At 44.0% G+C, this 143650-nt stretch overlaps 3 protein-coding genes and 1 pseudogene across 7 annotated transcripts; 1 reads left to right on the top strand and 3 right to left on the bottom strand.

Moving 5' to 3' along the window:
- Positions 1–20897: 20897 nt before the first annotated feature.
- Positions 20898–37217, bottom strand: VEZF1 (vascular endothelial zinc finger 1). Of its 4 annotated transcripts, XM_041726974.1 has the most exons (8): positions 37049–37186; positions 34961–35083; positions 34140–34360; positions 31530–32224; positions 30694–30757; positions 29446–29647; positions 28004–28144; positions 20898–24284 (listed from the first exon to the last, which is right to left on the bottom strand). In XM_041726974.1, exons 3-8 carry the CDS (start codon positions 34143–34145, stop codon positions 23857–23859), a joined length of 1536 nt encoding a protein of 511 aa, XP_041582908.1. In that variant the 5' UTR covers positions 34146–34360; positions 34961–35083; positions 37049–37186; the 3' UTR covers positions 20898–23856. The 4 variants fall into 4 exon arrangements, with proteins under 4 accessions (XP_041582908.1, XP_041582907.1, XP_041582905.1 ...); XM_041726973.1 differs by lacking the exon at positions 34961–35083 and having other exon boundaries at positions 37049–37182; XM_041726971.1 differs by lacking the exons at positions 34140–34360; positions 34961–35083 and having other exon boundaries at positions 37049–37217.
- A 16285-nt stretch (positions 37218–53502) lies between these two features.
- Positions 53503–57568, bottom strand: SRSF1 (serine and arginine rich splicing factor 1). Its single transcript, XM_041726975.1, has 4 exons — positions 56976–57568; positions 56385–56569; positions 55838–56010; positions 53503–55638 (listed from the first exon to the last, which is right to left on the bottom strand). Exons 1-4 carry the CDS (start codon positions 57167–57169, stop codon positions 55444–55446), a joined length of 747 nt encoding a protein of 248 aa, XP_041582909.1. The 5' UTR covers positions 57170–57568; the 3' UTR covers positions 53503–55443.
- Positions 57569–67166: 9598 nt separating this feature from the next.
- LOC121473979 lies at positions 67167–108880 on the bottom strand (annotated as a pseudogene).
- Positions 108881–121831: 12951 nt separating this feature from the next.
- On the top strand, positions 121832–129800 carry DYNLL2 (dynein light chain LC8-type 2). 2 transcript variants are annotated; one of them, XM_041725140.1, is made up of 3 exons: positions 121832–121965; positions 125614–125752; positions 127711–129800. In XM_041725140.1, the coding sequence occupies exons 2-3, from the start codon at positions 125621–125623 to the stop codon at positions 127846–127848; spliced, it is 270 nt and encodes an 89-aa protein (XP_041581074.1). In that variant the 5' UTR covers positions 121832–121965; positions 125614–125620; the 3' UTR covers positions 127849–129800. The 2 variants fall into 2 exon arrangements, with proteins under 2 accessions (XP_041581074.1, XP_041581073.1); XM_041725139.1 differs by lacking the exon at positions 121832–121965 and adding an exon at positions 122648–122789.
- The last annotated feature ends 13850 nt before the right edge of the window (positions 129801–143650 follow it).

Here is a 143650-nt window from a genome sequence, read left to right as displayed (position 1 = left end):
GCTTTTCCTAAGTTTGAAAAATGCAGCCTTTACTTCTGTGCTAGGAAATATAACAAACCTAAAACATCATAGAACATCAAAACATTGTAAATGAATATAACGTCAGCCCTTGACTATCTTTCAAAGAATTGTACGTTTGGAGGAAGATCCTAAACCACGTTGTGTTACTTAGCCTTGCCGTAGCACCTTTTATTCTCTGTGGCTGGGAATATTAGATAATGATTCTACTGTCAGCTTAAGCAAAACACAATTGGAGAGACAATGCACTAGCCCAACAAGTGCATGGTAAAAGAGTAACAACTTTTGGATTGCCTGCTATTACTTTTCATTCAGCAAAGTTTAGGGGCAGCTGGGTGGCTCAGTGGTTGAGCAAGTAAGTACCTTTGGCTCAGATCATTATCCTGGGTTCCTGGGATCCAGTCCCATATCAGGCTCCCCATGGGGAGCCTGCTTCTCCCTCTGCCTATGTCTCTGCCTCTCTGTGTGTCTCTTATGAATAAATAAATTAAATATTTAAAAAAAAGTTTATTGGGGGCTCCAAATATGCACCTGAAGCTCTTGTAGGTGCCAGGCTAGCAGGGTGACTAAGATGACCCCCTAGCTCCAACAGGGAACGTCATTGTCAGAAACATCTGAGTGGAGCTGACGCTAGTTCTATAGTGCCAACAGCCAGAACGTCAGCCCCTTGTAGGGTTCCTGCAGCCCTTCCCACAAAGCTTGGACCTCACCCTATGGGCGCTCCCAGTAAGCATCCCCTCTGACTGGGATCAGGGCAGGGCAAGACCTCAGCTGTTGGGCAGATGTGCTTGGCGCGTGGTGTCCTGGCTCACTGACTAATGGATGAGCCACTCCACATTACAGGCCATCTGCTGTGGTCACTTCCATGGTAAAATAAGGACTGAGGCCAGATTTGAGCAATCTTCTAGCTCAAAACTTCCAGCTCCTCTTACCCTCCTATCGCTGAGTTGACACAGACCTCTAGGGGCCTCTACTTCATCTTCCTGTCTCCAGATGAAACCTCTTCAACCACCAAGACAAATGAAATTTGTTCCCATTTTCAAAGACCTTCGGGGAAGGCCGTTCCCCTCCACTCCTATGAGTCACTTGTTCTCACATCTCACACCCTATCTGCAAGGAACATTTTCTTCATACCTTACTTGAGTCCTTTGCAGCTTACATCCATTTGCCTCTGGTTCTGCCTCTAAGTTCAGAGAGACTAGAGTGAATCACTGTGCTCTGAGCGTAACTTTTCTTCAAAAAAAAAAAATTATTTTTTTTAAGTAATCCCTACACCCAACATGGGGCTTGAACTTACAACCCAGAGATCAAGAGCTGCACGCTCTACCGCTCTATGCTCTACCAACTGAGCCAGCCGGGCCGCCCTCTGGGCAGTAACTCTTAGGAGATTTTTACTTCTTCTTCAGCAAGTTCACTGCAAGCATTTCGGAGGTGACTCTTAAAAACCACAAGACATCAAGGAAGCCAACTGCACTTCCCGGTTCTTGCCTCATCTCGGCCAGCATGTTGCCAAATCCAGAACGTTTGACCCTCAGTTCTAATCAGAGTTCACAGAGTGACATCCTCTGTGGCCAGATCGAAAGCCCTGGAGACAGGAGCCCTCTTTACCCTCACTCAGCTCAAGTGCTGACTCTTGCAGGAGGCCTTCCCTGCCCCAACTCTACTGGATGGCAAAGCATCCCCTCTGCAGCACTTTGTCTCACCGCAGTACTTGCCATGGCCAAGAACTGGAGTTCTAGGCTAACATATTTGTCTCCCCTACTAGACCATAGGCATCTTGTGGGCAGAGGCCATGTCTTAATGACCTTTGTGTCTGGCGTCAGGCCCCAGTAGAATGCCTGGCCCTTGGCCAGTTCTCCACAGACTGAACAATTCAGGCATGTTCTGGTGATGTTTGAACGTTGCATGGGAAGCCCTTCAAGCATAGGACAAGCCCCTTCAACCTCCCACCTCCTCTACCCCACCCCCACCCCCCAGTCCTCACCTCTCTCTACCACTAGCCCAGGAGTGGTCCCTCTATGAATTTCTCTAAGGATGTAACCTCTGTAGCCAGGCCTCTTGGATTCGAATCCTGGCTCTACCACCTTCTAGCCATGTGACCTTGGGCAAGTTATTTCACCTCATTACGTCCTGTTTCTTAACTGAAAAATAGATATAACATCTCATAGAATCTTATGAGAATGAAATGAGCTGATCCATGAGAAGCACTTGAAACAGGATCTGACCCATAGCAGGTGCCCGGTGAGTGCTGGAATCACTATTCCCCAAAACTTTTCCTTCCCAGAATCCCCCTCCACTCTTGACTGTATCATGGGCCTGTCCCCATCCCCACCTGACTCCTTTCCTCCAGACCCCCTTTGCCCCATCCCTCCAGGACCAATGTTAGCATCAACATAAAAGCTGTGCAACCCTCCTAACTTATTGTGATCCTCCCTCACCCATCTTATCCCTACTAGCTTACAGGGCAAAGTCTCCAAAGAGAAGGGAGAAGAGTTGGTCCACAGCAGGGATACTGATGCTGAGTCATTCTGCACTCAACTATGCTTCTCTCTCGTCCATCACCCCTGACATTTCAGGCTCCCCATCTCCCCATCATGCAGTCCTCTTTGCTCATAATTTTAAAACCTCACCCCACTCCATCAGACCCCTTCTAAAGCCTGCCTCTACCTCTACAGTCTTTACCAAAGATTTTCCTTAACAATAAGGAGCCTGAAAACCATTAGTACCCATGTACGGAAATAATAGTAATAATAATAAATAATAGCTTCTGCACTGAAGAAGTACACTACACTCTTTGTCTGGCGTACACATTAGATCTCCTTCCACACTTTCTGAAGCTGAGAAACTGAGGTGCTTACAAAATCAGAATGGAAGATGGAGGACTGGGTCCTCTGAACTACTGATCTTAACTCTACTGAGCTATGATGGGGAACTGCAAAATGAGCCCTGCTTACCTCCTGGGGAAAAGAGGTCAGAGGGAGCTGGAACTTTTTTACCCACCAATCATTCCTCAAAGACACTTAGTGCCACCGTAACACAAAGGAAAAGGTGATGTTTTATAAGGGAATTTATGTTTACAGGCATTGTTATAGCATGTATCATTTATGACCTGTTTTAAAAGTAAGAGTAATAGCTGGATGATTCGGAGTCCATTACACTGCTCTGACATGTGGGAGGTGTTCTCTGGGAGGCTGAAAGCAGAGACATCAGAGAAGCGCTGAGTGAGCCACCACAGGGAACGTCATCCTAAATTCACCATCAGGTGTTTTGTAGGCCAGCAGCAGGCAGACAAGTCCTGACCACTGAGGAATGTGAATTTTTAGTCACTGCCACAGGACCTTTACATCTCACCAAGACAACTTTCAAGTCCCAAATTCAGGGACTACAGGCCCACCACCATCTCCAAGACCCTCTGTGGTTCTTACTTCCTGTAGGCATAAGAGCCAATGAAATGGAGGCATCTCTTCCAGGCCATCTTCTATAGTCAGAGGTGATCCCTGTCTGACTCCCAGCTTCCAGCCCCCAGTGCTTTTGCCATATATGCTAGGATGGGGGAAATCAATCAAGGCAGAGTAAACATAGGAAGCTCCCAAGGGGGACACAAGTGTGAGTGCTACTCTATGACAAACGTTGTGCAGGCGAGTTAAACAAAGTGAAATCCCCATGAGCTACCTCTGTCTGGGGGCACTTGAGCATAGGAAGAGCCTCCCAACACCAAAGCAGAGAAGTCAGAGATGACAGGCCCTACTAAAGGCTCTTCCGGATCCCCAGCAAGTGCAGATGCCACAAACACCCGAGCAGCCCAACTAGGGAGCTTTGGCTAAGAAAGAAAAGGCAGGCCATTCCTCCTGGGAAGGCACTGGGGTTGATGACAACCATCTCCTCTGGCCCCCACTTGCCTTTTATTTTTTATTTTAATTTTTATTTTTTATTTATTTATTTTTTTATGATAGTCACAGAGAGAGAGAGAGAGGCAGAGACACAGGCGGAGGGAGAAGCAGGCTCCATGCACCGGGAGCCCGATGTGGGATTCGATGCCGGGTCTCCAGGATCGCGGCCTGGGCCAAAGGCAGGCGCCAAACCGCTGCGCCACCCAGGGATCCCTCCCCACTTGCCTTTTAAAGTCCAGAGAGATCTAAGGAACCTACAGTATCTAGATCCTGGCCTTGGACAACTCCTCCCCAAAACCTCCTCAAGAGGAGTGTTTTCACACTTACACTCCCCACTGAAGCTCCTTCTCCCACCTCAACCCCACTTCCCCAAGAATAAGCTGGGGTTCTTAAAGCACCTGGCTCCTATACTCAGTAGAAATACCAGAATATCCATCCCATACCCTAACCCTTATATTTGCCTCTAATTCAACAGCACTGTGGCCCTGGCACAGTGCCCAGAGCCTTCCTACCACCCAGGCAGCAAAATCAGCCCCTGGAGAAGCCCCCCGTCCCATACACCCACCCCCATCTTCTGGCTAACTGTAGGGAGCTGGATCTTGTCCAGAGTTCCCAGGTCTCCATGGCCACCAGCCCAAAGTTGCACGAGAAGGGCATTGAGAAAAGACCTCTTGGGATGTCTACTCTTCACACCCTGGGATTACTCACTGACTGGCCACGAAAGAGGAAACTATTCTGAATGGTCTATGTTGGGCCAGACTGTATAGGTCAGGGGTCTTAAAAGGAGTTCCAGTTCCAAAGGGTATAGTAACATTCTGATAGTGTGTACAAAACGTGTCCCTGCAACATACATGTGTGAGGCAGGAAGAGTTGGAGCTTTCACCATATTCTCAGAGGGGGCGGTGACCCCAACCTCTGGCCTCCAAGTGCCCCCTAGTCATATGATCACTCCTAGGCCAGCCTAGTTGTCCGAGGTTTCTCTCCGGCTTAAGGATTTGCCCAGGCCTGGAGCACCTCTCCTGTTCCTTTGTCTCCTGCTCCTTCCCGCTGCAGAAAGGGGACAGGATGGTTTCAGACCCAACTCTCCTGCACACACCCTTCAGCCTCTTGGTGACCTGAGCCAGGTTTCTCTGTCCCAGAGATGCCACGCTACATTCAAAATAGAGGTCCCAATGGCATCAACCCTCGACAACAGAGAGGGCCCAATTTCACACCTGATCCCACAAGGGAGTCAAATCTCATGGTAAGATGACTTCCTGCATGAGAGAATTCCTGTGTCCCTCACCTCCTTCAGGCGTACATGGTTACCCCACCCAGGCTGTAAAGATGAGCATGCCTGCCAAAGAACATCTCCCTGAGTCTTTTTCTCCTGGACCAGTTGGCTCAGGATTTGCAGGATAACAGAAGAGAAGGGTTATTCCCCATGCTCAGTGGCACTCCCACCTGGAGGCCAGGTGGGCAGTGAGATGGTCTCCTTGCATCTTGTACCACCCCTAGGACATCTTATTCTAAACTCCCAGTCCTTCACCTCACCCTCCACTCTCACATAAATAAATAAATTAATAATAATAATAATAATAATAATAATAAAAAGAAAATCTAAGACCTCCTTCCCCCTAAAACAAATTCCTCCCCGGGAATTTAATTTCAGTATAAATTTCCTGCAGCCAAAACTTCTAAGAGGAAAAGAAATGACCACGCCAATGCTGGGTGTCAGGCAACAATGCAAGGAGAAACTGAGGAGGGAAGGATGGGGAGACGCCAACACCAGCCCCCTGGCGCTTAGAGCCCGGGCGCGCGGGGCGGGAGGGCGGGGGGAGCAGGGGCGGGGGGAGCAGGGGCGGGGGAGCAGGGGCGGGGGGAGCAGGGGCGGGGGAGCAGGGGCGGGGGGAGCAGGGGCGGGGACAGCGCGCTCCGAACTTTCCCTCGCGAGCCACCGGGAGATGCAGCTCCCAGGGGACCGGGTGGGACCAGAAAGGGCTGAGCCGACCTGTGACACCGGCGGGGACAGGAGGCCGGCCTCCCCTCCCCCTAGGAGGGCTCTGCCCCAGCCGGCGCCCCCGCCCGCCAGCGCCCCCAGGCCGGGACGCGCGGCGAGGGGCGCACGCACAAAAGGGGGAGCGGCCGGGCGGGGGCTCCGGGCGGGGGCTCGCGGCGGCGCCGGCCCGCGGAGGCCTCGCGGCCCGTCCCCGCCCGCCCGCCCGCCCGCGACCACCCCCGCCCCCGCCCCGCCCCCACCCGGGCCCCACTCCCCGCCCCCCGGTGCCCGCCCGGCCCGCGCGCCCGCGGCCTGGTGGGGGGCGGGGGAGGGGGCGAGGGCCGCGACCCGGCCACGTGCGCCCGGGGCGGCGCGGGTTCCCCGGGAGCCGCGGCGGCAGCGCCGGGAATCAAACTCGCGCCCGCCCGGCCCGGCCCTCCCGGCGGCGCCCGGCGCCCGGCGCCCGAGAAGGTGGGGCCGCGGGGCCGGGCGGGCCGGCTCGCGGGGAGCGAAGGGAGGGTCTTACCGAGCAGCCGCCGCGCGCGTCCGCTCCCCGCGGGCCGAGGGGCCGGCGGGCGGGGGAGGGGCCGCGATCCCGCGGCGGCGGCGGCGGCGGCGGCGGCGGCGGCGGCGGCGGGCCCGGCGCGGCGGCGCGGCTGGGGCGCGGGAGGCGGAGAAAGCGAGGCGAGGCCGGCTTCCTAGCGGCGGGCGGCGAGAAATGCAGCTGTCCCTGCGCGGCCGCCGGCGGGGCCACAAGTGGGGCCGCGCGGGGAGGAGCGGGGCCGCGGGCGGGGCGCGGCCGGGCCGCTGCGCCCCCAGACCCGCTCGGAGGGAGGGGGGCGGGGAGGGGTGGGGACGCGGCGGGGTCCTCTGGGTCCGCCCTCCGCCCGGCCGCCGCCGGTCCCCGCTGGCCGGCCCGAGGGCGCGGTGAGGAGCCTCGGTGCCCCGGTGCCCCGGCGGGGCGGGGTGCGGGGCGCCCTGCCCCTCCCCGCGCGGGGGTCGGCCCAGCCGGGCGCTCGGGAGACGCGGCGGGGGGCGGGGGCGGGGGGCGGGGGCCCGCGCGAGTGCGGGGCGCGGGCGCACCTCTGGGTGGGGGAGGGGCTGCCCCTGGGAGTCCCGGCTCGGGACAGGAAGCCCGGTGTCAAGGTCAGAGGAGGTGGTGAGGGGGTCAGGGACCAAAGCCGGCACCCATCACGTCGGCAGATCCCTCCTGCCGTTCCCCCTAGTTCCTCCCAGCATGCCCGGTCACTTCAGAGGCTCCTGAGCCCCCGAGATTTTTCTAGAGAAGAACTTGTTCAATAAGTGGGAAATCAACTTTGACTCTTCTTTTTCCACCTGGTTTGGGTTCAAACTCCCAGTTTGAGGGTGGGTAGGGTGGGGCAGGTGGCCACGGCCCAGCACCCTGCCCTGAAGAGAAGCTACCTAGGAGCTCTGAGGAGGGTACAGTCCCAGCTCTGCCCCCAGGCAGCCGCACCGAGGGTCCGCCCACGGTCTGAGACAAGCCAGCCTTAGAGGCCCGCTTCCCCTCCCATCTGGGCCCCGACTCCAGATAATAGCCCCTCTCTCTTCTTCCGAGGGCTTGCAGTCCCCTAGCTCTGCGGAGATGAACCAGCGTGCTCAGCCACAGAGACATCTGATGGTAAAAACCACAAACCAAAGTGCCCCAGACACCGTGTGTTTCCATCATTTGCATGTCAAGGGAGTTTCTTTAGCAAGCTAGGAACCTGGGGAGCCAGAGAAACCTCAGCACCACACCCTCCTTGGGGAGACATGGGCTTAGCCTGAAAGCCCAGCTCAAGGACTGGGCTCCCAGATCCTCAGGATCTCCGCTCTCCTTCCACCCCCTCTCCTCATGCTCCTTCACTTGGTGATACATTCAATTTCGGGAGGGCCCTTGACACACCAGGAGGTAGTCCCTAAACCCCAGGTTAAAGATCCTTAATAATCAAGACAGACTGACTCATACCTCCATGCTGACTCCTGGCTCTTGTCCTGAAGTTGTCACTGGGAGCTTGGGATTGATCCTCCTTGCCAGTCTTCTAGATTATGTCATCACAGGTGTTACCTGACTGCTGCCCACCGTGCACTTCATCTGTCGCTTTCCTGCTTACTTGCAAGTAAGCAGTTACTTACTGCAGTTCCTCACTGTCACCTTGGCATTTCGGAGCCCAGAAAATGCATGGAGATACCCCTGTTTGCATCCCCTCCGAGTATTCATAAAATCTTTTAATGTGTTATTAATACAGTCATCAGATGAAACCAGGCACTCATTTGAATGCTCTTCCTTGAAGGACACGTCTTGAGCACAGAGTTGTCTCCCCAGAACTTGTCCTCGGTCCCCTCCCCTGCCCCTCACAGCCTCCTGGGTAACCTCCCTCACTCCCACCACTGCCTCTAAGCTGTAAGTTCCTCCTGGGTTCCCAGGCCAGGCCTGCAGGTCCCTGGCACTCCTCACGGGCAGGAGGCTGGAATCCAGCTCAGAGCCCTTCCCTCCTCAAGCCTCCTCCTCCTCTGGCTTGGCAGCTAGAAAGCTCAGTCCTCAGTGTCCCTTGCCTGCGTTCTATTGGTTATCAAGTCCTGTTCATTCCTCTTCCACTCTCACCCCCACCTTATTCCCCACCTTCTGCCCTGGGTCCTCCCCTATGGGTTATGCTCAGCTCAGAGGATGAGATGTCCCTGAGCTTTCAAGCCCAGCCCTCCTCCTGCTCCAGGAGACTACATCAGTTCTTCCTTTCTCCCTTTCTCTCTACTTCATACCTACAAACCTGAAGGATGTCTCCTTTTCCAGAAGCCTGAAGCCCAGCCCTGCCCTGCCCTCAGGCCATGCCCTGGTTCTCTCTTGCCCATTCCTCAATAGACTTCCTCTAAAAAGAAACCAGACATACTCGGTCTGCTTCCTCATCCCCACTGGATCTTGCGGTGGCGGTATCTTCCTCCAGCATTCTGGGGACAGCTCTGGGAGGGGGGGAGGTCACCAGCCAGCCCCTAGTCATTTCCCCTGAGGGCCCCCTCCCTGCCCCACTCTGTTCCCTTGTAGCCCTGGATGCCCCTGAAATGACTCCAGATGCTCTTGGTTTTCCTGCCAGCTCCTTCCTTTCTTCCACTCAGTCCATACCAGGAACTTCTCCAGGGTACAATTCTGTTCAGTTTCCCTGAGATCCCACAATTCCCAGGATGTTACCACAGTGGGGCTAGAGTGGATCAGGGACCAATACTGGCCACTCCACTTGCCTGCTGCATGTCCTCATTACTGAACTTTCTCTGTGCCTTGGTTTCCTTCCCTGTGTTCGGAGCTCACAGCATACCTATCTCAAAAGACTGTGATGAGGATAAAACCAATCCACACAGGTGAGGTGTCCAGAACACCGCCTGGCACATCGAATGTTCAAAAACTGCTAGTGTCGTTACCGGTAAGGGCATCAGATCAGTGTGCCTGCTGTCAGCCGTCTGTGCTGGTGACCCATTCTAGTACTCACTCCCTCTCCTGGGCTCCTGATTGGAATGTGTGGCTGCCACTGGACGGGCTGGCCCAGAGCCACCTCACCTCCAGCATGGCAAGCCTGGAACCCATGATCTCTGTGTCCTCCTTTGCCAGAATTCTGTGTCCTGATGACAGGCACCTCCCATTCATCTGAGCTACCAATTTCAAATGCTATTTTCTTCCTGTCTCTAAAAATTAAACCTCTGAGTAAATTCAGGGCTTTCTACTTCCTGAATTTCACTGGAATCTCCTCCCCATCCCCGTTCCCGCTGCTCTGCCCTAATTCTGGCCACCAGGGCTCCTGCCTTTCCGTCCATCCTCCTCGGTTGCTAGGCCCTGTTTGCTAAAGCAGATACTGGTGACGTCTCTGTCTTGTTGAAAAGATGGATGGAGGAGGCCGGGGGGTGGGGGTGAATGCGTGACGGGCACTGAGGGGGGCACTTGACGGGATGAGCACTGGGTGTTATTCTGTATGTTGGCAAATTGAACACCAATAAAAAATAAATTTATTATTAAAAAAAAAAAGAAAGAAAAGACGGATGACTCCCCACTGCTTGGAGAATAACATCTAAACTCCTTCGAGAGGCGCTTCCCAACCTGTCCTCCAACTATGTTTCACTCTCTCCCCTTTGTGGTCCTCACCCGCTACTCCTCTGCTGGAACAGTCAAGACCACTTGCTGTTCCCAGAGAGCAAATGGGAAATTGAGGAAAGCTTCTTGCCAAGTCTGGGGCTATATTAAGCACAGAGACATGGGAGCGTGTCTGCTGGGTCCCACCTCTGCCATGAGGCTGAGGCTGCTAGAGAGCTGCGGGGCTCCAGCTTGGAGAGAATGGATTCCAGCTGGACCCCAGGGAAAATGGGCCATATCCCCTCTGAGACTTCCACCCCACACACATGCTGGGGTGCAGATCGAGGACAAGAACATGTGGCTGTGGTGTTGGCAACAACCACATTGTCCTGGCCACCAAGAAACCCTCTCCTCTAGAATCACCAAAGGCAACTTCATTGGGCCAGAGGTGGCAAAGAAAGTGGTGTGAACATCCAGATAATTTAGGGAATCCTATCCTTTTCTCCATCTTCATGGATCTGACCAAGAAAACTCAGACACACAAACAATTAGTTGTAACACTTAGGAGTTTTGAAAAAATACAGGGATGAAACATGGAAACAGTGGAAACATATTTTACTTAAAAAAATGAGTAAAACCCCCTCCCAGGATGGTGGGATTGGTAACTGAATGGGTGCCTGTGGGATTGCCCACCTGACTTTCATCTGAGAGAAGGAGCCTGGGCTCCTTCCCCCTTCCCCCAGAGTGCCAGCACCAGATGTCATGCCTGTAGCACTTTCTGTAAACTGTCCTTCCCTTGCATAGGGAGCTGCTCCTTAGTGGCCCCTCTGCCCCTCCTGCCCACCTACGTGTCCCGGGTCTTGTTGCTCTCTGCAGGAGCTCCTTCTGCCTCAACGCCCACACCTCCCAGCCTGGCAGGCCCCATGAGCTGAGTACAGCTCTTCCTCAACTTACAGTGGAGTTACATCCTGACAAAGGCATCATAAATTGAAATGATCATAAGTAAAAAACACATTTAATACATCTCACCTACTGAGCATCACGGCTTAGCCTAGGCTGCCTTAACTGTGCTCAGAACACTTAGAGTTGGGCAAAATCGTCTTCCACAAAGCCCATTTTATAATAAGTTCTTAACTATGTCATGTAATTTATCAAATACTATGCCAAAAGTGAAGAACAGAACGGGTATGTGGATATGGACTGGTTATCAGTACATGGGTTATGACCCTCCTGGTCTTGGAGCTGGCTGGGAGCTGAGCCTTGCTGCCTGGCATCACGGGAGAGCATCATACCGCATATCACCAGCCCAGGAAAAGATCCAAATTCACAATTTGAAGTATAGTTTCTACTGAATGCATAAGGTCTTCGCACCATCATAAAGTTGAAATTCGCATACTGTACCATCAAAAGTCAGGGACTGTCTGTAACTATTTGCCAGAGGACAGACTTCTGACAGGTGAGTGAGATGCGTATGTTTTGTCCTTACAAAGACCACCAGTCTTCCCTTCACTGGTACCAGTTTCTAAGGCTCCAGGGGTCCTGCCCTCCTGTACAGGGGCTGCCAGCTGAGGGCAGAAATCAGGCATACATAAATGGAATTTCAGGTAACCATTAAGATTTTTAAAAATATTTTATTTATTTATTCATGAGAGACACACACACAGAGAGGCAGAGACACAGGCAGAGGGAGAAGCAGGCTCCATGCAGGGAGCACAACGCGGGGCTCGATCCTGGGTCTCCAGGATCACGCCCTGGGCTGAAGGTGGTGCTAAACCACTGAGCCACCCTGGGCTGCCCACCAGAACCATTTTTGACCACCTCCTGTGTACCCATACTGAGATCCCCAAAATGAACAATATGTAATAGCCCCTCCTCACCTCCCAAGTTTAAGGGGAGGGTCGATGGGGAACAGCTAGCAAATAATACAAGGCAGCGTGGGCCAGTAAAGTCAACTGTAAGCAGAGGGCTCTGGGGCTCCATGGGGAGGAAGTGGTTCATTCTCATGGGGGAGAGGTCAGAGAGGGCACCTTTGATGAACTGGCTTTTGAGCCATGCCTTTAAAGATGAAAACAATTGTAACTGGGGATAAAGCATTGAATCCGGGGGCCAGCTTAAGGTGGGAGTGTTGTGGGGCATTCTAGCACCAGGCTCTATCCCAGGACCCTGAGATCATCAGGGTCTATCTATCCCAGAGATCATCTATCCCAGCCGAAGTTAGATGTCCAGTCGACTAAGCCACCCAGGTGCCCCAACATTTACATTCTATTTTAAAACTCTTTTTATTGGGATGCCTGGGTGGCTCAGTGGTTGAGCGTCTGCCTTTAGCTCAGGTCATGATCCTGGGGTCCCAGGATCAGGTCCTACATCTAGCTCCCTGCATGGAGCCTGCTTCTCCCTCTCCCTATGTCTCTGCCTATCTCTGTCTCTCATGTACAGGTAAATAAAATGTTAAAAAAAATAAAATTCTTCTTCTTAATATTATTATTATCATCATTATAATTATTTTTAAACTCTACACCCAACGTGGGGCTTGAACTCAGGACTATGATATCCACTCAGGAATGGATATCATACTCCATTGCCTAAGCCAGTCAGGCACCCCAACATTCACATCCTTACCTCATTTACTCATCAACAGCCCTCTGGTAGGTACTACCACTAGGCCTTGTTCACAGATGAGGAAACTGAGGCGCAGAGAGATTAGTGACTTGTCTAAGCCTCTTTGCAGAGCTGGGGATAAGGACACAGGTGGCCTGGCTGCAGAGTCGGTACCTTGTCACTTTAATGCACTCAAAGAATGATGCCTGTTTTGCTTATTATCATTCTTATAATTCCAAAGAGGCCTGCCTGAGATCAATTGAGTCTGAGAGATGTTTCAATCTGGTTCTTCTCAGTGATAACAATTCATGGAGGAGGTTGGGGATGGGGCAGTATTCCTAGGTGGGATTTGGGGAGCAGAACTACAGGTGAAAGAACATCTGGGGAGGGTTCCTTCTTGCTTAGAGGGAGGGGCCCTCTGCAGGGCCTGTAAATGGCCAGGAGAGGAAGGAGAGGAAGCTGCCACTACATCACTGGCCCCTGAGCGAGGCTCTGGGCACTAGTGGAAATCCAAAAATGTCTTATTCTTTGGTAGGAGAGCTTCCCTAGGGTTGTACCACAGCCCATTCCAAAGTGGTGGGCAGAGAACCCTAGAGGGCCAAGTGATATCCCTGAGGAAGATTCTGCTTCCTGGGTCTCTCTCTCTTTTTTAAGATTTTATTTATTTATTTATTTGAGAGAGAGAGAGAACACAGAGATAGAGGGAGGAGGCTTCTCACTGATCAGGGAGCCCAATGCAGGGCTCAATCCCAGGGCCCTGAGATCATGACCCGAGCCAAAGGCAGATGCCCAACTGATTAAGCCACTCAGGTGCCCCTGGGTGTTTCTTTCTTTCTTTTTTTTTTCCTGAAGTTTTTTTTTTTCTTAAAGATTTTATTTATTTATTCATGAGAGACAGAGGGGGGGTGGGCAGAAACACAGGCAGAGGGAGAAGCAGGCTCCACACAGGGAGCCCGACGTGGGACTCGATCCTGGGATGCCAGGACTACACCCTGGGCTGAAGGCAGGTGCCAAACCGCTGAGCCACCCAGGGATCCCTGGGTGTCTCTTTAAAAGGGAAAACAGAATCCTTTGGCAGGGCTGAGCCCTTGGGATACGGGGACCCTGAGGCCATGGCAAGACCGGGTTCCCAGGGTCCAGACCCTCAGCCCCAGGTCTCATACTTGAGCCTGCAGGGCCTGCTCCCTTTGGGTCAGGGACAGGTAAAGGCCAGGGTTCAATTCAGCTCCATTCCCTAGTCAGGAAAGTGTCACATGATGGTGGCAGTAGGAGGAGAGGCACAGCCCATATAATAGCACAGAAGGGTACAGCTACCGCCACAGGGTCAATTCTCTCAAAGGCTGAACTGAGTTGTTGTTGTTTATTTTTTTAAGATTTTATTTATTTATTCATGAGAGACACAGAGAGAGAAGGGCAGAGACATAGGCAGAGAGAGAAGCAGCCTACTTGCAGGGAGCCTGATGTGGGACTTGATCCCAGGTCTTCTGGGCCGAAGGCAGGCGCTCAACCACTGAGCCACCCAGGTGTCCCTGAACTGAGATTTAAAGGAGCAGGAGGAAAAAAAATAAAAAATAAAAATAAATAAAAAAAATAAAGGAGCAGGAGGATATGGGCATCTATTTATTGTGTATTCGTGGATTATTACTTTCCTTCAATGGCTTATAATTTATTAGCATTATTTACTTTGATGCTTAGATTGTTCCAGATTTGGCCATTTGCTTGCTCCTGTGTTTTTTCAGTATGTTCCCATTTTCTTTGATACATTTCCATCCCCACCTCCTTGTGCCAAGAGATGTTTACACCACCATGGTAAACATTGAATCAGACCATCAATGGATGCTAAATCTAGGGAGAAAGTTTGATGAGGAGCAGGATATTTAAAGGGCCTTAAAGTGTTTCCTCACAGACCGATTATTAGTTGCAAGGGGGAGGGAGGAAAGTAATTATACAGTGGAGAAACTGGGCAACTTCTTGGCTGGGTGATCAAAATTAACATTGTCTATGGGAGACAGAGGGACATCATGTGCCTCCAGATAGGATATCCTAAGGACACATTGCCTCAGCAGTATTCCAGCGGAGAGTATATTATCTCAATTATACCAAGGGGGAACATCAGATAAACAGAAAATGAGGAATACTCTATTAAAAAAAAAAAAAGTCAGGTGGGCAGCCCGGTGGCTCAGCGGTTTAGCCCCTGTCTTCATCCCAGGGAGTGACCCTGGAGACCCCAGATTGAGTCCCGCATCAGGCTCCCTGCATGGAGCCTGCTTCTCCCTCCGCCTGTGCCTCTGCCTCTCTCTCTCTGTCTATTCTCATGAATAAATAATAAAATCTTAAAAAAAAAAGTCAGGGGTCTGTAATAATATTTTTTTTAAAGCCAGTTATGTAAATATTCTAGATTTAAGGAATCTAAAGAAATACAATCAATGGGGTGTTTTGGTGACTCAGTCCCTTAAACATGTGACTGTTGATCTCAGTTTAGGTCTCAATCTCAGGGTCATGAGTTCAAACTCCTCCCCGGGCATGGAGCCTACTTAAAAAATAAAGAAAGGAGCACGACTACTAAATGCAATACCTGACCCTCAACTAGACCTTGTATTGGAGGGGAGAAAATGCTATGAAGGACATAATTTAAAAAAAAAAGGACATAATTAGATCAACGGACAACATTCGAATATGGATAGTAGATTAAATAAAAGTATTATGTAAATGTAAGTGTATAAAGTTCATAAGAGTGTAAGAGCATCTCTCTATTTTTAGGAACTACAGAAGTATTTAGAGATAGGGGCCGAGATGTGTGAAACCCTGTAATGGTTCAAAAAAAAGTTAGAGATAGAGAGACAGTCCATGGGCACCTGGGTGACTCAGTGGTTGAGTGTCTGCTGGCAGAGAGCCTGCTTCTCCCTCTGCCTGTGTCTCTGTCTCTCTTTCTGTATCTCTCATGAATAAATGAAATTTTTTAAAAAAAGAGAGAGAGAGAGCCCATATGTGGTTAAGCAAGGGATAAACTGTTAACCATAGGTGAATCTGGGTAAAAGGTATACAGATGTTTCTTGTACTATTTTCATTTTTGCAACGTGTTGCAATTTTGAAATTATTTCCAAATAAAAAGTTTTTCAAAAATGTTCCAGGCTCACTTTATGTGTTCCGTGCCCAAGCCCTGCAATCAGGTTTTTCTCCAGAGGATCCTAGTGAATAGGAATATTTATTTATTTATTTATTTATTTATTTATTTATTTATTTATTTATTTATTTTTATTTTAAAATATTTTATTTATTTATTCATAAGAGACGCAGAGAGAGAGAGAGAGAGAGAGAGAGAGAGGAAGAGACACAGACAGAGGGAGAAGCAGGCTCCATGCAGGGAGCCTGATGTGGGACCCGATCCCCGGACCCCAGGATCATGCCCTGGGCCAAAGGCAGGCACTAAACTGCTGAGCCACCAGGGATCCCCCTGAATAGGAATATTTAGAGACACACACACACACACACACACACACACACACACACACACACACAAAGGGCAGCCCGGGTGGCTCAGCGGTTTAGCGCCGCCTTCAGCCCAGGGCGTGATCCTGGAGACTTAGGATCGAGTCCCACGTCGGGCTCCCTGCATGGAACCTGCTTCTCCCTCTGCCTGTGTCTCTGCCTCTCTCTCTCATGAATAAATAAATAAAATCTTTAAAAAAAAAATTGGATGCTTGAGAAGGAAAAGCATTCCTAGCATATGGAACAACATGACAGAAGGCAGTGAAATATAAGTGTCGGTAGATAGCGCCGGTTCTAGCGACGTGAGTCTTCTGAGAAGCTGCCCCAGCGAAGGGGATGAACCGCGCAGCCTCCCCCCGCGCTGCAAAATGCAGTCCCCACCACACGCCTCTCCCTGTTCCCCACCTGTGTGCTTTGGATGCAGTTTACAGTAAACTGAGAGATGGGGCCAACACTATTTTCGGCGGCACCTCACCTGTGGACGCATAGACCTGCATTTTATCTATTTACCTAGAAAGTACAACTGTTGTGCGGAGAGAAGAAAGTGAAGCAGCCCTGGAGAAACTTCTGCAAGAGGCCTGCTCTAGATGAATGAACACCCTGGCCCGACCAATCAGAACGCAGACAGGACATTTCAGCCAATCCCGGCTCAGCAACGCCCTTTGTGGGGGCGGGGCCAGAACGCCCGGGGCGGGCGTTCAACGCCCTGCAGTCACTCCAGTGGGCCCTGGGGGGAGGGGGGGCGAGGGGGGGCGGGATCCCCAAGAGGAGGCCGGCAAAGTAGATCAGGCCAAACGGTGGAGGGCACTGGACGCCAGCCCTGGCGGACTGGGCACCACAGTGGCTTGACCCCTGCAGCCCTGGCAAAAGCCAGGTGTGCCACGCTCCCTGCGGGGCTCGCGTCTTGAGTCCGGGACGCCCTCCCTCGGGGGAGCAGGTGGAGGTGCCCAGGACTGACTCTGGAGCAAGCAGGTGTGAGAAGGCTGTCAGGCTTCTCTCCCCTGTCCTGCCTGGGGGGGAGGTGGCGCTCCCTTTCCTCTTGGGAGGGCAGGAGGTCAGGCCTGTGCCAGGCTTGCAGCAGCCGGCTTTAAGAACTACCTCTGAGTGCCAGGCTGGCGGGACCACCGGGAAGAGCGGCCCAGGCGGCCCAGGCATCGTGTCTGGATGTAGTGCATGTAGGAAAATGAAGCGAGATAGAACGACGTGCCTGAAGCAGGATACACAATCCCCAGGTCGTGGCTGCTTTCCCAGGTTTCCCAACCTTGCAGTTCTTCCCTGGGTCTAACCTGAACCCTCCTTTGCCACATCTCTGGCCAGCCTTCAGCTAGCTGCTTTTTCCCAGCCGGGTCTTCCGTCTAACTTACTCACTCTTGGATGAGGCTCTGGTTCCTATGCTGGATGCCAGTCCTCAGAATCTGAGAGTCTGAGGTGCAGAGGCCATGCAGGGAAGCATTCTGCAACTTTGTAGGTCTTACAGAGAATGGAGTTAGTGCCCCTGAGCAAACTGATGTCGCTGTTAATGAGATAGGGAATAGGAGGACCAGGTGGAAGTGGGGTACCTTCTTGTTATTCTTATTTTACAGCTGAGCAAACGGAGGCCAGAGAGGTTGTGCATCTTGCCCAAGATCCCACAGCTCCAGATGGCACAGCCTAGATTTACACCCAAGCCTGTCAGATCCCGACCCTCTGCTCGAGTGCAACCCTGTATTACGGGGACCTTATGCCCATTCTCACCCTGCTCAGGATCCTGTGGGGACCTCACGTACCTGTTGCTGCTGTTTCTGGCCTTGGCACTTGGTGCTTTGTTGTGTTTCAGGCTTCCCAGACATGGGCACCCGTCCATACAAGGGAAAGTCAGCAAAACCCCAGGCTGTCGTGGCCCCACTAATTTGGAATCAGAGATTTGGGGGTGGGGTGGGCCCTAGAGTTGAACTTAGAAACCAAAGTGTGCTAGACTACCTCCATTTTATTTGGGCATCTCCCAACTCCTCTTGTTATACCGCAGACAAATGAGCCAACTGTCTAATGTTACTGGTTAGGTTTCAGAGCAACATTTAAATTGTTTTGTGGGATATCTAGGGGGTTCACAATGGAGCAAATGGGTTGCAGGGTTGCTTGTGGGGAGGACATTCTAGACCTGGGAACAGTATATAGAAAGGCTCTGTCTCATTTGTCTCTCTGTCCCCAACTCTACCCTTGCCCCATTCTCCCCCCTCGGAGATCCCTGACAGCCACAGAGTGCCTGGTGTTGACCGAGTGTCAGAACTTCTCTTCTGTTGGGCAGGCCACCATGAGTCACAGGGCCTACTCTCTTGGGTTGAAGCTCTGGGGATTCCAAGATGGGGGACCCCCACCTCTTCACCTGAAAGTGGCTCATGGATCACATCTTGGGGGGGATTCCATACTAATCACTTGAATCTTGCCTATTTATTCAGCTCCTGATGCCGTCCTTTTTATGGCGGCTAAAGGACACATCTTCTTTTCTGCTCAGTGAAGCTAAAATGATCACTGCTGGCTTGGACCAGTAGCCTGTCTCAGTCCTTGGAGCAATCATGTCCAGTCCAAGGCAGATAGATGGAGAGGGGGGGACTCGGGGTGACAGTTACACCACAGGAAGCACAAAGACATTTCCTCCCAAATTTCTCTCCCCTTCCCGGGGCCTCTTCCTAGAACCTCCAAGTCCCTCAATTCCCGCCTCCCTCTACCCCTCCCCCCATTAAGCAGAGTTGATGTATCTTTGGCTCTTTTCCCACCATGAACAAAGCTAGGAATTTCTTGGCTTGTGTGCCAAGGGCCTTGGGTGTCCAGGCTCCTTCAAGTCAGCTCTCTCAGTGGATTAAGCTCACTGTGGCTTAGGTGGCCCCTGATTGCCTCTACGATTGACAAAGATTTAACTTTGCATCCGAGTCTCTGAGGCTGGCTCCTCTCTCCATGAACAGCCTCTAGGGTTGGTACATCTGTTCCCAGTCTGGGATCGGGGCACTGACTTTCAGACAGAGTTGGTGGACCAGTCACTGGGAGGGCATGTCCCTGCCATTGCCCCCTTGGTCTCCTTGTCCTCTCCACTTCCCATGCCAAAGGAAGAGCTCACTGGCAGAACAGGATGCTGGACTCAAATGTCCATCTTTAGCCTGGTAGTCCTTGCTTCAGGCTCTTTATAGATGTATTTAGGAGAAAGTGACATCCAAGTCACAGGGCTGATGCAGCCAAATCAACCTCACTTTGAGAAAAATCCATAAAGAACATAAACTTCCAAAAACATTCCGGAGAATTCCTCCTGCGTGGCTGGCAGTACATACTCAAAAAGGATTAATTCCAGTAAGAATAGTGATTTTAAATTATTTTATGCACTCTTCAAAAAGATATTTAGGGGTTGGAAAGGGGATGGGATGTCAATTTAAGATGACCAAGGATGAAGAAAAGCTCTGAAATTATGATGCAAGTCAGTGGTGATACAGAATCTGAAGTGTGAAAATCCCTTCTCTTACCATGACATTGCAGTTTTTGTAAAGTGAAGTATACTTGACCCTCATGGTCCAGGGCCAAGATCTGGGTCAAGTGCCTGTTTTGGGAAGGGAAAAGCTAACTAGCCAGCCCCTGACAGATTGCCCTAAGAAGGCTAGATTACATGAAAATCCAAAGCAAAGCCTTTGACTGTCTTTCCATTCTTTCCTTGGGAACTAATGAGTTGACTGCCCAACAGTGGGCAACCAAGAGAAGCTGGAATCTAGATCAATGCACAGTCAGTACTGAGTCCTGAACCATCACACACTGGTTTCCCCTACCCCCTCCTTTTTAGAAGACCAGGGGGAGATTATCCCAGTAATCTGCCAGGGTCAGACCAGCTGTGGGGGAGATTTATAGGCTCAAATGGGGACAAATGGCATTCGTTCAGGCTACAAGGCTCTTTAAGGGGGAAACAAAGAGTGCAGGACTGAGAGCCACATTTACTAGAGTAGGGAGGGGGAATGTATAATTATATCCCATGAACACACTGGACTTTTTGTCCAGCGATCCTTGAGGACACTTCAGGGAAAACCTTCACTATCCCCTCTATATCCTGGACCCAGGTCTCTTTAGAGAGGACCAAACTGCTGGGCCCCTTGAAAAGAGCAGAGACCTGGACAGCCAGGACTCTAAAGGCTAGCTAGCAACTCAGGGAAATAACACTTTCCGCTTCCAGGCAGAAGCAACACTAGGAACACTTTTCCTCCAGCTGTTTTCACTGAGTCAACAGAGACTAAAGCAATCATCAGAAACGGTTTGGGAAGCTTCAATTCTATATAAAACACAACTAAGTATCCAAAACTTTTTCACTAAATGAAGGAAGGGTCAGATTCAACTTGATCTGGTGAGGATACTGTCACTTGAGTGCTTGTCATGTTCCTCTTCCAGTGCCCTTGGGAGATAGCAACCACATTGGAATTGCTTTACACAACCCAAGAGTGCCCAAGGAGCGCCTGGCACATTACTGATACCCAACGGACATCTGATGAATCTAGCTGAACACAAATGGGTATGAGACCCAGCCTAAAACCCTTTACAAGCAAGGAAACTGGGTTCTAGAGCATGAGAAATGCCCTAAACCCATTTTTCTGTTGGGTAGAACAGGAGCCTATGCCTATGGCCACGGACCCAAGGCCTGGGTTCCTAGCTTTTCCTCAAGCTGACTGGCAGGAGTCTGTCTACTATGATCAGTGTGGTGCATTTCCACCCTCTTCTTGGTAGCAGCTCAGTACTAACCAGCATAACAGTCCCTCCCCCTTTCTCCAGCCCCATACTAAGATGTGTACACCTGGAGAAGCAGTGCTTTAAAATCTTTCTACCATCGTAGTGAACTGATGAAGCTTCTGAGATAGTAAGCAATCCATCATAACGTTTGTGACTGGTTAACTTTAATTTGTCAAAATAAATCTGCAGTATTTTGCATGTTAGTAATACAGTGCTGGTATTGACAGGAAAAAATCATCATCTGCTTACATAGAAACCTTCATTTAGGAGCACACCTTAGGAGGGAAATGGATACACAATAAAAGGCAAATGCAGGCCAAGCAGCGAGCCCTAGAGCATAACAGGCTGGATGTCAGATTTGAGGATTATCTAATACAACTGTTTAGCTGCCAATCTGATAAAGGGGAAGCTCTCAACCAGGTTACAACCAGAAGGGAAAAAGAAAACTGCTTTTTCATAGCGTGGTGGCCGTCGTGCCTTCAACACTTGGTTGAATCAGTTCATCAGCATCAAAACTCAATTCCAGTTCCAAGACACAGGAGAATCTCACCACACAACCTATTTGGCCCCCCTTTCAGTGGCCCGCCGCCACCACCCCCTTCCTGCCGACTCTCTCCCTCCCAAAAGAAGACACGACGTGGCTTTATTATTGCAGACAAGCTTCTTAAGTGAATAAAGAATGCATACAAAATAGCATTTTAACTGAAGTCATACAATGAAGTCTCACTCCTGTTTATTATACAATGAATTGATAAAACAATCATTTCTAGTATATATCTTTTTTTTTTTTTTTTTAAGAACTAATACTTTCAGGGTTCTGACGACCACACTCTAGCCTGGGGGTAGGGTCCACACGTGCCCCCACTGAGGACTGCTCCTTGGGCCACTGTGGAGGAAGCCTGGGCTATCTGAATCAGGGTGGATGGTGACTGCCAGCCCAGCCAGAGAGATGACAGGTCCTAGCAGGCAGAGCCAGAACCTGGTCCTGGGGCTGCATGCCAGGAAATGTACACTTCCTCCAAATGTGGCCACTACCTGCCCAATCTAGGCCTCAGCAGGGCCGTGTGTGGGCCTTCCCTACACAAGTCCTTCCAGTAGTCCACACATAATGCTCTACAGATTAAAAACAAACCATCTTTGTACTGTGGATAGGAACAGTTGTAACAAAGTCATAGCTACATATTTTTCTCTACATTTTGTTTATTGAGACAAACTAATTAAAAGGCACAAACATAGGGCATGTTTACATGGACATTATAACAAACATATACATTAAAAGTGTAGGAATGTGTTGCCTTCCTGCTAAACAGAAAGTTCCTAAGCTTTTATATATACAAAAGTTGTACAATTTAATGTCCTAAAGTACAAAAGATCATTTATAAAATTATTTTACACTAAGTACTATTTTATTTTTTACTATGTAGTTCAACCCCCTCGAACTGTTTTGTATAATGACACACAGATACCTGTCCCTGATGTAGAAGTCTGCCTCAGATGTAAGGTATTGGATGCTTGAACTGACACAGTGGGGTATAAACGGAAGTCATCCAGTTTGATAGTCAGTCCTGCAAACATTCTCCAAGATTAATACAACTAAATTCCATTTCTCTTAACTGCAAGATTAAAAAAGGAAAAAAAACAAAAACAAAAACAAAAACATATTGCAACTTAAAAAAAAAAAAAGATCACAGCATCTTGGTTTTAGTAACTTTAAAAAAAAAAAAAAACGTTTTAAAAACATTAATGTGTGGCATGATGGTGTAAAGAGTATCTGTTTCCCTAACTTTTGGTTTCTACTTTATGTACAGAAATAAAACATCCTGCTAAGAAATAAAAAGCACATGTCTTAACGTGCACAATCATTGCTGGGTTTCTACAGGGAGCACAGATAGCTGTCTCCCTGAAAACACCACAAAGCTGATACAAGTGTTTTCTCAAAGAAAAAAAAAAGTGATGTTCATATTTACAAAGTTGAACAAATCTGCACAATACTTGATTAAGAAACGGAAGGAGAAATTAAAAAAAAAGATACACTCTGCTTGTTCTGAAGGGGTATACTACCTAGTTAGTGGTTAGAATAAAAACTGTATACAATTTAATATAAGACATAAACTCTAGTGAGCAACTAACACATCTTCCCCTGTTGTAATATCAACAGGCTCTGATTGGGAGAGAGAGGGGCATATCACATCCCAGTGCCTCCAGCATCTTCCAATTTAAAGCAATATATTTTAACTGTTCGAAAGTACTCCTTGGCTCCTGAATAGGAGTCCCAGTGGCCTCTGTTAGGAGTCTGCCCGTCCACACACTTGACTTCTCCTCTGTCAGTTGAGGCCTTTTCTTACCAAAACACAATTTGTATATTTTGGTGTTTTTTTTTTTTTTTTTTTAAAAAGTCTACTACAATGCTATATTCCATCAGGATTAATATGCTGAGCAATATTTACATCTCCAAATATCAGGTCACAATCCCTATTATATGTTGAAGTTAGAATGATAAATTATCATATGCTTTGCATATCAGAGCTGGTATCACCTTTCCCATAGGGAATGCTGCCTGAAATTAACATATTCCCAAAGGTAAAATGCATATTCTCTGAAATGCATTTTATTATGACAATGCATGTATTTACTCATAAAAACAAGAAACACAGACAATTCTACACTAGCTCTCTGTGGATTTAGAGCTTCGGGTTAAAATCAGCCATCCACCTTGTATGGGGAGAAGAGTTCTGCTAGTGTTTGGAATAAAATGATTCATTGGGATTAGAAACAGTAATGCTGTTTTTTTATTTTGAAATGGGTTTTGCTTTTTTATGATTGGTTTTAATTCTGGCATTTTACCTTGCCAACTACTATTGTTTAAGCAATGCTGTCAGCTAAAACGAATTTCTGATTAAACTAAAGTGGTCCAGTGATAAGTTACATACACACCCTACCTTGAACAATCCCAGCCAAATTGGAAAAAAATGCCACTACACTATTATTAACTAATATAATAAAATCTCCCAATTTCATGGTTTACTTTTTGCTTTAATAAACTAAAAGTAAGTTGCTGGTAAATATTTACTTTAACCCATATTTTGATTTTATAATACTGTTTACCAAGGTGGTGATGTAGGCAAAGCTTGGGGTAAGAAAGGCATGCTCTCTACAGGCCTCATTGCTATATTGAGAGGGGCAGCTAACGTCATAGGTGTGGGCAGGTTCATTGGAGACGTGATGGTGACAGGGTGTGCTATATTCACTGGAGCAGTGACTGGGGTGGGAAGGTTGACTGGGGTAGTAAGTGTTAAAGGAGAGGTCATGGATAATGGACTGGTTATAGTTACAGGGTGCCCTATGTTCATTGGGCTGGTTATGTTAACTGCACTTGAAACATTTACTGGACTTCTCATGCTCATTGCAGCTGCCACTGTGACTGGGTTTGACATCGTCCCAGACGACACAGAGGACGTTATATTGAATGGAGTAGTGAGAGTCACAGGTGTCGTAGCAGCCGTGGAGGTTTGGCACAGGTTAGCAGCTTCTAAAATAAGAAGACAAAATGGCCTTTAGACTCCCAAAACAATGAGTAAAATTCACAAACAACTTCTGAACCAACTTTTTTTTAATTAAAAAGGACATTTAATGAATGAAATTACAGGTTCTTTACCAAGTGGTCAACAGGAAGGGAGGCTCTTTCTGAGTACAGGACTGGCGATGCATGAATCTTTTCTAATGCTATTCCTCCCACACGGCCTTGGGCAACTTGTTTAGCCTGGCGCTTTTGGTTTCAAATTTAGATTTACTTACCTACCTCACAGTGATGCTGGGAAGATCAGTTAATTTCTGCTAGGCACTCTGGGAGGCAGAGATATCAAGCAGGGCTTAGTATTCTCACTACCATTTCATGTAGGCAGAGCCAACCACTGGCAGGCCGGGAGAAAGAGCTTGTTTACACAGAGCTGGGCCGATGGTCACACAAGAACAGGTAATCAGAAAAATCTTCTGGTAAGGCACACTGTAACTAGCGGAGAGAGTTGTGTATCCTCAATGCTATTTACTCTACAGCCTCAGAGGTGAAGCTACATTCCGTTAAGGTTTTAAAAATCCCAAAGTAGGGACTGACCAACAAGCTATTTTCATATCACCTGTTTACTTCAGTCTTAGAAAAATCGTTTAAACAATCCTAATGTGTCTAGTTAGGTTCCCTAACTATGCTAAGAAAGAGAAAATATCTCTCAGTGGGTTTATATTTTCCTCTCTACTCCTATTTCTTCTCTTTCTGATGCTGACAGAATCCCCCACTTTACACCCAGTGTCATTTAACTGTGCATTCTATACATCATCAACCATACCAAGGACTAATTAAGCAAGAAGACCCTACAGTGATTTGTGGGACCTCGGTGCTTGTTACCCAGCAAAGCCTGGGTACTTCTTAAAGAAAACTTCCCTCGAGGTGACACCCCCCACCCCACCCCTCAATAAAATTCAGCACCACCTGCTGGTGTGTCAGAAAACAGCAGTGAGAAGACAGATGAGCTGGCTAGTTGGATGCATGTGACTTGGCTATCAAAATGGAGAAAATACATTTAAGACTAAGGACAGAGGTCTGCACACATTCCACACATCCGAGTCAAATCACCTCACGCTGACCCTGGAGTCAATAAGCAGCACTCCCTTGATCAATATGATGGAACTCTGGCAAACTCCATACTCTGTCAGGAATTCCCAAACCTGGCTGATGATCAAAATCATTTATCTAGGGAGCTTTAAAACCAAAACCAAACCAAACCAAACCAAACCAAACCAAACCAAACCAAAACAAAACTTCCCAGGAAATTCAACAATGATATTTAGATGGAACTTTAGAAATCTGTATTTTTAAAAAGCTCTTGAGATGGGTGATCTGATTCTTACTCAGGTTTGGGGACTTTATATTACCTTATTTAAAAAAAGAGACCTGGTGATTCAAGTTTAGGTTGTCAGGGCAGGAATCTCCTCTCCCCCAAGATGTGACATTTTACTAACACGAATACAGACGTTTCTAACATTAGTGGTCATTTCCAGAGAGATTCATGCTACAAATGGGAATACAATAGCATTTTGTTTCGTGGAGGTCAAAAGATGAGCTAAACAATTGAGTCTTATTGTGCACGCAAAATGAAATACAACACCAAAAAGAAGACTGCAGAAAGGGAAAACCGACTCACTTTTGAGGTGATGTTAGCACTGCTAAAGGTATTCTTGTTTCCACCAAAGAAGGGACTTTCACCCTCACCTGTGCTGGCCCCTCCCCACCCGCCCCTGCCTCTCCTTTCAGTCTAACATCATCCTTTTCTAGGACTTAAATCATTTTACTCTTACTCCTTCTCAAGTAAAACATCCTTCGTAACATGCTTTCACCTACTTGCGACTGTCATAGCACATAGACATTTTCCTGCACACCCTCATCTCCACCTCTTCTAACCATAAAACATTTTATTAAATAATAACAAATCTTCACTTGGAAGAGAAGAGCACGAAGCTGCTGAGGAAGGGTAGAAAGCCTATCTGGCTATTGTGGCCATTGCTGATAGAAACATCGGGGTGCAGGTGTCCCGACGTTTCATTGCATCTGAATCTTTGGAGATGAATGGATAAAGAAGATGTGGTTTATGTATACAATGGAATATTACTCAGCAATTAGAAACGACAAATATCCCACCATTTGCTTCAACGTGGATGGAACTGGAGGGTATTATGCTGAGTGAAGTAAGTCAATCGGAGGAGGAAAAACAGTGTATGTTCTCATTCATTTGGGGAATATGAATAATAGTGAAAGGGAATATAAAGGAAGGGAAAAGAAATGTTGGGAAATATCAGGAAGGGAGACAGAACATAAAGACTCCTAACTCGGGGAAACGAACTAGGGGTGGTGGAAGGGGAGGAGGGCGGGTGTTGGAGGGGAATGGGTGACGGGCACTGAGGTGGACACTTGACGGGATGAGCACTGGGTGTTTTTCTGTATGTTGGTAAATTGAACACCAATAAAAATTAATTAAAAAAAAAAAAAAAAAAGAAAGCCTATCTGGCTGCAATGCGAGTAGATGTATGAAAAAGGACTCTATATTCCTTTCATCTTTATCCAAATACAGGGTGTTTAGAAGGGATCTGTGGAAGGGAAGAGCTGTACTACATGAAAGCAAAGGAGAGAAGAGACTACACAGTGAAGGAATTACAGAGGAGCCTACAGGCAAAGGATTTCTTATGAATTTGAAATAAAACAGTAAGACATGGCAGAGGTCAGGAAGGAAAGAAGCAATTTAGGAATCTCTCCTGTGGCTGATGGTACACAGAAAAAATGATTGATTTGAAATGCCCCCACAATAGTCCAGAAGCCAAAACTCTAAGTCTTAAGTTAAAAAGCTGTGTGGAAAACAGATACTCCAACTGATTCTTCACAAGATTTAGGAGAGGAAAGCAAACGATTCTCAATCTTAGTAACAATGACAGTAAAGTCCCTAACAACTTAAGTACACACATGTTAGGCTAACACCAGCCCCAGTAAGAGACTGAATGAGATTAAGGTAAGACCAAGAGCAAAAATATCAGCATCGTTAAGCCGGAAACAGGTAATACATAATGTAACACAGAAAGAACATTAAAGAACAGAAAATAGCAAAGTTGTAAGAAAATAAACTTGTGTACCAAAAGAATATTTCATCCACCTCCAAAAGTGGGAATGTTTTAGAAGGGCAAAAGAGGAGCCCATAATGCATGGAGATTGACATAAAAATGGAACTCTGAACATACACAGTGAAGGACCAAATCTGGCTCCAAATTTCTAAGAAAAGGTCAATCAAAAGAATATGACCAGAAGCACTAGGATTTTTTATTTCTTTAAGTAAAAAAACAAAAACAAAAAACACTTATCTGGAAGCTTAGAAGCTTTGTGGCCAACATATAGTATCTCCAGGTTTCCAGGAAGCCAGATTCCCTAAGCTGTGGATGCCTCTCTTGGAGCCTGGGGCATACTACGTGAACACATGTCAGCCGTACCATGAGCATTGGCCACCTCATCTTATCTTTTTTTTTTTTTTTTTGAAGGATTTTATTTATTTATTCATGAGAGATACAGAGAGAGAGGCAGAGACATAAGCAGAGGGAGAAGCAGGCTCCCTGTGGGGAGCCCAATGCAGTACTTGATCCCAGGACCCCAGGATCGCTATTTAAGCTAAAGGCAGACGCTCAACCACTGAACCACCCAGGTGTCCCTCATCTTACCTTTCTTTCTTGCCTTGACAGCTTCCTCCCACAGTCTCAGTGTCTCCACCTGCTTCCCTGGCCAGCTTGTCACATGCTGCTGCTGCTGTTGCTGCTGCTGCTGCTGCTGCTTCTGGCTGCTGGTTTCTTCACTCATGCATGCTACTCCAAAGATAAACCATAGATGCTACATTACCTTGAAAAAGTGTAGCCATTTTTTCAAAATCTGAAACTTAGATACTTTGGATCTTCAAGCTTCTCTGACCTTTATATTATTTGACTTGATAGTTTTTACTAGAGAGCATCTTCTTTTGCTGCTTCTGTCTATACTGGTCAAAATAAATAAATTACTACAAGAAAAATGGAGAGAGCTGGGGGAAAATCAATATAAAAGAGAAAATAATTCTTTGCTATATTAAAAGTGTCTTTTAGAATGGAACTTGGGTAATAATAGTATAGACTAATTTATACTCACTGAAATATCTAATCAAGTTGGCTACTTGACCACAACAATGCACACTAAAAGCAAATTTTTGTAAAGTTAAAAAGTGTGACATGCCAGATAATAAACCCAATGTACTTACAAAGAAGCAAAAATGGATGAAATTAAAACAAACTAAGTGTTCTTTTCTGCTCACTTTTGGCCACCTGTTCTGAGAATTTAATGTTTCTGCAGCATAAAGTGTGTGTGTGTGTATATATATATACATATATATAAAATAGAATACAGAATTAGGAATAGATTTTCTTCTGGTGGTTAGGGCAATCTCAAAGACAAAGCCTGGGTAAATGCAAATACTGAATTTTACTCATGAGTCCCTGAAATATTCTATCTTTGATTCTGAATTTAAGGTAAGCAGAGCACTTACACTTCCACCAAATGGATAGGATATCCCAACTTTACCGATTTGATTTTGAGAAGCAAACTTGATGCCACATTCATCTTTAAGGTTATCAAGGGCATTTTATTAACTCAAACAGGAGTTAGGAGACACTGATGCTTAAGAATCTTCCTTAACCTCATAAAACTTTCTTAACAAAAACAATGAAAACTGTCTCACAGAAGCTGCAACTTCCTAGTGTGGCTTCTGCTGCCACAATTCTAAAACCCCAGAGCTTTTTGTTCAAACTCCACAGAAGGGACACGTTGAAAAAAGAGCGACAGGGAAATTCTGTTTTTCTAACTTGACTGTTATTAGTAGACAAACACGGTACTGGGCAAAATTAGTGGAGGGCTTGTCAGTGTTGTCTGTATCCACCCACGAAGGTGAAGTAGATCTCCAATACCAGTATATACTCTCCATTAACATGTGTTTATATGCTTTAGTCATAGGAGAAAAACATGTAAGATGAATATGAACACAGTTCTGAGAGCACAGTAAAAACATCTTCAAAACATTATCAAAAACATCCATTTCATCAATCTGAAATGCAACAGAAATATAATGTGAAGTGTCACCTACTTTTACTGATGCCTTGTTTACATGTATTACAGTTGATACTTTGGCTCTGCCCATGTGTCTTTAAGTGGCTGGTGATGTACGCTGCACTCAGAAGCTTCCCACAGATGTTACACGATACCTTGCCTTCGTGGCGCACCATGTGTGTCCGCAGTCTGTCTTTGGTGGCAAAGGCAGCAGTGCACGTCTGCATGAGGGAGGAAAACTTTTTTTAAATATAGACTATCCTGTTCTACTCATTTTAAAGTACGTTATATTCTAGGCATAACCCTATCCATGTCTGCAAGCAGACTGAGTTAGTTGCATTTTAACTGCATGTGTTACCTAGAATCATAATCGTAAGGAAACACTTGGTGAATTTTAGACCCTTACATTTAGGGGGAAGAAAAAATAACAGAGTACTGAAAAGCTGTAGTCAGTTAAACCTGGAAATAAATGCAGCTCCTTGATTCATGAAACAGTGTAACACTAAGCAAATTAACCTATCTGCATTTGTTTCTCCATCTGTAAAAGGAGGGTAATACCTACCTCACAAAATTACTGGTGAGATTAAGAGCCTGGCCCAAGGCCTCCCACATAGCAGGCACTTGCTCAAATGATACTAGCTTCCTTCCTCGGATTGGATTTTTCTTAGGATTCAAATCATTTACTCAATAAAGTCAGTTGTTAACACATTTAACTGAAAGGAGCACAGAAAGACTTCCAGCAACAAACTAAAATTACTGATGTCTAAAAAAAGTCATTGGATTTAGCAAGATTCTTAACCTTTTCATTATCACAACTTAGGCCAAATAAAATCAACAGATTTTCAAACAACTAGAAAAGGCTCCAATTTGACAGACAAACATCCAAAAATTTTTCTCCACTTGGGAGAAAATTCCTATTTTCTTCTTTTACGGTTAAAAATCATCCACCCAGAAAATAACTTAAAGCATTTCATTCATTTATTCATTTCAAATACATAATGACCTTTGCAAGACTATACATTTTTTTCTTGTAAGATAAATACTGTTGCCTAAGGAAAGGGAAATGCAGCTTAACGAAAACAACACATTTACATTTTTAAATGCTCTTGCCTCACAGAAATAGAAGCTGTCATTTATATTGTATAAAACCAGAATTCAAATGGACCACATTTACTCAAGTCAGTGATTTTAAGACTATTCAAGAACGGTGAGATTTGATTGGCTCAGACCTTCTGGATATTGTGCATTAAGTGCTACACTAAGGATAAGTCATTTTAACTCTTACTTGGCATTTGAAGGGTCTTTCTGTTGAATGGACATGTTTTACGTGACAGCTTAAGTGGTCAGGCCTGTGAAAGAGAGAGTTTCAACAGAAGATGTAATGGAACACACATTGAGAAATGCTACTCACTGTGATGTTTACATGCTTGGCAGCTTTGGGTGGAGGGCATTTTAAAGAAAGCTAGCAGAACTATCAACTCCCCCTCCCCCCAGTGCAAGCCTCCTTACCTCTGTTACCATAAACAAAAGTTTTTAGTCCTTTACCTGTTAATTTTTCTCTTCTAGTCAACATCAAATCATGTTAGGTCTTGGTTCTTTAAATTATAAAATACCCAAAGTTTCAGTCCTAACACTTGCCAGAGACAGTTACTACTATATTAACTTCAAAAGCCTTTAAAAAGGAAACTAGTGAAAGGTTAGTAACCACAGAAAAATGGGAAAAAGTCCTAAAAGTTATACTAAGAGTATCCAAGGTCATCCCAACTTCCAGGAAATAAGTTTCTTTGATTTACACAGCGAACCTCATGTCTAGTCACCCAGCTGAATTGGAAACCAATGGTTTTGCAGTGATAAGAATTACAGATGTGCCAAATGAAGGCCTGAGTCCACCAGGCCACTACTTAACTGAAATATTAAGCTAATCACTATGTCACCACTTGTCAACCACACCAAACTGGAATTAGACCTGGAAGTGTAATACTTTATCTATCATCAATCTCCTCTAATAACACAGGCCTGCCCACAGCTATTCTCACATTAATAAGCCTTCTGGGTCACAAAAAGACAAAACTGAAATTCACTGATACCTAATAAAAGCAAAAGCAAAGCAAAATGCAGTACCTCGAGAAGCCTTTCCCACAAACACTGCAAGTATAGGGTTTGGTGATGCCTCCTTCATGAGACCTCACATGGTAAGTCATCCGGTCCTTCCTCTTGAAGCGCTGATTACAAACAGGACACTCGAAGGGCTTTTCGTCCGAATGGGAGAGCTTGTGCCGATTGAGGTGGTACACATCTCGGAAGGCCTTCCCACACATCTCACAAGCATGGTTCTTCTTGACAGGCTTACTGGGTTTCTTGACAGACTGGGTCACGGGCATAGCTGTGGTGCTGGCACTGCTGCTGGGGTTGGTGCCCGAGGAAGATGTAGTGACTGTTGATAAGATGCCAGCAATGGTCGAGACCAACGAAGTTCTGCTGCTGTCCCCAGCAATGGTGGAGATGAGGGGAACCACCGTGGTGGGGGTTTTCTTTGACCGGGACACCAACTTGATCCCTGTGTGGCAGGACTCATGGCGCCTCAGGTGATAGCTGTCCCTGAAAGCTTTGCTGCAGTAAGTGCACACAAATGAAGTTTTGGGTTTTTCTTTTTTAATCCCAATGGCATCCTTTAATGTTTCTGGTGCTGCTTGAGGTTTCTGAGTTATTGGTATTGGAAGCAATGGTTTCTGATCAGGGGGCTCCACAGCAGAGCTCAGGAGGGGCAGCAAGCTGTTCTGTGCTGCCTGCTGTTGGTGATGGGAGGCTTCATGGGCCTAAAACCAAACATTTACACTTCAGAAACTCAGCCTCGCACAATGGCCTTCAAAATTCAACATGCTCCAGACAACAGAGACCAGAAGAAACAAAGAGCCTGTAAGCTACTCCCTGCAGCAGAGATCCAGCAACCACCTAGTTACCCTCAGAGTTCCCAAAACAAAGCATTAAAAATCACTGTGCAGACACAAAACTTTTACGACTAAGTTGCTGACAGTGATCTTGCTTTCAAACAGCTGACTACACACCACTCTGGTTCATAAGAGACACACCAGCTGATGAAATCAGTTTGCATAGTCTGTCAGTGCTGAAACCAAGTTTAAATAACTTGTCAAAAGAATTACACTCCAGACTTAAGTATTTACCAGTACCTTACTGCAGTAATGCACACGCTAGACACTCACACACATATACATATATACACATAATCATCTATTTGTCTATTTTACCTAGGAAAAGAAAGGCAATGTCTCCCATCACAGAACTTAGTGACTGAGGAAGGAGGCTGTTGCTAAGTGATAAAAAGGATGCTAGCTAGCTCTCTGAATACTTGCACTATTTGTTAAGTTTACTTTTAAAGTTTTCTTTAAAACTTCTTTAAAAGTTTACTTTTTAATTTTCCTACTAAAAGATCTGATTGAAATGAAACTTGCTATTAATCAGCCTGGAAGGCATCTGTGAAGGTATAGCCTACAGCAAAACACTGGTCAGTTGTCTCTCAGTTCATTTGATCCTACACTAGAAATCTGCATCCTTTAACAACAAACCCTACACTCTCTAAGACAGACTAGCGAGAAAAAACAAACTAAATATAATTAAAATTCCTTTCATTTTCATCCTCTTCCAGCACTTATACATTTTGTTAAAGTATTAAACATTTGCTGTTATGATGTGCTTCTCCACTCTAGAGTTGGACACTGGAAATTTTCCTTAGCTGCACTGCAACCAAAATTTCATCGTCAGGTTTGTGATCAGGTTCTTGGTATTTATGAATAGTTAGTTACTCTCTTGGTTTTTATTCTTTCAAAATTCTCCATTCTGATAAACATTTAGAAAATGATGGGAAACATTCCTGAAATAGTTCTTCCTGGTACGTTGTACTTTATCAACGTTATTTTTTGAAACTTTTTGGACAGTGAGCCCAAGCCCCTATGCTTGAGTTTTGTAATCCTCAAAGGATACATGCACTTAGCGGTAAGAGTTCCAAATACTTTAAGTATACAACATCCTAGGAGGGGCCCATCCCATTATCTTAGACATTCTAGTCACTTATTTAGCCTTCTTACTCTATAATCACAAGTCCTACAGTTAACTTGATTAAGAGGAAAACAAGGAGACAGACACACACATTCACACAGAGCTTCTTCTCCCCTAATGGATAGAAATATCTACCACACATAGCTCCATTTTTACTTGATGGCAGCACAACAGCTAAGCCTGGAACCAAGTCTCCCCCAAGTCATTAGGAGGTGTGGTATTCAGAGTTACCAGTTCCAATTTAATAATTTTGGTTGAATCCCATTTGAGTCCTGGAAGTACTCACAGAAATTATGTGCTGACCTGTTGAGTATCTTTCTGGACTTAGGGATCATACCGAATTATAGTCCACTTTTAATTTAATTTCTGGAGCTCTTGTAAATGTCAGTGTCTGCCCATGAGACATTAGTGGAAACTTTACAGAATTTGGATGCAAATCTTATCCCCTTTCCAACCTGGCTGTGGATACCCAAGTTTCCATACAGTATACAAACAGTTAATAGCTGAAGATAAAGTTCAAGATATACAATTTCAAAGGCTAACAGATCAGATAATAGGGAATGCAAATCTTCTGGACAAAGTTCAGACTTATAGTGTTTAGAGGCATTTTTCAATTCTAAACAACCATTAGTTCGATGGAGTACTAAAAGCACTTACTGCCATTTTACCAATTCAGATGTCTGTGGCAACATAAAGTATTTTTACAGCATTGCTGAAGCTCACTCTCACACGAGGGTCACACCAGGTCCCTGCTTCTTGGGTGAAATGCTGTAGAATGCCTCGACCACTACGGGAATCACTCTCTGAGGATTCCTAGGATCCCCACACTTCTACATGAAGCCTTCTAAGAGGGGAACTGGGTTTTCCCAACTTGTTCTCTGAGGGAGAGACAGAGTAAAATAACAACCATGGCCTGCCTTCAGTTAAGTGATTTAAAAAAAAAAAAAAAAAGAACAAAAAAAAAAAATATAAAGAACTTCTGGGTAGACTTTTATTTGACTGGTATCATCAAACCAATGCTTTAATTTTATCTCCCATCTCTTTCAACTTTAAGGCTTTTTTAACCCTGCCCAAGCTTTCCTTTTTCTGAAGTTGGCAAAAAAACAAAAAACAAAAAACAAAACAGAAATGTTATTTCATCACCCAGGGTAGTAAGATATAGCACCATGAAATCTCCGCTGCCAGAGGGCAAAAAATTTTGTACTGAAACAAATTAGCATCAGTGAGTCATATCTTGAATGTCCTGTTAGGAGAATCATCCATCAAACATTTTAACAGCTATGGCTTTCACTTTCCACCAGGTTATCTGGAAAGCAAGCAGGTATTAAATTGTTTTAAAACATAAATTCAGTAATATGCTCTAGGAAACAAACAAGAGAGTTTAACTCTCCCATTTCCCCAGTAAAAATTACTTAAAACTGAAACTGAGTAAGTCTATTCATACCTTTCCATAGAAAAGACTGAAATATTCTCTTTACCCATTCAACTGTCCTCGGCTCTAAATTATTTTTCCAACAATTTTCACTGCACACATTGCCAAGCCCAGGATCAAATATTAGTTTTCACACTTCTCCATCAGGTGGAAAAAAAGATTTTAATTGCTGAAAAAAAAATTAAATAATATAAAATCTAATTAACAAGTTGATCAATAAATGCTTGGCATTTGTCTTATCCAGAAAAAGAATAATAAAAGTATTCCAAAGGATTGTTCAATTAGCTTTCCAAAAATCAGTTATTGGTTTTTCCTTTACATAAAGAACTCTTTTTTGCAATCTCCATGAAGTTTATGGGCAGTAGGTTTAATATGGTAAATCTAAATCATTCCTCACATGAAAATCACTTAGGTGGCCCATTAATCCCATATTTAAAACGACCATTTGAAAGCTTTTTCTAGAGAGGGCATTTGCCACCTTTACACCAATTTGGATGCCAGCTAGTTATTTATCATTTTTTTTTCTCAATGCATTTTTTTAAAGTTGACTTAAAGCATGATAAAACAGTATCAGATCAGAATGAGAAAGTTTGTGAGTTCCATAATTTTGCATATCTTCAATTTTAAGAAGCCGGAACATATTTCAATCAACTACGTAAAAATCGAATTACTCACATTTGTGAGAAAATATGTCTTAAAACAATACACCAGCTCTACACTACAGGTAATGTTCGAATTATCCAATTCCCTATATTACTTCCACTGGGATGAGTCCCGTGGCTGGGCGAATTTTTTGAAAATTCTGCATCCATTCCTGGTTAGTTTCAAAAGGTCTCAAGCGCCCAAGTAACGCGTCTGGGATTTCACGAAGTTATTCAAAGAAGGAAAATAACCCAGAGAGGCGGGAAGAACGCATTTAAAGTGACAAGCTTCCTAACCTCCTCCCGTTCGAAGTTTCCCCGTGAGCTCATCACTACTGCCCACTAAGTGCTTCGTTTGCAAATAGAAATGAAGCAGGGAAAAAAATTAAGTTCCAACCTAGGTCTTCCCAACAGGGGTCCCCCACCTAAAATGGGCGGGCAAGAGGACTGCCAACGTATCGTCTACACTTTCAAGTTTCTTGCAAAAAAAAAAAGAAAAAAAAAAGTGTAGACCAACACCCCAACGCATGACTCATCTGGGGGCTTTGTAAGCCGACTTTGTTTGCTCTCTCCACTTTCCGTCTCCCCCACTTGGTTGGAGGAAACGTTCGAGGTGGGACGAGAGGGAAAAGCGCTCCGGGAGAAGGTCGGGCCTCCAGGAGTCCCGGCACCCCCCGCCCCCCCCGCCCCCCCGCCCCGCTCCTCCCGCCCCGGCCAGGCTGGGGGATTCCCCGGGCTGAATGGGACGGCGGGAGAGCTGGACAGAGGGAGAGGGTGTCAGCTGCCAAGGCTCGGCAAAGGCTTGCGAGAAAAAAAAAAAAAACAACGTAAATCCAGTGAAAAAGTTTGGGGAGGGGAGACACACAACACCCCCCAACAGGGTAAACACGAGGGGGGCGGCGGGAAGGGGGAGTGGCGGGGAACCCAGGGATGCCCGCTAGCCGCGGGGACGGGGGGTCAGAAAGTCAACACACACATACACACACACACACAAAGAGGGGAGGGCGGTGAGGAAGGAGAGCGAGCGAAAGATGGATGAAGTGCGTGTGTGTGGGGAGTGTCTCGGAGTCGGACGTGGGGACCCCCTCACCCCACCGTGCGGGCCCGGGCCGGGCGCGCTGCGGCCAGGCGGCCAGCGGCCAGCGGCCCAGCGCCCTCCTTTCTCTGGGCCGCGGGTGGTGACAGCGACCGGCCTCCTCCCTTCCCCTTCAGGGCGGGAGGGAAGGGTGTCTGCGTGTGCCTGAGTGTGCTGGGGGGGGCCCGGGGTTCACCCCGAGGCCTGCTCTCTCCCCCGCACCCCGTGAGGCCGCCTCCTTTCACCTCAGCAGCCCCGCTCCGCCGGCGCGGGCGGGCGGAAAAACAAAGGGGGATTAAGGCCGGGCCGGAGCGCGGAGCCGGGAGGGAGGGGAGGAGGAGCGCCCGCCCGCCCGCCCGCCAGCCCGGGGCCCGGCCCCCCTGTCCCCCCCGTGCCCCCCCGGGGGGGCCCCCAGTACCTGGAACAGGAACGCGGTCCAGTTGGCCTCCATGGCTGCGGCGGCCGACCCCCCTCCTCCCCACTCCCCCCGCTCGGGGAGCCTCCTCAGCCGGAGGAGGCGACAACAAAGCGGCGGCGGCGGCGGCGGCGGCAGCGGCAGCGGCGGCTCCTCAACATGGCAGCGCCGAGCGCGGCCACTTCCGGTAACCTCCGGGACGCACCACCGCCGCGGCGAGCGCGGGCGGGGGGGGAGCCCCGACCCGGCCGCCGCCGCCCCCGGCCGCCCGGACCCCTCCCGGGCGTCCCCGCCGCAGGCTCGCCGCCTCGGAGCTCAGCCAGGGCCCGCCGGCGGTGGGGTCAGGGCCCCCGCGGGGGGGCTGGGGTGGGGCCGGGGGCGGGGATGGGGCGCGGCGTCCCCCCCCGCGGGGGTGTGTGGTGCTGCGGTCCGCGGCTCCGGCAGCTGGAGCAGGGGGAGAGCAGGAGAGAAGATGGAGGACGCCAGGGTCTGGCGCGGGCTCGTTGGGCACGGCGGGGCCGTTTCCCGGGACCCAGACGCGGTGCCCGGCGGCGTCGCGTCCTTGCCAGACCCTCGGCGGATGGCGCAGGCCACGGCGGTCACCCGGCTCTTCAGCCCCATATACGCAGCAATTGGAGGCGCGGGCTCCAAATTGGGGGGAAACCCCTAGGACTTCGAGCGTCCCTCCCCCCTGGTAGTTCGTCCCTAGCCAGCTAAACCCTCGCACTCCTGCTACAATACGCGTCTACCTCTGAGCGGCAAGGACTCCCACTGGGGTGCAGCCTCAGATCCTCCCAGCCGAGGGAAACACTTCCCACGCGTAGAGATGTCATGACTGGCTTATTCCTGGGCGAAGGGCTGAGCTTTCTCATCCTCCCTTTAACTCCAGATAGGATATGAAATCTTCCCCGAACATCCCTCTCTCCCGCCAAAAAAAATTTAAAAATAAAAACGAGTGAGAAAGTATAGACAAATCATTTTAGTGCTTCAGTACAGTTTGCTTCCTCACCCCACAAAACAAAAATTGAACTTGTGGTTGGACGGGCATCAGATGTCACTGAGGTGACCCCGGCCTCTGTTTGCAGTTCCATGTCTTCCGTGTAGGCGTCACTGCTACTGGAACTTTGTATGATGATGTCCTGAACGTTTGCTATCCTTTCCTCACAGAGAGGTAGCTACTGGGAATATCAGAGACAAGCTATTTAAGTGTCTCCAGTCCAAGAAGTCTCCTGTGGCGGGAAATGAGGGGGCAGGCTATATCAGTGATATTTTTATAAACTCTGGCTTAAAAAAAATTCCTCAGATGGTCACATTATTTCAAGGCTTCAACATCTTTCATAACCAACTGTCTCTTATCTAATACACTCCATTTACTCCTCTCTAGACACATTCTAATCAAGGTCACCATCTTGAACTTCCCCTATACTTACACAATAGAAATAATATGGTTGTAGAATTCTATTCGTAAAAGAAACTAAAGAGAGTAATTTGACAGTCTGTTTCCCTTCCATCCACTACACATGTATAACCCCTCCCACTGTTTCCTTCCCTCAGTCACCAGAATGAAGGGGCTGGAAACGTTCGTTGGTCTGGTTCCTTTTAGAGTCGATTCCCTATTGGACATCGCTTCAAGGCCTTGGGGATGAATGAGAAGTTCTGCAGTATGGATCAGTAGCAGAAGCAGGTAGCACATCAAGGACCAGGTCAGCCTAAGACAGGAGGGGACAGAAAATGATGAACAGTTTCTCACACATCCCTCAGCTAAGCTGCTATAGTGGCTCCTAGGTCTCCTATAAAAATGTCCATTGCTCTTCTGGGGAGGAAAAAAAAAAGTTTCAGGAAGCCTAGGTTTATATGCACATGCAAGATAAGGAGTGAACTAAGATGTAAATCTAAGGAATTAACTAGGTAAACTAAAGCCCTTCTGTTCTGACCTTAGATACTGCCTGTTCTTTCATTTTCATTCAGTGTATCCAAGTGTCTGCTTCTGGTGCACACATTCCCTTCAAGGTCTATGTAATTCATCTCTAAATTCTCTTCCTCCCCAGTTTAGCCTCTCCTCCTTTGCAGCCTTTCAAACCGTGTTGAAAATGAGGCTTGAGGATAATGAAACTAGTAGTTAGGAAGACCATTATCCTAATGATAAAATTGCTGGACTCTCTTGAACTTCTTATTCCAGGATCTAGAAAACCTTCTCCAGCAATCTTTCTCACAGCATCTCTGGAGAGGGGTTTTCCCATTGAACAGGAAGTAGAGGTCAAGTGAAAACAGTCCAGTTCTCATTACTAAAGAGCTGGGATATCACTTTTCTTGAGGAAAATGGCTAATTTTATCTCCAACCATGAGAGGAAATCAGAATTCCTGATTGTTCTCCAAACTCTCCCTTAAAAAGAAAATTTAATAGCTTTTTAATTTCAGATGAAATTTTATATCTCATGGTATTTTCCAAAGGGAAAATTTGGATCCAAAAGTTTGGAGCAATTACTCAAAAACAATTAGCTCCAAATGTTTTGAGGAATATAATGAAACCAGTAAGATCAAAGACTCCATCCTTAGAAGGGGGATTTCTACCCTTAGGACAGACAATATCCTTAACTACAAACAACAGCCCCTCCTCAAGCCAGCTTCCATAACCATACTGGGGCATAGTCAAAAGATTGGGGATATCTAAACACAGTAAATTCATCCTTTGTATCGTAAACAACTTTCAGTGGGTGAGTCAATGGTGTTACTTTTTGGTATAACTGAAAATATGGTGTCTAAGCAAAAAAAAAAAAAAAAAAAAAAGTGTGCCTACATTCACCCAAATAAAACTTGATCCCCTCCCCATCTTGCTCCCCCCTTTCCCTTGCTTGGGAAAGGTTCCTCTTTCCCACCTCAGCCCCAGCTTGTATAACCTGTTACTTAACCTTTCAGGGCCTCATTTCCTCATCTGGAAAATGAGGACAAAATAAGTACCTATCTTACAGAGGGGTGACTTGTGAATTAAATGAGTAATATATGTAAAATGCTTAGAACATTTCCTGTAATATAATGAGTGCTAAGTAAATATTTTTATTGGTGCTATTTAGTGGTTCTAGATTAATTTTGGGGCTGGGAATTGTGCATAACTGAGCCACTTAATGACTCCTCTTTCAAAGTAACAATTTTTTCACCATGCCTCAAAATTCCCCCCGCCCCTTTTAAAGATTTAGTTTTAGAGCGAGTGCACGCAGGGGCTCACTCAATGGGAGGAGTGGGAGAATCCTGATCATACTCCCTGCTGAGCAGGGATCCCAGGACCCCAAGAGACCATTTCTCTAGCAGAAACCAAGAGTCAAACAACTGAAGGAGCCACAGAGGCATCCTCCTGTCTTCCAAAGAACCCTAAGTAAGTGACCAAAAGGCTAATGACACAAGACAAAGGAAGATGCCTATTAAGATCAGTTTTTCTAGAGGTGCCTGCTGGCTCAGTACAAGGAGCATTCATGTAATTCTTAATCTTGGGGTTGTGAGTTCAAGCCCCACATTGTGCGTAGAAATTACTTTAAAAATGATCAGCTCTTCAAAGGCAACTTTTAGCAAAAATTAAAAAGCAACAGGATATTTCCTTCCAGTTTTGGAGAGGATTTTAAAATCTGTGAGTACAAAAGGATTATAAATTAGATAGAATCCTAAGAATGGAAAATGTCACTGCTGTTGTCAATTACCTATCCCCAAATAAGACTGCTTAACAAATTGAAAACCAATCAAATTCAAAACTTTCCGCAGGGAAGATCTACTTCAAAGTAAAAAGAGGCTGCAAATCTGCCAAGTTAATGGACTAATTCTTCATGCAAAAAAACTAGAACTGACAGTGAACAAAACTACTAGTAAAAACCAAAAATGCAATATTTGCAAATACAAAAAAAAAAAACCTGACCAGAGAGAAATGTTACTGTTACCAGCCTCATGCAATCGAGGACCAGAGGAGGAAAGGAAGCACGTTTTACCAAGGGGAACATCCCCCCTACTCCCCAAATCAAAACACCACCCAGTAAAGCTTCTGGGAGGAAAGCAGAAGTAATCTCCCCACCCCCTTGCAGTCCACTCCAACTTCATAACCACACTAAGGGCTTAAGCCAATTGCCTGTGGCCCATGTGGTCAGAAGTTGGGTTTGTGTTTCAATTCTACCACCTAAAATGTCATCACTAGTTATTTCTGCTTTAACTGGTAAGGTGAGGAAGGGGAAACAATGGAGAATTTTTTTCCTGAATACCTATTTAAGTTCCTTGACATCTGGATAGTCACAGAAAACAAAAGTAAAGGAAGCAAATCTACCAATTTTCATGATAGACATTTAGTTCAACTGGCAGTTGAGGGTTCTAAAACACTATTGTTTCTTTCTTCTTCTTTCTTTCTTTCTTTTTTTTTTTTTTTTTGTAGTTTTAAGTAGGCTCCATGTTGAGGGTGGAGCCCAACACAGGGTTTGAACTCCCCATACTGAGATCAAGACATGAGCTGATATCAAGAGTTGGATGCTCAACCAACTAGGCCACCCAGCACCCCTAAAACATTTTTTTCTAAGAAGGGTCATATTACTCAAGGTGCCAAAACCAAGTCCAAAGCCACGGAAACACATTTCTTACTTTAATTTTAGGAAGAAGTTACCAGAAATCAATGCTAAGCCTATCAGTTCCATCCACAAAGCATTTGAGTAGAAATACTAACTTCCATTGTACAACTCCTGAATGACTGACAGAAGACAACTAACAAATAGAAAGCAAAAAAGCATAGGACACAAGAAGGAAAGAAACTAAGACAGGTCAAAAATACACCACGTAAGAAATTCAATACAACTGGAAAACACTCTCAGGCACCAACATTTCTCTTTTGGCCACCTGTTCCTCCCTGCCCTCAAATGCCCCAAGCTCAGGGTAATGGCTAAGCTCGAAAAAAAGTTGATACCTAACAAGTCACACAAACTTGGTGGGCCTGAACCAATAAAAGCTTAGCTCAGTTACATCATGCTAATGTTCAAAAAACATAAATTCTTACGTGAACAGTTATTCTGGTATAGAGGTAAACCTCTTTTTCAGTGGCCTTAGCCTCCACCCCAAACACATTCCACTAGATTAAAGGATGTAGTAACACCAAATAGCACTGTGCTACCCATCTGCATTATCAGAAAAACTATTCATTTGCAAAGAAAGATTACTACTTATTAGTGCCTGTCCAAATGTTGTGAAGAGTAGGGGCAGAGGAAAAACATAAATTAAGTAAATATTCTTTTTTTTTTAAAATTTCTTATTTATTTATGATAATCACAGAGAGAGAGAGAGGCAGAGACACAGGCAGAGGGAGAAGCAGGCTCCATGCACCAGGAGCCTGATGTGGGATTCGATCCCGGGTCTCCAGGATCGCACCCTGGGCCAAAGGCAGGCGCCAAACCGCTGCGCCACCCAGGGATCCCAAGTAAATATTCTTTACCCAAACCCCAATAGATATATCTCTTTAGTAATTTCTTCACAACAGATTGAAGGATTGTCTAGAGTTCAGGGATGATTTCATTTCTCAAAATCTCCAAAGAGTTAGCATATTAGTACATGTGGATTTTATGGTTTCCCTCTTTCTAAGTCCTTCCTCTCCCTTTCATGGGCCTAGAATTAAGAAAAAACCTCATCGGGTCAATCTGATGTTCTACTGAGGATTCCTTCATTCCTGTTAAGGGGAGAGGAATAACGAAACAGGTGTTGAGGAATTGATGCATTATGTTCCCTGTGGAGTGAAGTGAGCAGTGGTGACCAAAGATACTGATACAGCATCACAAGACTAGCTAGACTAAGCTTGAGAGGTTGCTTTGTTCTAGAAAGCAATGCCAAAAGATGGCAACACAAGGCCAGGACAGCATAAAATCTGGCTAAGGCTCCAGGGGAGGGAATTCACTCCTTTAAAGATGTTTCTCAGAGACCCGAGAAGTCTCTGAACTCAACACTGCGTAAAGTCCAGTCATTGGGTCCAGACATAAAAGCAGGTGCAGGAACCTGGCAAGCTGTTTGTTAAAGCTCAACATAGGGACTGAGCTGGACTCAGCATTTACCCCTTAAGCTGTGAATAAAACATCAAGCTTACCAGCTATCCACAAACACTACTGGAAACGTTGCACCCTTGATTGCCTGAGCAGCAGCAGCAGCAGCAGCAAGTTCCTTGCTAGAATTGAAGAATGAAGACCAGAAATGCTAGAGGATAGTGCCTTTTAGATTTTGACTCCATGAAGGGATTTACTATGGTAAACAGGGAAGATGGGTCAGATTCAGAGAATCTAGATCTTTCTTCTGAATTAACTTTAGTCTTTTTAACAAAACATTATAAGGCTCTCAACTAGTTGACCAAAGTAAATTAGCCCTCTCCCCCCCCAAGGCCTAATCCTGTCCTGTTAGTCTTTTGTTTTACAGACCTTACATAAGTAGCCCTCCCTCAGATTCCAGCTGTTTCCTCTTATTTTTCCAGCTTCCTCTCACTACACCTTTCCTTTCACTTTCCATCCCAGCATTCAGGATTTTATACTTAGGAGAGCAGAAGGCAAGTAGTCAATCCAAGCCAGTGAAAATGCTTCCTGAGTATCAGGTATAAGGTAATCCCAGAAGCAGGCATTCTGAAGGTTAGGATACACATTCTTTCTGCCTTTTAGATAAGAAAGACATAATATACTTACCATTTATATATGGAAGAGCATCTTTAGGCCAATGTACTAAAACTAGATTCATAATATGGGGATGAAAAAAAATCCCTTAGTGATGCTTTGCAGGGACATTGGAACTGATAACCTTAATTAATTAATCCAGTCTCCTACATAGTACACTCAGCAGAACTCATAAACCCTGAGGAAGCCCCTATATGTTTGATAATTAATTAATTAATCCAGTCTCCTACATAGTACACTCAGCAGAACTCATAAACCCTGAGGAAGCCCCTATATGTTTGATAGATTTAATTTAGCTCAGATAGTTAATCACTTAAGCAAAGCAGATGGAAGGGTCTAAGTTGGTACTATAATAATCTGGGATTAGCCCTCTCACTAGAGATGAGATAATTGAAAAGGGTGCTAGACTACTAGAGGTAGGGTTAGGATTTACTCCAGTGATTTCCTGAAAACCACAGGAATTTTGAGAGGTAAACACATCTGAGTAGGCAGGGAGCAGAAAGGGGAAAGGGCACCACCAAGCCTACATCTCAAATCAGTAACATTTAACTTAGTAATCTATCCTGGTGGCTCTAAGAGCCCTGGTGAACACCCAGTCTTAGACATTGCATGGGTAAAGTTAAATTCAGGCTGTGCTAATTCTAACCCAGAATGACATATTTCAGATTACAAAGGCCAGGCAGGACACCCCAGGGACTACTTCCTTAGTTCATAATGGATTCTAATCAACTTAAAGACAAGGACCTCCCTATGCCTAATGTAGACTCTCTTCCTTAGAGAAATGGCTCATGTGTATGACTGTCCCATAACTACTATGGAGGCTTTGCTTAGTATACAAGTATTTACTGAGCACCTATTATATGCCTGGAACTGTACTAGTCACCGGGATACTTTTAAAGATCTCTTCCAGTAATGAAATTAAAGCTTGAGAAGTATTATAGACTAGACATTTGTACAAAGTGCTTAAAGAGCACTGGAAGAAAACAAAATTAAAGGGTATTTGTGCTCTTTAATAATAAATAGGAGACCTCACCTTGTTAGTTCTCATGTAAGTGAGGCTTTGACACCAAAGATAAACTGTAAAGTGGGAAGTCACCACACATTGTCTTTTAAAACTCATCTACCTAGAGTGGGAAGTAAAGCAATTCAATCTTTCTGTCCTGGATCTGTTTTATTGATATAAATTTGTGTACGTGTAAACTCGGCTACCAAAACAAATGCATACATATGTGGACATTTACCCATTCATGGGGTCTTTTCTATACTACTGTTCTTTGTGGGACTGTTGCCTAATTAAGAATTGCTAGCCAAGCCCTGCTGTCCTGCGAGGCCAGCCTGACTAGCAAGAGGTTAAAAGAGGGCAAGGGCAACTCTGATGCTGGCTTGGCACTGTATACTAGAAAGTCAGCAAGCTAAACACCCCCACTTTCTTATTGCTGAGTTCTGGGCCACCACCACAGAAACGAAATGAACTCCGGCTTCAAAACAGCCATCAGCAACACGTTAACAACATGGATCAAAGACAGCACAATGGGACACCCTGGTGGCATCAGGTGGATATTACAGGTGATGCTCACTTGAATCAAAGACTTAACCTGCCCCTAAAACTGCCCTACTGGAAAAGGCAGGCTGGCTTTTAAAAAGTGGTAGTAAAATAAGTCTGTCACAAAACAAGGATTCAAGTTCTGGGCCTGTTACTTTCACCTCTTTGAGCCTGTTTCCTCAAACTGCAAAATGAAGCTAAAATCACTGGAGATTAAAATGAGTGAAAGTACCTTATGGAACAATTAGCTACTACTTTCCTTGAGAATAAGATATATGCCTTAATGCTCTTGCATTTTTTTCCTTCAAACTTTCCATTAAAAAAAGGTAGCAAGGACATGAATCCTTCAAGTCACTAATTTGGAAATAAGCTCAATGACTGGAGGACCATACTACTTATCTCAGCTATGCAATGCACCTACCTAGGATTTCATGAACATATTCATAAACATTAAGGTGTGCATTAGCATACCATATCTCAGAATAGGTGTCCAAAAGTTAACTGTGCTTGCTCTCAAAGAGTTTATCAGGTACCCCGGGGAAGCAAAACACATACACATGAAACTAGACTGAAAGCAACATACAAGCGCATACATTATGCATAACACTATATAAACACGAAGAAAAGCAAAGCAGAAATATAGTGCAATTACTCCAAGAATATTTAAGTCTTTAGCTGATCATGAAAGGGTGGAAGAACTAGAGTAAAAAGAAATGGGGATGCTTATAGGGTGTGTGTGTGTGGGGGGGGGGAGAGGTTTGTTGAGTCTCCTGGCTTTGAGACACTTAAGTACTAGTCAAGAGTCCTGGAGTCATGTTGATTCCCTAACCAAGGAAATGTACTATCCCTTTTCTAAACTCTATATAAATAATCTTCACCTTATGCCTTTAAGGATAATAAAGAATTCTCACTGAGGTATGACGATTAAGTTTGTAAGTAATTTAAAGCATGTTAAGAATAATGCTTAACGATATAAAAAGGAGACTTAGGAGAAAGCAAGAGGGAACTTCTCTTAAGACAACAGGATCAATTCTTGATACCGGAACTGTGCGCAGCTTGCAAAAAACCAACTTTCTCCTTGACTTTCCAAGACTCATCTTTGGGATATTTACTTTTCCTGTTATACTTGGCTTAGGCTAGCATTTATTTTATTCATTTGAGAGAAAAAAACGTGACCAGGGGAGGAACAGACAGGGAAAGGGAGGGGGAAAAGAATCCCAATCAGACTGTGCTGAGCACTGAACCCCACCTCACAGCCCAGAGTTCATGACCCGAGATGAAACAAAGAGTCCCATGCTCAACTGAGCCACCTACATGCTCTTAAGCAAGCACTTCAATTTGAGTTTCCTAGCTTCACATCTAAGAAGGAATTATTTGATACAGTACTAAAATTAGAATTTTCTCCAACAATCCACCTAGTTAGCCAAGTTTGTGAAACAGGCTTCTAGTGGGTTGCTTTTAAGGAGTAAGTTCTTTCCACCTCTTATCAACATTTAGCAAACTGTTAGCACTGCATGTGGCTGCATGGTATAGAAATGCTACAGAAACCTCAATGGGTAGGAAAAATTAACACAAAACCTTCAACAGTAACAATAGTTTGTGAAATTAAATGCACCACAGAGAACTACTATATGGGCTTAGAAGTTTACTTTTTAGTTTCAGGAATTATGTTTAACTGAGAATGAGGATTTGAAGCTTTAGGGTGATTAAGTGGGAAGAGGAAGGAGAAATGTCTACAAACACACAGAAGCAAATAGAAGCATTGTATTTACCAGACCAACCAGAGTAAGGGAAGATGTGATTGAGAATAGTGGTACATTGGGAAAATAGACTATAACCCACTGTTGATTTGTATTAGGGCAATTAACATGTTTTAGGAAGATCAGACTTGATGGCCAGGATATAGACTGGAGTCAGTGAAACCAGCAAAACACTTTAGTAATGAATCTGGATGTACAGGTAAGGATGCTGCTATGGCAAATGGAGATGGAACACAAAACTAAACAGCATTTTGATGTGGCAATTAAACAAAACTCTTAGTTTTGTGGTGGTACTGTGGCTAAGACCTGGTTATACAGAAAGTCATAGAACTCAATTATCACCTTGGTGCAAGTTTACTATCTAGTTTTAGAGGACAAAGGAACCATTTTTAGTTTTCTTTGTTGTAGTGTGCTTGCTGTACTGCTAATCAACATTTTAGGTCTTAAAATGTGGATGTCACTCTTGACACACTTTTGTAATTCAAATTTCTTAAAAAAAAAAAAAAAAGTCTCCAAAAATAACTAGAAACACTCCAGGAGGTCACAGAATGGAAAATGATATTTTAATGTTACATACAAATATTTAGCTTCTACTACTACACAATAAATATCAATTAATGATTTATTTCCAACTTAGACACAAAAGAAACTTAGACCTCTATTTACTGGTTACTTATTCAAGATATTCAGTACGGGAAAGAATTCAAATTTCTAGGTTTCTCTTCCAAAGCAATTGATTAATTATCTTGAATGTCTATTCAGTGCATAGCTATTTTGTGCTATGTACCTGGAAGGGGGAGGAAGAAAGGTTATGACCTGTTAGAAAAGACAGATACATAAACAACTCACTGATAATCAAGGCAGAATGGCAAAAGTTTTAAAATACAGTAGAAATACTCTGTGGGAACAGAGGAAGAACCAATAGTGCTTACTCTTTTTGAAGTGGGTGCTTTCAGTGACTATCGTGCCAAACATTATCTTGGTGCCTCAGAAAATAAAAATTCATGAAGCAAGAAAGTTGAAGTAGATGAATGGATAAGTGCAAGCAAGCTAAGTGACAAGGCTATGCCAGAGTAAAATGCACAAGTCTGTGTCGACACACCAAAGAATGACTCTGTCTCTATCATGGGTATTAAATTTCCAGGTGGTGATTTTGAGGTACTATCCAAAAGTTTCAGTTCCACCTCTCTAAACAAACAGATACAAGGCATTACAGGAGGAAGGAATAGGAGGACCAAATGCAAGAGAAATGCTGGAGAATGCCAAGTCCTGGGATATGGAGTATATTGGGGGAGGCTAGCTAGAGAGGAAACTTCGGAGGTAGTAGGTTGGGAGCTAGGTTACCAAGGGCCTCAGGTGCCATATTTCTAAGAGTAATTTCCAAGCACTGCAGTTTCAAATAACTCTAGTAGAAAGTGACAGGATACATTTTTCATTAAAAAAAAAAAAAAAAAAAAGCCCTAGCAATAGTAACTGGTGGGCTATTGGGGCTTGGAATGAAGATACTGAGTTTTTGACCACACTTGGCATTCACAGGCCATACAGTAGACAGTTTAAGTCAAATTTCTACAAGCCACTTTAGGGGCAGAAGAGATTCAGCCCAGGACTTCAGAGTTGTATTTCAAGGCTGTAGGTGGTCTTTTGTGACTGATGCAGCAATCTGTTCCTGTTTTAAACCTTAATCATTGCTGCAACTTAAAAGCTTATCCCAAATTTTGTATGTTAAGGCTTCCCTAACAGCACCTCAGGACACAATTCAGCATGCCTCTGGCACTTTACAATCTCCAAATTTTAGCCTTTTTCTTTTACAAAGGGAATTCTGGATTTTCAATTGTACGATTTTGGTTTTAGAGTATCTCTTCATAAATTAAATTGGGACCTCCTAGGTCCTAACATTCCTAGGATTAAGGACAGGCAATAACCAAACCTAGAGCATTCTCAATCCAACTTGCACCAAGCCTGCTAATCAGCAATCACCTTCTGCAGCCTCACTTGCCACAGAAAATGTTAAGCAGGCAGACAAGTTTTACTGTGTAAACATTTTCTTCTCTCCTGGAAAAATACTTTTATTTGCTCTTAGTATCTTATTCTTCAAAGCAGACAAGTTTCTAACATTAATGTTTTAAGAAGGGTGCTCCCATACCATTTTCTTGACTAAGATCAAGTGGGCCTAAGAAATGTTAAGAGTATTTTCAGTGAATTTAGAGATAAGTTTGTGTCCTTTACATTTTTTGCAATGTTAGGTTATAGGGAAGGAGATAACAGGAATGACGGATGCTAAAGTGTTAATTCCCCCCAAATTTTCAGCTGTCTTAATATAAAATGGCATTAAGTAAACATGACGAGAACCATGTATATGGACTTTCTAATCATGAGATACTCTATGCCTAGTTAAGCAAAGCCTAGAAATAAAAAATATAGTAACAGTCAACTTGACAAATAAGCAGGGTTTTAAGACATTAATACCAAGTCTTTTAGTAATGCTGAGAAATAACAATCCAGAAATCTTTTCATGCCATAAAAACAAATGACAAAGATCTCTGAAAGCATATTTGTTTTTCCTAATATGAGACCAATTTTATGCCTAGATTACTTTTTGCAGCACATCCTGTACCCAATTATTACACTTCTAGCCTTACTGATCCATACCTGTAACTGTACAAGGCAGGCAGAAAAACAAGCAGATTCACATCTTCAGCATTTTCTAATTTCCTGAACCTAGACATATTTTTCTTTAGAGGGTCCAGTACTAATAAAGCTCTGTTCAAGACCTAAATGGATCCTTACTCAACAGATGAGAAGGCAGAGGTAAAGTTACAGGAAGAAAACTCACCCACCGCAAACACCCCACCTAACTTTGGAGTTGATAGGGAGGATTAAGAGTTGGTTTCCAGGGCAGCCCCGGTGGCACAGCGGTTTAGTGCTACCTGCAGCCCAGGGTGTGATCCTGGAGACCCGGGATCAAGTCCCATGTCAAGCTCCCTGCATGGAGCCTGCATCTCTGCCTCTCTTTCTCTCTCTGAGTAAATAAATCTTAAAAAAAAAAAAAAAAAGAGTTGGTTTCCACTTTGCTAGAGCTGTTTTACAGTAGGAATACTTTCCTGGTTGATTTTGTACAATAACTCCCTCTGGTGGCTACACAGTTTTCCCTAGCATTTATTTAACAATGGAGTGGAATAGAACATGGTAAAAAAAAACTTACTAGACATTTGGCAACCCTTTTAAGTTGTTTTGTTCATACTGAATGAGTATAGCATTCTAGAGAGGCTCTCAATTTCTGCTATTTTCCCAGATAGTTCTTATCAATAGTTGATAGGTAACAGTCACCCAGGATCTGCCGAACTCAAGACCAGAAGTATTTTCATCTGTCTGTTGTTTTGTACACCTACCTAAAACAGCAACTCCTTAAGCAATGGCATGCATATATTTTCTCTCTCCAATAGCCCAGATGAAGAACTTATTACTGTGAGGTTATTTATAACTAAATTAACTTCTACATGACAAAGACTAATTTATTCAATTTCTTTTTTTTTGGGGGGGGGGGGGGTACTACGAAGCACCAGATAGTTTTTTTAATAGAAAAATTCCTTGATTCCTACAAAAATCACCACCACCTTCACATATAGCTTTTGAAGTTATCAAGAAGCATCCCCAAAGTCCTCAATCACAGGAATAAGTGCTGGTCTAAATGTAACTCATTGGGCCTCTACTTAAAGCAAATTTTTGCCAGACTATTTATATTCAATAAACAATCAAAATTATAATCTCATCACTTCATGCCAATCCCAGCTTTTCCTATAGGATCATAGTGACCAATATTCCTGCAAAGTACTGAAAAAAAAAATTACCTCAAAGAAGTGAATATACCACTACATACACTAGGATGGCAGAGTAATTTCCTCCAGTGGAGTACAACTGTGAGTCTACTATAGCAACAGAATATAAAGAAATGTGGGTCATACCTTTTTTCTCGTGGCTGCTTCAGTCTAAAAAAGTCGGGGAACTCAGATCTCCATTAATAAAGGATCCACATTTAACAGGTTTGTTTTTATTCACACGCCCAAAATTACACAGAAGCTTTAGCTCTATATTCTATTAGAGTTCTATAATCTCTTATCCAAACTCAAGGGACCAGGCATATTTGTAATTCAGAGCCATTCACTTTATAAAGTATGGTAGAGTCCGTATCATGTAACAGCCCCAGCAAAGCCTATGCCAACTGTGTAATGAAGCCTCAGTATTTCCGCTAAGACCATGGAATAAGTACAAAACAAAGGCATCGATTCTGGTCAGGTTTCACATTTAACGTTTTCAGAATTTTTTGGATAAGAGATTGTGAACCTGTTTTCTGCCTCTGTACTCTTCATACTGGGATGGAACTAAATGAAACCACAGGATGGTTATGTTACAACAAAACGTCAGTCTAATAGTTTCTTTAATACTTTATGGTAAATACATACATAAAAGTTATTTAAATTGTAATTACCGTACAACTTCATTATACAAAATGAAAAGACACATCTAAGATATTCATCTACACAGACAACTTGAAGGAAAAAACCACATCAGTCGTAATGAGCCAGAAGTTTCAAAGATAAAACTAAGAAAGCTGAAATTCTAGAATCATATTGAACTTAAGGACTACAATAAATGGACATGGGAGCACTCAAGATTTATGTGGGTATAAAACTTAGGGGAGAAACTTTTTAAACGAAGAAAATGTTCATACAGTCCTTAAAAAAATTATTAAACCAATTTTAAAAATAAAATTCAGGTCCCAAAAAACTAGGAATCAGAAAATGGGTTTCTTACCTTTTGCTTCCAGAAGGATGTGGGCTGAACAGCAAGGTGTGTTATTCAATCTGATGTTAATGAAAAATAATTGCTTCTTAAGTTTTTCCTTGGTTAGAAATAACAAACTAATTACAGGCTCCCTACACTATTCTAAAGGAACAAATAGGGAGAAAAGGGGAACAATTCAGGGCCACCTTTAGTTCCAAAACTGACGTTCTTTAAATAGCTGTCAAAATGGATAGAAGATTAAGGTTCTTTTCCTAAGACTGAAAAACAAAGTCTGCATCTTCCCTCAGAGGTTTTAGCTGCCTGGTCTGGTACCTGGCTACCTTCTATAAATATGCAGCCAAGTTCTCTAATCTTCAGTTTATATCAGACAATATTTTGTGTCCCACATCAATTCTGAGGTTGGGACTACTTAAACTTTTAGTAGAGCACAGCTCTCAACTTAGCTTAAATGCACTATCTTCAGTGAAGGCAATTTTATCTTGGTTTCCAACACATTCAATGAACACATGCTTAAGTCTAACTCATACTAACCTTTCAAAAATTAATCATTTAAAAATATTTATATTCTATACATGAAACATTGGTTTCAAATAGTAAAAATCTTTCCACTTCTTGAATGTTGTATTTTAAATCCCTGCATAAAAACTAGTAACTTCCTTAATTTATACCAAGTTCTTTACTTAAAGGAGACTCTTAAGGTTTTGAACTTAATATCCCTCTCTCTTCCTTACATTCCACAAGGTTCATCTAAATGTTTCGGTTGGGTGTCCTTATGTAAATCTCTTAGGGCCCATTTCTTGTATTACCAAGACTATGTATAGCTTTTCCAAGATTCCAAATTATGTCACCTGCATAGTGGTCTTAAATTCAGCTTCCAGCTCTGATTAGCATCCAAGGCAAATGTTTTAAGATTTAGTTATTTCTTTTGGGTGCAGAAAAAAGTGTTTTGATGGTTTTGACTAGCTATGAGGAAATCAAAAGAAAAAGATTAGGGATTTTAAGTAAAAATCTCCTCCCCCAACTCAAATGAAAATATAGCACCAAGGGGCTATCAAAATAAAAAGATACAACAACTAGCAGACTAAGATATAAATCACTGCTTTGGTAGGTTTTGGATACAGAATCAGCTTATGGTTGAGAAGGGTTTTGCAAAGCAAAATTCTAAAGAAAGCCCAGCTTTTTATTGACAAATAAGCAGTTAATATTCTAGTGTATTATTCACATTTCAGAAAAAAATGTAATTTGTGTTAAGGGTGCTAATCTGTGCTGAATTTAACATTTAATACTTACCAATTTTTGAGAAGAGCATGAAAATCTCAAAGGCTATCCCCAAGTTAACATTAACTGGTCACTACCCAATTTTGCATAAAAGCCTATGTTGTCTAGATGATCACCAAAAATTAAACATCTATAAATTTAATCATTTTTATCAAAGTATGGGAAGATTATCTTTCAGAAACTAGATCACCCCATTTACCATATTATATACACAATTGCCTTATTCTTAACCTTATCTCCCCCAGAAGTCTTTTACAATTAACAATAAGAGAGGGCTAACTCCACTTACTAGATTACCTTTCAAGAACCTTTAATTTACTAACACACAACATAATCTTATCAAAAGTATTAACTGATAAACTAGTCACCCAACTGAAATTTTACATGAAGAGGAAAAAGGACAACCATGCATAGTTTTTTAAAAAATGTTTATTTTTTTCAAAGAAAAACGGCAATAGCCAATTGGAAACCTACTTATTCTTCAACTCCAATTTTGTTCTTTAAATTTAGAAGTGACTTACTGATTTACTATTTTAAACAAACCCCCCCTTTCCCCTTTAAATGTTTACCATCTACTCGTGCTGAATCCTTCCAAGGAGATTGCTCCAGCGTATTATCTCCAGGTCCTCGCTTTGCTCCTTTTACCAAAAAATGCAAAACACAATTCCATCGTGCATCTTAAGGGCTCCAATCGTCAAAAATAGGAAAAAAAAAAAATCTTTGGAATAGCCAATTAAGTTGAATAAAAAAAAAAAAAATCCACACGAATGCGGTTTGGTTGGGGCAGGAATCCACTCCTATGTTCCTGGTAATCTGATCCCGCTCCATGAATCCTTGTAATTCATCCTCCCTATCCTATCCACATTATGATTTGAATCCAATGATCCAGCTCCAAGGATTGGGATCCAGTGAGCCCTCTCCAATCCAAACCTTTATAACCAGCAAAACCAAAAAAGAGGAGGCAAAATGTTAGATACTGTAATCAAAAAAGGTTTCTGGGGAATGATGAGTTATGTCTGTCATCAGTTTAACAGATGTACATCAATAACTATCAAATTCCCCAAAACAAGTTTCTGAATGGTGTTCAGATAAATTTTAGAAACTTAATCATCATAGAGACTAATTGGAAGAAGCATTTTATATTTACAGTTCAACTGATAATGCCAACACTTGTTACTGTACAGCGTATTACAGGTTTTGTGGTTGCAAAAAGTTATGTAGTTGAAAAGTTTACTCGTATTGCTACCCACCCTAAGTCTAAACTAAACCTAATGCTCCCATCTGCAATTTAATTTGTAAATTAAAGTGTTTTAAACATGAGTCAATTATGAATATTAGTTTAAAGGGGAAGGTGAGACTTAAAAATATTCCCAACTAGATTATCTACACCAATACATTGGAATTCTATTTTGCTTTCATTTTGTCTTAAAAAAATGAAATAGCAACGCTATATCAGTCACACAGAGGACATGCAGATTTAGCAGTATTGATATTATACTCTATCTGGTTGGAATTAAAGACACCCTGTACCCACATGTACACCAACAGCAGGTCACACATTAACAGTTGTAACTAAGCACTGTGACAAATTAGCCAGTTCTTCCCACATTAGTCCCTATTAAAACAAAAAAGGGGGGAAGGGAGCAAAATAATTGTTACAAAATGGGCAATGTAATTTTGCCACAATTGCCAAGGTTTAAAGAGCAAAGCAATTGTAGCTAAAGATAACTGCACAAGATGTTTGCAAGTGTTTTAAGGTAGATGTATATATATATATATATATATATAATCACTTTTATCCCTTGCCTTTTAGTATAAGGTCAATACTGCCAATTTCATCTGTGACAATAGCACTTGGAGTCATACCATTGCCTCCATTATTGATCTGATCCTCCTCAATCCTCCTTTTGACAATCCTAAAATGATTGAAATGTGCTCCACAATCCTTAATCCAAAGCATTCTTAATCCATCTCTTCAGATATGTCTACAGAAAGACACATGAAAAGCAAGATAAACATAAGAACTTCCCCAGGTAAGATAACCACAAACACCCCCAACATCCCAGTTCACACAAACCAGAGCAGAATAGACATTTACACAATATCACAGTCTGAAGAGCATGGAGAATTAACTAAATTTCAACAATCCTGTCTATGACATCACTTAAAATACAATTTATCAGACATGAGGGGAATGTAGATGTTAGGAGCAAGGGGATATTACACAAGAATGCAATTCAACACTTTAGCCCATTCTGAACAAAACAGTTTGAATTAAAAAATGAAAAGATTGTACTGAGTAAAGGAAAACTGTATACAACATGGGTTCTACAAAAAGTGTCACCAATCATCTTATGTACGAGAGCGAGATCTGCTATGACGGGGAGAATAGCGTGGTGATCCTCTGCTTCTCCTTGGGGAGTAACTGCGACTCCTGCTGTTGCTTCTGCTACGGCTTCTGCTACGACTACGGCTTCGAGATCGAGATCTTCCATAACTTGGACTTCTGGGCCCATCAACTTTAACCCGGATGTAGGCAGTTTCTCCCTATTGAATAGACAGAACTTTCGATTGAAAGATCTAAGCTTTCACCTGTCTTCAGGCATGCTGAACGAATACAATGTAACTAAAACCAGAAATCTGGTACTTTACTTGGACACCCTTGCCTGAATCTTACCTTCAAATTCCACTGTTAAGACCACTGTATCCAATTCTGGCCAAAGAAAAGAGTAAGTGTAAAACCTACCTCATGAGATCTAAACTTAGTGTTATCCAGTTTTCGAACTGCATAGGTCATATCTTCTTTCCGTACAAACTCCACGACACCAGTGCCATCTCGGTAAACATCAGCATAACATACATCACCTGCTTCACGCATGTGATCCTTCAAATCCTGCCAGCTTCCACTTGGAGGCAGTCCTAAAAAAGTATTTTTTCAATACCAATCACCCTAAATTTCACACTACACTTAAAATCTATAGTAGAACGAAAACCACTTTAAAATTAATCAGATTCAAGATCGTAGGTAAGAGAGCCATTAATTAAGATTCTGGAATCCAAAGTCCCAAATTCTCTGTAAAGTAAGGATCTTCATCGTCCAGGCATCCAACCTAATGGTAGGTAACTAGCACATTGGTACACCTCCACTACAGTTATCCTTTACTAAACTCACCCGAGAAACTAAATTTAAGACCTACCACAAAAACAGGCATTTGTCAAAACCACTCACGCAAGGGAACACTTAAAAGTGGCTCCTGTCCCTCCTCAACATCCCTCACCAACAGTAAACTCACCGGAGACAACCACTCTGTTTTCAGAACGCCTGGATGGGGGCCCATAGCGGCCTCGGGGAGCCCCGCCACCTCCACCCCCGCCGCCGCCTCGGCCTGTACCACGGCCGCTTCGAGGAAACTCCACCCGCAGACGGTATCCATCGTAATCATAGCCGTCGCGACCGTACACCGCGTCTTCCGCGTCTCTGCGTGATCAGAGAAAGCAAGAGGTGTAAGAGTAAGGCCCGGGAGGGGCAGCTAACTCAGTCGGAACTAGCGGCCCCCGCACATGCGCACCCAGCGTGGAAGAGCCCACATGCGCTGCATAATAGGAATGGCCCCTCCCCCACCCAGAAGCACGCCAGGCTCCCGACCACTACACCAGCCCTCGGCGCCTCAGTTTCCCGCTCCAAGACGGAGAGTCCACTCTGGGGACGTCCGTGGGCCCAGCCACCAGAGAAACCACATCGACTCGGCTCTTACTCGGCTCCTGCATGGGCGACACAGTCTTACCCCCAACCTAAAAGCCCACCTCCCCATTCTCGGTAACAAGGCCTTTCCCCAACAACTCCAACTTATTGCCTCAAGGCGGCAAGGCCCAGGCCGCCTCACCGAGGGTCCTCGAACTCAACGAAGGCGAAGGGCGGTCCTCCGCGGCGATTCTTGAGATCGATGTCGCGGATAGCTCCGTATTTGTAGAACACGTCCTCAATGTCCTTGGTTCGGATGTCTGGAGGTAAGTTACCCACATAGATGCGGCAGTCGTTGTTCCCTGCCGGGCCACGAATCACACCACCTCCCGACATGGCGGCGACGAAAAGCGCGGACTCGAGAACAGGCCTTCCCACCAAGCCTAGCGCACGGCAGAGCGAGCCCGCAGCGACACCACGTCTCCCGCGGCCCCTCCAAAATGGCGCCTTTATCAGCTCGGCGCACGGATATGGGGGGAGGGAGGAAGAGAAGCGGGAGGAAGCTGCTATACGATCTCAGTACGCACGCGCAAGAGCGTAACGGGTGCTGCGAAAGGTACGCTCACGCATGCGCGACGTCACCCTCCGCGCGAAGGGAGAAAAAAGTTCCTCGCGTTCTGGATTTGTGGAGTGGCTCGCAGATGACGTGACCCGCCCTTTGGTAAAAATTAAAAAGAGATCCCTCGTTAAGGGAGCTACTAATCTCTGACGAATCTTAAAGGATAGTCCGTTTTCTCAGGAATGAGTCTCTTTTAAAACAAGTCCGCGCCTTAAAAGCATTGGGTGAAACCTAGCCTGGAGCCTTGTCCCACGATGCTCTGCGGCGTTAACGGCCTTTGGCGGGAAAGACTGCTGGGGGCGGAGCTAAGGGGGGAGGGACCTGGCGGTTGCTCCGGAAACGGGAACATCCTAGTAGAGGGAGGCTGGTCCCGGAGCTCCGCTGTTTGTGCTTCAATCCCGAGCCGAGCCAAGTAGTGATTTTGTCTTCCAGCCCCTTCTGATCTCAGGCGGTGGGCTGCTCAGACAAGTGTCTCATTTAGGGCAACCCAGCTTAGACCCCGTTCCACCGCCGGCTCAGAACTTAACTTTGTATAGCTCAGCTCAACACACCTTGACCTAGTGGCGGTGGCCGAGCCCTGACCAGTCAACTAGGACTGAGACCTCAGCTTCTCTTTAATCGCCCATCACTGGGCCTAGCGCAGAGGTGAGGTCCATTGAAAGGTTGAAGAGTGAATTGTGCCTGTTATGTATCCAACTCTTTCAAAAAAACAAGAAAAAGCGCGCGTGTGTTGGCAGAATCCAGGAGTTTGTTCCTCTTTTTGACCTCATTCCCGAGCCTCTCAGGTAATATTTAAACGAGCAGGGATGTGTTAGAACTGTGACCCCTGGAGACCACAGTTGCTGCTCAGAACTGATCCCACTTGCATGGTGGCCCAGGGAAATAAGAACCTGTTAACATTTTTTTCAGAGATATCTGAAAAAATATCTGGTTGGGATTTTAAAATATTTGTAATGAATTCAACTTTTAAGAAAACCCTGCCGTCATAAATATGCTAAAACATCTGCACCCTGAGTTTACGGAGGATTTTCTTCATATTATGTATTTGTTTGCAATGGTCCCCAAGGATGTGAAGCAGTTTACAAGATAACATTATTAAAACTGTACCAAGAACTCAGGGGGAATGGGAAAATAAGAGGGGAGGAATTTAAGATGAAGTCATGGATAAGATTACTATACAAAATGCCTGAGGTAATTGCCTCCCCAGTTACTAAAGATGGACTGCAAATTTGACTCCAGTCATTCCAGAAGTCATAGTAGAGAAGGGAACACAAGTATATTCAAAATCCTAAGTGCCTTTGAGATTAAAAAATAAGTACATTGTTTAGGGGAAGGGCATGTTTTCTTCGTTCTAAAAGTTGATTGAGTGTATTTTACCAATGTCTCTGAGTGATCCCAAAATAAAAAATTCAGTTTGATCCTGAAAAGATTCATAGAGGATCTTTGGTAGTCCTAGAACTCTGTGATGGTTTCCAAAATTATGCATATACATGCATGTACTTTTTCTGCAAAGAGGATTTGAATTTTTAGTTAGATTCTTATAGGGGTCTGTAGATTCCCAAAGCTAAGAAACCTCTGAAAATTTTAGAGGGAAGGACAGATTGTCTATCTTTTAGAATATCCTTCATTGATTATCCATCAGTGGAATTTTTGAAACTGGGCTTTTAATTAAAAAAAAAAAGAACCTGATTATTTTCAAAATGACCAAAGAAGCTGACCAAAAAAGACACTATTTCAACAAATTTATTCAGTTTTTAGCACTGTGCTACTCGGTTAGTAGCAGAAAAGACATTAATTAATTAATTAATTTCAAGACATTTTCATTCCAGAAAAATAAGAAAATTGTAAATTTGCTTTGATTTATTCTTGTCCAATTTCAGGCAGTTATTTCTGATGTTCAGATGAATACAAGTAGAATTTAATATAGAATGAATAGGATATTCTTGCTCCTCTCTTGGCTTCTTTTATTGTATTTGATGTAACCAAGTTAGAGATTCTGGGGTCCATCATGAGGTCAGAATATAGCAGGAAAAGTCTGAGTGGCTCTTTTTTAAGGTCTACCAGGATGACATTAGTTTGGTGATTATTATAGTTAAGGCTGTGATCTTTTTTTAAAAAATATTTTATTTATTTATTCATGAGGCACACAAAGAGAGAGAGAGAGAGAGGCAGAGACACAGACAGAGGGAGAAGCAGGCTCCACACAGGGAACTCGTTGTGGGACTCCATCCTGGGTCTCCAGGATCATGCCCTGGGCAGAAGGCGGCACTAAACTGCTGAGCCCCCCGGGCTGCCCCTCTTTTTTTCTTTTAAGATTTATTTGAGAGAGAGCACGAGTGTAGGGGTGAGGGGCAGAGGAAGAAAGAGAGAATCTCAAGCCAACTCTCATCTGAGCACGGAGCCCTCCACAGGGCTCAATCTTAGGACTTTGAGATCATGACCTGAGCCAAAACCAAGAATCTGAAATTTAACCAGACTGAGCCACCCGGGTACCTCAAGGGTGTAATCTTAATAACAGTATCCCAGGGGATCCCTGGGTGGCTCAGCGGTTTAGTGCCTGCCTTTGGCCCAGGGCGCAATCCTGGAGTCCCGGGATGGAGTCCCGCATCGGGCTCCCGGTGTGGAGCCTGCTTCTCCCTCCTCCTGTGTCTCTGCCTCTCTCTTTCTCTCTCTGTTTAATAAATAAATAAATATTTAAAAAATATATATCAGTATCCTAGAGTTAATTAACATATTTTAGTCCACAAGAGTAAAAAACAAGAAAGCAAGCAAACCAAACCATTTATTCATTTTTTTGGGGAGGCAGGGAGTGGGGGGAACAGATTCATTTTTGGTAGCCAGGATGCTCAGATTGTACACGCCAAGACAACTGTTTTGTCAGGTCTGGAAAACAGATTAGGCAGTTGCTTAGTAAATGAGTAATCAAAGCAAAATGAGGCGAATTGTTTTGAGAGATCTCATTCAGATAGTGGTGAGACCTTAAAAAATGACCCCTGCCCCACTTCAGAGTATATCTCTTCATTTATACCCCTTGGATTTTGTGTGTCTGCTCCCTGGACAATGATGCTGGGTAAAGACTGGAGATTTTTTTTTTTTTTTTAAGTAGGCTCCACCTCCAGCACAGAGCCCAATGCAGAACCTGAATTCAGGACCCTGAGATCAAGAGTCAGGTCAGCTCACCTGAATGAGTCACCTAGGCACCCTGACAAGTCTCTTTCTGTAGCAGATCTTCACATAAACTTTGAACAGCATACTAGACAATTGATTAGATTTCTGCTAACCGATTTACAACCATTTCCAGTTTTCCCCCTGAGATTACATCCTCACCTTAATTAGGGGTTCACAGTGTTTGTCAACCCCTCAATTACACATTCACTGGTAGTTTTAGGGCTGCTCCCACAGATAATTTATGAAGTATATATTTTATTAGCTTAATCCTCAGAAGTTGCCTTATTTTTAACACTGTTGCTGTTTATAAAAAGTGACTTCCTCAAAAAATTTTATTTTATTTTTTCTTCTTTTTTTTTCCTCAAAAAAATTTTAAATGCTTTCAATTCAATCTAGTAAATATATACTAGTGTCGGCACTATATTTTACCCTGGAAATAATTACTTGAGGAAAAAAAAAGGTTGAAGTCACACAACCCAGTTTTTCAGTTATTTGCCGAACACTTTATTCTCTATGCCTGTGGTGATAGTTATGCAACCCTGTAAATATACTAAAAATCATTGAATTGTACGTACATAAAGCAAGGGAATTGTATGTAAATTGTAACTCAATAAAATTGTTTTTCAAAATGGGGAAAAAATATTTACAAAATCAGGTAAATCACTCGCTAATGCATTTCTCTAAAGGCATTATTGGGGATAGTGAGTATTCTAGAATAATTTGCACTGTAATATGGCTTTTTGAATCTGGAAGTTCTGTTTTCCATATTCATGTGTCAATCCCTACTGTCTTCCTTGGGGATTCCTTATTTTTACTGGGTAAAGAGACACAGAGATGAGGAATATTTGATTCTACTGTGTACAGGAGTTCCCTCTAGGAACAGTTCATTTGCATGACTCTGTTCCCTTGTTCCACTTGCTTTAGTGCTAAATATTCTCTGAAAAAGGAAGGACTAGTATATATCTTTTTATTTCATTTATATTTGTCTCATTTCTAGCAAACTCTACGGAGGACAGATTTCTGCTGTAACTTCTTTATTACCAGTAAAATCTCTGTTAAAATTATTGACAGTTTAGTAACTGCCTTTTGAAAGAGGTGGGCCGTTAGATGAGCAGAATGTTGTTTCTATGGAAACCTCATCATGTTGCTACCAGTGGATAGACACAATGGGTACAAGGATTGTTTTCATTTCACAGTATAAAAATGATGGCCACTTTACAGGCCCAAATAAGTCCTCTAATAATATAGTCTGGGTAATCTTATTTTAGGACTGGCTTCCCTTATTCTTTGACTCTTCTTGTTTTGTTTTTGGCCATTTATTCCCATTGTTAATACAATAAGATATGATCTTGCCAGAAACCAGCTCTTAAAATGATGTTACAAATAGATATATTTTCACCATGTCTCCCTCTTCCTATTAATATTATGACTCTCTGCTTAGTTCTTTCCCTTAAAAAGTAAAACTGCAATTCATGTTGTACATTTCCTGATTGGAGTAAATGGCTCTTTAAGGAACTTTTTTTTTTTTTTTTTTTAATTTATTTATGATAGTCACAGAGAGAGAGAGAGAGAGAGAGAGAGAGAGGCAGAGACACAGGCAGAGGGAGAAGCAGGCTCCATGCACCGGGAGCCCGACGTGGGATTCGATCCCAGGTCTCCAGGATAGCGCCCTGGGCCAAAGGCAGGCGCCAAACCGCTGCGCCATCCTGGGATCCCTCTTTAAGGAACTTTATTAAAAATATGTCGGATGGGGGATCCCTGGGTGGCGCAGCGGTTTGGCGCCTGCCTTTGGCCCAGGGCGCTATCCTGGAGACCTGGGATCGAATCCCACGTCGGGCTCCCGGTGCATGGAGCCTGCTTCTCCCTCTGCCTGTGTCTCTGCCTCTCTCTCTCTCTCTGTGTGACTATCATAAATAAATAAAAATTAAAAAAAAAAAATATGTCGGATGGGCAGCCCGGATGGCTCGGCGGTTTAGCGCCGCCTTCAGTCCAGGGCGTGATTCCGGGGATGCCGGATCGAGTCCCCGCATCGGACTCCCTGCGTGGAGCCTGTTTCTCCCTCTGCTTGTGTCTCTGACTCTCTCTCTCTCTCTCTCTGTGTCTCTATGAAAAAATAAATAAAATATTTAAAAAAATATGTCGGATATGCTTTATTTGCCAAAAATGCTACTCTTTTTTTTTTTTTTTGACAAATCTTATAACTTGGGTCCTGTATAAGTGTTAGCTGTGACTATTAGTAATAGTGATATTATATCTTAGTAATGCTATAGGTATGTTAGAAATATATATATATTTTAAAGATTTTATTTATGTATTGGAAAGACAGAGCATGCAAGAGAGCACAAGCAGGAGGAGTGGCAGAGGGAGAAGCCAGCACCTCACTGAGCAGGGAGCCTGACTCAGGGCTGTATCCCAGGATCTGGGATCATGACCTGAGCTGAAGGCAGACACTTAATGGAGTGAGTCACCCTGGCCACCCCTGTTAGAAATAATTTCAATAAAAATTTTTATTTAAGTTTTGAGAGTATAGGTTTTTTTTTTTTTTTTAAAGGATATCCCAGATTAGCTTAAAACTGTCAGAATTATTTTCTAGATTTACTTGCAAAGTGGAGTAGTTGCAGCATAGACTGCATGATCCACAAGCCTAAAATATTTACTGTCTGGCTTTTCACAGAAAAAGTTTGCCAATCTCTGACCAAGAGGAAAATAACCTGTTCTTGTGATTTTTACTTAAACCAGATTCAAAATACAGTTTTGTCATGGTCTCTCTTCTTTCTACCCCATCCCCCAGGTGTTTTTATCATGGGTAATATTTTACATTGTTAATATTTGTAACCATAAGTAATACACTTTTTAGAAGTAATATTTTTTACAGGCGCTTCATTAACCATTACTGAAGTTTAGCATATGGTACCTAGAACTGGTGGAAACCTAGAACTGGTGGAAACCAACTGCCCTGCGGGTGGGACCAGCTTTGAAGAAGAGGTGTTGTTGATCTGCTCTGCTTGCATTCTTTTGTAATTGCATTCTTTTGTAGTGTAGTTGACTGAAAATTGCCAGTGCCAGAGTGCAGGTTTCTGTAACCATTCTTGCGTTGAAGTAATGCAGCATGCAAAGAGTTCCTAACAGGTTTTGTTCTAAGTAAATATCTAATAATGTCCATTCACTGTGGAATTTGCAGATGAACTTCCCAAAAATTTGCAGATTATATTCTACAGTTCTGGTATCCTCCCAGCTTTCAGGCTGGTGCTGGCCCATTATCTAGACCCATGCCAATGAGGCTCTTCCTTGTCTGGCTCATACCTGCTTCCACGTGGCCAGAAGCCACTATGCCTCACCAGATGCAATTCCTTCGCAGTTATTTTCTATTCTGTGGAATCCAGACACCAGGGAAGAAAATATTCTTTCCTTTGGCTTCAGAGTCTCCATTTCCAGTCTTGGGATCTATCTTGTATATGATTGAGAGTGAGACTGTTTGCCTTTAGAGGAACTTCCTCTCTTTCTGCAGGAATATAATCTCTCTCTCCACCTCCACCAGAACAATTTCATCAGGTCTTAATGGGCCAACATTGGTATATTTTCTGAAGTCTGGATTGTTCACAATTAATACCACATGTAGGATAGTCTTAGTACATAGTCAAGGATGAACCTTGCCAGCCAAACATAGTCCAGTATATTTTTTCTTTTCCAGTTCCATTTCCTCTAATAAGAGATGAAATCTTTTATGTGGTCTTTTGGATCTCAGTTTCTGATACAGTGCAATCCACATCTTAAATAACATACTCATCCCTACAAAAACATATCAAATCAGTAACGAGCTAAGAAATATTTCTATCTGTACCTTCTTAGCCCCTCTAATAATTTAGAGTGGAATAGCATGTATTGGGGCAGCCCAGGTGGCTTAGCAGTTTAGCACTGCCTTCAGCCCGAGCCTGATCCTGGAGACCCAGGATGGAGTCCCACATCGGGCTCCCTGCATGGAGCCTGCTTCTCCCTCTGCCTGTGTCTCTGCCTCTCTTCTCTCTCTCTGTGTCTCTCATGAAGGAATAGCATGTATTTACCAAGCATAATTTATATGTCCAAGTAATATATTCAGCTTCTCAATCTAAAATATCTGCATTTAGAAAAAAGCTTTCTTTATAGTTTTTCCTCAAAATGAGCAAGTGGGTGTTGCTTTAAATTTGCACAACTAGAAAGCCCCATTAGGTAGGCTTCTTAACACAAAAGAAACAGTCTAAAGGATTATTCAGATCCTTCACCTTTATGGATACAATAACTGCTTATCACTTTAACATGGTCTTTTTTTTTTTTAGCTTCAACTAAATACAGGTGTGTTTTTTTTTTTTTAAGATTTTATTTATTTATTCATGAGAGACACACAGTAAGAGGCAGAGACATAGGCAGAGTGAGAAGCCTGTGGTCCATCCCAGGACCCCGGGATCAGGACCTGAGCCAAAGGCAGATGCTTAACCGCTGGGCTACCCAGCCGTCCCTAAATACATGTTTTTAAAAAAGTTATAGTCATGTTTTTTAATAATGTTTTATCAAGTTACAGTGCCAAAAAGTTTCTTATAAACTCCTAGTTTGCTAGTTCACAAGACCCATAAGAATATTTGGGGCTCTAGTTACATTTCCATCTGACAATGTACTCTTTAAATACTCTAATTGCCCTTAAGAAAATCTCTCTCTAGATGTTGATGAAGCAATTTGTATTCAACAATCTGAATGCCAAAGCCACACCCCCACAGATTGAGTCTTGCCTGCAGAGCACCATCATTTTTGAGCCTTTGTCCTAAATCAAAGAAAGTACTTGCTTGGGGATGCGTAAAGCAATAGAAGCTCTCACTAAGCATGATTTGCACTGTACCAAGTTACTAAAGTGGTTTCCAAAGTTTGCACCACTATAAACAGTAAAAAAGCTACCTGTATCAACTAAATTGTGTTAGGTAAGCCTACAATAATGAAACAACCTCAGAAATTTCAGTGGCTTCACAAAAGGTTTACTTCTTGTTACCTAATGGCAACCATGGGTGGGCAGAGGCACTACTCTACAGATCTTCTAGATTCTACAAATCTAGAATTCTGATCTGGTGTGATGGGTTTTTGTTTAAATTCCCTAAACCATTTACTCGTGTGATTTTGCACAAGTTCCTTAACTTGGTTAAGCCTCTGTTTATAAAATGGAGATAATGATAGTACTTTTAGGGTTGTTATAAAGGTTAAATGTGATAACATGTGGAAATCAACTAGTAGTAGAGTGCCCTGACACAGACGTTTTCACTGATTTCACAGCGCTTTGTATTCAGGCTCTGAACTCCTGTGCCCTTGGATTATCAACATTTGTGGTTCAGATGTTAGTCCACTCTACTTTGGAAGGAAGAATAAATGAAACACAACTTTGTCTTGTGACTAACTTGATATTGTGGGGATCTAGCTTAGTAGAAGGTAGGTGAAGTTCTTTTTGTTTGTTTTTGTGGCAGGCAAAAAGGGTTGAGAGATTTACCGGCCTATGCTGAAAAAAAAAAAAAAAAGTTGAGAAATTCCCTCTGTGTATCATAGAAAGAAGCAAAAGTGTCCCTGGCCTCTAGGAGGATGCAGGATACAACCTCCGTATCCTGGAGCCTCCTCCAGCCAAATATATAACTGGAGGAAATGTGATGTAGCTCTTTTGCCCTTCTGTGTTTCTGAAGAATGTCTCCCTTGTGGAAAAGCTGACAGGATGATAAAAACCTGATTAATGTAATGCTTTTCTCTATTGCTCAGGGCTTATCTGTGTGTGTGTGTGTGTGTGTGTGTGTGTGTGTGTGTGTGTGTGTGTTAAAAACTAGGTTCCGGGGATGCCTGGGTGGCTCAGCAGTTTAGTGCCTGCCTTTGGCCCAGGGCGTGATCCTGGGGTCCCGGGATCGAGTCCCGCATGGGGTTCCCTGCATGGAGCCTGCTTCTCCCTCTGCCTGTGTCTCTGCCTCTCTTTCTCTCTGTGTGTCTCAAATGAATAAATGAATAAAATCTTTAAAAAAACAAATTAGGTTCCTCTTTGCTGATCTGTTTCATGTGCTGAGCATCAACCTATTCTTATAACAGTATAGACTTTGGAGGTAAGCAGATCTGAATTTGCATCCTGACACCTTCACATGCTCATTATATTATCCAGGACATCTAAATGCATGTCCTTTTAAAAAATAATAAATAAATAAACAAACAAATAAATGTCCTTATATTAATCAATTCATCTGTTCCTGTATTCATTCTCATTCTGAACATTTATCTTGCTATGCCAGGCCCTAGCTGGGGTACTTCAGGGTTACAAACATGAAGAAACATAACACCTACCCAGAACAGTTTGCCTTTGATCCTCCACAGTAGCCTACAAAGTTTCCTGATCAGTCATACCATCATTAAACACTTTTTTTTATCATTAAACATTTTTGAGCACAAACCTCTCATGTATGTACATTTTTATATATTATGTACATGACTTCTATACTGTTGTGTACATAATAAGACCATTGAGCCACCCAGGCATCTTCCCCAATTTTAAAGGCTACTTATCTAGTGATAAGTTTTTCTGAACTTCACTTTCTTTCTGGGTTTTGTTTTTGTTATGTAAATTAATCCATTTACTAGGCTGGCAATGTTTCAAATGCTATAGCTTCTACTGGTCTTTTAACTCCTTCAGTTTTCTGGTGGCAGACTTTGCTGCAGAAGTGGTGGTGTGGGTCCAGGCACTACCAGCTACTGTTTTCATTTTCATGCAGAAACCACAATGCCAGATCCCCACAACTTGTCTTCTTTTTTTTTTTTTTTTTTTTAAGATTTCATTTATTTATTCATGAGAGACACAGAGAGAGAGAGGCAGAGGCATAGGCAGAGGGAGAAACAGGCTCCATGCAGGGAGCCCAATGCAGAACTCGATCCCGGGACTCCAGGATCACACCCTGAGCTGAAGGCAGGCGCCAAACTGCTGAACCACCCAGGAATCCCCACAGCTCATCTTTTCATCTTGGTTTTGCCACAGAATGAGTTAGTGCATTCGGGGTGCTGGCTTATTTCCATCTTCTTCACCATTTTTCTGAGGGAGGCACCGGAACAGGTCCTGGATTTACCAATTCCAACCTTCGTGGTGTGTTTAGCTGTGTCCCCACAAACTAGGTCTGACCCCAGAAAGGAAAAGATGCGTTAAACTTCACTTTCTTCATTAAAATTCTGATGATGAAATCTTTCCCACGGTATTTTTGCTCATTTACTCAACAAATTTCATTGAACACTCTGATGTTAGATTCTGTGTAAGGGTCTGGAGAGATAGTGCTAAATGTCAGTTGTATTTTTTTAATGTCTAAGGGGAGTTTCTGTTGGAGGGCGTTACTATTTATACCTCATGTTTTAATTGATATTCAATATATTAAAATCCTTAAGTTTTAAAATCTAGTTTCTCAGGGCATCTGGGTGGCTCAGTTGGTTAAGTGTCTGTCTTCGGCTCAAGTGCTGACCCTGGAGTCCTGGGATCGAGACCTGTGTTGGGCTCCCTGATCAGTGAGGAGCCTGCTTCTCCCTCTCCTGCCCCCCCACCTGTGCTCTCTCTCTCTCTCTCTCTCTCTCTGTCAAATAAAGTCTTTTTTAAAAAAATGTAGTTTCTCCTATGTTTTTAGAATCAAACATTTTGGTAATTATTAATCTTCTGTAAAGATAAGATCCATTATTTTTACTTATTCTATGATTATTATTCAATTAAAACTTACTTTTAAAAGATTAAATCCTTGACATTTAGCATGTTAAGTAAGTAGTTCTCAAGTTTCACAAAACATTTAAAGTAATTACAGATTCAATATAACTGATTCTTTCGAATCCTTCAAATTCCTAATGTTAGTCCTCTACCAGTCAGGGTTCAATATAGGAAACTGACATACTCTAGGTTGTCTTAAGCAGAAAGGGGTTGAATATAGGAAATTAGGTACTTGCCAAATTGTTGGAAGCAATGGAGGAGTGGACTCGAGGTATACCTCTTGGCGTGACTCCCAGAACATGACAGAACTGATCTATCAAGAATGTTGCTTCTTCTGCCACAATCAGGAAAATGGAGATCAGGAGGCCAGAACCTGAACTACTGAGACAAAATAAATCCAACAGGGGTCATAGAGCTGGGACTAGGAAGTCCTAGTCACCACCACCACGATTGACTTAACACTGAATTGTGCTATTGGGCTGCCACTTCTGCAATTGTTTCTCAACACCCAAGAAGTTAGAAACTAGATACTGGCAACCCCAAATTTTACTAGCACTACACACTGCAAAGTGCCAAGAAGATGGGCTTTGCCACACTTCTATCTTCTGTCTTATTTGGTCCTTGTTGCTCATGTGTATGTTGTGGTTCTTCTAAGTGAACTGAAATCTCCAGGAGGAAAGGTGTCATGCCTTCTTTTTTTCAGCCTGTCGTACAGGCACACACAAGTTGCTCAGTAAATACACACTGATGCTTGGGTATTCAATATATTGACATTTGATACTGTCATTTTGATGTCCTGGTTTTGATTATCCTAGTCTTCCATCTCCTTCAGCTTAATTTCCAGTATGCCAACCATAAGCAATTGAGCATGCACAGTAAGTATTATTGAAATGGGTAAGAAGAACTGGATCATTTCCACTGGTAAGTCAGAGACCTTCATTGTGGACATTACTATGTACCTATTTTGCTGTTAATAATAGATGGTTTAGGAGTGGTTGTCTATAGCAGAAAGTTTTATAGTTTGTATTAGGGCATCAGTACATCTAATTGGCATAACTTCATTTATGCCCTGTACCCTAACTGTGTAAGTGTGTTGGGAATGGTACCCATACAGGGTACTTATGGCCATCATGCACATTTAATACAAAGCAAAATTTCCTGATGTAACACTACTTACAATCCAATAATTATCTAAAAATTCCGTTTAGAAAGTTAACCAAATTCTCTTCAACTTTTTTTTTTTTTTAAGATTTTATTTATTCATGATAGACAGAGAGAGAGAGAGAGAGAGAGGCAGAGGGAGAAGCAGGCTTCATGCTGGGAGCCTGACGTGGGACTCGATCCCGGAACTCCAGGATCACGCTCTGGGCCAAAGGCAGGCGCTAAACCACTGAGCCACCCAGAGATCCCCCTCTTCAACTTTTCATATTAAAATCAAATATTAAAAAAATAAAATAAAATATTCATCAAACCTTTCCAAATAAGTATGGTTCTAGAAGACTTCTGGTTTTCAGATAGTAGAGTATAGACGTATCGGTCCCACTATCATCTCAAAAAACACAAGAACAAAGACCATATACCAAATCCATCTTTGATAAAACTTAGAAGACGTCTGAGGCTTTAAACCATACACAGACGTAGAAAGTGGGAAAAGTAGAGAAAGTGGAAGTGGGAAGTCGATGAGTGACTTGGCAGCCTGGCAGAGTTGCAGAAGGGCACCCAAAGCAAGCTGAATTCTCTCACACAACGTATGAAAGACTCTGAAACAGGGTACCAGGTACCTGAGTGGTGGAGGCTGACACAAAAGATAGAAGCTCTGGAAAATTTTGACCCAAAGCAAAAGAATTGTAGCCAGTTCTCCCTACGGTCAGGTCTTGCCCTTCTATATGCTGCTTGCAATCAATTTTTTAGTGCCTACTTATAAATATGAACGGTCAGTCAAGGACTGCCAGAAAATATCCAACAAGAGGCTGAAACAAGTAGGGAAAAAGAGCAGATGTGTGTGGTGTATTTGTAAAACAATTGTGGGGGCAGCCCCGGTGGCCTAGCCGTTTAGCTCCGCCTTCAGCCCAGGGCGTGATCCTGGAGACCCTGGATGAGTCCCACATCGGGCTCCCTGCATGGTGCCTGCTTCTCCCTCTGCCTGTGTCTGCCCCCACCCCCTCTGTTATCTCTCGTGAATAAATAAATAAAAAATCTTAAAAAAAAAAAAAACAATTATGGGGTAAGAAAGGAACACTCTTGAAACTTTTAATTATGATAGTAAAGAAATGAATTCAAAAAGCAAGGACACCTCTCAGAAACTAGAAAAACAGATGACACTGAGAGAAAAAATAAGAATATTAGAGAATTCAGGAAGTTTAAAAACTACTAATGAGTATTCCAGAAAAAAGACAGAATGATAGGGAGAATATTATCAGAGAGGTTAGTACAGAAATATTTCCAGAACTAAAAGATAGGAGTCTTCAAATGGATAGAGATCACCAAATGCCCAGCACCATGAACTAAAAGATAACTCCCCAAATTATATCCTTGTGAAATTTTAGAACACTATAGGTAAAATATCCTAAAATCTTCTAATGAAAACAAAATACATCACCTACCACAATCTCCCTCTCAGCCCTGAATCAGAATATCAGATTTCTCAGTAACAACACTGGAAGCTAAAACAACAATCACAATGAAACAATTCCCTGACGTTTATGAGTAAAAATTTATTTTTGGTGTTCAGTTCTATACACATCCAAACTTTCAGTCATCAGCAAAGCCAGAATTTTTAATGATTTATCTTCCATCCATTATTTCTCAGGAAGGTGCTGGAAATTTGTTCCAATAAAAGAAAGAAGTAAACCAAGAAAAAAAGAAGACATTGGATGCAGAGAACAAGAATTTTATGTGGTAACAATGGAATTTCTAGTATGATGTCAGAGGGCAAACCCAGGAGGACAACTCTGCAGCTCTTTTTGAGGACAGCTAGTCTAGATTAGAGCAGAACACTGAAAAAATGCAAGTGTGGTGTCTTTAGCAGGGGAAAAAAGTAATGGATAGATCATCTGAAAAAAGTGACCATGTAAAACTTGTATTGAAACATTTCAGTATTGAGTATTGCAAGATTTAATGGTAAGTTCAAAAATATTTAAGCGCATGAAAAATGAGGTTGGTGTATCCATACAATGGGATGTTACTCAGCAGTTAAATGAACTATGAAAAGACATGGATGAATCTTTTTTTTAAATAAATTTATTTTTTATTGGTGTTCAATTTTCCAACATTAATACCCAGTGCTCATCCCGTCAAGTGCCCACCTCAGTGCCCGCCACCCAGTCACCCTCACCCCCTGCCCTCCTCCCCTTCCACTACCCCTAGTTTGTTTCCCAGAGTTAGGAGTCTTAACATGGATGAATCTTAAATGCATACTGATAAGGGAAAGAAACCAGTCTGAAAAAAACCACATACTGTACGATTCCAAATATATGACATTTTGAAAAAGACAAAATTGTGGAAATGATAGATCATGGTTGTCAGGGACTCAGGAAGAGGGAAGTGAAACACATGGGCTTAGGATGGTGAAACTATTCTGTAGGATACTCTAATGACGAGTATAAAACATCAAAATCTATAGAACTTTTTCAAAAACCCATAGATCTTTACAGCACAAAGAGTATAAAGTTTAATGCATGCAAATTTTGAGTATCATTTAGGAAGTTGAGGGAACCCAGTATAAAATGCATAATGTGACAAATCTAAATATATTGGAAATATATGAAGCAAGCTCTCTGGTGGGAGTGGGAGAATAAAGTTCTGACCTAAGTAACTTTGGAAATGAGTGTAGTCTGTAAAACTAAAGGCAGAAGGAACTGTACATAAGCACTGTATACACACTGATAAACGGATTGCTTCCTGGGTTAATAATTCTGAAAAAAAAAAAAACCTGTATATTGGAATTGAACCAGTAAGTAAGTGGAAGGCTGATTTTGAGAGCTATGTTCTCAGTATTGGAATGGGAGCTTATAGACAAGGAGAGAAAGACGCAAGAATGATTCATGTGGTAATTGGAATAGAGTTGAAGATGGTATGAACTCATGTTTATATATAGAGACTCAACTACATATAGAAATATTTATAGATTTGAGGGTATACATAGATTAGCATACTGTGTATATCTCCTATTTCTGTCAGCTGGGAGGGCCTAGAAGCAAGACACCCTAGTAGAAATGAGCATACCTAGCACTCAGGTCTTGGCTTCTAATACCTTTCTCCGGTAGAAGGAACCAGAGTTCCTTGGAGAAATGACTGTAAGCCTGTAGCATTTTGTAGTGCCAGAAAGTAAGAGAATGCTTAAAAAAAATCTGGGAAGTCTGGGTGGCTCAGTCAGTTGGGTGTCTAACTCTTGATTTTGGCTCAGGTCATGATGTCAGGGTTGTGTGGTCCAGCACCACATCTGACTCTGCTCAGTGAAAGTCTCCTGGAGATTCTCGGTCTCCCTCTGTGCCGCCCCCCTGCTCTCTCTCTCTCTGTCTCAAATAAATATTTTAAAAATAAGGGATGTCTGGGTGGCTCGATGGTTGAGCATCTGCCTTTGGCTTAGGGTGTGATCCCAGGGTCCAGGAGTGAGTCCAGGGTCCTTGCAAGGAGCCTGCTTCTCCCTCTGCCTATGTCTCTGTCTCTCTCTCTGTGTCTCTCATGAATAAATAAATAAAATCTTAAAAAAATATATTTTAGAAATAAAATTTTAAAGAATCCCACCACAATGATGGAGATATTGTCAAAGGCATATAAGAGCCCCCTGACAACTCCCAATGGCCAAACTGGAACAATTTTAAAATAATGAAAAAAAAATTGTATTGGATGATAACCTGAAGTGTAAAAAATAGATATCCACGAGTTTGTACTGTATAAATAAATGATTGAATAAATAGGGAGAATAGACAAATCTCCCATATAGAATTCATTTATGAATATATGTAGAGTTAACTCCCCATTATTAACTGTGGGCTGAACATAGTGACTTTTATGAGGCAGGGACTGTTGATCCTCCCTTAAGCAAGAAGATCAAGGTTAATGCCAACAGTGATAAGTCCTATCAATAATAGGTACACCTGGTATGGTCTAATGAGAATAGTCTTCTCAAAAATAAATTACCCCACATTAATCATGATAAAAACATAAGACAAATCCTAATTAACAGTTATTCTACAAAATATCCGTCTAGCATTCCTCAAAACTGTGAAAGTCGGGATCCCTGGGTGGCGCAGCGGTTTGGCGCCTGCCTTTGGCCCAGGGCGCGATCCTGGAGACCCGGGATCGAATCCCACGTCGGGCTCCCGGTGCATGGAGCCTGCTTCTCCCTCTGCCTGTGTCTCTGCCTCAATCTCTCTCTCTCTCTCTCTCTCTCTGTGTATGACTATCATAAATAAATGAAAATTAAAAAAAAAAACTGTGAAAGTCATAAAAACAGGGAGGGTCTGGGAAACTCTCAGAACCAGGAGGATTCCAAGGAGACAGGATTCTGGAACAGAAAAAAACAAAATAAAACATTAGGGAAAAATTGAGGAAATCGGAATAGAATATACTTTAGTTAATGCATGATTATTGATTCATTGTGACAGCTCTACCCCAGTATAAGTAATGTAAGCTGTTATAATAAGGGAAACTAGGTGGAGGTGTTATGGGGTCTCTCTGTTGTTATCTTTGCAATAGTACTGTAAATTTAAAACTGATCTAAAATAGAAATGTTTTTTTAAAAACTGAGTTAATTATTAATTCCAGGAAAGCTAAATAGGTTTATGAGAGATGAAGTAAAATCACAGTATACTGTTGGATCAGCCTTGAACAATGTTTACATAGTCATGGTAACTAAAATGTAAAATGTGGATCCAAGCAAAAACTGTGATATAACTGTATTTGGAGGTTGGATGGGGGAGGGTGTAAGAAGTAGTTAACACACATGTATCATAAGAAGTCACTGCAACTGATGAATCAATAGAACAGTATATCACATAAATGTAGAGGTAATTATGAGAAGACCTAAAAGAATGGAAAGTGTTTACTATTGGAATTGACTGGGAGCTATTGTTTTTGGTTGTCTCAAGTCACTATTTTACTTTTTAAACTATATTGAAGAATATAGTTTACATTGCAAAGCACGGAGTACTTCGATAAAAATCTTAAAATATCTAATGACAATAAACATTTCAAATTAAAATCACAAATTTGATAGGCTAAATTCTCTAATATGTTGGCTTTTCTAAAACATCTCAAACATCTACATCATCTATACCTTTATGGGATGGTAAAAATCTCTTATCTAAGAGAAGCCAACCAATGAGACTTATTCAAAGACTCAGGACCATGATATAGTTCTAGATTTGAGTTATAGTAAGATATTCTGTACCGAGACGTTGGTTCCTAGTTAACTAATTCCACGATGATTCTACCTAAACTCTAGGTTTTCATGCCAGTCTCTTCTTAAAACTCCAGAAATAACACCTGCAGATGCAGGCAGGAGAGACTTCTGCTCTAGTTTCAGCACATAGCACAAATAAATACACATTTATTTAAAAAACACGGGCACCTTGGAGCACCTGGCCACTCAGTAGAACCTAAGACTCTTGATCTTAGGGTTGGGGGTTCAAGCCCATATTGGGTGTAGAAATTACTTTTAAAAAAATCTTAAAAAACACACCACATAGGTTCCTTAATTTTGTTATATGTATTTTACCAAATATTAAAAAATCTTTTTTTCCCTTTAGGTAAAAATGACAATCTTAAGCATAAATAAGCCTCTGAATGTGGTAACCTTTTTCCCCCCACATACATGGTAGTACCTGCTCCATATTGAAGAGGAAGAAACAAACAAAAAACCCCACAGGTACCTCTGCCATTCTGGATTCTACACTCAGTTTAGAACCAACATGATCTCTCCTAAACATCTACTCTTTTGAGTTTTTTTTCAGGCCCCAGGGCAACACTTCTCCACAGCTCATGCCTGGTATCTGTGAAACAGAATAGGTTGGGCTGCTGTCTGTGTTGGGGACAGAATGCTATGGATTTGAGTCACAGAGGGTTTAGGTAATAGAAAAGACTAACATTAAATTCTTTCTCTCAGCATAAATGCAATAGATTCTTACATAATGTAGTATTTTCCAGTAGTGCCAAGCATCCATTTTTCTTGCTTCTCTTTATGTTCCATTCATGGTTCACGCTGATTAGTGTGATACTTGCAAAAGTTACACAGAGGACAAAAGAAAAAAAATAACTAACATGGACTTCATTGAAAGAACATTTGCTTCCAAGGATAACATCAAGAAGGTGACAAAACTGTACAGAATGGGAGAAAATGTTTGCAAATCATATAGAGAAAGGAACCTGTATCTAGAATATATAAAGAACTCTTACAACTCAGTAATAAAATGACAATGTAATTTTAAAAAAATGGACAAAGGATCTGAATAGACATTTCTCCAAAGAAAATATATAAATAGCCAATAAGCACATGAAAAGATGCTTGACATTATTAGTATCAGGAAAAGCAAATTAAAACCACAATGAGAGTGGCGCCTGGGTAGTTCAATTGGTTGAGCACCCAACTCTTGGTTTTATCTTTTTTTTTTAAGATTTTATTTATTTATTCATGAGAGACACACACAGAGAGAGGCAGAGACACAGGCAGAGGTTGAAGCAGACTCTATGCAGGGAGCCCAACGTGGGACCCAATCCCGGGACCCCAGGACCACGCCCTGGGCCAAAGGCAGGTGCCAAACTGCTGAGCCACCCAGGGATCCCCTCCCCCGACTCTTGGTTTTCCCTCAGGTCATGATCTCAGTGTCCTAGAATTGAGCCCTGCATCTCTACCTTCCCCTCTACCCCTCTGGCTCATGCTGTTTCTCTCTCTCTCTCTCTCATAAATAAATAAATAAATAAATAAATAAATAAATAAATAAACAAATTCTTTTTTTTTTTTTTTAAGTATTTCTTTTTTTTTTTTTTAATTTTATTTATTTATGATAGGCACACAGTGAGAGAGAGAGAAGCAGAGACACAGGCAGAGGGAGAAGCAGGCTCCATGCACCGGGAGCCCGATGTGGGATTCGATCCCGGGTCTGCAGGATCGCGCCCCGGGCCAAAGACAGGCGCCAAACCGCTGCGCCACCCAGGGATCCCAACAAATTCTTTTTTAAAAAATGGATGAATTGTATGGTATGTGAGTTATTTTTTTTTTTGTATGGTATGTGAGTTATATCTTACTAAAATTGCTATTTAAAAAATGCCATTGGGACACCTGGGCGGCTCAGCGGTTTAGTGCCTGCCTTTGGCCTAGGGCATGATCCTGGAGTCCTGGGATCGAGTCTCCCATCCCATGGAGCCTGCTTCTCCCTCTGCCTGTGTCTCTGCCCCCCCCCCCTCTCTGGATCTCTCATGAATAAATAAATAAAATCTTTAAAGAAAAAAAAAAAGTGCCATCTATGGGGCACCTGGCTGGCTCAGTCAGTAGAGCATATGACTCTCCACCCCAGGGTCCTGAGTTCGAGCCCCACTTTGGGGATAGAGTTTACTTTTAAAAATGCCATCTAGCACTGTGCCTGGCCTATGGTAGAGACTGAAATAAAAGCTCTTTTTCTCTTTCCTCTTCCCCAAACTTCCCAACCTAGAATACCCCTGAAAGACTTGCTAGATTATTTTACCTCTGACAGGATTTTTACCCACCATCATCTAGGTGATCAGGTTTTCTCTCTACACAAACACCATACACTTTAGACTTTGCCCTTCCTTTTTTGCTTTCCACTGATCGCCAGCAAAGGAATTTCCTAGGATAGGGCAGGATACACAGACACTCATTTGATTGCTGAGGAAGCAGCAACACAGACCAGCTCAAAACCGCTTTGTCACAGACTGCTTCTGTGGGCCCTTCTCCCTCCAGGGATTACTTCGCTACATGCCTTCTACCTGCCTCACCTTCCCCTCTCTCTAGTCCAAGCCGCCCATTTCCTCTACACTCCCGCTCCCTTAATAACAAAATGCTCTTTCTGTCTAGGCATCAGATCTACCTGTTATTAAAAACTTGCTTAAAGTTAATACAACAGGGACACCTTGATGGCTCAGTGGTTGAGCATCTGCCTTTGGCTCCGGTGGTGATCCCGGGGTCCTGAGATCGAGTTCCGCATCCAGCTCCCTACAGGGAGCCTGCTTCTCCCTCTGCCTATGTTTCTGCCTCTCTCTCTCTGTCTCTCACAAATAAAATAAAATCTTTTTTAAAAAGTTAATACAACAACTACCAGTAAATATTAGTTTCTTCACAACTTCCTAAAACTTAATTAATATTTCCCTGAGTCTCTAATTTACCAAGGTCTCCCTGAATCAGTTCTATTGTTGGCTTGGTGTTAGATTTTGGACTTCATTTGCTTGTCTGTAAAGAGAAGTGAGTGGAGGGTGAATGGAGTCCAGATTCTCTGAGGCTCTTCTGGTTCTTAAATTTTATCTTCACTTATTCTTAAGCCTTTTTTAACAGCCACTCAAGATAACTGATCCTATTGCTGCCTGTATGTTACTTCTAATTTTTATAGCATTGGTGTTCAATAGGGAGCTGAAGGCAAGGAGGTGAGGGCAAGGATTAGAACCTGGGCCTCTGTGTTCTTTCTGTGTTTCTTGTAACCCAAACCCACTCTGGAGCACAAAACCAGGTGACCATGAGCCCTCAGTATGTTTATTCATCTTCTTGTAATATGAACTACCAGGGCAAAGAATAGTGCTAAGAGCTTCACATGCACTATTATTTAATCCTCAATATAACCCTATTGTTACTTTCCAGTTTATAGATGGTAAACTGAAAGACAGAGGAAGACCCTAGCCCAAAGGCAACCAGCTGGTAAAACAGTTGTCTAGGATGGGTAACCAGGGATGCTAAATCCTTAAGGCAAATGTATATCTGAGGAGTAGTGTTCATTCTGATGATCCTATATCCACCTGAATGGGGTTCTCAAATGGTCGTATGACTGGGAAGAAAAATAGGTGCTATGTCCCTTGATACTCAGAGTGGGACCCAGACAGTCACCCAGCAGCAGATAAGTAGGCAATCTTAACATCTGTTGGCAAGATTCTTGGAATGTGGGAGTCTCTAGCCTTTCTCTGAGTGATGAAATTTCAGTCTGTTTTTCAGTCTGTTGTGAAAATATCATTGCAATCAACTAACTAACATATTCTCCTTTAGAATCCTGTTCTGGTGGCCTCAAATGAACCCAGAGTCTTCTGTGTCCAGTTGAAGTTTGCAAAGCAGAACCTTTAAAATACTTGAACCATTCGAAGCAGGACCTCAAGTCAAGCTGTTGCCATAAAAACACAAATGTTGGGACCCAGAAGACACTAAGAAAAAGAAAAAAGAAAGTTTTGTTTGCTCTAGAAATGTTCTTAAAAGTAAGACAAGCCCCGGGGCAGCCTGGGTGGCTCAGCGGTTTAGCACTGCCTTCAGCCCAGGGCGTGATCCTAGAGACCTGGGATAGAGTCCCATGTTGGGCTCCCTGCGTGGGGCTTGCTTCTCCCTCTGCCTGTGTCTCTGTTTCCCTCTCTGTGTCTCTCATGAATAAATAAATAAAATCTTAAAAAAAAAAAAAAAGTAAAGCAAGCCCATCTCTGTCCAGGACCAAAGGAGATTAAACTGTGCATAAAGGATAACAGAAGAAAGGTAGTGACCTATCATCAGATTTAGGTCACTTGGGCCTGGGAATTACCAAGACACAGAAGTTTGCCTAAAAGCAGGGTTAATGGGAGAATCACTGAACTTTGAGCTAGGGAAAAAACTTCAAAGTCATTCACTTTAATAATTTTATGACAGAAGGAAAGGCTGCTTAGAAAGAAGGCGGTTTCCTGAAGGTCACCAGTCTGAAGTGGCAGTGGCAGTGGCAGTGGCAGAGCCAGAGGTGGTGACCAGACCTCCTTATAGTTTTACTTCTAGCAGCTCTGGCTGAGCCAGGGGAAGCATGTGAACAAGTAAGGAGAAAAGTGCAAAGCATACCTCCCCCACGCCCCCACCCCCCACCCCCACCACGGGCTGGTAAACAAAGAAAAGGAGCCACAGGAGGAGGGTTGGAAGAAAGCTGCCGGAAGAGATTGAAGAGATGGGTGATTTGAAGTCCTCCTAGGGCTTGGAGCAGAGCCAGAAGGTATTGGGGGGAATCAGAGAGATTCATGCTCGATGGAGGAGGGAGGTCAAAAGAGGGGATGAAGGATATCAATCTGGAAGTGTTGTGCAGGCTGCATTTGAGGAGGGATATTTTAAGGCAAGGAGACCAGTGAGGACACTACTGAGGAATGCATGGGCTAGAAGTCCTTTTACTTCTTAAATATATGAGAGGGAGAGATGTGTCAACCTCGTGCTCATACTCAGCTAGAATTCAGACTTGTTGGGACATATCAGATGAATAGCTTGGGCTGCCTTCCATGACCTCTAAACCTCTAGAGTAATTTCCAGATGGTCCACTTCCATCCTCCCTTGCCAACCTGCCTGCCTCAGCCGAAGTGAATCCACTTTACCCTGGGCACTCATACGTACAAAGAGGTCTATTGGTGGCACATTGGTGGACAAAGAAGCAAGTGGCAGCAACTGCTCAATGCTTCCCCCCCACCAACCCCACCTCTTGCCCAGCCCAGGGTGGGATTCCTCCCACCGGAAAAAATGGAGCAGATTCTGTGCTCAGGGCTCCACCTGCATGGAGGTTCAGCTGTATCACCCTCCATCTCTGCTGTCCAAGGACACCTGGTGGAGTCTGGGGAGTCAAGGCTTCCTCGGAATAGGCTTCCATCAGCTGCGGACTATGACCAGGGCCTGACCTTGGGTACCAGTTCCCCCAGCTCCACCCTGCAGGGGCAGGCCTGCTCCGGACTGGACGCTTCCTGCCAGTGGTTCCTGAGAGTCTTATCTCTCATTGGCTAATCTCGCCTCTCCTTTCTGCCACCGGTTTGAGGAGTAGGGTCTGTTTATGAATGGCATAACTGTTTCCATCTTTCTTAGGGAAGCAATTGAACAAATCAGTACACTTTTGAAGAATTGTTATTAAACAAGCGCAGCTCCTGAGATGTAATTATAAATCTAAATTCGCTCTCTCCTTAACCCTTTAAGTCCAGTGGGGCTGCAGGTTTGCTGCACCTGAATAAGACTTGAGGCAGTCCTCACGATTTTCTTGTTTTTTCTTAGTCTGTGTTTATCTGAAGTCTGAATATAGATGCAACTCAGTGATTAACATGTTCAGATAATCATTAAAATTTCAAATATGCTGTGAAATTAAGGCTTTTCCCCTCTGAACTCAGGCTGAACATAGGCGGTAGGCAACACTTCCGTCCCTCCCCTCCCATCTTTTTAGCTGTGGTCTCTGATGCTTACGGTGTTGGAATGGGAAGAAGCAGGAAAGTTTCCACTTGACTGGTTCTGGCATTGGGATCTGGCATTGGTGTTCTCCGAACTTGCCAGGTGTTTAAAGTGGACACTTTTATGTGCTTTATTATATCCACCACTGTCTTAATCATTTAGGGCTGCTGTAACAGAGTACCACTGGGTGATTTATAAACAACAGAAATTTATTCATGCAGTTCTGGAGGCTGGAAGTCTGAGATCAGAGTGCCAGGAGGGATGTGTTCTGGTGAGAGTGCTCTTCTGGTTTACAGACTGCTGACCAGTCTCATTGTATCCTCGAGTGGCAGAAAGACAGCAAGCTAGCTCTTTGGCCTCTTCCTAGGAGGACATTAATCCCATTCATGAGGGCTCCACCCTCATGACCCTACTACCTCTCAGAGACCCCACCTCCTAAATATCATCACATTGTTGGGGGGTGGGGGTAGGATTCCGACATAAGAATTTGGGGATGATACATTCAGTCCCTAACACCACCATTCCTGGGGACCTCTCACTTGTAGTTCTCTCACTTTGGGTGATGCATTTTCCTTTGGCTCACTGCTTATTCCTTCTTCCACCTTTGGGAATCCAGCCACACCTTCAGGTTCTCCCTGAAATCCGTTGGTCCCTCTGGGCTGCCCTCTTATATAGCATCTTTGACTATCCCAGGCCAACACTCCCTCTCCCTCACAGCTCTCCCTCTGCCCCAACAACTTAAGGATAGCTACTTTCCAAGTGTAACCCTACTGTGCCTTTTGACATTTTGGTTTCTCAGGCTTGACATCTTTGAGATATGGGTCGAATGGAACTCAGAGCACAACTTTCTCCAAAGAAAGTCTTGTCTAAAGTTTTACTTCAATTCGTTTGTAACTTAAATACTCTTTGCCACTTATTTTGTAAATCCTGGTCTAGCACTTCACTTTGTTATTTGGTATTTATTGTGATTCAGCTAAAGCTTCTATTTTAACATCTGATTTCATTTCATATAGGACACACCATGAACCAGAATGCTTCTACTATCTGAATCCTAAGCATTACTATGACATTTACTCCTAGTTTAAAACATTTTTGGGGCGGTGCCTGGATGTCTCAGTCAATTAAACATCCGACTGTTGATTTTAGCTGAGGTCATGATCTCAGGGTTGTGAGATGGAGCCCAGTGTAGGGCTCTGTGCTCAGTGGAGAGTCTGCTTGAGATTTTCTCTTCCTCTCCCTCTGCCCCACTCCCCCATGCTCTCTCTCTTTCAAATGAATCTCTCTCTCTTTTTAAAAAGATTTTATTTGAGACAGAGAGTGAGAGAGCATGAGCAGCAGGGAAAGGCAGAGAGAGAGAGGGACAAATAGATTTCCCACTGAGCAGGAAGCCTAATGTGGGGCTCAATCCCAGGACCCTGAGATCATGACCTGATCCAAAGACAGACACTTAACTGACTGAGCCACCCAGGTGCCCCTCAAATAAATAAATCTTAAAAAAAAATTTTTTTTCATCATGAGAAGTGTACTCTTTAATCTTCATCATCTATTTCCCCATGCTCCCACCCACCTCCACTCTGGGGAACCATTGGTTTGTTCTCTATAACTAAGAGTCTATTTCTTGGTTTCTCTCTCTTCCTTTTTACTTTTACTCATGCATTTACTTCTTGTTTTCAAGCATAGGACACTACCATTTGGATATATTTCCCAAGCCCCACCATTTGGATCTTACAGATTCAAATCTAGACTCTAGTGAGAGAGGGGGGCTCTAATTTAAAAGAGAGGCAGCAAAAAAGAGAGAAAGATTGAGAGAGAGGCAGCATTTCAGCTGAACTCTAAGGTCTTGGGGCATCCCTGTATGGTCCTCTAACGCTGGAGGAGAGTTGCTCTCACTTTCAGATTTCTAGTGTCCCTGGGTTGTGGTGTGAGATGGTGGAGCAGGGGCAAAGGTACACATCTTCAACAGCAGACTGAGACATTGCTGGGGATTCCCTGCAGGAAGAGGCAAGAGCCAACAGAATTCCAAAACTTTGGGCATTTGTAACCTTGAGCATTTTACTTCTGAGTCTTGGTTTCCATATCCATAAAATGAGAAGTAAGGATCCCTATGTTCCTGATCGCCAAGAGCCTAGGAAGTGCATTCTAAATTGAGATGTGGGTCACAAGTGTCTGGAATAGTTTCTTATAGTTACTCTACTTAGTCTCTCATCTTGGACTGTGCGGACCTTAAAGTCAGGGCCTATGTCATATTTGTTTTTCTTCTGTCCCAATATGAGCATAATTTATTGGATGGAATTGTGACACTGTTGGCTTGGGTCTCTTTGGAATGCTTGTGGTGTGGATTTGCTCTACAGAATCACATGTTTAACTTACACATGCTCTCCATCATGCCGAATCTGCAAAATGTGCATGAAGGACCAGTACTACTCCAACTTCATCATATCCCACAAAACCCAAGCCAAAGCCCCGTTAATAATTGACTTGAGGGCGCCTGGCCATTAAAAGTCTGCCTTCAGCTCAGGTCGTGATCCCAGGATCCTGGGATTCAGCCCCCTTTGGGGCTCCCTGCTCAGCTGGGAGCCTTCTCCCTCATCCTCTGTCTGCTGCTCTCCCTGCTTGTGCTCTCTCTCTGTGTCAAACAAACAAATAAATGAGTAAACTCTTTAAAAATATAAATAATTGATTTGATAACTTTGTTTCATTTTCCAAGATATTTTTTGAAATGTTGGGCCCAATTTTCTTTGCTTCTACTTTTGTTGTGACTCAAAGTCTTATTCCTGAAAGAGTTTCCTTCCTTTCCCCCTTATTCTTTCAATAATGTCCTTTTTATCTTCACTTGCCTCCGAGTGTTTGGTGCGCCCTGTGAATTGTATTCATTCGCTGAGACAGGGGTGTGGAAGAAGCGTAGGCCAGGAAACCCCAGCAACCTCCATAATGCACGGGAGCCTTTAGTTTGGTGATTACTACAATTGTTACCTCGTGGAACAGTGAGCCATTAGCTGGTTCTCACCCCCCTATTAGTATTACCCTGTAATTTAATCACAATTAGACTCCTAGAAACATAGACAGAGGAAACAAGCGGGCAAAGGAGGCAGATAGCAGAAAGCAACAGCATTTAGGGGTTCTAATCAAAGGCATTGTTTTCGGAAGGTGCGGGGCCAAGAAGAGGGAGGTTGGAGCTCGGAATGAGGTAATTGGGCAAATGATTAAAGGGACTTTGCATTTTACTTCCTGGTTTTGGGGTTGGAGTCTACTGGGCATTGATCTCTGGGCTGGGTCAAGCTGGGTTTGTTTAATAGCTATAGGGATGAGGGGTGCCTGGGTGACTCAGTCAGTTAAGCATCTGCCTTCAGCTCAAGTCATGATCCCGAGGCCCTAGGATCAAGCCCCATGTTGGGCTCCCTGCTCAGTGGGGTGTCTGCTTCTCCCTCTCCCTCTCTCCCTGCTCATGCTCACTCTCTCTCAAATAAAGAAATAAATTCTTTAAAAAAAGCAATAGGGATTTAAAAAGGCCTTGAGTGGTGACCCCCATGTCCCCTTCACCTTCTTTCCCTGGAATCTGCGGGAGAAAGGTCTTAGAGAGGATCCTCAGAGGAAGTGTTTCTTTGTTTCATCTGGCTGCTTCCCTTGGGGCCCAAAGCAAGGTCTTGAATCTATGTTGAAATTGACCTCCTTTCTGAGGGGTTCACAGAGGCTCAGAGATACCATTTGCATTGGCTATGTGTTCGCTGGGGAAGTATGGATGTGGGCAGCGGACACAACCAGGGCTGGAAGTAGGGGCATTAGACTACTTTAGTAGGGCATTAGGAAGTAGAGATACTTCCAGGGCTGGAAGTAGGGGCATTAGACTACATTAGTAGGGCATTAGGAAGTAGAGGAAATTAGACCTTTTTACAGGACTGTTGTCCTTCTCACGTCTCAGAAACCTGGACTGCAGTGTAGAAAGAAGGAACCCCAGAATCTGAGTCCCCAAGTGGCAAGGAAAATATTATATCACACTCCAACATGGATTGGTCTACAAAGAAAAGAGCCAAGTGTGTAAGTTCAGCACAGCCAGTCCCTATTCATTCTTCAATAACAGTAGCCACCTTTGGCCAAAGTCAAGTTATTAATGGCACAGTTGGCTGAGGCCATGGCAGGGATATGGCAGGGGGAGGAGGGGAAGGGTGACTGGAACAAGGCAGGGTGAGCAAGAAGCCGGGAGCCCAAGCAGCTGTGAGCAACATCATGAAACACCTTGGAGGTCTCCCAGTTCCCTTTACTCCACTTCTCCTCTTACCACTTAGGATCCAGTCCTCCAGCAAATCCGCTAATGTGTTCAATAACTGAACATCCTCAAGGGTATTAGAAGTTTCTGGTATTCTGGGATGTTCTGGTTGTCAAGGGTCCTTTTCCCAAATCAGAAGGCAAGCCCTGGGTGCCTGGGAAAGAGGACTTCTTCCTTCTGACTCTCTTGGCCTCAAATTCTCCAATTCTCATGGTAACCTTGTGATTCCCAAGTTGGGGGCTTTCCAGGACAGTGCTAGTTTTAAATATTGTATCCTATTGTCTTCATAAGTACTTGTGAGGCCACATGCCCTGATTTTGTTATGGGAAAAAACTGTAAGTACAGTCCTATTCAGAGCATTTCTTGTCCAGCTGAGTCTACATAAATCTTGCCCTTCCTTAGCACCTAGGCACAGTGGCATTTGGAAGATTTGTTGGAATCCCAGCTAAGGAAAAGTTAGCTTGCAGGTTGGTGTGGGAGCAAAAGTGACCTCCTGTTTTTTGAAGCCTTATTCTGGAAACCTCAAAAGGTATGCAAAAACCCACCCTCATTATGGACTAAGATTCAGACTTGTTTTCACCTGTGGCTATATGGCTTTCAACTTTTCAGAATTCTCTCTCCCCTGGCTCCCTGATAAAAGTCCCTTTATTAGAGAATAGAGCCTTTTCCTATAGAATGAGAGATGAGAGTTAACTGGCCTCTTCCTTCTGGGGCACTGTTTTTCACACTGAAGTTCTCAACCCACTATTGGGTCATGAAATCAATTTATGGGTCCTGACCTTTGGCAAAACATCAAAACTCTGTATAAATTTGGATATAGATATATATATACATATAGATATGGACACAAAATTGAAGAGGGAAGGGAAAGGAACAGATCATACTTGATTCAGATGAGTACTGCTTCAAGAAACATTTGTTTCTGTTTTATCTACCTGTGTGTGTCTTATATGTGGGTCACTACATAAAATGTATTTTCTCCCCCATGGGTCATAGTAAAAGAGTTGGAGGGATACCTGGGTGGCTCAATTAGTTAAGTGTCTGCCTTCGGCTCAGATCATGATCTCGTGGTCCTGGGATGGAGCCCCTTGCTGGGCTCCCTGCTCATTGGGGAGTCTGCTTCTCCCTCTCCCTCTGCCCCCACCCGTTCATGCTCTCTCACTCCTTCAAATAAATAAAATCTTTAAAAGAAAAAAAAGAGACCACTCTCATAAAAGAGGTCACCTTGGGATCCAAACTGCTAAGGCAGACCAGCCCCTGAGAGCTGGTTCCTCAGGGAAAAGGGAAAGAATCACACGCTGCTGAGCACCTGTGTGAAAGAAGCCTGGCCAAGGGCGGGAGGACAGGGAGTGCAGAGGGAAGGGAGGCTTCTGAGCTGAACCCATTCCCCATCACCTCCAGCTCCCCATCACCTCCGCAACAGCAGCCAGGATGCACTGAGCACCAACCGTGCGCCGCTGGCACTCCACCAAGTACCTTAACTGAGTTATCCCTTTTTGAGTCTCACCATATCTCCCAAGATGAGTGTTGTCCTTACAGTCCCCATTTTATTTTTATTTTTAAAATTATTTTGAGGGCAGCCCAGGTGGCTCCGCGGTTTAGTGCTGCCTTTGGCCCAGGGCCTGATCCTGGAGACCCGGGATCGAGTCTCACATCCGGCTCCCTGCATGGAGCCTGCTTCTCCCTCTGCCTGTGTCTCTGCCTCTCTCTCTCTCTCTCTCTCTCTCTGTCTCATGAATAAATAAATAAAATCTTTGAAAAAAATAAAATAAAATAAAATTCTTTTGAGTAACCTCTACGCTCAACATGGGACTGGGGCTCACGACCCCACAATCAAGCGTAGCATGCTCTACCCACTGAGCCAGCTAGGCACCCCTACCATCCTCATTTTAGAGATGAGGAAACTGATGCTCAGGAGGTTGAATAACTTGCCTGAAAACACACAGCTTGTATCTAGCAGACAAAACTGGGTATCACACCCAGGAGTGCCTGATTTTTCAGCCCATGCTCTCATGCAGTCACAGTAGGCAGTTGGTTTCTGGCCTGGTGTTGATCAGTATCAGTGATTAAGTTGGGCCAGCCAGGGGCCTTGCCAGTGGGCGCAGGGTAGGCAGGGTCAGGGAGTGAAGGAGCCTGCCTTGGGAGCCCTGGGCCAGGGGCTGGTGGCTGCTCTGGTAGCAGAACCCTCCCCCAGCCCTGCTCCCACTGGTGGCAGGCGGCAGCTTTGCCACCAGCAGAAATCGCTGCTAATTATAACCAAACAATGAGCAATCACAGCCCGCTGGCGGTTTAGCTGTCATTAGAGGTCTGGCAGGCTTTTCATTAGAACTTCCCTGCAGCCTGAAGGCTGCGGCAGGAGCTCTGGGCTCCAACTCCCTTCTCCCACTCCTCCTAGCCTGGGCCCCCAGTTCAGTGAGGACTTACTGAGCTCCTGCCCTGTGCTGGGAGGGTGGGGGTGGGGACCCGAGGCAAAACTTCACTCTGGCCTTTGGTGAGCTCACCATCCCCCCAGCAGTCTCTTGATTGGAATCCACAAAAGCCAGGCCCACTTAGCCTGGCAGAGAGGAGAAAGGTTTTGAACAGTGCTGTGTCCTTGGCTGCTTCTATCTGAAGACCTTTCTTGGGCACTGCAAAAATTTATTTTCTGCTATTTGATAACATGGAGCACAAAAATATTTGCTCCGTATAAAGAATCTCTAGTAGTGCTCATTTCTATGGAACATCCCAGGGAGAGGGACTCTCAGGATTTTGAGAAGCATAAACCTAGGTCAATAAGTCATTAGAGGCCTTGGAACCTGGAGGAGTTCCTCCAACGCCTGTTTTGAGGGCTCAGGACTTTGGGAAGGGTGTGAGGGAATAGACAGCCCCAGATGGTGGAGCAGCTGCCTCTGGTTTGGGAGAAATTTACTCTGTTAACCCTGTTAACACTTCCTGGGCTGAATTGTGGACAGGTGGATCCTTGGCCAAAACTTCAAAGTAGATGGCATTTACCTTTGCCCCTTCATCCCCCTCTTATCTTTCCTGGCATTTCACTTCCCTCCAGTGTGCCCTGGGGACCATTCTTCCTGCTTCCATATTAGGGTTTCCTTGTCTGCTATCAACCAATCACTTAGGTCTTAGTTGAAAAGTCATCAAGATACTATCCTTCAGGGGAACCATCATGGATGTTAGGGAGAGTTGGGGCCTATTCCCGGAGGAATCTATAATGCCTCCCTAGCAGAATGCTTGCCCAGAGCAATGGAGCATGGTATATATTTGTGGGGTGAATGAAGGAACATCCAGGAGAGACATGAGAGGACCTCTAGTCCTCATTTCCCAGGTGAAGATCTAACCCAGAGCTGAGTGACCAACTGTCTTGGTGTACTTGGGACTGAGGGGATTTCAGGACATGGGATTTTCACTTTTAAAACCCAACAAGTTGGGGCACCTGGGTAACTCAGTCAATTAGGCATCTGATTCTCAAATTCAGCTCAGGTCATGATCTTGGGGTTGTAGGATAGAGCTCCATATCAGGCTCCATGCTCAGCGGGGAGTCTACTTGTCCCTCTCCCTCTGGCCCTCCTCCCACTCTCTCTCTCTCTCTCAAAAATAAATAAATACAATCTTAAAAAACAAAAAAACAAAAAACCCAAGTTGGTCACCCTGTAAGAAGTGATAAGTAAACCGATGTGGACAGAGTAGATAGGTAACAGAAGTTGGCTGCATTTTGTTCATCAGAAAGATGGGAAGTACCAGACAGAGGCCTGTGGGAGGGCAATTCTTCTTTTTTTTTTAAAAAGATTTTATTTATTTATTCATGAGAGGCAGAGACACAGGCAGAGGGAGAAGCAGGTTCCATGTGGGGAGCCCGATGTGGGACTCGATCCAGGGACTCTGGGATCACGCCCTTAGCTGAAGGCAGACTCTTAACCTCTGAGTCACCGAGGCATCCCAGGGAGGGCAGTTCTTAAAAGAATAAATAGTCGTGGCCAATAAGCAGAATAAAACAAATTTCAGTCTTATCGGTAATATCAAAATACAAACTAAAGCAATTTTCATTTATATTCAAACATTTATTTATTTATTTATTTACTTATTTATTTACTTATTTAGATTTATTTATTCATTCAGAGAGAGCAAAGAGAGAGGCAGACACAGGTGGAGGGAGAAGCAGGCTCCATGTGGGAAACCCGATGTGGGACTCGATCCCAAGTCTCCAGGATCACACCCCAGGGTGCAGGCGGCGCTGAACCGCTGCGCCACTGGGGCTGCCCTCAAACATTTAAAAATACATGAACACCTTGGGAAACTGGAAGTCTCATTCATTGCTGGCAGAGTATAAACTTCTGTTTTTTTTGGGGGGGGGTAGATTTTAATTTTAAGTAATCTCTACACCCAATGTGGGGCTTGAACTCACAACCCCGAGATCAAGAGTCACATGTTTCATCGAATGAACCAGCCAGGCACGCCTAAGTTGTTTTGGTCTTTCTGGAGGATAATTTGGTACCAAATAAAAAAATGTCTTTAAGATATCCATGCCTTTGGGATCCCTGGGTGGCGCAGCGGTTTGGCGCCTGCCTTTGGCCCAGGGCGCGGTCCTGGAGACCCGGGATCGAATCCCACATCGGGCTCTCGGTGCATGGAGCCTGCTTCTCCCTCTGCCTGTGTCTCTGCCTCTCTCTCTCTCTCTCTGTGACTATCATAAAAAAAAAAAAAAAAAAAAAAAGATATCCATGCCTTTTGACCAAATAATTCTGCTTCTTAAAATCTGATCTGAAGGAAATAGAGATATGATCAAAGTTTTGGGTACAAGGATGTACCCAAAGCTTATTTACTCACAACAGCTTCATAATAAAGTCAAGTTAGAGGCAGCTTAAATTTCCTTTTAGGAAGCCAAATTAAAAAAAAAAATCCTCTTGATTTTTAAGCAAAGCAATTCAACTCTCCTTATGTTCTTCCCTCAACTTCCAGCTTCTGTCTGAAAGCTCATATTTTAGACTCAGACAATTCTTTCTTAAAGAGGAATTTTGGCCTGTACAGTATTTTTTTTCAGCCACCTCTAGCTTGTACCACTCACATAGGGTATCCTGTCCCCTGGCGTAGTGACTCTGGTCAGAGTATTTTTGGTTGCAAATAACAGAAACCAACTCAGACTATCGCAAGAAGGAGGAGGAGAAGGATCAGGAGGAGGAGAGGAAGAAGGAGTAAGAATGGTAGCAGGGAGGGTTTGCCTAAAATCCTCTGGATGGGCTGCAGTTTCGATAGTTGGATCTTACTCTCATTTAACACAAATCTGAGTTTGAGTCCCTAACTCTGGCCCTTACTGGCCATGTGTCCGTAAAGCTGATTAACCTCTCTGTACCTCAGTGGCTTCATCTGTAACAAGGGATTATTGGTATCTTATACAGCACTTACCACGTGGCAGGCTGTGGTTTAATAAATAATTACCTGGTTCTGGCACAGAGTTCCTAAAAACCATGGAATTTCCTGAGTGATAGGAGTATCTTATGTTGCTCCTAATGAACCACTCCTAATGACCACATCTGAGTTTATGCTGATGAGATGACTCAGGTTGGAACCCCTAGATAGCTTCAGGATAGAGGCTAGCCATCAAAAAGACTAACAAGTATGATTAGAGGATGGGAACTTTCAGCCCTACCCCCCAATTTCCAGAGAGGGAGGAGGGCTGGAGGTTGTTCAAGATAAAAACTCTTGAACAACGAGATTTGAAGAGCGTCTGGGTTGGTGAATATATCGTGTACAGGAAGGGTGGTGCACCACGACTCCTCAGGGACGGAGGCACCTGCACTGGGACCCTTCTGGACCCGTTCTATATACCTCTTCATCTGACTCTTCATTTGTATTCTTTATAATGAACCAATAAATGTAAGTAAAGTGTTATCCTGAGTTCCGTGAGTCATTCTAGCAAATTACTGAGCCTGAGTGAGGGTTGTGGGAACCTCCCAATAGTCATCTGGACAGAAATGTAGGAAGTCTGGGCACCCCACTCATGGCTGCCATCTAAAGTGGGGCCATCTTGTGGGACTGGGCCCTTTAACCTGTGGGATCTGATGCTATGTGTAGATCGTGTCAGAATTGAATTGTTGAACACCCAGTTGCTGTCAGAGAATGTTTCGCATCAGAAAACACAGTCAGGCACTAAGCATGAAGTGTTAGCTCTGTTAGTCCTTTTATCAAGCCTCTGAGATATGTACTATGATCTCATTGTGTGTGTGTGTGTGTGTGTGTGTCTCCTCAGATCCTCTGCTTCTCCTCCTCTTCTACCAAGTTTTCTCAGAACCTTGATTCCCTCCTAACTTGGGTGTGCACTTGACTTCTTAGGGGCCACTTCCGTCTTCACATGGCTACCCTCCCCCCAGTCCCCACAGACTCTAGAACCTGGAATGTCCCCTCGAGGCCCACCTGCTGTCAAGTTCTGCCCCCCTGTTAACTTACTCTCTTCCCCAGTGCTCCCCATTCACTGAAGACCTTATAGCTTGTTCACTGTCTTTCTCTCCATCCCTCTATTCAGCATCATCCTGGTCCCTTCAATATCTCTTAAATGATCTTGCCAATACTCCGCCTCTCTGTTAATCTCCTTGCCACCAATGACCTTTCCCTTCTGGCCCACTTTCGTCACCTCCTCCCACATCTCATCCTAGATCTTGTCACCAGCATTAATTATGCCATGTCCAAATATCCCCATTTTGAGTTGTTCTTTCTGGCCACTACCTCATATCTGTTCTATTTGCTTCCCATTCCTGCATTCCTCCACCTTCTCAGGGACTTCATCTCTTTGTGATTTCCAGTCTATTAATTCATTTCTCTAGACCACCACCTCCCTCCCTTCTCTGCTTAGAGTCCATGGTCCATTACAATAAACACATTTTCTTATATTCTTGTCCTTTGTAATGATATTAAAATATGTCTGCAAGTTCTTTGACAGTTGTTTCATCTTCTTGGGGTGCCATAATGAAATGTCATAGACTGGGTGGCTTCTACAACAGAAATTTATTTTCTTGCCATTCTGGGGGCTGGAAGTCTAACGTCAACGTTCTGGCCAGTTTAGTTTCTGGTAAAGACATTCTTCTTGACTTGCAGATGGTAGCCTTTTTTGCCATGTCCTCACATGGTCTTTCCTTGTGTGTACATGGAGAGAGCAAGCAAGTGACCTGTGTCTCCTCTTATACAGACACTAATTCTATCAGATCAGGGTCTGACTTTCATGACCTCATATAACCTTAATAACTTCCTTAGAGACTCCATTTCCAAACACAGCTACACTGAGGGTTGAATTTGGGGGAGACACAAACATTCAGTCCATAACAGTAGTCCTCCCTTCAAAAGGTGGAATCTAATTCCTTCCCCCTTGAATGTGGACTGGACCTGGTGACATGTTTCTAAGGAATAGAATGTGGCAAAAGTAATGCAGTGTGACCCAAGTCTAGTCGTAAAAGGATAGCTTCTGCTTAGTTCTTCCTCTTGGATTGCTAGCTGTAGGAGAAGCCATATGTTTGATGGTAAGGACACTCAAGCAGCTTATGGAGAGGCTCACATAGAGAGGAACTGAGTCTGTTTGCCAACGGCCACTTCTGGCTTGCCAATCATGTGTGCCATCTTGGAAGCAGATTCTCCAGCCCATTTGAGCTTTCAGATGACTGCAGCCCAGCTAACATCTTGACTGCACCCTTATGACAGGTGCCGAGCCAGAACTGCTCAGTCAAGCTGCTTCCAAATTCCAAGTTCTGTCTCATAGAAACTATGAGATTATAAATGTCTATTGTTTTAAGCCACTAGGTGTTGGGATATTTTGTTTAACAGCAATTGATAACTAATACAACCATCTTGACCTTCTTCCCTCCCAACCTATAGGCCTAGTAAAACCCTAACATGGTTCCAATCTTTTATCTGTTCCACACCTGCACTCCAGCTGCTGAATGTGGCAAAAGGCCTTCCTTTAAAGGAATGTTAAAGTTATTACTTCAACCTCAGAGGACCACATCCTGCCAAGCAATCCTACAATCTGCCCCCCTAGGAAAGTCACTATCCTATTCCTTGGGATAACTGCATCTCACTCCTCCTTTCTCAGGTCTTCACACAACTTCACCTGCTTCTCACTTTCAGACATTGATATTATATTTTCCCTATTGAGAACACAGAAATCAGAGAAAAAAATTCTTATTCTCCCACTACCAAAAATTCCAACCTTCCTGATTCAAGCTCTCACACTCACTCTGCTTTCCCTCCTCTTACGACTATGTGTCTGAGGTCGGGCTCTTCCCTTGAAAACTGGATCTCTTCCCTTCTTGCTTATTAAAAGCGATTATCTGCTTTTTCATCTGCATTGTCAAATTTTCTCTCTTTTGGACCATTCACACCAGCACAGGAATGCGCTATAACTCTGATCTTTAAAAAACGAAATCCTTGGCTCTACCTTCCCCTTCATTACTGCATCATGTTTCTGCTAACCATTCATAGCAAAACTTAAAAAAAAATTACTGTTTTGGGAGAGACACAAACATTCAGTCCAGGCTGGCTCAGTTGGAGGAACATGTCTCTCCATCTCAGGGTCATGAGTTCAAGCCCCATGTGGGTGTAGAGATTACTTAAAATAAATTAAAAACAATTTCTTAAATTGTATACTGTTTTTATCTCCTCACTTCCTATTCTCTGTTACACTTACTCCAATCAGCCTTGTTCCCCCTACCATCACAGTGAAGCCACGTTGATCATGGTTCCCAATAACTTCAATGCTGACAAATTCAATGGTCAGTTCTCTGTTCCAACTTGACCCATATGCTGCAATTTCCATCACTTGATCACTGCCTTGCTGAAAGGCTTTCTTCAGTTGCTTTCAGATATCCCAGTCCACCAATCTTCGTCCTACTTTATCAGCTCTCCCTTGTTCATTTTTTTTCTTTTTTTATAAAAAAGTTTATTTATTTGAAAGAGAAATAAAGATAGCCCATGTGCACATGAGATTGGGGGTGGGGCAGAGAGAGATGGGGAGAGGCAGACTCCCCACTGAGCAGGGAACCTGATGAGGTACCAAGGTACTCCATCTGAGGATCCCAGGATTCCAGGATCCCAGGATCCGGACACAAATCATGACCTGAGTTGAAGGCAGACACTTAACCAACTGAGCTATCCAGGCACTCTGCCCTGGTTCATTTTCTTTTTTGGATTCACTTACCCCTTTTACCAGCATTAAGGTTGGAATGCCCTGGGGCTTAGCTCTTGGATATCCTTTCTCTCTTCTATCTTCTCTCCCCTGCCCTTCTCTCCTCCTTTCCTTCCTCCTGGGTGGCCTGATCTAGTCCCATGGCTTTAAACACCATCTACACACTGCAAGATCCCCTACTTATATCTCTAACCCAGAGCCTCTCCTGAGCTCAGGATGATGAAAGGCAAAGTATGTATGTCTTCAGCTTCCTCCCTTTGGGGCACATTTCTCCCCATCTCTGCAGCTTCTCTCTCTTCTGATATTCAGTTTATTCATATTCAGGGGTAACTGATAGGATTACAGTGTTAGCTAGCACTTAGCACAGTGCCTTGAGCATAATGGAAAATTAATAAAATGTAACAAAATTACACCTTTCAGGGAATAATATTTACATTTGGCCAAAGGCAAAGTTATGCCTTTCTACTGATGAAATTTCAGATATGGGCAGATTTGGTTTCACCCTCATCAGCCCTGGGATGGAAATGGGGGATGTGAGTGTATTTTTGAGGGTGAGAGGCTTTTCTACAATTGCTCAAATCATGTTGATCACTGACTCAGTCTTTCCGTGGGAGGTCCTTGATATTTCTCTCTGTCTTTTGGTCTCTTTGTGGTCAGGATAAGGTAGATTGACTGACTAGAGCAGCAAAGCCACACCCTAAATTTTAGTGGCTCCTGCTTGGTTGTGGCAGCCCTGTTGTTAGATCACAGCTGTGACACAGTGTGGATCCACAGTGTAGATTCTTTTTCCACTTAACTTTTCAGAGAGATGCTGTTCTTTAGCCACTGTCTAAACCCTTAACTTGGCCAACAGTAGTGGGTATTCTGGTCCAAAGATGCAAGTTAGACCTTGACATTTGACTGAATCATCTTTGAAAATCTCATGTCAGATCCTCCATTAAAAAAGTCTATAATCCTACCTCCCATCACTCTCTACATTGATGAGATGAGACACAATGAGGCATCAATGCCATGGAAGTCAGGGGCACTAGTCAGTCTGGGTCCCATCACTCCAGACTTGGATGAAAGGGATGTTTATACAGGTTCCAGGGAAAGCAGAAGAGTGAGGAAGCAGGGGAGGTAGTAGCGAGTTGCAAGGATCAGCAACAACAGGAACTTGTTACTACCTCTAGGCTGAAGAGGCTGGTAGGGAGGAGTGACCAGATCCCAGGGGCAGCTGGGAGAGGGCCTGGAACACGAGACTTGGCCAAACATCAGCCCACCAGATGGGATCTGGCGAAATAAACATCCTGACCTCTTCTTCCTTCCCATCTCCTATCAATGCCCCCTAAGACAGCCAGAAAGCAGAGGGCAAGAAAGCCTCTTGGTATAGACCACTCAGCTCAGCCTCCTGGATCTCAGAGCAGGGTGGAGACAGCTGGAGAGTAGAGCTGGAGAGGCCATTGGAGAATATTCTGAAGACTTGTTCTGAAAAATAACTCCTGGAGTCAAAGTTATTATAAGGTAATGTTCTCAAGACGACTTCCTATCTCCACCAACAAATACAACTAAAGCTGATGTTCTGCTTCAAGATGGGGTGTGTGATAATTAATTTGTGTCAATTTGTTTGAGCTAAGGGATGACCAGATAGCTGGTTAGACATTATTTTTGAGTGTATCTGTGAGGTTGTTTCTGGAAAAGAATCAGTGGACTGAGTAAAGAAGATCCGTCCTCATCAATGTGGGTGTTCATCATCAAATCCATGGAGGAGCCAAATACAACAAAATGGTGAAGGGCAAATTCTCCCTCTCCATCCCTTTTTTAGTAGTCTCTACACCCCACATGGGGCTCAAACTGACAACTCTAAAATCGACCAGAGTCTCATGTTCTACCAATTGAGCCAGCCAAGCACCGCTTCCCTCTCTGTTTTTGATATAGAATGTCTGTCTTTTCCTGCCCTTGCACACTGGAGCTCTTGGTTCTTAGGCCATCAGGCTTGAACTGAATTATACCACCAGCTTTTCTAGTTCTCCAGCTTGCAGATGGCAGATCATGGGACTTCTTGGCCTTTGTAACCATGCGAGCAATTCCTTTAATACATCTCTTATATATATTTCTATATATCTTATTGGTTTCGTTTCTCTGGAGAACCCTAATACACAGTATTAGAATAATCTATGTGTGTATGAGACTGCAAGTCTATTCCCCAATAATGCTTATGTGACAGGGACAAGATTTGTTGAAGTGTGAGTGTTCTACAGAGAATTTTATCTTGGTAACTTTGATGCCCAGATTTTCTCAGATGGAGAATTGGGAGAATGGTTGTGGAGAGAGATTGGAGGCAAAGGGGAAAGACCTGGAACAGGAGGCTAAATCAGCCTTTGGAATCAAGAGCTCAGAGAAAGGGAAGACATTTGGGTACTGGAGAGTGTATAGAAGCTTTTGACATAGAGAAGATCTTTAAGTAGCTGTGGATGTGCCAGATATAGGGAGGAGAAAAGGGGGCTATAGAAAAACTTTTCCAGTGCCTGGGTGGCTCAGTCGGTTAAGCATCTATCTTCAGTTTAGGTCGTGACCCCAGAGTCCTGGGATCGAGTCCTACATCAGGCTCTCTGCTCAGCGGGGAGCCTGCTTCTCCCTCTCCCTCTGCTGCTCCCCCCAGCTTGCTCTCTCTCTCTCTAATAAATAAAACCTTTAAGATAAAAACTTTGCAAAGTGTTTATGTCTTTTCAAGGATGCTAATACATAATTGGAATTCCTTCTTAAGTGCCTTTTAGTTGCTGAACCATATTCCTTTATATGAGTGTCTGAGGAGAGCTAAAGGCCCATAGGGAACCCATAATTTTATTGGAGTTACACTAAAAAAACCTTCTGGATGGTTTTGGCAAGTGAGGACTGGTCAGAAACCACTCCACACACCACAATCTCTATGCTCAGAGCAGTAGCTCATGAGCCTGGAATGTTCTGAGGACCCAGCTTCCTTCCAAGCTGTTGCTCCTTACATAGGACTGCTGTAAATGGAAGGGATGACCATTCTACTCTTTCTGTAGAGAGGCCAGAGAGGATTTCATGGTCACACAAAAGACTAAAGGAGAAAGGAGACACAGCCCTGGTCTCTGACTCCGTGTGGCTTGCATTCTGCTCAGTTGACTGCAGATTCTCTTCCTTCCCTTTTTAGAAAGCGAAAATCCATTTCTCCTTACCATCCTAAGAAGGCCCAGGCTTTTGCAAAAGGCCTGTCTGTGTGAAACAAGACTGGAAAACAAGCTTTTATAAAATCATTTCTTTGGAGTCCTTAATCTCTTTCTTGAAAGTAGTTTAAATTGTCCAGAGTTGGGAGGTGAAGCCCAAGGACTAGGAGCTAAGGTCTGAGCATTGAGGCATGCCATCTCTACCATGTTCTGAATTTCCCAGCCAGGCAGCACTGCTGTGTCAGAGGCTCTCATTGGGATGCGATGTTTCCCAATGTGGGCTAATGAAATGTGGGAGACATTGACTGAGGGGTTCTGGAAAGAAGCTTCCACTTTTTTTCCACATTATCAAAAGTGCAGCTTGCCCTCTCTCCTAAGTGAGGATGAGTGTGCATACAGCTTTGGTTGCTGCTGGCAAGACCACATGGCAGCCTTGAGGGCTGAAAATTTTCACATGAAGTTGACACCAGCAGGAAGGACGGAGAGACTAAAAGCAAGCAAGCAAACAAAAACTCATAGGAGGGACGCCTGGGTTGCTCAGTGGTTGAGCATCTGCCTTCAGCTCAGGGCGTGATCCTGAGACCCTGGAATTGAGTCCTGCATCAGGCTCCCCATGGGGAGCCTGCTTCTCTCTCGTCTGTGTCTCTGCCTCTCTCTATGTCACTCATGAATAAATACATAAAATCTTAAAAAACAAAAAACTCAGAGGAAATTGATCGGACCCTGGGTGGGCTTTTGCCCACCCATGGCGAACTTTTTTATCCTCATGGTCCAGTAGATTCCTTTTATTGCTTAAGCCAGTCTGAGCTGTGTTTTCTGTTATTGCAGTACAGACCATCCATCCTCCTGATACCTTGTGTGGCAGCTTAGACTCTGTGCTGCAGGATCAGGAACAGGAAGGCGGAGTCTGGGTCTGAGAAGATCCTGTCCAACAAGGGTGATAGGTCACTGTGTCACTGGGCTTTAACTCTCTTCCTTGGGGAGGGAGGGAAGGTCAGTTAAGTTCATCTCACAGCTTGTGGCCAGGGGTGACAAGTCTGTCATTCAGCAAAGGCACAGCTGAAAAGACGCTTCATGTGCTTGAACTGCCAGAGCCATGTGGGCCAGGTGTTCTCTACTCCCAGCAGGTCTGTGGAAAGACGTCAGGAAGTCCATAAAACCCTGAGACTGCATGAGGACTTTTTGGGAAAACATTTTCATCATATTTTCAAAAGGAAAGAATCACTGCTCTGTTTAAATGGTATAAAGCCTTCTAAACCCACTTGCCTAGCTTTCCCCTTGTCATAAAACAGAGTGACTACTCCTCTCTTCCTTTTTTTCCCCCCAGAGGGGATAAACATCCAAGAGATTGTAGATGGTGTATAAACCCATTAGACGGGGAAATCATGCTTAAATGATCAAGAACTGTGCTGAGTTATTGGGAGAGGTGAGCAGGGCGCATGTTGTGAGGTGAGAAAGTCCATCTGGAGGTGAAGGCAGACATGAGCATAGGTGAAGGAGAATGATGAAGATCAAACATGCCCTCTCTGTAGGACATCCAGGTATATGGATACACATGAACATGTATCTGTGCATGCCACATGCCATGTATATATGGGATAACAGTGAACATTTGTATTGTCTGCTGGTTTTCAGTGGGCATTTCTGTAACACTGCCTCATACAGGTCATGGGAGCTGGGTCTCGCATGTTTTCCCCAGGTTCAGAGAGTTCAGGGCTCAGGGTCCTCCAGTAAATGGTGGTGCTGTTACCCAAATTCAGGTGTTCTGTGCTCTCTCCTGGTGCTCTATCCTGTATAGCAGTGGTTTCTAAACCTGACTGGTCAGCAGCACATCTGGATGCTTCCCTGCAATGTAGAATCTTGGGCTCCTCTCCAGCCCTTGAAAGGCTGATTCAGTATGTGCAGGGCAGGGCTGGGGATCTGCATTTTTGGAAGCATTGCCAGGTGAATCTGAATACCACTTAGATTTTGGGAACAACTGCTATATATAAAGAGCACTATGTGTGTGTGTGCGTGCACACAAGCACCACACACATGTTCTCCGATAGGCAGGCCTAGCAAACCTGTAAAGATAGGTAACATATTTTGGATGCCTCTCATCTCCTTTTTAAGGGCTCTTCTACCCTTGGGCCATTTTTCCTGATGCCTCACAGTTCTTTTGCTAACCTCTCTTTAGGTAGCAGCTTAGTCCCTTTTAGGGGTTGGTGCATCATCCCAGTAGACTCTTAGGGATGGAGAATCATCCAAGTTCAAAAGTAGTAAATCTCTGATGGTAGAATTTCAGGCTTTGGGACAGGCCAATGGGTATGAGAGTTGTTTTAGGGAGAGGAGACATCTTATTGTGCTGTAAACAGTGGTGGCGTATTTGCCATGGCAGCTCTCCGCCACAGAATTCCCTTGTGTATTATCATACATTTGCATGTCTACCATACAAATATAATACCCACAAAACTCTCAGAATGAAAAGCAAACACATATAATGAGCAGGTGGATTTTTAGAGTGTGCAATCTTTTTTAGGGAGAAAAAAAAGCACTATGAAAGCATTTTCAGTGTCAAGTCTCAGCACAAGGCTTGCTCTTGAAGCTGGAAGAGAGGCATCCAGAAATATGAGTTTGTCATGGAAACGCTGACAGAGCTTCAGCAGAGGGATGCTCACAGGTGCAGCCTGGAATGGCGCGGTCTCTTGTGGCTTATTTACATTCTGACTCACTGAATGAATTCTCTTTTCCTGTTTCCTGGCCCTGGAAAGCCAGCTGGCCTTCTGGATCTGGAGAGTTCTTACCAGAAGGGTGGCTCTGTCTCTCTTGTGATGGTTTTTAGACTTCTGGAGCAGGGCATAGAGATGGTCTTAGGATCAGTTTCACATCTGGAAGAAGGGGTCGGGAGGGAGCAGAGAAAGAAATGAGGGAAGGGGGTGGGGATGTAGGAAAGTAGGAAAGAAGGAAGGAAAACATACTGATTCCAAGTGCCAGGCACAGCCCTAGAAACATAAGCACCATCTACGTGTCTTTATCACCATCGGCTCATGGATTAGGAAAGGTTATTGCTCTGTTACTGGGGAGGAGACAGGTTGACAGCACAGACTGTGAGCATACAACTCAGCTGTGGGTAGACTAGCTGGCAGCATGGTGTAAGGGTTAGGAGGTTTCCCTGAACCTACCACCTTTGTTGATGCCCAAAGCAGGACACAAAGGCCTTCCCTTTCACAAGAAAGCTACGAAAGCAATTCTTCCTGGGAGAGGCTGCGAGGTGACCACCCTCCACCCTGTCAGGGGCAGGTGACTTGATGTAGACCCTGTGCTGTGGGCCAGCATTGCTGGAGGTGGAGCACTGGGTCCTTGGAAATAGGGGCTCTTTCTTCTTCCAAAAGGGGCCCCAGGACTCTGGCAGGAGCTGAGAAGGGTATCAGCTGCTTTAGGGAGCCCATGGGGGCAGGGCCCGAGAGCCTGGGGGAGAGGGTTGGGAAAAGGAAATGTGGTTTCTGTCTGTGCAATTTCCATTCAGTGGGAACATGTGGCCCCTTAAGGGCTCCCAATCCAGTTCTACAAGGGGGAAGGGGCTCACTGCACGTAAGTCCAAGAGAGATGAGAGAAGGCACGGGCCACACAGTCCAGGGCTTCCCAGTCTGCAGAGAAAAGACTCGTTTCTTCTCTCCTGGCCATAGGCTGTCCCACCCTTGACCAGCCACGTCCAGGATCAAGCTATCAGCCCCCCTGGCCTGTGGCAAGCACTGGGGTGGGGTAGATCCCAGGCAGCGTGGTTCCAGGCCTCACGGCACCCTCTGTGGCCCTTTCTCTCCCAGCTGCTGGCTCCCAGGGGCTGTGCAGGGGGGCTGGCTTGCAGTCAGGGCCTCTCTGCTCTGGCCCACCTTTCCTTCTCCACCACGAGCCCTGGGAGCCGGGGAGACACTCCGGGCTGGCTCTGACACGTATTTGCTGCTCAGTGTGCCAGGCGATAGAACTCACTCCTCTCCCTCTTCCCTTGGAGGTGTTGATAGTAACAGCAGAGCCACGCTGCCAAGTTGGCAGGAGAACAGAGCGACTGTGCACTGCGGATCAAGGGGGGCGGGGAACCGCCCGCCAGCAGAGGGCTGGGCCAGAGCTCCAGTTTGTTTATCCTCCAGGCTGGCAGCCGGCATCTTGCACGAGCAGGGGAGACTGTGCTGGGAGGTGGGAGGCTCCAGGGGAGGCCCGGGGCAGGGGGGCAGGCTGAGGCGTCAGGGTGCTGCCACAGAGGATGGTGGGGACCTCCTCCCCAAGAGGCGTGCCAGGCCTCACAGGCACAATAGAGATCCATCTTTGTTCTTGCAGCTGCTGAAGCAGCCACGGAGTTTCCAGACTGGGGTGGACCTGGGGTGGGAGCTGGCGGGTTCTGAAGCTGCTTCCCCCGAGAGAGGGAATCTTAGGAGGGGGCACCCAGGCTGTCAAATGGACCCAGGACCTCGGGCAAGTCATTTGATTTCTTTGAGCCTCAGAGATTAATAGCTACTTCAGAGCTTTGTGTGAGGATTCAACAAAGGAATAACAGCAAAAACTTATCTTTCTACCTGGCAGATACTGTGTTAAGAGCTTTTGTATGTAAATACACTTAATCTTCAAATGACTTTACCAGGTAGGTACTGTTATTCCCATTTTATTAATGAAGAAATTGAGGCACAGAGAGGTTAAGTAACTTACTCAAGGTCACAGAGCTAGTGAGTAGCAAAGTTGGGTTTGAACACAGTCACGTCACTTAGGCCATGCTCCCAGCCTTTATGCAAACTGCATTCATACTACAATAGTCCTTAGCATAGTGCCTGGCATAGAACAAGCATTTAATAAATGTGAGCTCTCCCCCTCACCCCAGAGCAAGTCCAGATAGGGGACCCAGTCTCCTGACATCCTCCCCAGGGACTCCGTGGGGCCTTACAGTTGTCTTCCCCTTCCATCTTTGGCCTGCAGTCTTTCACTTATTCTAGGAGCTGGAACAGTTCCTCCTTTGGAATGAGAGCCACTGGCCTTCCCTGCTCCCCTCCTCCTCCTGTCCCCTCCTCTTGCTGAGGCAGAGCAGAGCAGAGCACAGCAGAGGAATTCTCAGCTTCTTCTAGTTACCCTCAGCCTGCAAAGAAAACAGAGTCTGCTGTGTCTGCTGCCAGTTCCTTGCTGGTGACAGCCACAACCCATTTGCTCAGCACCAGCCCCAGCCCCTGCTGTGGGGAGAGTGGGGAGCCTCAGGCCAGACTCCGGTGCCCTACATTAGACCCTAGGCCCGTCACTTTAGGGCGGGACCTTGGAAGCTGTTCAAAGGGAGAAAGCTGGGCCAAAGAATTTCTTGCAGACTCTTTTGGCTCTAAGAGCCGACTGAGGGTTGATGTGCTACAATTCGTAGTCTCTTCCTAGGGTAGGAATTCCATTGCATCAATAAGTTCCCATAGTTGGTTGGGGGTGGGGGGAGTCCATTAATGCAGCCTTGCAAATTAGCAACCAGCTTTAGGAATCCACTAAACTGAGCTACTGGCTGCCCTTGCCTCTTAGAAGGGACCAGAGAATGAGTCCTTTGCCACTTTCTGGGGAGCCAGAGCTACCTCTGCCTGCTGTGAGAGAGCCAAACCAAAGCCAGGAGTTTGGATTACTGACTGCTTCTAAGGCCCGAATTCCTTACTGAGACAATTAAACCCTAATTATCAGTGCTGGGGGAAAGGAACTGCATGCAATGTAGACATCTTAAAACAGCACCATTTTGTTATATGTGTGTGTAAGTATCGTGGGTATCTTAGCTATGGATTTACCTCCTAATTCTTTCCTTCAGGTCATGACTGATGGCAGGCCAGCCCTGAAGCAGAGGAATGCCCAAGATGACTTTTAAGAGTTTCTTCCCACTGGAAGCCTCCATAGAAATCCAGAATGAGTGAGCAGAAGTGGGTCGGGCTTCGATTTTCCTAAAGAAGCCCTGAACTGGAGACAGGATGCGTTGACTATTTATTTATTTATGAGGCTATCGATTATAATGCAGCTTTTCCACAGGATCCTGGGCTGGAGTTGGGAGAAGAATCCTCTTATCAGTTAGCTTCCTTTGCCTGGAGATGTCAGGCTCTTAGATAAGCTGCCCCCCCCCCCTCCCAGCTCTTCCTCCACTCACCACCCCTTCTGCAGCCCTCACCCCTGAGCTCACTGAGGGGTGGGGACTCCAGACAGCCCCCCTAGTTTTCTCTTTCTTTTCTTATGTCTGTATGTTCTGGGTTCCTTCCAATATTAAGGACACACTTGAGCACCCTAAATCTTAACAGCAGGGCATTGCTTAATTTGGGTACAGATGTTTGATTTCTGAGCTGTGAATGACCTCTGAGATCCTTCCAGCAAAACTCTTGTTTTACTGAGAAGGAACAGAAGCCAAGGGAAAGTGATTTCCTCAAAGTCACACAAAGAGAGAGACGCATGAGCTAGACAAGAATAGAGGTCTCCTGATGCTCCCAAGTAAGGACACTGAGTGCTTTACTAGGTAGCCTTCCTGTTTGGCCCTCTCGACCTAGGGTTGGGAATGGTGCTGAGCTAGTAATCCTTCTCCGGGAAGCTGGTCCCTTTTGCAGGCTTTCCTTAGCTTGTTTTGTGCTTGATGAAATATTTGCTCTCAGTCTGCCCTATTCAAACATGGCATTGACAGGGCTCTGTGTAACCCCAGAGCAAAACAGAAGCTCGTGATCATGATTATGAGCATGCTCGGCCTCTCCTGGCTGAATCCACCCTCCATTCCCACTTCCCTTCCTATCTGCCACCTTTCCAGGGGCGTCTCCTAGGCTTTGTGCCCCCAAACCAGGCTTCAGATTGGCAGGGAGTCCCATGTCTACTTGTCCTTGGAAAAGAAAATGAGGGCTCTCCCTTGGCCCTATTTCCAGGGCTGTCTGCCAGAGGGGCAGGAACTGGTTTTTCTAAGTGGGCAGGATCCAGGAGACAGGCTGATGCACCAAGACCCAAGGGCTGGCTCCCCTCTTTGGATACCCTGAAGTTTGGCCTCAATTGAACATGGCTCTAAAGATGAGGACTACCAGTTGGGCCTAGGCAGGCACTCTGCACTGTCATTCTACTTCTGTTCATTTTGGCATCCAGTGTTCCAAAGTTTAACCCCAGCCAAGTTTACCAATTTCATCTCTTTTTCATCCCTTTTCACAGCCTATTTTGTAGCCCAAAGGAATTTCATACAAGCCCCACACCTTCTTTCTGTGTCTCTATCATTCTAGAATGCCTTACCCTCCTGTTCCACACACGCAGAAAACCCATTTTCTATGCCACTTTCCCTGAGTATAGCAGCCGACATCCACAGCAGCTGGACACTTGATCTTTACAAGAACCTCAAGATTCTCTTCATTTCTCTGTGGTGTTACATAGTTAGTAGGTGGCAAAGACAGGATTTGAACCCAGGTCTGTTGTCCCAGAGTCTGTACTCTCAGCCGTTGCACGATATTGCCTATTAAGAAACAACTACTCTTCCCCAAATTATCTTCCTCGTATCTAGGATTTTACTTGCACTTTCCTTATCACACATTACTTTTTGATTTTTTTTTACTGTCACTGTTTACATCATATACCTTAACTTTCTTACTAACCTATAATCTCCTCAACAGTAGGGGTTAGGACACACATTTGGTGTGTCTCTAGCACCTGGCCCTATGCTGACACATGGCAGGGGGCCATTAAAATGTGTGTTGGATGAAGGAGTGAATACATGACTGAATGGATTTGAATCATGGTGAGGTCTAGTGTCTGCCCATGATAGAGTAGGGAGTTGGAACTTACTTTTCTGAAGGACCCAGCTTTACACTTCCTCGATAAAGACACCATGGGAAGTGAAGGGGATGGAAGTGTTTCATCGATGAGTGAGGTCAGGAACACAAGCCCCTGCACGTCTGTAATTACAGAGCTTCTTCATGCTGGCAGCATGCTGGGGAATGTTTTCAGTTCTCCAGGTTGAAAACTGCAGGTATTCCTGATTGCTTTGTGTGAACTGACATAGCTATGAAAGGAAAAAAGAGAAGAGGATAATACAACTTGTGAGCGGTAACTTTGCTGAGCACAGAGTCTGCCCTGAGAGCAAGGGCCTCCAGCATGTACCCCACCTTCAAGACCCACTTCATTAGCTCAGAGGGGACTCTAGTCACTATTTCTGTGCTGGATGGATTCTTTGGGGATCAGGGACTCCACATGGAGCAGCCTGTGGCAGGATGGTCTGTAGCAGGGTAAAGGGCAGGGTCAATCCACTGAGAGTCCTTCCAAGTTGAAAAAGGATAACAGGAGGCTCTGAGATTCAGGGCACTGGACAGAGGGCCTGGAGTGTGGGTATCACCTACAAAGATGCATATTTGTGTGTTTGTCCATGTTCTCCTGAATGTGTCAGAAGCCATGAGGGAGGCCAAGATGGGACTGTCTTTTTTTCAGGGCCTTAAAGTCACCTGCTGGGCTCACTTTCCTCAAAGCTCTATTCAGGATTCAGCTTTTCTGGTCCAAGGCACAATAGGCAGATTAGGCTCCTGGGAGTGTCATGGCTGAGAGGATGGTTTCCCCACTCTACCCTCATGTAAACTCACCCTGGTTGTGAGAAGATAGGTTCTTACCCAGAATTTCCAGCCTCATTCCCATAACTCTGTGTTCATCTCCTGGCCAAACAGAGCAACAGCCTAAAAACCTTGCCTGTGCATGATATTTTTATTTTGATACTTGTATTTTTAAAACCCATGCACATCCATTATTGCCTTCCATTCTTCTTTTTTTTTTTAAATAAAGATTTATTTATTTATTTATTTATTTATTTATTTATTTATTTATATTTTTAAGTAGGCTCCATGCCCAACACAAGGCTCTAACTCACTACCCTAAGAGCAAGAGTCACATGCTCTATGCACTGAACCAGTCAGGTGCCCCATCACCTTTCATTCTTATAGCAACCTCTCCAGCGGTGCAGAAAGCTGATTCTTTTGATTATAGAAGAGGAATTTAGGCTGGGAGAGGCCATGTGACTTTGTTTTGGGTCACACAGCAAATTAGCGATGGAAACCCAGGCATCCCTCCTCTGGCTTCGTGACTCCAAGTACTTCCCTGCCTTTGGTTCTGTATCCCCATCTCCTCATCTCCTCATCTCCTCATCTCCTGTCTCCTCAAAGGAAATTTTCACAGAGAGGCTCACACTTTATTAGCAACATGCACATCAATTCTCTTGGTACTAGGTAGACAGCAACTCAAAATGGGCACGGCACCCTTCTCACCTCCCTCCCCCATTCCTATCTACCCACCCCACCCCCATCCAGGAGGAAGCTCATTTCTGGTGAGAATCCTCAATACGGCTCTTTCTGAAAATGTTGGGGCACATGCCAGGGAACTTTTCTGGGAGGAAAGTCAGCACTATTTGCTCTTCCTGAGAAAGAGGAAGAGACTGTGGTGGCCTGGGTCTCCGTAAATAAGCCAGTGCTGGCTTGGAGCAGGACGGAAGACAGGGCAATGTGTTTGCAAGTTTCCTTTTGCCTCATTTCCCATATTGGGAACCTAATGGTCACTGGGTGACCATTTCTTTGAGACTTAGAAGTCATTTGGTCCCGTGCTGCTCTCTGGAACTTTATCTGGCTTTGGGGTGTGTCATTCATCGATTCATTCATTGACTCAGCAAATACTTGTTGACTGACTACTGGACACAGGTCAGCCTTTCCTCTGGATACCACAGTGAAGGTGACAAGCAAGATAATCAGTCCGGAAAAGGACACATTTGGCATAGCTGTTGGAGGTGGGGTAGAGTGAGGTCAAAATAGAAATGTAAAGGGAGGTCAGAGAGGCAGTGTAGCTGGGAAGGCCTCTTGGAGAAGAGACATCTAAGCTGAGGATAGAAAGATGAGTGGCACGTCAAGAAACCAAGAGGAGAAAGAGTGCTCCGGACATGGAATAGCAGGTGTAAAGGCCAGGAGCCTAGAAAGCACCTGGTACATTTAAGGAATGGAAAGAAGTACATGGGGCTGGAGTGCAGCATGCAAGGAGCAGAGGAGGAGGGTGGTGATAAAAGATGAGGCTGGAGGATGAGGCTAGGACTGGGTCACAAAGCCTTGGAAACCATACTGAGTGGAATGAATTTTATTTTAAAGACAATGTATGGTTAAGCCACTGACAGGGTCTAAAAAGATGTGTGACTTGTTCAGATTTGTGCTTTAGAAAAAGATTTCATTTTGGCTTTATGTGGAGTGGTGCTCTTCAATGGTGATGTGATGAGAGCTACAAATGTGAGCCAATATGTATTTTAAAATTTTCTAGGGCAGCCTGGGTGGCTCAGCGGTTTAGCGCCGCCTTTAGCCCAGGGCCTGATCCTGGAGACCCGGGATCAAGTCCCATGTCGGGCTCCCTGCATGGAGCCTGCTTCTCCCTCTGCCTGTGTCTCTGCCTCTCTCTCACTCTCTCTCTCTCTGTCTCTAATAAATAAATAAAATCTTTAAAAAAAATTCTAGTCGCCATATTAAAAATGTAAAAAGAAATAGGTGAAAATTTTAAAATTTAAAAATGCTATTTTAACGTATAGTCAATAGAGAAATCTTAAGATATTTTACATTTTTTTCATATTAAGCCTTTGAAATCCCTTGTGTATTTTACACTTACAGTGCATATCGATTTGGACCAGGCACATTTTGAGTGCTCAGTAGGTCCATGTGTTTAGTGGCTACCACATTGGACAGTGTAGATGGAGAGAATGTGTATGAGAGGAGCAAGAATGACAGAGCTGTTGCAGTTGACCTGGAGGAGGATGGTGGTGGAGAGATAGAGACAAAAGGACAGATTTCAGAGAAATGACTTGCAGGCTGCCATACCAGGCCTGGACTTAATATCTCCAGACTCCTTTTAGAGGCATAAACTCCTATTTTGTTTGGGCCATTTAACTTGGGGTTTTCCTTCTACTCACATCTGGACCTAATTTTAAAGAATACATAGCACCTACGTGGAGATGTTCTAAGTGGAGCGGTAGATCTGATGGACCTAAATTAAGGGAGATGTCTGAGAAAGCTACACATAGATTTGAGAGTTCCCAGTCCATATTTGGTCACTGAAGCTATGGCAACATAAAAGATCTCCAAGGGAAGGGGGTCCAGTGAGAAGAGAAAAGAATCTAGAACAGAACTCAGAGGAACAACAACACTTAGGATGGGCAGAGGAAGAGGAGGAGCCTGCTAAGTAGACTCAGAAGGAACAGCCAGGGAGGTAGGAAGTAATCAAGGAAGTGCTGTGCCATGAAGCTTAGGGAGGAGGGAGTCCCAAGGAGGGTGTGATCAACAGTGGTAAAGGCAACTGTCTCTACTTGCTTCTGTAGGTATGGATGGCACCAGAGTTTGAGTAAACCAGCCCAAGTTCCAAGCTTCTCTCTGACTCAAAAACCTTCCTTCCTTCCTTCCTTCCTTCCTTCCTTCCTTCCTTCCTTCCTTCCTCCCTCCCTCCCTCCCTTCCTTCCTTCCTTCCTTCCTTCCTTCCTTCCTTCCTTCCTTTCTTCCGTCCTTCCTTCCTTCTCTTGTCTTTTTTCCCTTCAAATTCTATCATACTTCAAGACTTACCTCAAATGTCAACTCCTCTGTTCCCTGATTCTTCCAGATAGATTGCCCTCCAACACTGTGTCTCCCATTGGGAATTTGCTCACTCTCAATCACAGCCTCCATTGTAGTCTGGCCTGGAGTCAAGTTGGTTGTGTACATGTGTGTACATGTGTGAATAGGCTGTGAGCTTGGAGGTCTGAGGCTGCATCTGGATACTCATCCCCATCCCTCTTCCAGAGAACTTGCTACAAATGTTTAAGGAATGTTTGTGGATTTCATGGAATTTTGTCCCTCATAGCCCCCAAGTAATAGTGATCTCTGTCTTCTTTGTCATATCACTACAAGGATATGGGGGTGAGGGAGACACTGAAATAGAGAGACTCCTGATTTAGAGGGAAATAGATAAGGAGCTGAGTTTGAATCCAGATACTTTAAAGAAATAGTCCCAGTCTGAACTTCCACTGACCCAAGCAGCTTGTATCATCTGAGTGCTTGAGAAGCACCATATTAATAGAAAAGCAAGAGAAAAATTAATGCAATAAAAGCTGGTACTTTGAACACAGCTGACAAATCTCTAGCAAGATTAACCAAGAAAAAAAGAGAAGACTCACTTACTAAAATCAGGAATGCAAGAAAGGACATTACTACAGATCTTAAATAAAAAAGATTATGAAGAAATATCTTGAATAACTATATGCTATCAGATTAAGATAATCTGATAGAACTAGATAAAATGGACAAATTCTTAGAAAAGAGACAAACTACTGAAACTACTTCAAGAAAAAGATAATCTGAATAAACCTAAAAGTAGATACCTTTTTTTTTTTTTTTTTAAGATTTTATTTATTCATGAGAGACAGAGAGAAGCAGAGATATAGGCAGAGGGAGAAGCAGGATCCCGGCAGGGAGCCTGATGCAGCACTCGATCCCAGGACCCCGGGATCATGACCTGAGCCAAAGGCAGACGCTCAACCACTGAGTCACCCAGGTGCCCCTAAAACTAGATTCCTTTGATATTTTTAAAACATCCCACAAAGAAAATTTCAAGACTAACAAATGGCTTTAACTGCAGTTTATCAAGTGTTTAAAGAATAATATCCATTCTTCTAACTCTTCCCAAAAAATAGTATAGTAGGGAATACTTTCCAAAGGAGTCCAATATTACCTAGATACCAAAACTAGACAAAGACATCACAAGAAAACTATATATCAATATTGCTTATGGGGGTGCCTGGATAGCTCAGTCAGTTAAGTGTCTGCCTTTGGCTCAGGTCATGATCCAGGATCCTGGGATCCATTCCCACATCAGGCTCCCTGCTCAGTGGGGAGGTTGCTTCTCCCTCTGCCCCTCCCTCTGGCTCATGCTTTCTCTCTCTCACAAATAAAATATTTTAAAAAATATTGCTTATGATTATAGATGCAAACATCCTCAACAAAATGCTAGTGGAACAAACCTAGCAACATATAAAAAGGATTATATATATCCAAATGGTATTTATTCCAGGAATGCAAGATTGGTTTAATACTTGAAAACCAATGTAATGCACCATATTAGTAGAATAAAGGAACAAAACCACATGATCAGCTCAATAGATGCAGAACAAGTATTTGAAGAAGTCCAACACCCTCTCATGACAAAAACATTCAACAAACTAGGAATGAACATAAGTGAACTTCCTCAGCTTGTTTTTTTAAAGATTTTATTTATTCATGAGAGACACAGAGAAGGGGAGACACAGGCAGAGGGACAATCAGGCTCTCCGCAGGGAGCGGGATGCAGGACTCCATTTCAGGACCCTGGAATCACGACCTGAGGACCTGAGCCCACAGACACTAAATCACTGAGCCACCTAGGTGCCCCTGAACTTCCTCAACTTGATAAAGAGCATCTACAAAAACTCACTTCTAGCATTGAATTTAGTGTTGAAAGACTGAAAGCTTTACCCCTAAGATTAGGGGTAAAACAAGAAAAGGATGTCTCTCATCAATTCTATTCAACAGTATGCTGAAGGTTCTAGCAAGGACAATTAGGCAAGAAAACAGAATAAAAGACACCACAATTACCCAGGAGGAAGTAAAATTATCTGTTCATATGTGATTTGATCTTGTAGAGAGAAAATTCTGAACTATTAGAGATTAATGAATGGGGTCAGCAAGGTTGCAGAAGACAAAATATAATATACAAAAATCAATTATATTTCTATATACTAGCAATGAACAATCTGAATATGAAATAAAGAAAACAATTCAATTTACAATAATATTTTCATTTTTTTATTTTATTTTTTTTACAATAATATTTTTAAAAGAATGAAATACTTGGGAATATATTTACCAAAAGAAAGATATGTGCTGAAAGATATGTAGACTGAAAATTATAACACATTATTAGAAGAAATTAAAGAAGACCTAAATAAATGGAAAGAAATCCCATGTTTGTGGATCAGAACATGTTAATATTATCTTAATTATCTTAATGTTGTTAAGATAACAATAAAAATACAGCTAGCTTTAAAAAATTTTTTTATTTTTTTTTTATTTTTTTATTTTTTATTTTTTATTTTTTTAAGATTTTATTTATTTATTCTTGAGAGATAGAAGGAGAGACAGAGCCAGAGACACAGGCAGAGACAGAGCCAGAGACACAGGCAGAGGGAGAAGCAGGCTCCATGCACCGGGAGCCCGACGTGGGATTCGATCCCGGGTCTCCAGGATCGCGCCCTGGGCCAAAGGCAGGCGCCAAACCGCTGCGCCACCCAGGGATCCCCAAATTTTTTTATTTAAAATCAATTTAGTTACTTGTGCTCTCTCCCTTTAAAATAAATAAAATTTTTATAAAAATATAAAAACACTAATTCAAAGGGGTATATTCACCCCAATGTTTACAGCAGTATTATTAACAATAGCCAAATTATGGAAGCAGGCCAGGTGTCCATTGATAGATGAATGGATAAAGAATATATGTTTATACAATGGAATGTTGTTCAGCCATAAGGAGTGAAATCTTGCCATTTGCAATGACATGGAACGAGCTAGAGAGTATAATGCTGAGTGAAATAAGTCAGAGAAGGACAGGTACCATATGATTTCACTCATATGTGGAATTTAAGAAACAAAAAATTGAGCAAAGGGAAAAAAGAGAGACAGACCAAGAAACAGACTCTTCCCTATAGAGAATAAACTTGTAACCAGTGGGGAGGTGGGGCAGGTGGATGGTTGAAATAGGTGATGGGGATTAAGGAGCACACTATGATGAGCACTTGGTGATAGATGGAAGTGTTGAACTATTATATTGTACACCTGAAACTAATGTAATACTGTATGCTAACTACATTGGAATTAAAAGAAAATAGAATATGTTAAATGTTAAGAAAAAGAAATTCAGTTTAGTTAATATATTGTGTATTATTAGTTTCAGGGGTAGAATTCAGTGATTCATCAGTTGCATATAACACCCAGTGCTCAGCGGGGGCCTGGTGGCTCAGTGGGTTAAACATCTGCCTTTGCATCAGGTCATGATCCTGGGGTCCTGGGATGGAGCCCTGAGTTGGGCTCTCTGCTCAGTAGGGAACCTGGCACTTCTTCTTCTCCCTCTGCCTGCCACACTGCCTACTTGTACATTCTTTCTCTGTCAAGTAAAATCTTAAAAAACAAAAAACAAAAAACAACCCAGTACTCATGACATCAAGTGCCCTTCTTAATGCCCATCACCCAATTACCCTATCCCCCCACCCCTCTCCCCTCTAGCAACACTGTTTCCTACAGTTAAAAATCACTTGTGGTTTTGTCTCCCTCTCCGTTTTCATCTTATTTTATTTTCCCTTCCCTTCCCCTATGTTCATCTGTTTTGTTTCTTAAATTCCATATATGAGTGAAATCATATGGTATTTGTCTTTCTCTGACTGACTTATTTCACTTATATAATACCCTCTAGTTCCATCCATGTTACAATCGGCAAGACTTCATTCTTTTGACGGCTGAGTAATACTCCATTGTATGCATATACCGTACTTTCTTTATCCATTCATCTGTTGATGGACATCTGGGCTCTTTCCATATTTTGGCTATTGTAGACATTGCTGCTATAAACTTTGGGGTACACGTGCCCCTTCAAATCACTATTTTTATCCTTTGGATAAATACCTAGTAGCGCAATTGCTGGATTGTAGGGTAGTTCTATTTTTAACTTTTTGAGGAAACTCCATACTGTTTTCCAGAGTGGCTGTACCAGTTTGCATTCCCACCAACAGTGTAAGAGGTTTCCCCTTTCTCCACATCCTTGCCACCATCTGTTGTTTCCTGAGTTGTTAATTTTAGCCATTCTGACTGGTGGGAGATTTGGCTCATTGTGGTTTTGATTTGTATTTCCCTGATGCTGAGTGATGTTGAGCATTTTTTTATGTGTCTGTTAGCCATTTGTATGTTTTCTTTGGAGAAATGTCTGTTCATGTCTTCAGCCTGTTTCTTGACTGGATTTTTTTTTGGGGGGGGGTGTTGAGTTTGATAAGTTCTTTATAGATTTTGGATAGTAGTCCTTTATCTGATATGTCGCTTATGAATATCCTCTCACATTTCATACGTTACTTCTTAGTTTGTTGATTGTTTGCTTTGCTGTGAAAATGGCTAAATGCTTTTTATTCTGATGAAGTCCTAATAGTTCAGTTTTGGTTTTGTTTCCCTTGCCTTTGGAAATATGTCTAGCAAGAAGTTGCTATGGCCAAGGTCAAAGAGGTTGCTGCTTGTGTTCTCTAGGATTTTATGGTTTCCTGTCTCACATTTAGGTTTTTCATCCATTTTGAATTTATTTTTGTGTATGGTGTAAAAAAGTGGTCATTTCATTCTTATGCATGGGGCTGTCCAGTTTTCCCAGCACTATTTGTTGAAGAGATTGTCTTTTTTACACTGGATATTCTTTTCTGCTTTGTTGAAGATTAGTTGACCATAGAGCTGAAGGTCCATTTCTGGGTTCTCTATTCTGTTCCATTGATCTATGTGTCTGTTTTTGTGGCAGTTCTATACTGCCTTGATGATTACAACCTTGCAATACAGCTTGAAGTCCAGAATTGTGATGTTTCTAGCTTTGTTTCTCTTTCTTTTTTTTTTTAAGGTTTTATTTATTTATTTGAGAGAGACAGAGATAACAACAGAGATAGTAAGAGGGAGCACAAGTAGGAGGAGAGGGAGAAGCAGGATCCCTACTGAGCAGGGAGCCTGATGTGGGGCTAAATCCCAGGACCCTGGGATCATGACCTGAGCTGAAGGCAGATGCTTAACTGACTGAGTCACCTAGGCTCTTTTCTTTTCAACATTACTTTGGCTATTCAGGATATTTTCAGGTTCCATACTTTTTTTTTCTTTAAGATTTTATTTATTTGAGAGAGAACAAGAATGCACAAGTAGAGGGAGGGGCAAAGGGGGAGGGTAAGGGACTCTCTGCTGAGTATGGAGCCCATCAAAGGGCTTGACCCCAGAACTCTGAGATTATGATCATGGCCTGAGCTGAAGTCAGACACTTTTTTTTTTTTTTTAAATTTTTATTTATTTATGATAGTCACAGAGAGAGAGAGAGAGAGGCAGAGACACAGGCAGAGGGAGAAGCAGGCTCCATGCACTGGGAGCCCGACGTGGGATTCGATCCCGGGTCTCCAGGATCGCGCCCTGGGCCAAAGGCAGGCGCCAAACCGCCGCGCCACCCAGGGATCCCTGAAGTCAGACACTTAACTGACTGAGCCACCCAGGTGCCCCACAGCTGGCTTTTTTTTGTACAGAAATTGGGGAGCTGGTCCTAAAAGTCATATGGAAACACAAGGGACTCAGATAGACAAAGAATCTTGAAAAATAGAGCAAATTTGGAGGACTCACACTTCCAGATTTCATAACTTATTAAGCTATAGTAATGATGACAGTGTTGTACTGGCATAAGGATAGACAGATCAATGGAATAGAATGGGCAGTTCAAGAAGAAACTTATATTTATGGTGATCTTTCATAAGGGTGTCAAGACAATTTAGAGGTGAAAGAATAGTTTTTTCAAATAAAGATGTGGGACAATTGGATATTCACAAGCAAAACAATGAAGTTAAGACCTACCTCACACCACACACAAAAACTAACTCAAAAAGGTTCATTTAGAAAGAGCTAAAACTCTTGGAAGAAAACAAAGAAGTAAATTTTTGTGATCTTGGGCTAGGCAATGATTTCTCGGAATGACATCAAAAGCACAAGGGATAAAAATTTTGACAAGTTGGTCTTAAAAACTGTTGGGATGCCTGGGTGGCTCAGCAGTTGAGCGTCTGCCTTTGGCCCAGGGCATGGTCCTGGAGTCTCAGGATTGAGTCTCGCATTGGGCCCCCTTTGTGGAGCCTGCTTCTCCCTCTGCCTGTGTTTCTGCCCCTCTCTCTCTTTGTGTCTCATGAATAAATAGGTAAAACCTTTTAAAAAAATTAAAAACTGTTGGGCTTCAAAGGTCACCATTAAGAAAATGAAAATACAATCCATAGAATGGGAGAAAATGTTTGTAAGCCATATCTCTGGTGAGGGCCTAGTATCTAGAGTATATAAAGGACTCTTACAACTCAATAATAAAAAGATGACCTAATTTAAAAATGGAGAAAGGATCTGAACAGACATTTCTCCAAAGGAAAAGATACACACTGCCAATTACATGAAAAGATGCCCAAGGTCATTAACCACCGAGGAAACACAAATGAAAGCTACAGTCAGGTATAGTTTCATACCTACTAGGATGGCTGTAATATAAAAGACAATAACAGGTGTTGGTGAGAATGTGGAGAAGTTGCAACCCTCACATGCTTAGGAATGTAAAATGATGTAGCTTTTTGGAAAATAGTCTGACTGCTCCTCCAAAGGTTGAGCATAGAGTTATTACAAAACCCAGTAATTCCACACTCGGATGTATATCCAAGGGAACTGAAGGCATATATCTACACAGAAACTTGTGTATGAATACTTATAGAGGTATTATCCATAACAGCTAAAAAAGTGGAAATAACTCAATGCCCCTCCACTGATGAATGGATGAACAAAATGTGGTATGATTATATGGCGGCATATTAACCAGTCATAAAAAGAAATGAAGTACAGATCCGTGCTATAACATGGATGAATCTGGAAAACAGTATACTAATTGAACAAAGATAGTCACAGAAGACCATATGTTCTATGACTCAATTTATAGAAAATGTCCACAATAGGCAGATCTATAGAAATGGAAAGTAGATTAGTGGAAACTGGAAGGGAAAATGGATGAGTGACTTTTTAAAAAATTTTATTTATTTATTCATGAGAGACACACACAGAGAGAGAGGCAGAGACACAGGCAAAGGGAGCAGCAGGCTCCATGCAGGGAGCCCGACACGGGACTCGATCCCCGGACTCCAGGATCACGCCCTGAGCCAAAGGTGGCACTAAACCGCTGAGCCACCCGGGCTGCCCAGATGAGTGACTTTCAAGGAGTACAGAGTTTCTGTACTGGAGTGGTGAACATGTTCTAAAGTTAGATAGTGGTGATGGTTGCACAGGCTTGTGAAAGTGAAAAACCAGTGAATCACGCACTTTGGAAAGGTGAGTTTTATGGTATGTGAATTGAACTGTATCTCAATAAAGAGGCTATATATGTAAAAAACAGAACTAACTTATTACATTACAATGTAAGGTGTACCTCCGTTTCCTAATGAGATTTTTTTTCATGTTTTTTTTTTTTTTTTTTTTTATTTATTTATGATAGTCACAGAGAGAGAGAGAGAGAGGCAGAGACACAGGCGGAGGGAGAAGCAGGCTCCATGCACCGGGAGCCCGATGTGGGATTCGATCCCGGGTCTCCAGGATCGCGCCCTGGGCCAAAGGCAGGCGCCAAACCGCTGCGCCACCCAGGGATCCCTTTTTTCATGTTTTTATCAACTGGAATATACTGTGATATGCCTAACAAGGCAAAGTTTTCCTTCGAAATTGTTCTCAGAGAGGAGGGCAAAGTTGTACAGACCTCATTTTTTAGGACCCCACTCACCATCCCCCATCTCACTCTGTGGGACTGAGGGTGAGAGAGCTTAGTGTTTGTTTTTATGACAGTGGGGACAAGGATCTCCCTCATAAATAATCTCGCCTCCCACTCTGGAGGCTCTCCAAGAGTAGACATCTGTGTTTCTGCCTGCCCAGCACCCACTCTCTTGCTTCTTGTAACTTCATGTAGGTTTCCCTTCTGTCAGATATTCCCCTTTTGATCTTAGAAGGTCTCTCAGGCTGCCTTTCATTTCCATGGCCAAAAAGTGGGCCTGAGACCCAATGTGTCCAATCACTGCTCTGACTCCCAGACCAGTGCCCTTGTTTGGGAATTTGAATTGACAGTTGGGTGACTTAAGGAAAATGCCAGTGATTTGTGCCATTGGGCTGCCCTGAGGAAACCATTCCATAGTTCCTGCTCCCTGGAGTCTGGGGTTGGGGGTGATGGTGGCTCTGTTGGCCCTGTTTTTTTCTTCAGGTGTTACCTGCACACAAGAACCTTAGCCTGATCTTTTGAACAAGTACCGACAAATTCCATATTATTGTCTTGGTTCTCCCATGGCAGGGGCAGGGTTCCTCAGGATTGTGCAGATAACAAAGGAGAGGAGGACTCCTAAATTAGGAGGAGTCATGATCTGGAAACCGCTTTGGAACATCTTTTCTTCGGTTCTTTCTTGATGACCACTTGCTTTCATGTTTTAATTGAAGCTCAAACATTCATTGAATCTTAACTATGTCAAGGCAATTTGAGAGAATACACAACTGAACAGAATGATATCCCAGCTGTGTTGAGTGATGGGAGGGTAGAGAAATGCTCTCCGAATTCTAAGTGGATCAGAGAGAAGGATCAGAAAAGAGGTATTTAAGCTTGGCTACATGTAGAGAAATTTCTCTGACCCCAGGTAAGATATACTTTGTGATAGGGTATTGGAATCAGAAAATCATAGATTTAGGGGCTGACAGACCTTATAGATTATTCAGTCCTACTTTTTCTAGATAAAGAAATCTAGATTCTAAGGAACGAAATTATTTGACTATGGCCAAATTGGTTCAGGAATTCTCTGACTCCCAGACCAGTGCTCATCTCACTAGTTGTCAGCATATTGTTGACCATGGCTGGTTCCTCCAGTTTTCAGGAGACTTGGGAAGTAGGAAAGGTGATAATTAGGGTGTGGTAACTAGTTGCCTAGGGAAGTATATTTTATGAGGCCACTCAAGAAATCAGTGAGGAATTAGGGCAGATTCCACTAGTTCTTATCACATTACTTTCTTCCTTAGGTTCCCCCCTCCCCCGGGGACTTGGCAGAGGGGACTGGCACTAGGGTTTACACTGTACTAAGTGTCAGGGTATATGTATGTAACTACTCTTCTCCATCCTTCTGGAGTCTTTGAAGCAAGTCAACAGCTGAAGGGCTTAGTGAAATGACTTTTGTCAATGCCATCCTCTCTTTCTTCTGGGTGACCCAGTCAATGCCATCCTCTCTTTCTTCTGGGTGACCCAGTCACCTGGGGTGGAGAGTCTTTGACTGTCTACCTGTAAGGGTCAGGATATCAGCCAACTACCTGGCAGGGAGTATAAGGAGAAAAATCCATCCAAGAGTCAGGCCTGGGTGTTCCCCAGCATGGACTATGATTTACCTCAGCCAGCAACTTGCTCTGAGTGGGAAGGCTCCAGTGTAAATAGCATGTGTTGCCAGTTCTAGTAAAAGAGAAGAGCCCTAATATGGTTCTTTGGATGGAGGAGGGGATGAAGGGTCTTTTGAACCCATAGTTTTCAGCCATGTAGTAGTTTCATTCACATTCATGGTTGTTATCACCATGTAGACTGATGGTCCCCTAAGTCCTGACCTCTCCACTGTGGGAATCCCACAGGTCCTACCCTAATCAGCATAATTAATTTAACTAATACTTACAGAGAACTTCCCATGTTCTAAGAACTATGCTAGGTTCTACAGCCCACATATAAATAAGACGTAACCTCTGCCTGCAAAGAACTACAGACAAACTTAAGCCTTACAAGTTTAATAGAATGTGGTTAGTGATAAACACCTGAGATTTGGGAAGGCTTGACAGAGGACACTCAAACCAAGGCATTAGCCAGCAAAGAAAACCACAAGCCTCACAGGCAAAGGAACCACATGAACAAAGGTGTGGAATCTGGGTGTGGGGGAAATTCATAGGCAGTAGCCCACATTACTAGAGCACAAAGAGGGAGCTGGGAAGTGTGGAGAGATAAGGAGGAGGTGGGGGGATGTAGAGGGTGAGATGGGGGAGGGAAGTTATGGGAAAGAACAGTTTTTGTATTGTTTTGTTTTGTTTTTCTGAGTAGGGAAGAGGGAAGTGCCTGGGAGATTTGCATTTTAGATGGATCAGTTCAGTGTGGATTGGGGAGGAAGTACTGGGATTGCAGGCAGGGAACCAACTAGAAGAGATGAGTTCCCCATGCAGGGTATTCACAGTGAAAGGGAATGGGGGCTGTAGAAATAACTAAGAGCTGAGTGATGATAGACACATGGTGGGCAAGAGGGTTCGCAGGTTCCTGACTTGGTCCCTGGGTGGATAATGGGGCCACGAACCGAGGTAAGAAATACAGGGAAGGGAAACAAGTCTGGAAGAGAAATGATGATGGCTAACATTTATTAATCACATTTATGGATGAGGCATCATGCCAAGAGGTTTTTTTTTTTAATGCTGAGTTTTTAATGCATTTTCTCATAACTATGAAATAGATATTATTCTTGATTTATAGATGAGGAAAATGAAATTTTGAGATGATGAATAGCTTGACCAGTTCTGCACAGCTGGTAGAGAGGTGACAAGAGCTTTGAATCCAGACATTCTGGCTCCAGGGCTAGTGCTTCTAATGACCAGACTTTATATGTGTGTATGTGAAGAGTCGGAGAAGCCTGTGGAATACTCACAGTAGAGAGGTCTGAGATTTAGGGGGGCCACCAGGACTGAATTATGGTAAAAAACCATGAACGTGAATAAAAGTAAAGTTGGACAGTGACCAAAGCACAATGCCCTGGAGAACTGTTAGGTTAAAGAAGGAGGCAGAGGGTATGGGGCCCACCGATAAGACAAGAACGAAAGTCCTTTCTGATTTATAAATCTGAAGACATGGTTCTGCCATCTGGGCAACAACAGATAACTGGGCAATCATGAATTTGTAGTGGCATCAAATAAAAAGGTCCACCAAGTTAAGCCGACATATTAATTACTATTGTTACTAACATTGCATGGTAATTAAACAATAAGCATTTTACGTAAATAGCAGTAATTAGTATAGCACACGTTTCTCAAACTGTATCCTATTGAATAGTAGTTCCCTGAGATGTTAATAAATGTTTGGATAAAAAAAGGCTTTGGGGTGCCTGGGTGGCTCAGTGGGTTAAGCATCTGCCTTGGGTCAGGTCATGATCCCGGAGTTCTGGGATGGAGTCCTGCATTGGACTCCCTGCTCAGCTGGAAGCCTGCTTGTCTCTCTCCCTCTGGCCCTCCCCTTGCTTGTGCTCTCATTCACTCTCTCTCAAATAAATGAAATCTTTAAAAAGGGGAGGGAACTTCAGAGTCAGATACGTTTACGAAATGCTGGTATAATTCAGATAGAGAGCCAAACCCCCGGTCTACACTTTTTTTCTTTTCTCTGTTAGAAGGCAGGATAGTGGAATGGCTTAGAGAATAGGTCCTGGGAACAGACAGCCTGGGGCTAAATCCTGCTCTGACAAAAACTGGGTAATCTTGAGCGTGTTACTGAACTTCTCTAAGAGGTAGTTTCCAAATCTGTACAGGAAGATGGTAATACCCATTTGCTGCAATTGTTCCAGATTTAAATGCAACAATACATCTAAAACATTTAGACGGGAGCCTGACACAGAGGACTTTATAAATATGAATTATTATCTATAAACCATGCTATTAGTAAGTCTTCCCAATATCCCAGAGCCGATTTATATGTTGGCAGTATGGCCTTGGAAGCGCCACCACTAGTTCAGTCACTTTTATGCACACTTGAAGAAAGTATGCATCTTATGGGTGAGCACTGGCCTGTACCAGGGCACACAACTTAGCAAGTAGTGTGCAGGCTTTATTTTAGCCCCTGGTTGCTCTTTGGGCTGGATGTCATTGTGTAGTGAACAACCTGCACAATCATACATGGCAGTTCTGACCTTCAGGCCATAGAAGGGGCTGGAAGCTAATGACCATTGGAGAAAGAGGGTACGACTTCTCTTCCCAGTAATCCATGAAATCAGCTCTCCACAAGCCTTGAGGTGATAGTGTCCTCCTTCATCCCCTCGTCTCTGCCCACAAGTGCCCCGCCCCCCATTCATTCACACTGTGGCTGACATCAGAATACCCTAAGTGTGAAGGGATACATCAGGCCTTGCCTATTTCTCTGAAATGCCCGCTGAGGCTGGGAAATGACAGAGCTGTGGAAAGCAGAAGTAGGAGGGCATGATTTTCCAGGCTTCCCCTGACACATAATGAATATTAAATTATGGGTACCACCGCCAGGGCAAGTCCGACTTCCTGACCAAGGTTTGGGCCAGTAAGGGGAAACCGATGAGAAGGGGAGCTTCTTAATCCTCACTGTTGTGGCCCAATTGCATGGCTCCCTATAAAGATTCTCACCACCCCTTTAGGTAGACACTTCCTTTGTGAAACCGAAGGGAAGAAAAAAAGGCAGACATTTCCTGTTCTCAGGGGGTGGGTGGGGTAGAGTGGAGGGCCGGCACTCCCCTACGTGCACAGGCATCACACACACTGCCACAGAGAGCCTCCTGGGCCACCGCGGGGGCCGCTGCCTCCAAGCACCACTTTTCAGCCTCGAACCCAGGACCAGGCCTGCCCTCTCTGTGCTTTGGTTCTCTCCTCGGTAAGGTGAGGACTACGGAAGGGCTGAGCTTTCAGGCTCCCCACAGCTCTGCCCGACTCTGGTTCGCACCTCTCCGGGGTTCTAGGCACTCCCCCTCCGGTCTTGACCGGCCAGAAACGGCTCTCTGTCGCCTCTACCCCAGGAGCCTGCGTGCCAACGACCAACCTCCCCTCTCCCAACTGTGCCTTGGGTCTGCCTCCATCTTGCTCCTGGTGATAAACAGCAGCTGGGGCTCCAGCTGGGAGTTGAGGTCCTGTGGCCTTGAGACTCGGAACAAAGGCAGAGCTGCGTGGGGAAGGGACTTCTCCCGAACGTAAGGGGAGGGGAGCCCTGGGGCTGTTTGTGCCTTTACCTCTCCGCAGCGGGCTGTTCCTTCCTACAGATCTGGGGGGAGGGGGGGGTCCTGTCTTTTCCTCTGAGGCTGATGACTTCACCTCCCTCCCCTCCCTCCTCCTCAGGTTAGGATCTCTACCCCTTCCCCATCTGTTCCCTGGGTCCTTAATCTCCATCCCTCTCTCTCCGTTTATTCTTCTAGGGACTGGGGTCTTTAACCCCCTCCCTCTCTTTAAGCCTCGCCTCTTTATTCCTTTTTAGGCCTGGCCTCCTAGCCCGAGGTGGAGGGGTCTGCATTCTTCGTCTCCTTTCTCTCCTTAAGGCCACAGCTCCCTCCCCCCACCCTTTTCAGCTCCCCCCCTCCCTCCGCCCCGAGGCATTGTGGGAGGAAACAAGATGTGGGGCGAGAGCGGCGCGGGGAGAAGCCCGCAGTGCGGGGCCGGGCGGGCGCAGCCAATGGGGAGCGCGGACGGCAGCGCGCGCGGCGGGGGGGCGGGGGCGGGGCGCTATTTCAGGGGGGGCCGCGCGTCGGCCGTGCTCAGCGGCAGAGCGGAGCGGAGCTGCGAGGCGACAGCGAGGAGCAGGCGGGCGGGCCGGCGGGCGCGAGGCGGAGCGCGGGCGGCCGGGGAAGCTCGAAGGGCGGACGGCAGCGGCAAGCCATCGGCCCGGGGCTGCGGGAGCCGGAGACCGCGGCGGCGGCGGCTGCTGCTGCAGGAGAAGCCGAGGGGACACCGCCCCTGCCCGCGCCCTGCCTCAGGCCATCGCTGCTCCCCCGGGGCCCCGCGCGGACTAGTCTCCGTGAAGGTGAGCGGTGGGTGGGGGCGTCCCCGGGGCGGCGGCCCGCGCCGATCGCGTGCGGCGCCACGCGCGGGGCCCAGCCCCGGTGCCCGGAGCGGGGCTGGCTTCTGCGTGACGCCCCTCGGGGCCCCACCTTCCTGGGCTGCGCCACCCTGTGCCCTCGCGACCCCCGGGCGCGGCCGGAGGCCCCGGGCTGCGGAGGTACGGCTCCCCGTCCCGGGAGTCTCCCTGCGCTGCGTGGAGGCCTCCTCTGGTGTTTGGGGCCGAGGGAGAGGGGGTGGAGAGGGCTCGGGCGTGACGCGGCGCCTCCTGCCGCCGCCACCCTCTGGGGCGTCCTTCCTGCAGCGAGGACGCCCAGTCACTCCGGCGCTGCTCCAGGCCAGGCGGGGGAGGGCGGCTGACCGGCCGGAGCGGAGGTGGGGGGAGGATGCTTTCTCATGCCCCCAAGGTGCCGTTCTTTGGGGGCCGCAGCTCTCTCTGGAGGTTGGCATGGTGGAGGGATAAGCCCCCTTGGAGATCTCAAGGGAGGAAATACCAGCGTTTGTGTGTGTTGGGGGCTGGGGAGGATGGTCCAGGTCTCTGAGGCTTGGCCTTTTCTGTCCCCAAATCCGGGATCAGGGAAGGAAGGGGAGCTGTCCTGGAGTGCCCTCTTGGCTTTTCCAAGGAGCCCCTGCCTTTTAATTGAGGCAGCTGGCCTGGGGCCTTCTGGTCATCCTTCTCTTTGGAGGCCCAGGTCTTTTTTTTTCTCAGGAGGGAGGGGGTAGACGGGGCACCTCCCTATCTCTTTCTCACTGGCACCTTGGACAGGGCAGATTGGGGCTAGGCCTCACTTCTCGGACGCCTGGGGGGCCTGGGGTAAAGAATCGTAGCATTGTAGTCACAAGACCAGCGTTATGTAACCGCAGGCGCTCTCCTAGTAGAGAGTAAGGTGGCTTTTAATTACTGTGACAAAGTTGTTCCCTTGGACTTCGGGGATAAGGCAGTGGAGCAGGTGAGCTTGCTGGGAAAACCGATGCCAATTTCAGCTTTAACTTCACTGTCTCTAACCAGGCCCCACCCCCACCCTTGCGTTTGTAAACAGTGCCCCCTTCTGAGTGATAACCTGGAATAGGCCACCAGGTGACACTAGTTTTCGTCAAATATAGAGTTTTATAATCAGAACATTGCTTGCTGATTATATATCTGCTCAAACTCATTGAAGTTGCCTCATTTATCTTATTTCAACTTGACATTCTTAAAATGAAGATGTTGCTTTGCCCAAGGTCATGTAGCTAGTGAGGCCTTGAACAACAAGGTTCTCCTGACCTTTCTTCAGCACCAGGTGGTGCTCACATACTCCTTGAAGCCCTGACTTTTCCTTTCAGGGTTGTGAGGTCAGAGGATGCTGAAATAGAACCAGCCCTGCTTAGTTTGAGGTGCCTTGGGTGCGGTCAAGGGCTGTGTGGCTGGCAGCTGGCACGTATGCTTTCTTTGCATCTGGTGCAGGCTAAAGGAGTAATCATGAGTTCTGCTTTCCCTTTCGGTTCACTCAGCCCACCGGCTAGTGTGGACTCAAGAGATCAGAGTGGCCTGGAATGATACCGGGAATCTCTCCTTAAGCAGGCAGGCCTTTTGTAGCCTTAATATCAGACAGGACTGGAATGACGACATCTGCCCCCTGGGCTGGGTGACAGAGTCTTTGGGGGGGGGGAGTATGTGGGGGATCTGTGTTATGGGACTGTGATCAAGGACAGAGGATTGGTTTTTGTAGCTTGTCTTTTCTGTTCTTGCAAAGCACTTGGAAGCTATAGACTGCTCAGTAGGTTCTGACCAGCCTTCTTGGGATCCCTGTCATCCCAGGTATGGATGGACCATGCAAGATCTTCCCCAGAATTCTGTTTACTGTAGGATGAATGCCGTGGCTTAGATAGCCGGGATATGAAACAGGGCTCTTAAAATAGTAATTCCTCACCTTTTGTTATCTCTGTCACCATTGGGCATGGGTAACCTTTTTCTGTGCAAGGCCAGATAGTAAATATTTTAGGCTTTATGGGCCATGCATTCTCTTGCAACTACTCAACTCTGCCACTGTAGCCTGTTCCTATAAAACTTTATTTTGCAGAAACAGGTGGAGGGCTGAATCTGGCCAGCAGACTCCAGCGTAGACTGTCCTTGTTTGCAGATGTTCTCATATAACCTTAATTAATCTTATAACAAACAACCCCTGAAAGAGAGCTAGCCTTGTTGCTAAAATGGAAGTAATGAATGCAGTAAGGCTGAGTGTCTTGTCCAAGACTGCGAGAGTTCATAGTCAGGACCAGAAGTCAGGCCTCCTGATTCCTAGTCCATCTTCTTTCCACTGTGATACCAATGATGCAATAATGGTCATTAAATCAAGGGCTTATTGTGTTCAGGTGTTAATGCCACCTGCTTTGCCCTCAGTAGGGCAAAGTCTCCATTTTAAGATGATGGTATAAAAGCACAAAGGTTAAGTAACTTGCCCAAAGGCACAACTAGTAGGTGATGTATTGTAATATTTTGGCAATTGGTGCTATTCAAAATATCAGAAATAGATAAATTTAGAGTTGGAGAAACCTCATAAATGATAAAAGAAAGTTGATGGCTCTTTATGCTTTTTTTCCCCATCCATCTTGTATTTCCCAGATTTTGGGGACCAGGTCTCAGCTAAAAGCTTAAAAACCTCCCCCTCCTAATAATGCCTCACGTCTTTGTTTTCTATTGCCCTCACCTTCTGTTTTCAGCTCTCCCACTGAGGCTCCACACTCAGCTGTTAATGTTCATTTCTTAGAGCATTGGGGGTGTCAGCTTCACCTCTCTGCTTCTTCTGCAGTGTCACGATGTCTGACCGGAAGGCAGTGATCAAGAACGCAGACATGTCTGAGGACATGCAACAGGATGCCGTTGACTGCGCCACGCAGGCTATGGAGAAGTACAACATAGAGAAGGACATTGCTGCTTATATCAAGAAGGTGCACCAAGAGAGCTGTGGCTTTTGGTCAGGGGTAGGGATGGGCATCTGAGCTGTGCCCTCAGGGAGGCTTAAACTGGGAATTTAGGAAAGCGGGTATATCCCATGCAAACAAAAGCCAGGAGCTTGCAAAGCAGACAAATTAGGGAGTGATTCTTGCCAAAGCATTCATCTTAGGAGTTCTTAATAGGAACTCAGTTCAGGTGTGCTTGTGTGTATGTATGTTTACAGATAATTATGTGACTCTAAGGCATTGGGGAGAGAAGTTTAGGAACAAATATAACTGGCTCAATTCAGAACTATTCAAAATGTAGATTAGGGATATTTGAACAGATAATATAAGATTATATACAAATTTTTCAGGGAACTGCATCATTTAAAGTGGAATATCCCCATTATAACCCTTATCATGCAGGAGGTTTCCTTTTCTTTCTCTTAAAAAAAAAAAAAAGACTCAGCTCTTGCATCATCTCCTCCCCACCTTCTTAAGAAAAGGGTAGGCTGGAATATATAATTTGCTTAAACTGGATGAGCAATATTGGGGTAATAGGTTTAATCCCTGAAAAATTCCTGAGTGAATGGGTGAATGAATATGGTTTACACAGTGAGGAAGCAGCTGAGCTAGAAATGGGAAGTGGTACCCAGGGCCTCTGATTCCCAGTCAAAATTCATGTCTACTAGTGGCATAATTCCAGTCTTTGATGTTTTTAGCTCTATCCCAAAGGGAAGCCTAAATGTTAGTGGTATTATGGTCCATGGAGGTGGTAGGGCATCCTTAAGTTTTACAGACTTCTGTTTTCCTACTTAGGCAGGGTGGGATGAGAAAAGGAAACTCTGGAGTCCTGAGAGACTTTCTGAATAAGGAATCAGTGGGTGCAGAGCCCATAAGGATGCTGGGGGTGCCGGCTCCTTCCTAATTGATGGCCTTATCTGTCCTGTACAGGGAGAGTATTTGGAATCATGGACTCTCCGAAGAATCTTTAGATTGTATCTGTTCAAGCTTCTTTGTTTTGCTGATGGGGAAAATGAGACCCAGGGAAGTGACTGTGGCCCTCCTATATTATACAGAGTCTTGAGAGTCAACATTAAGGCTGGATTTGATGACCCATCCCCTTTCCACTGCTCCCTAATATTTCTTGGAGTTCCTTGGTGTAGGGTTTGTGAGGAGGCCAAACAAGTTGTATGTTGAGCACCTGGGGGACAGTCCCAGGGTTGGCAGCTTTGCTGGGTCCATGGTGGAGGGCTGTTGCATGGCAGGGTGCATCTGCTGAGCCATCTGTTTCCTGCTGCATCCATGGAGTGACAGGGAACTGCCTGTCTGATTAAGTCACAAGGATTCCTAGGTTGCTTTGATGCTGAACTTGTGCTCCTGAGAGAAGTGAGGGAATTACCCTGATCTCATGGCTGATGTCCTTGTTCTGCTTCTTACAGCCCACACAGTGCCTGGCACACAGGAATGCCTTTAACGTTGACTTACAAAGAACTGTTTCCTGGTACTCCTGACATTTGGCTCCAGTGTCTTGGTTTTGGCATTTGAAAATGCGGGTTTAGTAATGTGGGAGATAGCAGGTGGCAAGTCAGGGAGGCTTGATCCTCCTCTGCTTTCCTCATGCTGTGTGACTCTGGAGTGGTCTCTTCTGCCCCTGGCTTCCCCAACTCTTTGCTAAAGAATCACAGGGTAGGCTGTGCAGTCAGGATAGCTAGGAGGAGGAGGAAGAGAGATGATCGGGGTGTAAAGTGGCAGAGAGAAATAATGGAGCCTTTGCAGTGTTCATTATTAATGAAGGAAGGAGTGTCCTAGCTAGCCTTAACCTGAGCTCCTGAGGTTTGGGGAGCTGAGGCCATGGGCTAGAGGGGGAGGGGGAGAATAATAACTAAATTAATCAGATTCCTATTCTGATTTCTCATCTTCCAGCTGTCCTAATCACCTTTCTTCTCTCCCTTTTGTTCTTGTTTTAGGAATTTGACAAGAAATACAACCCTACCTGGCATTGTATCGTGGGCCGAAATTTTGGCAGCTATGTTACACATGAGACAAAGCACTTCATCTATTTTTACTTGGGTCAAGTTGCAATCCTCCTCTTCAAGTCAGGCTAGGTGGCCACAGTGAAGGTGTCAGTGGCGGCGGCAGCGATGGCAGGCGGCGTTGCTGGGACTGTTTTGCACTGGGGCCAGCATCAGGATGTCCTCTCCAATGGCTGTGCTACTGCATGGACTGTATACTCGATTTCATGTGTATGTCGCAGTAAACAAAACCAAACTTCTTTCTGTTTAGTTGCCTGGGGAAGAAGGCTGCTTTATGTTTATTTTTCAAGACTTTAAAATTTTTTTCTTTCGTTGTATTGCACTAGGAAATCTCTCCCACCCCTCCCTCTTCTCTTTCTCTCCCTACATATAATAAAAAGCCCTCAACGAAGCCTGAAAGACGGGAGGGCTAGGGGAGAGAAATCGGTTTCTGGAGGCGGAACTCAAACTGTGCAGCCGCCTCCTCCTGGTGGTGGGTGCTGCTTTGGGAGGTCCAGGGAGGCTCCAGGGGACAGCATAAGGGTTGGCAAGGAGAGAGGGATAGGAAGGAGGGTGGGGGATTGATCTAGTACCAGGGAGAATATTCCACTGAACTGTGATTCCACGGCTTGGGGCAGAGGGTAGGGTGGGGTGGGGGGTGGATTCTTTAAGGGGCCCTGAGACGTGTTTGTCTGTGGTGTGTGGGAGTGGGGAGCAGACTTGTCTTGCTGTCTTTGTCAGAAGAGTTTCTAAGTAAGGGCTGTGTCTTTGTGGATTACCTTCTTTTATTCTTCCTGCCAGAGCTCATGCTAGGAGGATGTTGGGGGTAGGATTAGCTTGATTTTTCTCTATTCATTCTTCTCTCCTTCTGTCTGCTCCCTGCTTAGCCCTCGGTTTTCTCATTCCTCTGGAGTTCTCTTAAAGCAGCCCCTGTTAGTTGGCTGGCAAGGGAATTTCTGGTGACTGTAGTTCCTTAGTTAAGTCTTAGCAATCAAACCAAATCAATGTCTCCCTTGATTCTCCTCTGTATATCTGTGTGTATGTATGTGTGTGTCTTGGTTTGGGGTAGAGGGGAGGGAGGGGCAGGACAGTGTGGAATCTCTAGGGTGTATGCGTAGGTAGCCTACACGGTTAGTTCTAATTGGGCCTTTATGTTAAAAACCTCTGGGGGTATCTGCTTTGGGGGTGAAGACAGTGGTCAAGCCCCTTAGGCCATCTGGCCCAGACACTACTTGGCCTATGGCTGTCTGCTTCCCAGAGGCTTTAGGAGGATAGCCCATGAGGAGATGGCCATGATGCCATCTACCCTGGAACTGAATCTCAGTGACTTTGGGGTGACTTTGTGGGGGAAAGTGACTTTGTGGGTGGTTGCAGCCTCTTGTGGGAGGTGGGGATGGAAGTGATAGAGGGCTGCAAGGACCTTTGGGGGAACTTCAGAAGGGATTAGTCTTGCAGTGGTGGAGCCCCAGGTATCAGGAGATGGAGCAGGGCCCCTAGTGGGAGGAGATTCCAAGGAGAGTGCAGGGGGAAATCTTGTCTGTTGGTCAAACAGGGATGGGGGGGCGGGGGAGTCATTGCCAACTGAGCTGCTGATTCTTGTAAATCGCATTTAAAACTCATCTGTACGGTTGGCACTCTGGGAGGGGGGTGGTTGGGATCCAGCTCATTCATTCTTTTCTTTTTTCCCCCCTGAGTCCATCCTTGGGGCCTGGGGAGGCAGGAGAATGTCCCCTCCCCAAGCCTTTAGTGTGTGCCGAGCTTTCTCTTTGATGCTGACAGGGGAGGGTGGGTACTGGGATGGTGAATGAGTTCCCTATATCAAACCCTTCAGTGGGCACAAGATTGAGTGCTTGGTTTTAGGTTTTATTTTTTTATGGATGTCCAAATCCGTGTTTCCCCCTGCCTTCCCAGACTTGTGTGGCCAGTTGGAAATGTCTGGTTTGTGTTCATCTCTCCCTCGTTTCTGGAGCAGGGGCTCAGACCCCACCACATCTCCTATGCTCTGCATCCATGCCTCTTTTGGACATTAAAGGTCGATTGATGCACTTCTGAGCTGTTTGGGTTTTTTGGGGAAAGGGGGAACAAAAGGATTGCTCTGGTGGCAGTTGGGCCACACATGGGTGGGGTTAGAGTGCATCAAAGGTGAAGTAGAATGAGGGCTGAAGAGTTAAGACCAGACAAAGAGACTGATTGGCCTGAATCAGATCTTAGTTGTAGGGTCTAGTCTAAGGCCCTTTAATTGGGAGGAAAATTAACCAGTAGTACTTACCTACAAGGCTTTCTAGGTCCCTTAATAGAGATGGCCAGGTGAGCCATATTTTGGGTCTTTGGTACAGATGTTGCCTTCCCAGTTTCCAGCCCCAGGTCCAGATGGCAGTTTTCCAGCTGCTGCTTAGACCTGAAGGAGCTTAGCTTCTTAGAACCTTTGGCCAAGGAGTTCATAGCCTTCCTACTCCTCCTGTGCTTTCCTGAGACCTGCACACTATATCCGGTAAGTTCTGCTCTAGCTACTTAGAAGTGGAAAAGTGGGGGATTTCTAGAAAGGGGGGTAACAATCTTGGTGGAACCAAGGGATTCTCCGACTCCTAGGTTATCCTGGTTGTCCTGCTCTAGGGCTCCTCCCCACACACACCTAAGGAGATGGGCAGTACTTTTGAGAGTATCTGCCCACCCCTGGTACCAAGCAGTTGTCACAATCCTTGTGGGAGTATCAGAGAGCAGGGGTGCTTTGTACTCCTTTCCATTGCCACTTACTCAAAAACATTTACTGGATTTTTATGTACTTGAGCCTAGGATCCTGTCACACAGCAAGACAAGTTCTGAGCTTCCATAGCACATATATTCTAATCAGGTAGAGCAGGCCTACACATAAATATGCTCTTTCCAATAGTGATAAATGTACAGTCAAGGAGATAAACTGGGCAACGAGCTATTCAATGTTGGAGGTAGGTACAATGAATTCCTTCAGGTACAAAGTTGGTAGGCTGGATCTTGGAGAAGGTTTTACCTCTGGGGCAGTGGCTCTAGGGACTCTAGACCCCCAATTTCTGTTCCTACCTTCGCTAGTATGAAAAATTGGACAGAGCTAGAGCATTGAGGGATGAGAGTGAGGCCACTGTCCACATTTTGTCTCTGATGGTTATCTCTAGTGCCCAAACTCCTCTTCCTGCCCTGGTGAGAGAGGCCGTCCAACTGGTGTCTGTGGACACATCCCTTCACAGGTAGGTACACTGCACATCTGGAAGGCTAATCTTTTTTTCTTTTTTTTTAAACATGTATTTATTCATGAAAGACAGAGTGAGAGACAGAGGCAGACACATAGGCAGAGGGAGAAGCAGGCTCCATGCAGGGAGCCTGATGCGGGACTCGATCCCGGATCCTGAGATCGCAGGATCACAACCTGAACCGAAGACAGGCGCTCAACTGCTGAGCCACCCAGGCGTCCCTGGAAGGCTAATCTTGCAAGGCTTTGTGGGGAGGATGGGTTCTAGAAGGGGCTATGGATGGCAGATGGACATCATGGTACAGAAGAACACAGCCACTGTCAGAATGGGCCAAACAGTGGGATTTTCCATATCCTACCTCTCTTTTATCCTGTTCAGTCTTCTGGGGCCTTTGGCTGAACATAACCAAAAGGCAGATGGCAAGGCTGACCCAGGGATGCAATCTATAGGGAACAGGAAAGAAGAGAGGAGAATAAATCCAAATGGGGGGCAGACTGAACCAGCATGGTAGTTGTCTCTGTTGCCATGGATGTGTCTGTGTCTCTCCAGAATTCTAGTGTCCACTAGCCTAGACCTAAGGTGTGGCTATCCCCCAGACTGTCCTCTCACTTCTTAATGTCTATACTCAGACATCCTGTTATCTATCAGAGGGGCCTACTGACATCCTGTATGAAGCAGCACCTCTCTACCACTGCTACTAACCTTCTCCAGTTTAATTCAGCACAGAACCTGCCAATGCTTGACATGTTTACTATTTACTTGTAGGTCTCCCACAACTAGAAGATTAACTCTGTAACAGCAGGGCCATTTTCTCTTTTCTTCACTGCCTTATCTTCACACAGAATGGCACTTGTCCTATATTAAATGCTTGGTAAATGTTGGTCAAATGAAAAAGGAGTGTAAGTGAGCATCGTTAGCCCCTCTACCCCAGGGCAGCCCAGCCTTTCCTGAAGACAATTCTGTCTGGCTTGCTGCCCTTTTGCTACCCAACCTGTACATAATTACCTGCTGCCTGGAAAGGAGTGAGTGGGTCACTTCCCAAGTGTGCTCAAGCTTTGGACCTTCTTCCTTGCCAGCCGTGGAAGAATGAAAGCGTGTGTTCATAAAGTAGATTTAAAGACATTTCAGTTTGTTTATGAACTGGAAACCTCCAAGCACCCCTCTGAGCTAGACTCAGCAGTCACTAGCCACATTTTGGATAAGCAAACTGAATTATAGAGGGCGAGTGACTTGCCAAAGCTGGTAGTGTTACTAGAGCCCAGGCACTGTGACTCATAAGGGCTGAACTGGGTTTGACAGCAGTGGTTTCACTGATATTCCTTAAGGTTTAGGCCCAGCTCTCTAAGCTTAGGAGCAAAGCCCTGGTTCCACTGATATTCCCTTTCCTGGCCTCTGCTTTAGCAAGGGAAGGGAGGTTAGTTCCCTGTTCTTCCCTTCTCATTCCTTCCATATACTAAGGATTGAGGACTTGCCCCTTTTTTCTTGAGGTCTCACTAGAGAGGTAATAAGTCTTGTGGACTTAGAGAACAGAATCTGAGTCCTGGCCTCCCACAGCTTCTCTACCATCCTGGTAACAAGGAGTGCCCTATATCACCTGTTGAAGAGGTCAAGTGTACCTTTATGTATATCTGTGATGTCATGGCCTTGGTGTCCACACCAATGTAGAGGCGTACTTCTATGCATAGACTGCTGCTGTGCCAGTATAGACAGGTTCATGAGCAACCAGAGAAGACCCTAGATCCCTGCACCTCTGCTCTCTTGCTTTGTCCAAACAAAGGTATATAGTGTTTGCACCAAGGCTGCTAGACATTGCTCTCTTGAGTTCCCAGAGAGAGGCTAAACATGCAAAGACAGTATGATAGTGTGGGCAGAACCCAGGATCTAGGATTTGAAGACCTGGAGCTGAGTCCCATCTCCAACACTTACCCACTGTATGAACTTGGGCAAGTCCTCTCAGGTTCAATTTCTTCATCTGAAAATGGGAATAATACCTATCTACCTTAAAGGGTGGTTATGAGGATCAAATGACATATGTGAAAGTGCTTTGAAATTGGAAAGCAATGAGGAGGAGGATGCGGATTATCGAGGTCTGACAATAAAGCTTGGGGAAAGAAAGGGTTCTGGAGAGTCAGGCCCTTCAGATGCTCCCCTCTCTGTCCAAATGCATCCATATTATAGAGAAGGAAATTAAGGTCCAGACAGAGAAAGAAACTTCCCTAAAGTCACATGGATGTTGGGGACAACTGGGGTGTAGAACTTGATCTCCTGACTCCCAGGCCAGTTCTGATTCTAGTTTGAGGTGGTGGAGAGAACTAATTTATCAGTAGGTGCTGAGCCCCCTAATGAACTCTGGAATCCCCTGTATTTGGTGATGGGCATACAATTCAGTGTTTTGGTTTCTTAAAAAAAAAATATTTGAGAGAGAGTGTGAGTATGCGTGAGTAGGGAGAGGGAGAGTCTGAAGCAGATTTGGCACTGAGCCACCTAAGCACCCCCAATTCAGTGGCTTTTAGCATTTTCAAAGTTGTGCAACCATCACCACTATCTAATTCCTGGACGTTTTTATCACTCCCCAAAGAAACTTTGTACCCATTTGTGGTCACTCCTTATTCCTCTTTCCCCCTAGCCCCTGGAAACCACTCATCTACTTCCTGTCTTTTTTAATTTGTCTATTCTGGACTTCCACGTAAATGAAATCCTACAAATGTGGCTTTTTGTGTCTGGTGTCTTTCACTTAGCATAATGTTTTCAAGGCTCATCTGTGTTGTAGCGTTTATCAGCACTGCATTGTTTTTTTCTGGCCAAGTAATGTTCCATCATATGAACATATCACATTTTGTTTATGCATCAATTGAGGGACATTTGGCTTGTTTCTGCTTATTGGCTATTGTGAACAGTGCTTCTATGAACATTCATGTGTATGTTTTTAATTCTCTTGGGGCATCTTTTTTTTTAATGCCAATTTGCCTTTCTATTTTAAAAAAATCTCCATTGAAATGGGCTTTTTTTTTTCTGTAAATGGTCAGATACTAAGTATTTTAGGCTTTATGGGCCATATGACATCGTGTATATAGTTGTTGCAACTGCTGAACTCTGCCATTGTAGAATAAAAGCTGCCATAGGCAATATATAAACAAATGAGCATGGATGTGTTCCAATAAAACTGTATTTTTTAATTTTAATTTTTTAAAATTTTATTTATTCATGAGAGACACACACACAGAGAGGCAGAGACATAGGCAGAGGGAGAAGCAGGCTCCCTGTGGGGACCCTGATGCGGGGCTCCATCCTAGGACCCAGGGATCATGACCTGAGCCAAAGGCAGACACTCAACCAATGAGCCACTCAGGTTCCCCTCCAATAGAACTTTAAACAGACAGTGGGCCAGATTTGACCTGTGAACGATAGTTTGCCAATCCCTAGTCTAGATGATACATTTACATGATTCAATATTCCAAAGGTAGGGGTGCCTGGGTGACTCAATTGGTTAATTGAGTGTTCAATTAACTCAATTGAACATTGGTTTATTGAGTGTTAATTAACACTTAATTGGTGTTCAACTCTTGGTTTTGGCTCCAGTCATGGTCCCAGAGTGGAAAGATTGAGCCCCACATCAGCGGGGGATGCTCAGCAGGGAGTCTGCTTGGGATTCTCTCTCCCTCAGCCCATCACCTTCACCTCTACTTGCTCTCTCTCTTTCTCTCTCAAATAAATAAATCTTTAAAAAAATATTTCAAAGGTAGAAAAAGTGAAAATTCTCCCACTTCTGTCCCCCAGCACTGACTGGGTTTCCTTCCTTAGAAACAATTAATGATGTATTTTATATTCCTCTTTCAGAGAAAGTTGATAAAAAGTGTTTTTTTTTTTTTTTTTTTAAGATTTAATCCATTTATTTGACAGACCAGAGAGCACAAGCAGGGGGGAAGAGGCGGAGGGAGAAGCAGACCTCCTGCTGAGTAGAGAGCCTGATGGGCTGGATACCAGGACCCCGGGACCATGATGTGAGCTGAAGACCGAGCCTAACTGACTAAGCCAGTCAGGTGCTCCTAAAAAGTGTATTTTTAAGTGGCTATGCAATATTCCAATGTATTGTGTATAGTTTAACACCCATGGAAGGACTAAGATATCTGAACGCATGCCCTAAAAGAACACTGATCTAGGTGCGTTGCCCTGACCTGCCTAATTCACTCCTTCATCAGGATACTCTTTTGAACTCCTGGGATTTGCCTAGGAGTTCTGGGGATCATGCCTCATCCCTTTTGGTTCAAAAACAAGCTCTGACTCTTGGAGATGCAATACATTTTTTTAGGTGGTTTATGTTATAGTTCCACCGGAGAAACATAACCAGTAGGAAGGATATCTGTTTATCTATTATCTATCTATCTAATCTATCCATCTATCTATCCATCCATTTATTCATCCATCTAATCTATCTAATTTATTACCAGAGTTGGCTTACTCAGTTGTGGGGGCAGGTTGGCAAGTCTGGGAATATTAGTGCAGTCTGTAAGAAAGGTCAGGATGGAAGCTCAGGTGGGAGCTGACACTGCAGTACACAGGTAGAATTCCACAGGGAAACCTCAGGCCTTTAAACTGGTTAGAAGTTGGACCACTCAGATTATCTAAAACAATCTCCTTTATATAATGTTAACTGATTATAGATATTAATCACATCTACAAAATAATTTCACAGTAACACCTACATTAGTATTTGGTTGAATATCTAGGTATTATATATAGCCTAGCCAAGTTAACACATGAAACTGATCATTTTAGTCCACATCTGGTCAACCCAGCACCCATATGCATCTCCTTAAACTATACTTAACTTCCAAGTAAAAACAATAACAAAGTCATACTGCCACCTAACATGATGCAATTACCCTAGTGCAACTGAAAATGTGCTAACCTTTTCCCCAAAGAGAATTCAAAGTCTTTGGGTGATGTTCACTCTTCTCCTTGATAATCCTGTAACTTCAATAATTTAAGGTAAAGTTAACTATTAATATGTTTTATGTTAGAATACAAGGGGGATAAGAGAGGGAAAAAATACACAGAAATAAATATATTTACAATAAAATAAGGAATGAATACTCATAGTCCCCCCTTCCGCAGTTGGTTGGGTGGTCATAGGTGGTGTTTATAACTACCTTCTTCTACTACTGATTACATATTTCCTTTGCCCTCAGCAAGCACCTTAGTGCTGGTTGTGGTTCTTTTCCTAGCAGAATGCCCCCAAACCTTCATTCTTGAAAGGTCTGTGCCATTAGAAGTTTTGGCTTAAATTGGGTTGTTACAGTTTCCCTTTGGTTTTAATCACAGGACATGGTAGTACCAGTAGATGCCTTAAGGCTCTCTTATATTCCAGACATACTTTTCCTTACCTCCATTATGTAGTAGAATCCCAATTTCCCCTTGGTGGTCAGAATCAACCACCCCAGCTAGTACAGTAACTCCCTTCTTGGTTTGTTGATTCAGAGGCATGAGGAGCTGGGGTGGCAGTCCTAACTTCCAATTCAATGGAATCATGTCTTCTGGGAAAAGTACTCTTCCCTTTGGCACGAAGACTTATAAACCAGCAGAGCATAACGCAAGGATGGGAAGAAAAATTGTACTAGTGGGTCACTGGGTGTTACTACTAGTGAATAGTAACATTCCATTTCCACTCTTTAATTCCTGGAAGCATGAATCCTAGCTGTGGGAGAAACAGCACCATACCTGAAATGCTGATATAGAACATATATAGTATCCTGAAGTACATTGCTACAGTCCTGCAAAGTATTGTCTACTAGATCTTCAAAAGGCTATTCAACCTTTATAACAAGCTGGCTATTTCAGGATAATGGGGTAACATGATAAGACCAGTAAATTCCATGGACATGGATCCATTGCTGTACTTCATTTGCTGTTAAGTGAGTTCTTTGATTAGAAGCAATGCTGTTTGGAATACCATGACGGTGGATCTGGAAGTCCACAGATGGTAGTTTTGGCAGAAGCATTATATGCAAGGAAAGCAAATCCATATCCAGAATAAGTGTCTGTTTCATGAAGAGCAAAGCACTATCCCTTCCATGATGGAAGTAATCCAATGTAATCAACCTGCCATGAGGTAGCTGGCTTATCACCCCAGGGAATGGTGCTGGCTCTCAGTTTTGGGCTCTACTGCTGGCAGATCAGGCACTCAGCATTGGCTGCAGCCAGATTGACTGTGGTGGGTAGAAGTCCATGTTACTCAGCCCATATATAACCTCCATCCCTGCTACTGGCTGCTATGTTAATAAGCCAATGGACAATGACAAGGGTGGCTAGGGAAAGAGGTTGACTTGTATCCACAGAAGAGGTCATCCTATCCACTTGATTATTAAAAATCCTCTTCTGCAGAGGTCACCCTTTGGTGAGCATTCACGTAAGATACAAATATCTTTACATTCTTTGCCCATTCAGAGAGGTCTATACTACTAGGTTTCCTGTCACCAGTTTTCCAATCATGTTCCAAGTCCCTAACTATCCAGCCAAACCACTGGCCACAGCTCATTAATCAGTATAGACTTAAGCCTCTGGCCATGTCTTTTGCAGACAAAATGAATGAGCAGGTACTCTGCTCAAAGTTCTTCACCACTGTTCTTCTGGGATGTCCTAGAAAGGGGCTATAGTGCTATAGCTGTCCACTTTTGGGTGGTGCCTGCATATTGTGTAGAACCATCTATAAACTCATCCTGAGGGACTGTTCCTCAGTCAGCTGGTCATAGGGAACTCTCCCTGAGGCCATAATTGCAGACTGAGAAGGTAATGTGACTATGGTCATTTAGGGCTACTTTATTGTACCAGGAAAAAAGAACTAAGCCAGAAATAGGGAAAAATATATATTTATATTTATATGTGCCAAGTACTTGCAAAAATTTTTTCCATTGTTAATAAAAACATTTATTTTGCATTTTATACAGAACAACCTGAAGTCTGGACCATAACTTGACAGTTACCCAGGGGTTTACAGACAATGTGTCCATCTCAGTGTGGTTCTGGGGATTAGGGAATCCACACAAACATAGGCAGGAGTTGCAAGAGAGGAAGGAGGTACAGTAGGAGTGTATTTCAATCCTTTCTTAAAGAAAAAGTCTCAAAAAAAAAAAAAAAAAAGAAAAGGCAATCTCTCTCTCTCTCTATATATATATATCTTCTATTCAGAACCAGCATCATGTATAATATATATGATACATAAATCTATATATAATTATTGATAATATAGGATCAATAGGATAATATAAGATCCTAGTAGATCATATGTATAATATATTATATATATAAAGAGATTTATTGTAAGCACTTAGCTTATGTGCCTGAGGGCTGGGTAGGTAAGTTTGAGGTCCGTAGGCTGGCAGGCTGGGGCCCTGGCAGGAGCTAAAGCTGCAGTCCACTGGCAGAATTTCTTCTTCCTCAGGGAAACTTCAGTTCCATTCTTAATGCCTTTCAACTGGTTGGATTGGGCCTGCCATATTGTCCAGGATAATCTCCTTTTCATAAAATCAACTGATTGTAGATGTTAATCTTACCTGGAAAACCCCTTTCCAGCAATACCAGGATTAGTGTTTGATTGAAAAATAGTTGATACATAAAATTGACTATCACAGTTTGCAAACTGAGATTCTGTTATACCTTCTCATAGAGGAATCCAAACATGTACAGAGAGGCAAGCCATTTTTATTTTTATTTTTTTTAATTTTTTTTTTTTAATTTTTTATTTATTTATGATAGTCACAGAGAGAGAGAGAGAGGCAGAGACACAGGCGGAGGGAGAAGCAGGCTCCATGCACCGGGAGCCCGATGTGGGATTCGATCCCGGGTCTCCAGGATCGCGCCCTGGGCCAAAGGCAGGCGCCAAACCGCTGCGCCACCCAGGGATCCCGCAAGCCATTTTTAAAAGCAACTTTATTGAAGTGTAATTGATACACAATAAATTGCACATATTTAAATTGTACTATTTGGGGCACCTGGGTGGCTCAGTGGTTGAGTGTCTGCCTTTGGCTTAGGTCATGATCCCGGGGTCCTCGGATCGAGTCCTGCATCAGGGTCCCCACAGGGAGCCTGCTTCTCCCTCTGCCTATGTCTCTGCCTCTCTCTCTCTCTCTCTCTGTCTCACGTGAATAAGTAAATAAATAAAATCTTAAAAAATATAAAGTGCACAATTTGATACATTTTGACATATGTTTAAGCCACTAAAACTATCAACTACAATCAAGGTATCAAACATTCCTATCCACCCAAAGTCTTCTCATGACCCTCTCTGACCCTCCCTCTGCCTTCCTTGCCACCCTCCAGCCCCAGGCAATCACTGAGTTGCTTTACCTCACTGTAGATGAATTTGCATTCTCTAGAATTTTGTAAAAATGGCATCATGTGGTATGTACTTTTTGGGGGGTTTGGTTTCTGTCACTCAACATAATTAGTTTGAGATTTATCCATGCTGTTCTTCTGTGTGTCATAGTTTATTGTTGAGTAGTCCTGTCATGCTGATATACCACAGTGTATTTATCCATTCCCCAATTCAGGAACATTTGAGGTTCCATTTTGACAATTATGACTAAAGCTGATATAAACATTGTATTCAGGATTTTGTGTTCAGGTTTTTATTTTGTTTGGGTAAGTAACTTAGGAATGGGTTTGCTGAATTCTATGGTAAACACATGTTTAACCTTCAAAGAAACTACTAAAATAATTTTCCAGAGGTGCCACACCATTTTATATTCCCACCAACAGTGTGTGAGTCAATTTTTCTTTTTCTTTATTTTATTTTATTTTATTTCTTTATTTTTTCAATTTTTCTTTTTAAATTTAACTTTTCAAAAGGTGTGTAGCAGTATCTCATTGTGATTTTAATTTCCATTTCCTAAGTGACTAATGATGTTGAGCATCTTCTCAAGTGATTGTTACCTATATATCCTTTCTCATGTTTAATTGGGTTATTTTCTCATTGTTGAGTTTTAATAATTCCTTTTTTTTATAAAAAGATTTATTGATTAATTTTAGAGAGAGCACATGCAAGTGCCTGAGTGGGAAAGGGGCAGAGGGAGAGAATCTCAAGCAGGCTCCCCACTGAATGTAGAGCCAGACTTGGGACTTGATCTCACCATCCATGAGATCATGACCTAAGCCAAAACCACAAGTCTGTTGCCCAACCAACTGAGCCACCCACATGCCCCTTAAGAATTTCTTCTGTGCTCTGGATCTGAGTCCATTCTCAAATACGGGATTTGCAAAGACTGTTTTTCAGTCTGTGGCTTGACTTTTCATTCTCTTAATTGTATTTTTACAAAGTAAACAGTCTAACATCTCTTTTTTGCATTGTGCTTTTGGTGTATCTAAGAACACTTTGATAGCCTAAGGTAACAAAGGTTCCTCCTACTTTTTTCTAAAAGTTGTTAAGTTTGTTTGTTTGTCTAGATTTTATTTATTTATTTGAGAGAGAGAGTGTGAGAGAGAGCACAAGCAGCAGGGAGACGCAGAGGGAGAGGGACAAACAGACTCCCCACTGAGCAGGGAGCCCCTTGTGGGGCTCTGGGGCTCTATTCCAAGGCCCTGCGATCATGACTGGAGTCAAAGGCAGACACTTAACTGACTGAGCCACCCAGGTGCCCCTAAAAGTTTTACGTTTAGATCTATGATACATTTGGAGTTAATTCTTGTAAATGATGTGAAGTATGGATCATGGTTTGCTGCTTCTCTTTTTTCCCTCCCCTCTCTGTCCCTTTTGCATATTGTTATATCTTCCGATTGTTTTGACATTTTTGAAAAGACTCCATTTTTTTGTTAAATTTCCTTTGCGTCTTTGTAAACATTCAATTGGCCATATCTGTGTGTTTCTGGACTTTCTGTTCTGTTCCATCAATCTGTGTGTCTATCTTTCTGCCAATACCTTACTGCAGCTTTATAGTAAGTCTTAAATTTGGGTAATGTGAATCCTCCAAATTTGTTCTTTTTTTTCAAAATTATTTTGGCTGTTCTAGTTTCTTTGCCTTTGCATATAAATTTAAGAATTGTTTTATAATATTTACAGAATATCTTTTTGGGGTTTTGGGTTGGATTGCATCGAATTTATAAATCAATTTGGAGACAATTGGCAGCTTAACCTAAATTAGTTTTCTGATCCATGATTCTTCTGCCTTTTTTGTTTTCTATGACTTTTTTCTATGATTGTTCTGCACATATTTGTTAGATTTATATCTAAGTATATCTGTGCTATTGTAATAGTAATGTTTTTATTTTTACTTTTAAAAAAGATTTTATTTATTTATTTATTCATGAGACACACAGAAAGAGAGAGATGGGACGCTTGGGTGGCTCATCGGTTTAGCACCTGCCTTTGGCCCAGGGCATGATCCTGGAGTCTTGGGATCAAGTCTCACATGGGGCTCCCTGCAAGGGGCCTGCTTCTCCCTCTGACTGTGTCTCTGCCTCTTTCTGTGTCTCTCATAAATAAATAAAATTTTAAAAGAGAGAGAGAGAGAGAGAGAGAGAGAGGGAGATAGAGAGGCAGAGACCTAAGCAGAGGGAGAATCAGGCTCCCTGCAAGAAGCGCAATGTAGGACTGGATCCTGGATCCTAGGGTCATGCCCTAAGCCAAAGGCAGACACTCAACCACTGAGCCACCCAGGCGTCCCAATAGTAATGTTTTTAAACATTTATGTTTCCACTTGTTCAATATTATAATACAGAAACATTGATTTTTGTTTGTTTACTTGGATCCTGTGGCTTTGCTAATTATTAACTCATTTTTAAGTTCTAGCACCTTTTTGAAGATTCCATGGCATTTTCTACTATCTGTAAATGGAAACAGTTTTATTTCTTCCTTTCCTTTCTGTAAGCTTTTCTTTTTCTGCATTTGCTACAACTTCCAGTATATACTGAGTAGGAGCGGAAAGAGTGAACATCTGGGCTACTTCTAGATCTCAGGGAGAAAGCATTCAAGCTTTTACCATAAAGCATGGTATTAATTGTAGGGTCTTTGCTTTGCTTTATTTTTATAAAAGATCTTTTTTCAGGTTAAGGAAGTTCCATTTTACTCCTGGTTTCTGAGAGTTTTTGTCTCGAATAGACATTGAAATTTGCCAAATGCTTTTTCCATGCCTGTTGAGATGATCATGTGGTTTTTCTTTTATATCTATTACTATGGGAAATTACATTGATTGATTTTTAAGTGTTAGGCCAAACTTGCATTACTAGAATAAATGCCACTTGATCATAACAATTATCCTTTTTATATGTTGTTGAATTTTATTTGCTAAAATTTTGTGAAGAAGTTTTGCACATGTTTTCAGGAGGGATGTTGGTCTGTAGTTTTCTTTCCTTTTATATTTCATCTGGTTTTGTCATCAGACTCAGGTTAGCTTCCAAGAATGAGTTAGGAATTATTTCCTCCTCTTTAATTTTCTGCAAGTGTTTGTGCAGAATGGTTATTATTTCTTTCTTAAATGTTCAGTAGAATTAATATATGAGTCCATCCATATCTTGAGTTTTCTTGTGCATAGATTTTTAACTGCAAATTCAATTTCTTGAGTAGATTTAGAGCTATTCAGATTATCTACCTCTTTTTGAGTAATCTTTGCTATTGCAAAGTTATTTCTCCATTCCATCCAAGTTATAGAATTCATCAGCAAAAGTTAATGATATTTCCTTATCATTTTATTTACATGGGATCCGTAGTAATATCATCTACTATTGGTGATTTTGTCTTCCCTCCTCCCCTTTAATTAGTTTTGCTGGAGGTTTATCAACATTATGGATCTTATCAAGAAACCAGATTTTGGTTTCATTTATTTACTCAATTTTTATGTTTTCTATTTTGTTTATTTCCACTCCAGTCTTTCTCTCTCTCTTTCTTTCTTTCTTTCTTTCTTTCTTTCTTTCTTTCTTTCTTTCTTTCTTTCTTTCTTTCCTTCCTTCCTTCCTTCCTTCCTTCCTTCCTTCCTTCCTTCCTTCCTTCCTTCTGCTTACTTTGGGGTCAATGTGCTGTTCTTATTTTTGTGGAAACTGAGGTCATTGCTTAAGATCTTTCCCGTTTTTTAATATAGGCATTTAGAGCTATACATTTTCCGCTAAGCTTGGGCTGCATATACAGATTTTGATAGGTTGTATTTTGATTTTCATTCAGTTCAAATTAATTTCTAATTTCTTTTTTAAATTTAATTAATTAATTTATTTATTCATGAGAGAGAGACACACACACACAGAGGCAGAGACACAGGCAGAGGGACAGGCAGGCTCCATGCAGGGAGCCTGACGTGGGACTTGATCCAGGGTCTCCAGGATCACGTCCTGGGCTGAAGGCGATGCTAAACCGCTGAGCCACCCAGGCTGCCCTTTTTATCTCTTTTTTAATTTTTTCTTTGACCCATGGATTATTTAAAGTAAATTATTTAGTTTCCAAATACTTGGGATTTTCAGTTATTTTTATGTTACTGCTTATTTAATTTCATTGTAGTTAGAGAACATACCTTTATGATTTGAATCATTTAATATTTATTTAGATTTGTTTTATGGTCCAGAATCTGGTCTGTCATGGTAAATATTCAATATTCATTAAAAAATAATGCATCTTCTGCTATTGGGCATTGGGCCAATTTGATCAATATTGTCTTCCGTGTCCTCACTGGTGTCTGTCTACTTGTTTTCTAAAT

The sequence above is a fragment of the Vulpes lagopus genome, chromosome 12, assembly GCF_018345385.1.
Source record: "Vulpes lagopus strain Blue_001 chromosome 12, ASM1834538v1, whole genome shotgun sequence".
NCBI classification, from domain to species: Eukaryota; Metazoa; Chordata; class Mammalia; order Carnivora; family Canidae; genus Vulpes; species Vulpes lagopus.
Note: the sequence above shows the minus strand (reverse complement) of the source record. Positions and strands in the feature narration are given on the sequence as shown.

What these genes read in the sequence shown, in the direction of transcription:
- DYNLL2 (XM_041725140.1), top strand. Translation starts at nt 125,621, where the DNA reads ATGTCTGACCGGAAGGCAGTGATCAAGAACGCAGACATGTCTGAGGAC. An exon ending in TTGCTGCTTATATCAAGAAG is followed by an intron (nt 125,753 to 127,710) that starts GTGCACCAAGAG and finishes TTCTTGTTTTAG; the next exon opens with GAATTTGACAAGAAATACAA.
- VEZF1 (XM_041726971.1), bottom strand. Translation starts at nt 37,081, where the DNA reads ATGGAGGCCAACTGGACCGCGTTCCTGTTCCAG. An exon ending in GGACCGCGTTCCTGTTCCAG is followed by an intron (nt 32,225 to 37,048) that starts GTACTGGGGGCC and finishes GTTTGGTTTTAG; the next exon opens with GCCCATGAAGCCTCCCATCA. An exon ending in TGTGGGAAAGGCTTCTCGAG is followed by an intron (nt 30,758 to 31,529) that starts GTACTGCATTTT and finishes TCTCTTTCACAG; the next exon opens with GCCTGACCACTTAAGCTGTC.
- SRSF1 (XM_041726975.1), bottom strand. Translation starts at nt 57,169, where the DNA reads ATGTCGGGAGGTGGTGTGATTCGTGGCCCGGCAGGGAACAACGACTGC. An exon ending in AAACAGAGTGGTTGTCTCCG is followed by an intron (nt 56,011 to 56,384) that starts GTGAGTTTACTG and finishes ATACTTTTTTAG; the next exon opens with GACTGCCTCCAAGTGGAAGC. An exon ending in CTAAGTTTAGATCTCATGAG is followed by an intron (nt 55,639 to 55,837) that starts GTAGGTTTTACA and finishes TCTATTCAATAG; the next exon opens with GGAGAAACTGCCTACATCCG.